At 40.2% G+C, this 111,324-nt stretch overlaps 1 protein-coding gene across 2 annotated transcripts; it reads left to right on the forward strand.

Annotated features, from left to right (window-relative positions):
• Positions 1–1,848: 1,848 nt before the first annotated feature.
• On the forward strand, positions 1,849–91,133 carry dennd2b (DENN domain containing 2B). 2 transcript variants are annotated; one of them, XM_063012455.1, is made up of 20 exons: positions 1,849–1,974; positions 29,245–29,346; positions 33,267–34,508; positions 42,100–42,245; positions 52,039–52,184; positions 52,820–53,020; positions 54,730–54,820; positions 54,939–54,983; positions 55,207–55,391; positions 58,792–58,901; positions 61,503–61,572; positions 67,773–67,850; positions 69,863–70,036; positions 70,687–70,835; positions 80,305–80,482; positions 83,594–83,635; positions 84,985–85,096; positions 87,523–87,762; positions 87,996–88,082; positions 90,697–91,133. In XM_063012455.1, exons 2-20 carry the CDS (start codon positions 29,267–29,269, stop codon positions 90,729–90,731), a joined length of 3,411 nt encoding a protein of 1,136 aa, XP_062868525.1. In that variant the 5' UTR covers positions 1,849–1,974; positions 29,245–29,266; the 3' UTR covers positions 90,732–91,133. The 2 variants fall into 2 exon arrangements, with proteins under 2 accessions (XP_062868525.1, XP_062868526.1); XM_063012456.1 differs by having other exon boundaries at positions 69,896–70,036.
• Positions 91,134–111,324: the final 20,191 nt, after the last annotated feature.

Genomic DNA, 111,324 nt, shown 5'->3' on the forward strand with positions numbered 1-111,324 from the left:
TATGAGAGTTAGACAGTGAATTAATGTTTTACACTGTTTTACAATTTTATTAAAACAGAAAGAAGCTGCTCACAAACTAAAGGGTATTTTAACTGATGTTAAATTTGTTAATTTAGTCTGTGCTATACTATGTCTTAAATAAATAAAACATATATTTTCTAAGCACCAGACTTATAGGCATCAAGACTTGAATAAGGAAATTAAAGACAAAACTGGACCTTATGTCTAAAACTGATGTCAGTCTTTGTATCAAACATAAGATAAACCCAGACCTTTTTATGGGTGAATTATAGGCTACATTTCGTACACCATATTGGGCGGCACGGTGACTTAGTGGGTAGCACTGTCGCCTCACAGCAAGAAGGTCCTGGGTTCGATCCCCAGGTGGGGCGGTCCGGGTCCTTTCTGTGCTGAGTTTGCATGTTCTCCCCGTGTCCGCATGGGTTTCCTCCGGGTGCTCCGGTTTCCTCCCACAGTCCAAAAACATGCCACCAGGCTAATTGGAAACACTGAATTGTCCTATAGACACCTAGCCGCTAGATGCTCAAACCAGTGCATTGTAGTGCCGGTCCCAAGCCCGGATAAAATAGGGAGGGTTGTGTCAGGAAGAAAAAATTTTTTTTTGCCAAATCAATGCGGATCATGATCCGCTGAGAGCCGACCCCGCAACCGAACGGGACAAAGGCCGAGGAAGAAGAAGAAGATTTCGTACACCATATTGGTTTTTGGGGTTCCAGTGACATCATTGTCCCAGTTTTCATTTCAAAGACCCAAGCATGAGCTGTTTTGTTTAAATTACAGTGGGGTTTTTTTTCAGTTAGAGGCTAAATTAAGTCATCACGTCAAGAAACAAATACAGTGGAACCTTGACTTTCGAGTGACCCAACTTACGAATTTTCCGAGATACGAGCTGTCACTTGGTCGATTTTTTGCTTTGTGATACGAGCCGAGATCTGAGTTACGAGCTCAGCTGAGTTCAGTTCACCTGGTTATCTTGCCGTACAAGCAAGTGAAAGAGAGGAAAATGTGACGAAAAAGCCAAAAGTCAGTGAAGAATAAGATTAAGTGAAGAAAAAAAATATATATATTTTTTTAAAAAGTCGCAATTATGTTTAGCGATAAAGTGTAGCATAGTGTGTAAGTTAAATTCAGCAATATATTGTAGCATTAAGTGTGTAGCGAGTAAGTTAAGTGATAGAGCACGGAATGAAACACTCCCCCAACTTCCTCCACCAATCTCCACCTCCGCCAGCATCTTCGTCTGATTTTTAAGGTAAATACACTTAATGAAACCAGTTTATTTCTTTACATTCTCTTTTATTATGTATTATTATTTTTTTATACATTATTTGTTATTTATAAAGTACACTTTTCTTATTTAAAAACACGTAACAAAAAAATCGGTGTGGTTTTTGGGGGGCTGGAACGGATTAATAGCGTTTCAATTCATTTTAATGGGAAAATTTGATTTGATATACGAGCAAACTGAGTTACGAGCTTGGTCACAGAACGAATTAAACTCGTAAGTCAAGGTTCCACTGTACTGAGAACCCATGGATAAGATGCGCGCAAGGACACATGGAGTTGATGTTTAGTTGTTGATACTGTTTTGGATCTGTATGTGAAAGTGTCTATACTTTCTGAATTTGTGGGATTCTCATGAAGAACGTAAGTAAGCCATGTGGCTGAGATTGCGCAAACGCAGCTGGCTTTGGTTTGTGTGGGAGTCAGATAACCGGGAGGCGGGTGGTGGTGTGTGTGTGTGAAACGCAAAACAACCCGTTTCCATGGGAACAGGCTCAGCCTTCAGCGCGAGCCTGGGCGCGCAGGCTTTGTCCACTCACAGAACATGACTGCTTAAGTGAAGAAAAGGTTGGGACATATTACCGGCAGGTTTTTTTTCACTTTTCGCACCTTTTACTTATTTTTAAGAAGTTGGACAAAATGACTCGAATAGAGAAACACATCAGTAAGGTAAAAACGCTGTTTTTTGTTAATACTTTTACAACTTTTTTTTTCCCTCAGAGTGACCGAAAGACCATCTAATCACATTTGGCTGTAGTTCATTTGGCAGAGCTGGTTGCTTATAAAGTAGCAAGCTTAATGTTCCTGATAGTAGTTTTTACAACTATAAACACATACAAATATACTGTTTAGTAATGTAGCGTACTGTTTATAACACTTTATAGCGCATTTAGTTTAAACAGTGCTGTTCGAGTTATCAAAGCAAAACACCTCATTGTCAGCGCAGCTCACACACCGGGCAAACTGAATGAACACATGTAGCAATTTTATGTCATTAGCTTTTAAATGTCTGTCCTTAAATATATGCACGACAAGTGTGTTTTTATCATTGGTACTAAAAGCCAAATATATTGTTTTGTAGGCTGAATTCAAGTAACTTGAGCTCGTGGGATTCTGTACAGTTTGACCGATTCCGCATACTTTTCACAACCAGATGTCAGTGTGACATTGCAGCAGCTGGTCTAATGGTGTTAATCACTGAGACTTAAGTCCTACCTGGATTTTAAGCCTAGACGACTGGACATACTAATAATAAAAGCCAATTTGTTTGGAATGACTGGCTGTACGGATCCTTGTTAATGTGAACAAGAATCCATATTGCGCCTATTATCCTAAAATGCCTCCTCAGTTCTGGCTGCCCGGTGTTTACTAACAGCGTACGACCTATTATCTAAACAAATAAATAAACAAACAAACAAACAAAAACAAAAGTGTTTGAAGTGTTTTAGTTAGTTAAGATTTATACACTTTTTAATAAAGAAGTGGTGTGTAGTACTGTGTAATATTTAGGCACTGAAGGGATGTTAGGAAACCATTGATGTCACTTAAACAAAAGCCAGTTTGCTCCTCTGATTAAACACAGTTATACACATCAGAAGCAGCATAATTTCGCATGATTAATTAAGTTCTGTGTTTGTGTGGAACAGGGTTTGGATATTGTGTGTGGGGAAAGTAATGTGTGCCCCCTGCTTTCAACAGCCCCTGCAGCTGCAAAAGCTTTTTTTCCTTGAACTTTCTGAACAGACTGTCTTTTGTGCCGATGAAAACAACGGCCTTCTCACTGGCCAGGACTGTCAGCTTGACCATGGGAGGCCCTCTTTTTTCTCTCCAACACTGGTTAATAAGATTGCAGGCAGAACGTTATCACACTCATCTATAAGTTCAAACCAACATCCAAATGTTGTCATGTTTGATATACATATTTTACTTTCTTTACACTTTGTAATTATTTATTTTTGAGAGCTGTCATTGCTGTCTTTGGGATGAGTCAGCACCTCATAGAAATGTTAGCCACTCTTGATGAAAAGTGTACTTACCCCCTCTTTCACCAGATTTTAGACATGCAGTGTGTGGTCACTGTAAATTTAATATGGCTGACTTAAGTGTCTTTTATACCCACAAACGTAATAAATGTGAATAAAAAAGTGTTCATTAGGCGCCCGTATCTGCCAAGGTGGGGGCCAGACTATGTGTGGGTGAGTGGGTCTTCATACACTGTGTAATGACCGACCCTGATTGGCGGAAGAGACACCTGTGCAGAAAGCAGTTGCGAGAAGAGGAAGGCTGTGCATGTGTCGGAAGTGGCGTGTCCAGCGACGTGCTCTCCTTGGATGCAATCTGGTATCTCTCAGCAGCGAAAGACAAAATTGAGTGCGCTAAATCGGGAGGAAAATGGGGAGAAAATGCATTAAAAAAGTGTTCATTAATAAACATTAGGACAAAATGGCTTAAAACCCAAAAAGGGAACATTATTCAGTCACTATATTAATTTACAAATTTAAAGGTTACATTAAAAAGTTAGTCAGTGTTGTGAGACAGGCCTTGGCTATTCTGGCACTTCTCGGATGCCTTGCACCACTTTCACTAAACCAGTGAACCGGCGCCACTTGCCAATATTAATATTGCAAATCACACAATAAAAATATTGTTCTTGTTAAAACTGCACTTGGTTTTAAAATAAAATGTATTGCTATTAGTTGGAAAGATTTCCAATGGGTATTGGATCATGGTGTAGGTAAAAAGCTTCTCAGGGACAATTCTATTAAAGAAAAACTACAAAAACTAAAGCAAACACTTTCAACATGTTTGTCAATACAATTAGTTTGAGAAGCAGCAATTGTATAGTTCAGTAAGTAATTGTTGCTGTTTCTGTTTCTTTCCTGTTCCTGTAAAAGTGCACCAAACTAAATTTCACAGTGATTGTTTAGACTAACAATACAATAGGTCCTAGAAAAGCCACTTAAAGAAAGTTGCTGGATGCCCTGAAAGCAGCAGGAATGAAACATTAAACTGCACTGCAGTTGTCAGAGTTTTGTATGTTCTCTGTATGTCCACTTGGGTTTTGTCAGAGTACTTTGGGTTCCTCTTATTCCTCAAAAATGCAAAAGTTAAAGGCTTTGAGGCGGCACCTAGAAACACTAAGCACAGGGCTAGAATACACCATGGACGGTGCAAATAATTTTTTTACTCACCCATGGGTTCATCAAATTCACCTATTGGCATCTCCAGAGTTCTGGAGAAACACACCCACTAATCTCCCACATGACATGTAAAGCTAGCTATTACCTCAGTTTACAAACTGCTCCTCAGACATTGCTATTGAGCAGATTAGTTCACTTTGAGGTGTATTTACTGACCTTCGGCCATACACACAAGCTCACACATGTCTCAAATTACATGATTGACAGAAATATAGGAATGTCTTTCCTTCAACCAATGGCTAGTCAGCACTCAACTACTGGCTCAAACCTGCAACTGGATAATAGTGCAAATGCATTTTCTGTGCCATTTAGAATCCAACAACCACCAATTTTATCTGTAGGGATTGAATTGTTTTGGATTCCATTCATGTCTGTTTAAATAATTTTATTTTATTTATGATCATTTTGGCCTGACTGCATAATGGCGCCAAAATGTTTGACCATATCAATATTCCAGTTTATCAAGGTTTGTTGATCAGGACTGGGAAAAATAATTAGATATTTCACCTCTCATAATTTGTAGTATATGCACTATATGGAATAGCTATGAAAGTACAGCAAATACTCGAGTACAGCAACTACATTGTATGGCCAAAGGTCCTTAGACACCTGACCACGTACTTTTTATACATCACATTAGGCATAGCTTTGCCCTGCCTTGCCCTGCTATAACACCCCTAACACTTCTGGGAGGGCTTTTTTTAACAAGATTTTGGAGTCTGTCTGTGGGAGTTTATTCTCATTTTATCAATGAGCATTTGTGCGGCCAGGCACTGATGTTGGACAAGAAGGCCTGGCTAATTAAACACTTTCATTGGGTTTGGAGTCAGGGCTCTGTGCAGGTCACCGGAGTTTCAAACCATGATGGGCGTTCCTGGTGAGGTCACTAGATTGGAAGCATGTAATTAATGTGATATAATTGATTTTATACACCTGTTTACAACATGACGAAAACACATAATCTCAGTAATAATCTTAGTAATTAGTGTAACATATAAACCAGATATTAATAATGTGATAGGAAAGCTTCTCTAGAATGGGTGCTGCACAGCACCAGTGTCCTACAGACCTGGATTTGAACCTGTTGAAAGAGATTTGGTTTGTGGGATTTCTTCAGAAATTCTTTCAAAAACATGCAAAATGTGGTATGGCAACTTTTAAGTTCTCTAGGAGTAGGTGAGTAAGTAAACAGAGTACAGTGTGTGAACTGTAATAGAGTGAAGTTCTGTCAAGGTTCATTTTGGCACCCAGTTTTTCTGGGTTGTGCCGGCCTTTTTGCAACTGATTGGAATCAGGATTCAGTGATTAATGAAGTTGAATGAATGATAATACTGAGTAATGAACTGGGTTGTTTCTAATGTAATGTACTATTTAAAACATCTGTTTAAAAACCTAGTGAACTACTGTAGTGAGAAAAGAAAAACCAGACCTTTTGACATTTATGTCCAGTCCAACTTTAAACCATTGTTACACTGTTGCACAATTTTTCTTATAATGCTGAAATGCAAAAAAAAAAATCTGTGGTTCTGAGAAAAAAAATACAAACAGTTGAAAGTCAGGGATGAAATGGAATGAAAATAGCTTAAAGAATTGGTTCCATATGGCGACTCCAGTAAGAACTCTGGGAAAAAGAAACCATTGGTATTGTTTGGGGAGTGTACAGCTGCTGCGAGTTGTGACAGCCTCAAATGCACTGAAAAGGATTTAATAGATTTCTAAGCTCCAAACTCCCTCCACTACGCTCTCTGCTGCTCAGAAAGAAACCTGTTATTATTTGCAGGGAAAAGGCTCTGCAGCACTGGTATTGAATCCCAATTCAAAAGGAGACAAAAAAAAGCTTTGTTGGCGCCGCAGTTCAGACATAAAGGAGGGCACTTCTTTTTACCACAGGCAAAATCTTTAGCAGTACTGAATTGGTCCAGGCAAAGGAGTGGTTAAAAACACTCACTGTATTATAGACACACAGATGGAACTTGTGTCTATTGTTCTCAGTCTAAACATGACAGTCCTGGGTGATGACACCAGGCTCAACATGCACTGCAATTCTAAGACATGTGAGTACTTGATGAAGACCATATGATGATGGGAAGTGTTCTGAAGGAGGAGTCATCCTTTTTTTATATTTATGGAGTAATCTTACCCTAACTTTCACATGGTCTGATGTGTCTGATTCTGTAACGGCAGTCTAGACAGATAAAGTTCTGTTGGAAGAAAAAACAGGAAGACAGATCCACTGTAGAAGACAAAATGGTCTCAGGTGAATACATGGGTCAGCTCGTTTCCTTAGAGGTAATAAGGTCTGGATTCAGTTGAGAATGTGCAGAGGTCCATGTTCTGCTCATGTTTCTTTTGGCTTTACGGTGAAACACAGGTGCAATTGAACATACCAAAAAGCTTTAACAGACATGAAGATAAATTAAAGTAATATTCCTATTCTGAGAACTACAGGCCTTACTTAAGGGCCATTCTACTGAATCAGTGCCATTTCCTTCCCCACAACATTATGTGTGTAAATGTATGTGAAAATTAAATTTAATTGAGCAAAGTGTTCTGCACATTGATTTAATTGCAAATTTAGAATATATCATAACTAAAATTGTTCATAATAACCCCCCATAACACTGAAAAAAATAGTATTTTTTCATGTCCCCACTCTCAACACTTTACAATGAAATATAATATGCCAAATCTTTTAGAAAGAAATCTTTTTCTTTTGCATTGTTTGATGACTCCATATCCCACTTTTGTTTTTAACATTTATTTTTTATTAATACATGTTAAAATACATGTTATAGTCATGTCCCCAGGTTTTCACTCAGTCCTGTTACTCTAATTTGCAAATATAAGTCACATTATTAACAGAAATGTACATTATCTGTATCTACTGAAGGCCATAGGAAGACCAAAAGTAAGCCCCCCCCCCCGTATGTTTGATAATATTGTAACTCTGACTGAGAAGATTAATCTTAATGTACATTTATGTTACCTAAATTCAGTGCTGAACAAAGACAGTTTAATTTCATTGAGTTACTACACACAAATGGCACCAATTCGTTGGAATGGCCCTTAAATATTCAGAATAAAAGAAGAATGCCTTATTTGTCATGTATACTGTACATATACACAAGTACAGTACATTGAAATTATTTTTCCGCGAATCCAGCTTGTTTGGAAGCTGGGGTCAGAGTGCAGGGTCAGCCATTGTATGCCGCCCCTGGAGCAGGGCTAATAGCCTTGCTTAAGGGCCCAACAGTGGCCCAGAACCTGGATTTGAACCAACAGTCTTCCGACTGATAGCCCAAAGCTTTACCCACTAGTCTAAATGTTCATATTGGTGAAAGAGAAAATTGCCTAGAGCTATTTGACCTATTGGGAACTTGAACACAGAGGACATAATTTTACTAAGGTCTCTGTGAGGTCACCACACCACTGGTCATGGAATGTGCCAGGTGGGGTTTAGGTATCCTACTGCTGCCTGTTCTGATTCACAGAAGTTTTACACTGACATGGGAAAATGGTCCGGCTTTGAAAACAAAGAGAGTTTGTATGTATTGACACAGACAAATACTTGGAACCAGCTTATTAGTTTTAAATCCTGTTGTACAGGAATTGTAAAGCCATGTTAACTAGAGCTAAAAGTGTTGGCACACGAATGCTATTTGTCACGTGGGAGAGAAAGGACTCAAGTGCGGAGATTAACTTAAATAATAATTTTATTTTTTAAATGAAAAATTATACACAAAACACAAAACAAAAACAAAACCAATAATGAACCCCGCTGGAGACCGCTGGGCGATGCAGGCAACGAAAACTGAAAAAGGAAAACAAAGATTAATGCAAGGCGCGAACCCGGGTCGCGCCGGTGCATAGCGGTTGTGTTGCCACCGCGCTAACGTAGCGCGGGTGAGGGGGTGTGTGTAGACGCTGAAGATAAAGCGCTAGGTATGAACCGGGTAATGGCGTTATAGCCGAGCGCTTGACGGCATCACCATCAGGCAGTTACTGAACCTACAGGCGCTGAAACATAAAGCGGTGGGTATGAACCGGGTAATGGCGTTATAGCCGAGCGCTTGACGGCATCACCACCAGGCAGTTACTGATCCCACTATCACTGAGAATAAAGCGGTGGGTGTAAACCGGGTAATGGCGTTATAGCCGAGCGCTTGACGGCATCACCATCAGGCAGTTACTAATCCCACTATCGCTGAGAATAAAGCGGTGGGTGTAAACCGGGTAATGGCGTTATAGCCGAGCGCTTGACGGCATCACCATCAGGCAGTTACTAACCCACCAAGCTGAAAGCGCTAAGGCACTACAGCAATATGACACGGGAGTTAAGGACTCCCGGGCATCAATAGCCCCCCGCACGGCGGTGGGCTACGGGAAGGACGCGATCGGCGTGGCTTCGCTGAAGGTTGCAGCTAATGAAGTTCGCCGATCTGAAAAGAGAAGAAAAGAACAAATCAGTTAGACAACCTCAGAAGTGCGGATTCGAACCGGGGATGTTGACGCGAGAGCCGAACACTTAACGGCCTCGCCATCCAGCGGTTACGAAACCAAATGACCACTTAAGATGAGAGGTTAATGCGGATACGGCTGCAAGCGCTATCGCTTGCTGTTTAGCAGCACCGCTAACGCTAACCGAATAAAGAAAAGGCAGCACGAGGGCTGCACGGCGTCGCACCACGCTAAAGCAATAGGCTAAATAAAGATGTTACCTCGACCTTGCAGTCTACACACCCTAATGGCACATGCCACCAGGGGATACCGTCTGGCCTATAAAAGCGTGGATGCGCTGCCACCAGCGAACTGAAAAAACAAACAAAAGAAACAAAAGCAGACAAAAGGTGCGACACCCGCTGCTGTGCAGAGCTGGCTTAAGTAAGCCAGCCCACAGCTGCAGGCAATTCGCCCTAATTGGAAGGCCTATTATTTAAGGCCTTCCTCTACTGAGCTCTGTAAGGCTCTGTGACATCAGGGAAGAGTGGTAAGTACCACTGACGCCACAGAACCTTACAGTACCCCCTCCTTAAAGAGACCTCTCCTGAGGTCTCTAGCCCAGCGGTCCAATTCCCCCAGGCCGCCACAGGCAACCGGGGGAGTGCCCCCCCAAAAAATGTTTTGGGAGAGAACAGGGATTCTCCGCTGAGTCCAGAAATGGTCGCACCTTTCTGTCACGTGGGAGAGTAAGGACTCAAGTGCGGAGATTAACTTAAATAATAATTTTATTTTTTAAATGAAAAATTAAACACAAAACACAAAACAAAAACAAAACCAATAATGAACCCCGCTGGAGACCGCTGGGCGATGCAGGCAACGAAAACTGAAAAAGGAAAACAAAGATTAATGCAAGGCACGAACCCGGGTCGCGCCGGTGCATAGCGGTTGTGTTGCCACCGCGCTAACGTAGCGCGGGTGAGGGGGTGTGTGTAGACGCTGAAGATAAAGCGCTAGGTATGAACCGGGTAATGGCGTTATAGCCGAGCGCTTGACGGCATCACCATCAGGCAGTTACTGAACCTACAGGCGCTGAAACATAAAGCGGTGGGTATGAACCGGGTAATGGCGTTATAGCCGAGCGCTTGACGGCATCACCACCAGGCAGTTACTGATCCCACTATCACTGAGAATAAAGCGGTGGGTGTAAACCGGGTAATGGCGTTATAGCCGAGCGCTTGACGGCATCACCATCAGGCAGTTAATAATCCCACTATCGCTGAGAATAAAGCGGTGGGTGTAAACCGGGTAATGGCGTTATAGCCGAGCGCTTGACGGCATCACCATCAGGCAGTTACTAATCCCACTATCGCTGAGAATAAAGCGGTGGGTGTAAACCGGGTAATGGCGTTATAGCCGAGCGCTTGACGGCATCACCATCAGGCAGTTACTAACCCACCAAGCTGAAAGCGCTAAGGCACTACAGCAATATGACACGGGAGTTAAGGACTCCCGGACATCAATAGCCCCCCGCACGGCGGTGGGCTACGGGAAGGACGCGATCGGCGTGGCTTCGCTGAAGGTTGCAGCTAATGAAGTTCGCCGATCTGAAAAGAGAAGAAAAGAACAAATCAGTTAGACAACCTCAGAAGTGCGGATTCGAACCGGGGATGTTGACGCGAGAGCCGAACACTTAACGGCCTCGCCATCCAGCGGTTACGAAACCAAATGACCACTTAAGATGAGAGGTTAATGCGGATACGGCTGCAAGCGCTATCGCTTGCTGTTTAGCAGCACCGCTAACGCTAACCGAATAAAGAAAAGGCAGCACGAGGGCTGCACGGCGTCGCACCACGCTAAAGCAATAGGCTAAATAAAGATGTTACCTCGACCTTGCAGTCTACACACCCTAATGGCACATGCCACCAGGGGATACCGTCTGGCCTATAAAAGCGTGGATGCGCTGCCACCAGCGAACTGAAAAAACAAACAAAAGAAACAAAAGCAGACAAAAGGTGCGACACCCGCTGCTGTGCAGAGCTGGCTTAAGTAAGCCAGCCCACAGCTGCAGGCAATTCGCCCTAATTGGAAGGCCTATTATTTAAGGCCTTCCTCTACTGAGCTCTGTAAGGCTCTGTGACATCAGGGAAGAGTGGTAAGTACCACTGACGCCACAGAACCTTACACTATTGTTTTGTTCTGTATGTTGTTGCAAATTGATTTGTAAGACAGCAACTGTAGAGGCAGAAAAATGTGACACTGTGCACTGGCCAGTGACATGCTTTGACATATACAGTGCCATCAGAAAGTATTCACACCCCTTCACTTTTTCCACATTTTGTTACGTTACAGACATATTTGAAATCCGATTTGAGTATAGTTTTCTTTTTAAAAATCTACACGAAATAGCCCATAATGACAAAGTGAAAACATGTTTTCAGACATTTTTGTAAATCTTTTAAAAATGTAAACATTTAAGCATAATAAGTACATAAGTATTCACACCCTTTGCTATAACGCTCAAAATTGAGCTCAGGTGCATCCAGTTTACACTGATCATCCTTGAGATGCTTCTACAACTTAATTGGAGACCACCTGTGGTAAATTCAGTTGATTGAACATAATTTGGAATGGCACACACTTGTCTATAAAAGGTCTCACAGTTGACAGTGCATATCAGAGCAGAAACCAAGCAATGAAGTCAAAGGAATTGTATTTAGACCTCTAAGACCGGATTGTGTCAAGGCACAAATCTGGGGAAGGATACAAAAAAATTTCGGCAGCATTGAAGGTCCCGAAAAGCACTGTGATCTACATTATTCGTAAATGGAAGAAGTTTGGAACCACCAGAACCCTCCCTAGATCTGGCCGCCTGACCAAACTGAGTAATCGGGGAAGAAGGGCCTTGGTCAGAGAGGTGACCAAGAACCCAATGGTCACTAAGGCAGAGCTCCAGTGTTCCCTTGTGGACAACCATCCAGTAGGTCAACCATTGCTAACACACTCCACCAATCAGGACTTTATGGTAGAGTGGCCAGATGGAAGCCACTCCTCACTAAAAGGCACATGGCAGAGCGCTTAAGGATTCTCAGACCAGAGGAATCAAAATTCTCTGGTCTGATGAAACCAAAATAGAACTTTTTGGCCTGAACTACAAGCGTCATGTCTGGAGAAAAACAGGCACTGCTCATCGCCTGGCTAACACCATCCCTACTGTCAAGCATGGTGGTGGCAGCATCATGCTGTGGGGATGTTTTTCTGCGGCAGGAACTGGGCGACTAGTCCACATAGAGGGTAAGATGACAGCAGCCAAATATAGAGAGATTCTTCAAGAAAACCTGCTCCAGAGGGCTCTGGAACTCAGACTAGGGCGACGATACATCTTCCAACACGACAATGACCCAAAGCACACAGCCAAGATAACAAAGGAGTGGCTTCAGGAGCAGTCTGTGAATGTCCTTGAGTGGCCCAGCCAGAGCCCGGACTTGAATCCAATTGAACATCTCTGGAAAGACCTAAAAATGGCTGTCTACAGACGCTGCCCATCCAACCCGACTGAGCTTGAGAGGATCTGCAGAGAAGAATGGGAGAAAGTGCCCCAAAACAGGTGTGCCAAGCTTGTACAGACATACCCAAGACGACTTGAGGCTGTGATTGCTGCCAAAGGTGCTTCAACAAAATATTAAGCCATGGGTGTGAATACTTATGTACCTATTATGTTTAAATGTTTACATTTTTAAAAGATTTACAAAAATGTCTGAAAACATGTTTTCACTTTGTCATTATGGGCTATTTCATGTAGATTTTTTTTAAAGAAAACTATACTCAAATCAGTTTTCAAATATGTCTGTAACGTAACAAAATGTGGAAAAAGTGAAGGGGTGTGAATACTTTCTGATGGCACTGTACACAACAGTCTAGCGTTTATACAGCAGCATTTACAGCAGCATGGAATAATGTGCATGGGGTATCCATGTGTCTGTAAGTCTGATGGGTTGTGGAATAACCTTTCATGTTTTGGCACCAGTGATACCAAGTAATTAGTAATGAAGTGTTTCCTGCAAACACGTCTTAAGATGTGTAACAGTACAGGGTTGTCGTCGCATTTTGTGTTTCAAAATTCTCCACACATTGCCTATTGGGGACAGTTCAGGACTGCAGGCAGGCAGGCCAGTCTAGTATCTGTACCCTCTTCTTCTGCAGCCATGCCTTTATAATGTGTGCAGCATGTGGTTTTGCATTGTCTTGTTGAAAAATGCATGGATGTCCCTGGAAAAGATGCCCTCTTAAAGGCAGCATATGTGTACTTTTCTGCATGAATGCTGCCATCACATAAGTGGACTGACACAACCCCCATACCATTACAGACCCTGGCTTTTGACGTACAATTTGGATGGTCCGTTTCATTTTGATCAGGAGCATGTTTTCCAAAAAGATCTAAAATACTGATTTGTCTGACCACAATACATGTTTTCATTGTGTTATGGTCCATCCTAGATGCCACAGAGCCCAGAGAACTTGTGGACATGGTTAACATTAGGTTTCTTTATTGCACAGTAATGTTTTAAGTGGCATTTGTGAATGGAACCCTGTATTGTAGTGCTTGTACTCTGTATTGTAATGCTTGACAAAGGTTGACAAAGTAATCCTTTGCCCATGAAGTTATATCAGCTATTGATGAATGACGGTTCTTTAGCTTTTACTCTCACTTTTTGCGCTTTAAAATTTCTCGAAATTCCTTAAACTGTTTAATGATATTATGCACTGTAGAAGGAGAAAAGTATTTTTAAACATTTCAATAATTTACTCACACATTTGTTAACAAATTGGAGATCCTCTGTCTATCTTTGCTCCTTAAATACTCAGCCTTTGTTGGATACTGCTTTTGTTCCAAATCATGATTACAATCATCTGTTTGAAATCACATCATTATTTGTTTTTTAAACATATTACTAGCCCTAAATTTCCTTCATCCCAACTTTTCTTTTTGGAATGTGTGTGTTTTTTTTTTGCTTTGTGGCACTTGGTTGGGGCAACGGTCTACTATGCTGGCTAGCACCCACTACTGAGAGTCCCAGATCTTAGCAGTGGTGGGCTAGCTAGTGTAATAGACCAATAGGACAGCTAGCTATCAGCCAGCCGGGTGTCTACATAGACATGATAGGCTATCTCCGAGGCAGTGGATGGGCCAAGCCCTGTAATGGACTGTCTGTGTTCTGTCTAGAGTATTCCTGCCTTGTGCACTGTGTTTTCTAGTAGAACTGGACCGTGATCCCGACCGGGATAAAGTGGTTGATAAAAAAGAATTTTTTAATGCTTTGCAGGTAGTCGGGGCAACCTTATTAATCTTCAGTAAATGCTGGGATGACAGGTGTTGCACTTATTGATCAGTGATCTCATGTCAAAATGCTCCACCTCACTTCTCCCACAGTTGTGTGCTAAATTGATTTGACAAAACAAATATGAGATCTTTCCTCCTCATGGTGGGCTGCTCTGTGGACCTTTTGCACCATCAAATATGCATGCAGTCCTTTCCTTACCCCTGAACATTCCACACTATGTGTATTATACCAGGAAGCTGGTTAGATATGATGTGTTTGAGCTAATACTAGTTTACATTTTAACCACATTCTTCTCAAGGACATTATGGACAAAGAGCTTTTCTTTTCTCGCTTTCACAAACATGACTGAAACAGAGTTTGAAACATTAAAACAATACTAAGCACTGTTTCTGATGTCAACCATGTCAACGCCATGTCAACCATGTCAACGCCATCATTTCAGATTTCTGTCTGATCTCAGCACTGATTCTTTGTTGTATTCCCATCAGCCACTGTTGTGCCATCTATGTAATTGTTTGCAATATGTTTGCACTGGGTACATAACTGTCATATAAAATCATAATGATAATCATATAAAAATCATTTTAGATGTCATTTAATTTTCATCAACCACTTTATCTTAGTCAGGGTTGCAATTAGTCCAGTTTCACCCACAATCACTGGGCACAAGGCAGAAATACCCTGCACAGGGCACCAATTTATCACAGGCTTTTCGCTGTTAGCCATCCTCCACCCTCAGACATGTCTGTGTAAATGCCTAGCTGGCTAGTAGCACTCCTAAAATTCAAACCCAGATTTCAGAGGTGGTGGGGTAGTGTAAAAAGGACTGCTGTGCAACCTGAACACCTATTTTTTTTTAGATTAAGATTTATTTCTATTTATAAGATTTATTTGTATTAGTGTCTGTGGAGAAGTTTTTTGTGTTTTTTTTTTCTTTCAGTAGATTTTTATATTTTTTTCCCTTTTTCTCCCCCTTTAGCACATCCAATTGTTCAATTTGCATCGTGCTTCCTCTCTGTCTATGCCGAACCCTGCCCTGACAGAGGAGATTGAAGCTAACCCATATCCCCTCCGAAACATGAGCAGCAGCCGGATGCATTTTTGCCACAAACACATTGATGAGTGTGGTGCCACCTAGCGTTGCATGCGGAGAGACACACCCTAAGGGCACTCTTCCTCATCTCTTGTGCAGGCGCCTCTAATCAGCCGGCAGAGGTCGTAATCTCATTCTGACAGAGAGAGACCCACATCCGGTTCTTTGTCCCACCCCCCCAACTGAGCAACCGGCCAATCGTTGCTCATACAGCAGCCCAGTCTCGAACCGGTGAGGCAGAGCTGGATTCGAAACGATGTACTCAGAATCCAGCTCTGGTTGCAGCGTGTCTTTTTACCGCTGCACCACCTGAGCGGCAGTGTAGATTTGGTTTTTAAAATGGTAAAGATGGGTGTGCTAACTGACACGTTATACACCGATAAGGCATAACATTATGACCACCTTCCTAATATTGTGTTGGTCCCCCTTTTGCTGGCAAAACAGCCCTGACCCATCGAGGCATGGACTCCACTAGACCCCTGAAGGTGTGCTGTGGTATCTGGCATCAAGATGTTAGCAGCAGGTCCTTTAACTCCCGTAAGCTGTGAGGTGGGGCCTCCATGGATCGGACTTGTTTGTCCAGCACATCCCACAGATGCTCGATTGGATTGTGATCTGGGGAATTCGGAGGCCAAGTCAACACCTCAAACTTGTTGTTGTGCTCCTCAAACCATTCCTGAACCATTTTTGCTTTGTGGCAGGAGCATTATTCTGCTGAAAGAGGCCACAGCCATCAGGGAATACCGTTTCCATGAAAGGGGGTACATGGTCCCCAACAATGCTTAGGTAGGTGGTACGTGTCAAAGGAACATCCACATGGATGGCAGGACCCAAGGTTTCCCAGCAGAACATTGCCCAAAGCATCACACTGCCTCCACTGGCTTGCCTTCTTCCCATAGTGCATCCTGGTGCCATGTGTTCCCCAGGTAAGCGATGCACACTCAGACCGGGCCACCTTCTTCCATTGCTCCGTGGTCCAGTTCCGATGCTCATGTGCCCATTGTTGGCGCTTTCGCTGGTGGACAGGGGTCAGCATGGGCACTCTGACTGGTCTGCGGCTGTGCAGCCCCATACTCAACAAACTGTGATGCACTGTGTATTCTGACACCTTTCTATCAGAACCAGCATGAACTTTTTCAGCAATTTGAGCTACAGTAACTCGTCTATTGGATCAGACCACACGGGCCAGCCTTCGCTCCCCACGTGCATCAATGAGTCTTGGTTGCCCATGACCCTGTTGCCGGTTTACCACTGTTCCGTACTTGGACCACTTTTGATAGATACTGACCACTGCAGACCGGGAACATCCCACAAGAGCTGCAGTTTTTAAGTAATCTGACCCAGTCGTCTACAATTTGGCCCTTGTCAAACTCGCTCAAATCCTTACGCTTGCCTGTTTTTCCTGCTTCTAACACATCAACTTTGAGGATAAAATGTTCACTTGCTGCCTAATATATCCCACCCACTAACAGGTGCTGTGATGAAGAGATAATCAGTGTTATTCGCTTCACCTGTCAGTGTCATGTTATGCCTCGTCGGTGTATACCATAGCTTAACTTACTAATGGCTTATTCTGGATTCAATACAGTAGATAAAAGTGGGTAAGAGTTGTAAGCTGTAAGCTGCAAGCTGTGTCATAGCAAAATTAAGTGAATGCAAAAGCCATTGCGCCTGTCAATTTAGATTGGAGTTACAATAGCTTGCTGCGGTTGCTGCCAAATACGAAACTTTTTTAGCACATAACTTTTATGCCACTGCATTGCTTAGTGTGTTTTGGAGAACACTAAAAAAACTAATTCTTGATTGACAGGCATTTTGAACTATATGTGATGTCTTTAAGTTCGAAGGTTTACTAGCAGAATGCCTACAGTTCAGCCATGCATTACAAAAGAAATTCATTTGATGGACTCACTTAAACAGTTATCAGACTGTGTTTAAGTGCAATTCAAACACATAAATAATTAAAATCAAATTTTTCTATTTATTTATTTATTTATTTATTTTAATTTTATTATTATTACTATTTTTTTTTTAATTGTTGTGTGTATGTAGGTGGCTCACTGTTGCGGTGGCTCACTGTTGCCTCACAGCAAAAAGGTCCTGGGTTTGATTCCCAGGTGGAGTGGTCTGGGTCCTTTCTGTGTAGAGTTTGCATGTTCTCCCTATGTCTGTGTGGCTTTCCTCCGGGTGCTCCGGTTTCCTACCCCAGTCCAAAGACATGCAAGTGAGGTGAATTGGAGATACTAAATTGTCCGTGACTGTGGTTTACATTAAACTTGTGAACTGATGAATCTTATGTAACAAGTAATTGTGTTCTGTCATGAATGTAACCAAAGTGTAAAACATGACGTTAAAATTCTAATAAACAAACAAAATTAAGTTTGAATGCCTACAGTTCAGTCTTGCATTACAAAATAAATGTAATTGACAAACTCAGGTAATCCATTATTAGACTGTGTTTAAGTGCAATTCAAACAAATTGGATAAAAAATTTAAATCTAAATTTTTGCAGCTGTCAGATTATTGTATGTATGTAAACATTGTTAGATTTGAACCCCTTGCTGTTAAATATAGCCACTGTAGCTACGGTACATCAGGAGAGCCTGGTCATCTTATTTATTTATTTATTAGGATTTTAACGGCATGTTTACACACTTTGGTTACAGAAACGGTAATTACTTGTTACGCAAGATTCATCAGTTCACAAGTTCTAGGCAAACACAGTCATCGACAATTGGAAAGGACCCGGACCGCTCCACCTGGGGATCGAATCCAGGACCTTCCTGCTGTGATGCGACAGTGCTACCCACTGAGCCACCGTGGTCATCTTAACTCCACCTGTGCAATCCATACAGCTGACCCCCTTTTTTTTATTGACCATATAGTGTTCTACAGTTATACAATAAATTTCTCTTACATTGTAATAGGTAATAATCTTATTATACTCCTGAAATTGCCCGGGCTGTTTCCTACATTCCTACTAGGCATTCCTACATTCTGCTAGTAAACCTTCAAACTTAATTTTGTTTGTTTATTAGGATTTTAACGTCATGTTTTACACTTTTGGTTACATTCATGACAGGAACGGCAGTTACTGAATCTAGATTTCCTCAGACATCACCATTTGTGTTTTTAAAGTGCCCGATTAGGCCGGTTGCACTGCTGAGCCACAAGGCCTCTTATTTCAATACTCTCATACAAGTGTTGCACCCTGTGAAGCACACTTTTTGCTTTTTTCTTATGTTTGATTGGAACATTAAATGAAACGCCTGAACTGCATCTGAATGGTTTTACACTTTGTGCTGGTGTGAGTGGCCTGGTGGTGGAAATTTCTGTCTTTTTTCTTAGAAGAGTATTTGTGATGTGAGGCAATGATGTTGGATGAAAAGGTTTAGCTCACAATCAAATTGACCCCAAAGATGTTCATGTTTGGGGAAAAAAGTAAACATACAAAGAGCCTCAGTATTGCAGATCACCCCTTCTATTTACCTGAAATAATTCACTTCTCAAACCAGGCATGAACGGTACTTCCTTGCACTAAAATGTAAATGAGGAATGTAGAATCATGTCTACTTTTTTAGATATTTTATAGATAAAGTTTGTTGCCAACCCGAAAGAAAGGAAACTAAGACATTAGAAATTTTACATTTAAGAATTTTACTAGGGTTGGCGTGGCCTGAGGTGGTGGGGCCAAATGTGATATGTTTTTATGGAGCCCAAAATCCCTGGCAGTGCCCCTGGCTCTAGTTAAAACATTCCAGTTGGACTTGTGGTGAGGTTTGTTGTTGTTGGTATTCTAGTTTCAGTTTCATTTTTGTGGGTTTTGTGTAAATATGACACAAATATGACACATTTGGTATTTTACCCACAATCAGTTGGTTTTAATAGTTCAGTTTGCACCACTTTAGTTAGATTTTTGACCATTCTACTTGACAGAATTGATAAAGGTCTAACCACATTTGTTGGCACAGACTTTTCTACACAGTTAACATATTTTTAAGAGTTTAGGTCAGGACGTTGTGGAAGGCTCTTCCAAAACCAGTTTTGTGTTTTGGGCATTTGTTCTATTTAAACACACAGCTGGTTCTAAAATGTAATCCTCTGGCAGATGGTTTGAGACTAAGAAATTTGAGGTCATTTTTTTACAAACACTTTCAGCTTTGGGGCAACAGTTTGGGGAAATTTGGTGTGAAGGAACTGAGGTGGACTGCATAGAGCCCTGTGATCTTAACCCTGATTAACACATTTTGTATGAACTGCAAGCAAGGTGTTCTCATTCAACATCAGCACCTGACCTTACAAATGTACTTTCACCTGAATGGGTATGAAATGTCGCAAACTCATTACAAAATCTTGTGGATAGCCTTTTCAGACATAAGCGAAGGCTTTTTGCTAGAAGAAACACATAGATAGATAGATAGATAGATAGATAGATAGATAGATAGATAGATAGATAGATAGATAGATAGATAGATAGATAGATAGATAGATAGATAGATAGATAGATAGATAGATAGATTAAGGCATTAAGGCATGAAATTAAAGTAAGTGTGTACTGTCACATGCCACATGCAGAGTAACATACACTAGGCAAAAGTATTGGGACACCCTTTCTATTTTTCAATTCATTTCTTATAGCCACAATAATTGCTAACAGGTGTAATAAATCATTACATAAAATAAATTATATGCTTCCAATTTTGCAGCAACAGTTAAGGGAGACCTTTTGTTAGGGTGCCTGCGACGTCTGGTGAACGTAACACCAGTTCCCAACGTTGCAGGCATTACAGAACAAAGAACAGCAAGGCCTCAAACAGGAGGCTAGCTGATTAGGGCGAACGAGCTGCAGCTGCGAGCTCCCTATTTAAGGGGGCGTCGCTAGATTGCAGGCGTCACACCTTTTGTCTTTGTTTTGTGGGTTATGCTGCACTGCACCAGCTCGTACCTTTTTCAGGGTCAGATCGGTTACCCCAGGCGCTAAAAGAGCGTAAGGGTGTGTAGATCGCAAGGTCGAGGTATTGAGGGTTTTATTTCTCTTGTTAGGGAAAGACGGTGCGATTTGTGCAGCCCGCGAGCTGCGGTTTGTTTTCAGCGTTGCTAGGCGCCCGGCTAACGTGAATAGCATCGGGCTAACGCTAGACGCTTTGCTCCACTTACCGCAATCCTTTTAAGGCGCTTCGTGAATTCCGGGTTCGTCGTTGCCAGTTTGGTTCAGCGGTTTGAACGCCACATTAGCAACGGCACACCCCGGTTCGAATCCGCGCCTCACCTCTTTTCTTTTATTCCCTTAGATCGGCTTCTTCCCAGCTCGTAGCTGGTGACAGCCGATTATTTACGCTTTAAGAGGCGTTTACCTTTATCTCCCTTTTCTGCGATTTTCTCGGACAGTGTCCGAGGTTTCGCTTTTCTTAAATGCTCTTCATTAAGGCAAAGAGCAAACTCAGTGTCAGCCACGCCGTAGTGTGGTGAGATACGCGTTCGCTTGGCGAGCGAGCGACCCGAGTTCGCGCCTCGCATAAGTAGACTGTTTCCTTTGTGTTTTGTTCTGTTTCTCTGTTTCAGTTGCCAGCAAGCCAGCGGCTCCGTTCGGGATTTCCCGAATTGTTTTCTGTTTTGCCTGTTTCCTTTTTTGTTTAATCATCATTTGTGTTGTAAAAAAATTATTATTTATTGCTAATAAATATAATTTTTTCTCTGCATCTTTGGGTCCTAAAAGCCTCTCTTTATAACAGAAAGGTGCGACCAAAGATGGACCCAGCAGAGACTCCTCCCATGGTTGACGTCCTTCGTCACCAGGGGGTTGCACTGGGGAGACACGAGCTGGCGCTGTCAGAGCTGACACAGCGGGTGACCGAAATCGCCCAGCTGTTGCCGACTCTGGCAGCCAGTTCGGGTCGCCACAGTCACTCTCCCGCTCCCCCAGCGCCTCCTGTAGGAGTCGAAACCTCCATTCCGCCCCCCGAGCGTTTTTCAGGGGAGGCGAAGAAATGTCGAGGTTTCCTCCCACAATGCTCCCTCACGTTCGAGCTACAGCCGTCCCGCTTCCCTTCTGAGCGCTCCAAGGTTGTGTTTAGTATATCTTTTCTGACCGGTAAAGCCTTGGAGTGGGCTACTGCCCTGTGGGAACAGAACGCGCCGGAGTGTTCTTCGGAGTCCTCTTTTAAAGAGGCTCTGAAGGACACTTTCTTTCATCCCACAGGGGGAAGGGAGGTGGGCCCGCGCTTGCTCGCTTGCTCGCTTGAGGCGCTTGAGGCGATGACCCCTGACTTGGCCCGGGTACCCCCCGTGTACCATGACCTGCAGGAGGTGTTTAGCAAGTCCCAGGCGCGGGACTTGCCCCCACACAGACCTTTCGATTGTGCGATCAACTTGCTTCCTGGCACTGCTCCTCCTAGGGGGCGCCTCTTCTTCCTGTCGGGACCGGAGAGGATCGCCATGGAGGAGTATGTAAAGGAGGCACTCGATCAGGGGTTCATCCGACCATCGTCCTCCCCAGCTGGGGCAGGATTCTTCTTTGTGGGAAAGAAGGATGGAACCTTGCGCCCCTGCATCGATTATCGAGGTCTGAACACAATAACGGTTAAGGATCGTTATCCGCTGCCGCTGATGGCCACGGCTTTCGAAGCCCTTCAGCGGGCTTCAATTTTTACGAAGCTTGACTTACGCAGCGCGTATAATTTGATCCGTATCCGGCGAGGGGATGAATGGAAGACTGCGTTCATTACGCCCACGGGACACTATGAGTACCTAGCGATGCCCTTTGGGTTAATGAATGCCCCCGCGGTCTTCCAACGCTTTATCAATGAGGCTTTGCGGGAAGCCTTTGACAGATACGTCTATGTTTACCTAGACGATATCCTAATATTTAGCCGGTCCATCGAAGAACATGTGAGGCACGTTCGCCGGGCTCTCCAGCTTCTGCTCGACCATCATTTGTTCGTCAAGCTGGAGATATCCGTTTTCCATACCCCATCAGTTTCCTTTTTGGGGTTTATAATTTCACAAGGTGCCCTGCGAATGGATCCGGCTAAAATCAAATCTGTGGAGGACTGGCCAACTCCAAGTTCCGTACGCCATGTGCAAAGATTTCTGGGCTTTGCAAACTTTTTTAGGCGATTCATTCGGAACTTCAGTACGGTCGCCGCTCCTTTGACGGCTCTTACAGGTAAGGGTCTGTTTAAATGGACGGTGCAGGCCCAGCAAGCCTTCAATAGGCTTAAGTCTCTCTTAACAACTGCTCCTGTATTGCAGTTGCCCAACCCAGAGGAACCTTTCATAGTGGAAGTGGATGCCTCTGACGTCGGGGTTGGGGCGGTATTGTCCCAGAGAGTGGGTCTAGAAAAGAAGCTCCACCCATGTGCTTTCTTTTCGCACCGTCTAACTCCTGCCGAGCGTAACTACCCGGTAGGAGATAAGGAGCTTTTGGCCATCAAGCTAGCGCTTGATGAGTGGCGACATTGGCTCGAGGGGGCAAAACATCCCTTCCTTGTTTGGACAGACCTCAAAAATCTGTTGTTTATCCAACAAGCGAAGCGGATGAATTCCCGTGAGGCTCGGTGGTCACTTTTTTTTGGTCGGTTTCGTTTCACCCTGTCCTATAGACCAGGGTCAAAAAACGTTAAGCCTGATGCTTTGTCCAGGCAGTGGGAGCCGACCAGACCTGAAACGGAGCCTGATCCTATCATCCCCATGAGCCAAATTGCTGCCCCAGTAACGTGGGGCATATTTAAGACGGTTCGGGACGCTCAAGCGGTTGAGCCCGACCCAGGTGGAGGTCCACCTGACCGGCTGTTTGTACCATCAACAGTCCGTCGTCAGGTGTTTGAATGGGCTCACACATCCTCATTTGCGGCTCACCCAGGAGTCTCTAAGACCCTGGTGTTCTTGCGCCGAAGGTCTTGGTGGCCGGGGATGGAGAGTCAGGTCAAGGACTTTGTTCGAACCTGCGCTGTCTGTGCAACCAACAAAAGAACTAGAGAGCGTCCTCGTGGGCTCCTCCATCCATTACCAGTACCCTCAACACCGTGGTCCCACCTGGCGCTGGATTTTGTCACAGGTTTGCCAAAATCCAGGGGATTCACGGTGGTACTGGTGATTGTGGACCGGTTCACTAAATCTTGCCTTTTCGTCCGATGCCCAAGCTCCCGTCCGCCATGGCTACCGCACAGGCTGTTCTGCAACATGTGGTGAGAGCACATGGGGTCCCGTCCGACATTGTGTCGGATCGGGGTCCGCAGTTCATTAGCCAGTGCTGGCGAGCCTTTTGCCAACTTCTTGGCGCGACGGCTAGCTTATCCTCGGGATATCATCCCGAGTCCAATGGGCAATCGGAACGGGTTATTCAAGATCTGGGCAAGATGCTTCGGTGCCTGACTGCAGGTAATCCAGCCACTTGGGCGGATAAGTTGTTGTGGGCTGAATTTGCCCACAATACCCTGCACCACGCCGCATTGGGTATGTCACCATTTGAGGCACAGTTCGGCTATCCCCCTCCGCTGTTTCCTGATCAGGAACAAGAGGTTGCGGTGCCGACTGTGCAGCAACATATCCGTTGCTGCCGCGCTGCCTGGCGGAAGGCAAGACAGGCCCTCTTGGCCTCTCAGCATTCCATGAAGCGCAATGCTGACCGTAGGCGGCAGCCGGCTCTAACGTTCCGGCCGGGCCAACGTGTCCTCTTATCGACGAGGGATCTCCCCGTCAAAGGTACCACTCACAAGCTGGCACCGAGGTACATTGGTCCGTTCAAGGTAGTTAGACGGATAAACCCGGTGACATATAGGTTGGAGCTGCCTCCCAGGATGAAGGCGCATCCAACCTTCCATGTCTCCCAACTTCGCCCGTTCGCGAGTGGGGAAGCTTTACCCCCCCCCACAACCTCCCGCCCCTCGTATAATCCAGGGTGCCCCTGCATTTACGGTTCGCCGCCTCCTGGATAGCAGGAGAGTGCAGGGCAGCACCCAATACCTGGTGGATTGGAAGGTTACGGCCCCGAGGAACGTTCATGGGTACCGGCTCGACGCATCCTGGACCCTAAACTGATCCGTGAGTACCGAAGGAACCGGTCTGCGGGTCTTGGGACCTCGGGAGCTGTCCCTAAAGGGGGGGGTCCTGTTAGGGTGCCTGCGACGTCTGGTGAACGTAACACCAGTTCCCAGCGTTGCAGGCATTACAGAACAAAGAACAGCAAGGCCTCAAATAGGAGGCCAGCTGATTAGGGCGAACGAGCTGCAGCTGCGAGCTCCCTATTTAAGGGGGCGTTGCTAGACTGCAGGCGTCGCACCTTTTGTCTTTGTTTTGTGGGTTATGCTGCACTGCACCAGCCCGTACCTTTTTCAGGGTCAGATCGGTTACCCCAGGCGCTAAAAGAGCGTAAGGGTGTGTAGATCGCAAGGTCGAGGTATTGAGGGTTTTATTTCTCTTGTTAGGGAAAGACGGTGCGATTTGTGCAGCCCGCGAGCTGCGGTTTGTTTTCAGCGTTGCTAGGCGCCCGGCTAACGCGAATAGCATCGGGCTAACACTAGACGCTTTGCTCCACTTACCGCAATCCTTTTAAGGCGCTTCGTGAATTCCGTGTTCGTCGTTGCCAGTTTGGTTCAGCGGTTTGAACGCCGCATTAGCAACGGCGCAACCCCGGTTCGAATCCGCGCCTCACCTCTTTTCTTTTATTCCCTTAGATCGGCTTCTTCCCAGCTCGTAGCTGGTGACAGCCGATTATTTACGCTTTAAGAGGCGTTTACCTTTATCTCCCTTTTCTGCGATTTTCTCGGACAGTGTCCGAGGTTTCGCTTTTCTTAAATGCTCTTCATTAAGGCAAAGAGCAAACACAGTGTCAGCCACGCCGTAGTGTGGTGAGATACGCGTTCGCTTGGCGAGCGAGCGACCCGAGTTCACGCCTCGCATAAGTAGACTGTTTCCTTTGTGTTTTGTTCTGTTTCTGTTTCAGTTGCCAGCAAGCCAGCGGCTCCGTTCGGGATTTCCCGAATTGTTTTCTGTTTTGCCTTTTTACTTTTTTGTTTAATTATCATTTGTGTTGTAAAAAAATTATTATTTATTGCTAATAAATATAATTTTTTCTCTGCATCTTTGGGTCCTAAAAGCCTCTCTTTATAACACCTTTTACTTGTTCCAGCATGACTGTGCTCCTGTGCTTAAAGCAAGGTCTATAAAGATATAAAGAAAAACATTAATTTAAATAAACTTCAGTTGGCTGCACAGAGCCCTGAGTTTTGGAATGAACTGGAACATCAATCAAGGCTTTGTTCACCAACATCAGTGTTTATCCATACAAATGCTCTTTTGAGTGAATACTTCAAGTCTTGTTTGTTTGTTTATTAGGATTTTAACTTCATGTTTTACACTTTGCTTACATTCATGACAGGAACGGTAGTTACTCGTTACACAAAATTCATCAGTTCACATGTTTATATCAAACACAGTCCTGGACAATTTAGTATCTCTAATTCACCTCACTTGCATGTCTTTGGACATGGACATTTGTGTGAGGAAATCGGAGCACCCGGGGGAAACCCACTCGGACACGGGGAGAACATGCAAATTCCTCACAGAAAGGACCGCCCCACTTGGGGAACGAACCCAGGACCTTCTTGCTGTGAGGCGACAGTGCTATCCACTTAGCCACCGTGCTCCCCTTTTCAAGTCTTGTCAGAAGCCTTCTCAGAAGAGAAGATTATATTGAGGTCATTCTATTTTCATACCATTTGTTTTTAAAACAGGATGTCCAACAAGCCCATGGTCATGTGTCCAAATACTTCTGGCTATATAGTGTATGTACAGTTGAGAAAATCAGAATGTGTTTTCTCACTCTTGTTATGTTGCTTGTTACTGCTAATAGAATGATGCCACTAAGTCACACATAATAAGACTAACCGTACAAAGGAAGTGAATTTATGTCTTTCGCTTTGCCACTTGCCAGTGTGGAAACAGGGCTAAGGAAAGAGAGGATTTAATGTTGCCATATATCTCTGAGCGCAGTTGAATTTATTTTTACAGCTGTTCTTCCTTTAGCAGCTCAATAAAAATATTTAGGTTTGGATGGAAGAAAATCCATTTAACTGCATTTGAAGCACCCGTATCAAACAGTCGAGCATATTTATTTTTAGATGATGTTTTACCATTTTGTGTGAATGTTTTTATAGAGCCTGCAAGCCTCATTTATTCGCCAGTTTTGCAAAAACTCTGATAGTGTGCCAAGGACTTATTCATTCAAGTCAAGTCAAGTCACCTTTATTTTTATAGCACATTTAAAAGACAATGTGTGTCAACCAAAGTGCTGTACATTAAAATTAGGTATAAATACCACTCAACTATGCAACATTTAACAAATAATTAACATACATACAAAATAATATACATACGCACCAACATATAAACATATAAACATGTAAATCAAATAAAACCACAAATTGAGTCAAATGCCAAAGAAAACAAATTACGTTATGAAAAGTGGAAGACTATTCCAGAGTCTTGGGGCAGCTACAGAAAAGGCCCTGTCACCCTTGAACCTCATTTGAGAGCGTGGAATAGGTAAGAGCAGCTGGTTAGAAGATCGTAGAGCTCGTGGAGTCATTTTATCATTGTCTGTTTTACCACCGGGCGGCACGGTGGCTCGGTGGGTAGCACTGTCGCCTCACAGCAAGTCCTGGGTTCGATCCCCAGGCGGGGCGGTCCGGGTCCTTTCTGTGTGGAGTTTGCATGTTCTCTCCGTGTTTGCGTGGGTTTCCTCTGGCCGCTCAACAGTCAAAAAACATGCAGTCAGAGACACTGAGAGACATTGCCCTATAGGTGAATGGGTGTGCGTGTATGTATGTGTCTGCCCTGCGATGGCCTGGCGCCCCCGTCCAGGGTGTTACTGTGTGCCTCGTGCCAATAGAAAAGCTGGGATAGGCTCCAGCACCCCCCGTGACCCTAACTGGATAAGTGGTTAAGGAAGTGAGTGAGTGTTTTACCACCACTTTATTCTGGTCTGTAAATGTAAATGGTCATGGTAACGGTGGGTCTGATTCATTGGGCAAAAGGCAAGAAACACCCTGGGCAGGTCTCGCCAGTCTATCACAGGACACACACACACTCATGCTTTTTTAGTAGCTCCAATTGGCCCGTCTTCATGTCTTTGGAATTGTGGGAGGAAACCGGAGTACCTGGAGAAAACCCACACGGACGTAGGAAGAACATACCAATTCCACACAATAAGGACCGTGGTCCTCTCACCAGGCAATTAAACTTAGGCCCTTCTTGCTATGATGCAACAGCGCTACCCACGGTGCCACAGTGCCGGACTTAAGACTTATAAATGAAAGAAAATAATATGATTTAACTGACTTATCTTGAGTGGAAAAGTCTTGTTCTGTTCTTTCAATTCCTTTTTAAAAGAAATATCCCGATCTAATCAATACTGGGTGGCGATACTAGCTAATAATTCTGTGACCTCAGGCATGCAGTTTTAAGTAAGCTGGCTGCCAGCTGAATCTAGAAGTGTGACGCAACACAATCAAAATTAATGCTCGCACACACACACACAGGGGGACTGAAACTAATAGCCCATGCAGGTAATCACTGCTTGGCAAGAAATGTTACCAACAAAACTACAAACTTTCTCCTAGCTGCTGTTATAGGTGCTGAATAATCAAGCCCTCACTACATGGCAGCAATGTCATCAGTAATCTCATGTCCTACCTGCATTTCAACGTTCTGCTTTGATTAAGCTTCCAAAAACGGAAGTTATATCCAGTTCTTGTGAAATGGTCATGGTGCACAGTTATGTGTTACAACATCTTAATAATAGAATTTGCTTCCTGACTTTCTGTAAACAGTACAGCAAAGTGTGTATTCTAAAATCTGGCCACCTTTGGCCTAATACTGTACATGATCAGGACTGTAGTGTGAAGGTGAGGGTGAAACTGTTAAAAAAATGTAAACCAAATCCTTAAAAAATTAGGACTTATTATATGAATTATATACAACCCCAAATCAGAAAAAGTTGGGACAGTATGGAATATGCAAATACAAAATGCTGTGTTTCTCACAATTACTTTAACTTTTATTTCACTGCAGACAGTATGAACCCAATATCTATCATGTTTGGTCTGGTAAACTTAAACTGATTTGTTAATATACAGTACATCCATTCCTGCATTTCAGGCCTGCAACACATTAAAAATAAAAGTTGGCTAGCAATTAAGTAAAAACTAAATAATAATGTGATTTCAAACAGGTAATGTCAGCAGGTGATAGTAATCATGATTTGGAACAAAAATGGTGTCCACAAATTTTGAGTCTTTGAGGAGCAAAGATGGGCAGAGGATCTCCACTTTGTTTTTAAACATTGTGATAATTTTCTCACGCTTTTGTTGACAATGTTCCGTAAACTGAGACTGGAGAGAATTTGCATAATTCTCCCTTTACAGTTCATAATATCATTATATGATTCAAAGAATATAGAGGAATTTCAGTGTGTGAAAGGCAATGTTTCAGACGATGCTGCATCAAGAGACCATCATTCATCAATAGCTGATATAACCACTTCCCGTGCCTGTGTGTACCCGTATCAAATTGTATTTCACTTTTTTCCGATGAAATTAACAACTGTGTTAGATTGTCAATACAGCCGATGTTTACAGCAACAATAGAGAGTGTACACTTGAGAAACTTGAAGCTTTCCACCATCACCCATTTGACATTTTGTGGTGACAGGACTCTTTATCAGTAGACAGTGTTCCAATAGGTTTTGGAATAGGATGTCCTGCTAGCTTATGGTTGTCCACATACTTTTAAACATATTAGGTTTTAGATAGTATTTTTGGTAGTATTTTGGTAATACTGTATAATGTACTTTTGGTGTGTACTTTAGGGTGGGCAGTTGGAGAGAGGAGATGACTGCCAACAAGAACTCCAAGGCTGCACCCAAAGCGGAAGCAGGAGCAACTAAAAGCCAGCAGAAGACTGCCGACAAGTAAGTATAATGGCCAACGCTAGCTTAGGATTATTTAAATCAGGAAGAACGTGCAAACTCTACAATGAAAGAACCCTGGCCGTCCTTATGTAGGACATTGAACCAAGGCCCTTCATGCTATGAGGCAAGCAGTAAAAACCAATCAAAGTGGTAAATCGGCATGATGTGCGATGCTAAAATTCCCTCACCCCATAGAAACAACGGCAAAGCAGATTTGTAACTTATCAATGATTTAATTTAATTCTCTTCACAGGTTGTTGGGTTTTATCATACAGTAACTTTTTTTTGGCAACAAGATTAAATATACAACTAATTTTGAAAGTACACTGATGAGCCAAAACTTTCTTACCACCCCCCAAAAATTTCCATACAAATAAATATTTTATAACAATTGTGCATGTCACGGTCAGGGATATGTAAGATGTTTTACTGATGGTTGTCACTTAGTATATAGTAGCTAATATTTACAGACATAAAGACCTAAGTGAGACTTTAATAAAAGTCAAATTGTTAAGGCCAGACGTCTGGGTCAAAGTAGCTCCGAAATAGTAAGGGATGCACACAGGCAGTCGTGGCGTGAGCTTACCGACCATGCTCTAAGAAGGCACTGGAGCATTGGAATAAAATAGACTGGCTGAAGGCATTATGGTTTCTCCAAGATCATGTGGACAACCAGGTACATGCGCACTGTGTACCTGGGGAAGAGACGCACTAGGATACATTGTAGGATAATCCTTGTGGCTTGTGGAGTCCTTGTCTTGGTGTTTAATATTTTGGCTGCACAAAAGGCATGTTTTTGCTTTTGTTCTGAAAAGAGGGTATGCTTAAATATAAATGTTCCTGAGTTTAACAGTATTTAAACTTATGGTAGCTTTAATAACACTATTAAGTACTGAGTTATTTATCATTATACAACAGTTCGTTCCGACCTTACAATCTGATTGGTTGAGAAGCTTTCTAACCGTGCTGATATACTGTATGTGATAACAGCACGGTCTTTTCACACCATAACCGTATTACTCCGCTGACGCGTTGCCATTAACGACAAGCTTCATGCACATAAACGCGCACGCAGGCAACACAGCCTTTTTTCCCGATCTCGTTTTAAATCCGTTATCTGATATACAATCTAGCGCACTGTGTAGGGAACATAACCAATTGTCTAATTCACTATCTAGTGCACTATGTAGGGAACATAAATCCGTGATCTGATACACAATCTAGTGCACTATTTAGGGAACTTTAATGTGTTTGTAACGCGAACAGTTAGCTTAGTAGCCCAGTTAGCAGCTCATAAAAGTTCTGTTATTACCCAAATACTTTGGTGTGTGCGAGAGGTTTTTTATTTATTTTTTTCCCTTCGGAGGTTCTCGCCCTCTTCTTCTTCTTGTTCTTACCTCTCTGAAATGAGTTTTTGCAACTTGGGATGTCTGCTTTGTAGTGTTAAACTTTATATTCGTTGTGGAACTACTTTTTTGGCGGAAGGTATTGTCAATATTAAAGCATATTTATTATGAAATTCAGGACTTCTTTGATTTATTTTCTTTCTTTATTTTATAAAACTGTTGTATAAAAGCAATAGAACACTTGAGGTCGTGTGTTATCACGAATAACATCACGGCTGTGATGATCTACGACACTCGCCTTCAGCTCGTGCCTGCGACCGAATCACAGCCGTGATGTTATTCGCGATAACTCCCTCTCGTGTTCTATTGCTTAATTATTAGATTTCTAAAGGTTTGTGGTTTTAAATACTTGAGTTGAAGACCGTTGCTGTTTTTCTCTCTTAATGTTTTTAGATGACCAAGCAGGAGACTGTAATACAAGTTTCTGTAATACAGTCATCACTTAAACAGCTGTTCTCTGGCAGTATTAAAAACACTTTATAATAGAGTAAAACTTCATGGTCTTTTGAGTAAAGCAGAACCAAAGAAAATTATCTATTAGTTAACTCAATCTATAACCCTAATTCACAGTCAATGGACAGAATGTAGGTAGCTGAGTAGGTTCCTCTATTTAGATGTAGGTAGACTTGACAAATGTGTTTCTCATAGGAATAATGACAGCTAAAATAATAAGTCTTACAGATACAGCATCCACATATTTGTGGTGAGCTAAAATGAGTCAAGGGCCATTACTTCTTGGCTTTATGTATGCCTTTTGATGTGAGTTAGTAGAGACCCATACTTTACTCAGGGCTCTGAAACAGGAAATAGCAAATGGTCACCCCCTGCCCTTGTGTCCTGGGAAAGCTAGACTAGCACCCGCTTAATCCAAGTGTAGCCGGCACTTTGCTTTCACATCCCTGGCATTATCCAGATTCTAGAGATCCTCTTTTTTTTGTACAACTGTTGGCACCAAATACATACCCTGATCTAAAACACAGTCGATTGTAAAGCATCCATCAAATGTAAGAAATAAATTTTATGTTTCTCTGCAGTCTTAACATTTTGGTCAGCCTGTACTACTAATTAAAGATTATTTAAACACCACAACCTGTTTAAGTATTGTCACTGATCATGTGCATAACTTTACAGTTACAATGAACAATACACTGAAGCACAAGGCATCCTAAGTAGCCAGCCCTCTTATTTATATTAAACTTTACTGTTAAAGTCAAGCAGATACCTTACATTTTCTGAGATCACTATGCAGTGATTCAAGGAAACAGCAACATAGCCTTTTTGGTTTTTAATAAAGCTGCCATGCACTTTAAGAAGCTGACTGCAATTGGAATTCCTACAAATTTTATTTGCATTTCATTTGTGACATTTAGCAGACATTTTTATCCAAAGCGACTTACAATTACAACTGAATACAATTTGAGCATTTGAGAGGTAAGGGCCCAACAGTGGCAACTTGGCAGTGGTGGGGTTTGAACTAGCAACCTTTTCATTACTAGTCCAGTACCTTAACCACTGAGCTTTCACTGCCCCTTGATCCATTATGACCAATATGATCCATTATGATTATTAATTGTAAGCAAGATACAGTAAATAATCACATTGGACAGTCTGACTGAGCTTATCAGCTGTTGCAAAGTCATACTAGGAGGTAATTATTAAAAGAAACCTCTACATCATTATAATAGGACTTCACTAGACATAAAGCATTTCAGTTGTCAGAGAACTCTTACATTCAGGAAAAGGGTGTTGATGATGAGGTATTAGGCAATCTGTCTCAACGTGCACTGATGATCACAGTCCTGGCCTCCTCCCAACCTGCACTTGTTATTCTAACTGCTGCTGTGACATCAGATCTGGCTGTCTCATAAAGGTACGGGCTGAGTCAAGTCCCAGTTCCTGGAATCTATGGAGAAAAGGCTTAGCAAATTTTGAAATGATTGTGAAAGCGCTTGCGTTTTTGTAGAGGCAGAAATGAGGTCACCAGCATTAAGCTCCACTGCTCAGTAGTGAGTATTGTCTGTCTTGTCTCATAAAAAATTTGACTAGAAGTATGATGAGAAAAAGCTGGAGAGAACATTAAAGAGAATGCCTGAGGGCAGTAGGTTCATTATTATTTTTGATGGTTTTTCATGATTTTTGTGTGAGGTCTATTTAAATGTGAATTATATTAATGATGGGAAAAGCCTGAATTGTGATTTTCTTTGCCAATCATATCAAATTGTTATAGTATTTTCCACTGATTGTTAGCACAGCTAATGTTGCATATTATTTGATTTGTATTCAGGCTGTAGAACTTCCTCTGCTTTCTTTTTATTTCTGTGGCCAGAGGTATAAAGACTAACCTTTCCACACCCAAGTTCTCATATCATTCAAATAATAGGTTTGTGTAGCTTTACATTTGTCTCCTTAATGGTCTGATGGTCTCTAATGTTCCACGACGTTGTTAGTATGACTGTTTTAGTAGAGTTTCTACTTTGACTTTGAGACTAATTTGCTTTTTTGCTTTTGTTTCAGATGCCTGTCTAAATCTCCACCTCCTATTCTTCTTTCTGTAAAAGAATCATGTCACGCTCAGCTTAATAAGACAGAAGAAGCCAGTCACACAAAGCTCCATTCTCAGAGAAACTGGAGTCTCAAGACTGCCCGCCTGCACAGTGGCTCTGAACTCTCGACTGAGTCTGAATTTCAAAGTAGGCTCACTAAGGCTAAGAGCATTGGTTGCCTGGATAAGAGGCTGAGTATCTACAAACCATCAGGTGGAGAAGAGCAAGAGCAGAAGGAGAACCAACCACAGGAAGGGGGTCCACCAGGCGATGCAGTGTACCCTGGAGCTCTTAGCTGGAGTACCCTCTCCTTAGTAACTTCTGGCAAACACGGTCACACCCGCACCCTGTCAATTAGCCGTCCTGGAACTGGCACTTCATCTGCTACAATCCGTAAGAAGATCTCAGAATGGGAGTGTCGGAATGTGGCACTGCCTAGGATGAGTCTTTGCTTGGACAAGAGGCCTGGTGGTGGGAGTGAAGGCTGCCCCAGTCTCTTGTCCTCCCCTTGCAGTGAAAAGGCCTTTGACTTTAAGGGCATGCGGAGGATGAGTACAGCATTTTCTGAGTGCTCCTATCCAGAGACCGAGGAAGAAGAAGGGACATCAGACAGAGAGAGTCATGGACGGTTTCAGAAGAGGAGAACTTCAAAAACAGAGACGTCAGGAATTGTCCGTCGTACTCTTCATCCTCGTAAGGAGACATCTGCTGTATTAAACCGGATACAAAAGATTGAGCAAGCCTTAAAAGAAAGTCCTTCACATGCTCCTCCAAGGTATCTTAGCAACTGCTATGGCTTGGACAAGTCCGGCCAGAAGGCTCGCACCATTTCGACACTTCGCGGGTTGGATGACTTGGACAGCACCTGTGGCAGTAAGCGGAGCAGCATCTGCTCTGTGGCTACTGAACCAGACACTTGCCATGGGTCCGAAAGATTCTCAAAGTTTAGACAAAGGTACAGTGTAACATCCTTTATGTCTGAATGTTCAGAACCATCATCAGCACAGGGATCATCTGGCACCCCTATCAACCCCCTACCTAAACCCAAGCGCACTTTTGAGTATGATGTCAATCGAAACCACAAAGACTCTTCACCTGGTGATGGATTAATTCCCAGCACTGACACCTGTGGTCCACTTTCCTGCAGCTCAGGCTCAATAATGAAACGAGACCTGAAGACAACTGACAGTTCATTCAAGAGAGCTCAACATAGGTGAGACTTTTTCTTTTTTTTTATTCTGCAAATTGTTTTTATATTAGGATGATCATATTGCATGGGTTAAGTTCCGGGGGAAGGGGGGGGGGGGGGGGGGGGGGGTTGACAATAACCTCTATTTTACGTGCATTTGAAAATGTTTATCCTGTTTCAGAATCAGGGAAAGACTTTTTTTCTATTTCATTTATGCATTTTCTCCCAATTTAGCATAGTCATTTTGTCTTACGCTGCTGGGGGATCCCTGATTGCAGCTGAGGTGGGTATATTGCTGCTTACACCTCCTCAGACCCACGTGCAGCCCCTAGCGGAACCCTTTTTTATTTATGCACTCTGCACAGGCGCCTCTCTATCTGCCAATCAGGGTCCTTACACAGCGTTTGAAGACCCCACCCACATAGTCCGATCATCCCACCCTAGCAGAAACGTGTCTGCTGCAGGCACTGCCAATTATGCCCACTAGATGGCACCCAGCCGACTGGTGGCAGCGCCGAGTTTCGAACCGAGAAGTTGGAGAGCAAGGTCTCGGCACTGGAGAGAAAGACTTTTTAATAAGGCAGACGTGCGGTCCATTGATCTGTAGCTGTTGTGATGCTTTGTGTAAAATGCAAAAACTCCCTTTGCAGCAGTAACATCTTCTGAATTACCCAATCTCACAAAATAGTTCATTTATCTGACAAACTCTCTCTCCTTTAGTTGCAGTTTTGCGTTTTGCTAAACTAGAACCTTTATTAGACACTGTGCAGCATTCTGCTTTCCAAGGACGAAGATGAATTCTGGGAATTTTTATTTGTGCTTGGGCATTTTTTTTAGAAGGCTCAAGAGAAAGGTGAAATCAGTGCAAAAAACACACTACACAGAATAGCATGTGCAGACTACAAAAACTGAATCCTGGACATTTCTGGTGATTTAGAAATTGCGGCCGGACGCATTTTTTAGGTCCCCAAAGACGACATGCATGGAAAAAAGAGGACGGATAGAGGATGGATATTTTATATGTTATGGCTCAACAGTGCATCTTAGAAAAATTAACTAGTTTTTTATGAAGCTGAAAGTTATTTTTTACTTAACACTGTCCTTCATAACGGACATTAGTGCCTGATGTAGCTAATACTATCATAAACTTCCAACTGCAACAACAGGTCATCAACAGCAGTATCTCAGCATGCCAAGCGGAACCACACTGTAGCACTGACTGTCATTCGCATGAAAATTTTTCTTTATCTGTGGTGGGGTGTATAAGCAGCAACAAAAAATTACATTGCCTCTACGTTCATGGGTGTCTACATACAGACATAATTATCTATGTCTGAGGGGGGTGGCTGAAGCCCCTCTACGGATTGACGTCCTGTCTGGGATGTGTTACTGCAATTGGCTGGGGAAGTGATTCTGGGGAAACTAGACCTAGTGCTACCTTGATCAGGACAAAGTGCACCATATCTACTTTTTAGGCACCTTATCTGCATTGCCAATTTTACGCTGCTAATGTACAACATGTCACTACCTCATGAACCATTGTACCATCTATTCACCATCATGTACTAACACTTGTCTTTAGTCCTGTCTTCTAATTACTTGTTTAGATTAGGGATAATTAGGAATATCTTTTGTAGTTATTTATTATAGGATTTTTTGTATTATTGTTGTATTTGCACTGTTTTGTCTTGCACTTTTTGTACCGTGTTACACCGTGATCCTAGAGGAACGCTGTTTCGTTTCAATATGTACTTGTATGTAGCTGAAATGACAATAAAACCTCTCTGACTCTGACTCTGACTCTGAAGTGGTGGTAAACATAAAAATGAAAACAAATAAAAAATTCTGGGTTATTTAGCTGCAGTTATGTTAAGAAGGAATGTACTGTATGATGTCTGATTTGCGTAAGCAATTCAGCTCACTGAAGAGAGGAAACAGTATGCTATTTTAGTCTTTTTGCCTTGAGTGCTTGTTTATTGATGATAGTTACTTACACAATGTCATGTACTCAAATGACAAGGCATTTAGCTCAGCTAGTCCATCTGTTTCTCTGCATGCTTTGTTAGCCCCCTTTCATGCTGTTCTTCAATGGTCAGGACTCACCCAGGACCACTACACAGTAGGTATTATTTGGGTGGTGGGTCATTCTCAGCACTGCAGTGACACTGACATGGTGGTGGTGTGTTAGTGTGTGTTGTGCTGGTATGAGTGGATCAGACACAGCAGCGCTGCTGGAGTTTTTAAATACCGTGTCCACTCACTGTCCACTCTATTAGACACTCCTACCTAGTTGGTCCACTATGTAGATGTAAAGTCAGAGACGATCGCTCATCTATTGCTGCTGTTTGAGTTGATCATCTTCTAGACCTTCATCAGTGGTCACAGGACGCTGCCCACGGGGTGCTGTTGGCTGGATATATTTTTGGTTGGTGGACTATTCTCAGTCCAGCAGTGACAGTGAGGTGTTTAAAAACTCCAGCAGCGTTGCTGTGTCTTATCCACTCATACCAGCACAACACCACCACCATGTCAGTGTCACTGCAGTCACTTTTATATGGTAAGTGGAGCTGATAAAATGGACAGTGAGTGTAGAAACAAGGAGGTGGTTTTAATGTTATGGTTGATAGTTGTATGCTTCATGACCATGCATATTCATAAATAATTCTTCCAAAAACTTTGTTTTGTGTTGAATTGTATTGAATTCTATAATAAATATACTTTATTGTATAATGATATTTTTGTTGTGACATTGTATCAACTAAAAACTTGTATAGTAGCAACACTGTTCTGTGCAATAACAGATTATGGACAGAGCAAAACTGCAAAACTTAAAACCAAAACATTTAGTTAAAGCTAAAATATTGGCAATCACTGCACAAAAACAGCAGCAGAAAAAAAACTATACTATAAACAATTGTCACTGATGCTGGGTGCATTGGAACTGCTTTAGGAGTGGATTAACAGTGGTCTAACAGGTAGCTGATTCATACTTATAGTGAATGTATTTGTGGTATATTCACGTTTTGCACAGTTACCGAGATTAGGTGAATCAACATCAGCATGTTACCACAAAGACCCTCCGCTTGCACCCACTGTTTCTCATTGCTAATGCTATTCATCCATGTCTGATATTTGCTACCATGACTTATGAGTCATTCTCTCGAAACCTGAAGTGATTTCGTAGTTTTACTGACTGACGCACCTGTACTGTAGTTCCAGCTGTCAATGAAACATCTGGAAAGTGCTACAACTAGACTTTTCCATCACCATGATATAAATGCTGTTAAAACAAACACAGCTGATCATATTAATTTAGGTTTATAAGTAAATATGACTGTGATTTATTCACTAATTCTTTTATTTTTATTATCTTGTCCTCTATTTCTATGTCTGTGCTACTGCATTTAGATATGTAATTAGATGTACTGTATGTCTACACTCCTAGATAAACCTCCATAATTTAAACCATTGACCTGTCATTTCTGACCACACAAAAAACTCAGATTGGTTGAACCAAAATATACATCATGTGGCTAAAAGTATGTGGACACCTGCCCATTAAATTGTTAAAAAATTACTTTCAAACCCATTAGCAGCTCCTTTGCTGCTATAACAGACACTCTTCTTCTTCTTCTTCTTTCTCTGCCTTTGTCCCGTTCGGTTGCGGGGTCGGCTCTTCGGTGAATCATGATCCGCATTGATCTGGCAAAATTTTATGCCAGATGCCCTTCCTGACACAACCCTCCCTATTTTTATCCGGGCTTGGGCACTGGTTTGTGCGTCTAGCGGCTAGGTATCTATAGGACAATTCAGTGTTTCCAATTAGCCTGGTGGCATGTTTTTGGACTGTGGAAGGAAACCGAAGCACCCGGAGGAAACCCACGCGGACACGGGGAGAACATGCAAACTCCGCACAGAAAGGACTCGGACCACCCCACCTGGGGATCGAACCCAGGACCTTCTTGCTGTGAGGTGTCAGCACTACCCACTAAGCTACCGTGCTGCCCTACTATAACAGACACCACATTTCTATTAAACTTGCATAGTTAACAGGCATAGATAATGTTGTTGATGGTGGCCTGGTAAATGTATCTTAACTACTTTTGTTTTAAATCATGTAATTATACATGGCTGCATTTTGCCCTGACACAGGACATGCCCAGTAGATTTTCAAGGGGTTGAACTTATTCTTGTTCCTAAGAGGAATGGTCACACCAAGCAGTAAAACCTCTGATGTACACTAGACCTTTGTTTCTGGCAGCATGGTTACACACGGTGCTTGTGCTCTGCTATTTCACAGACTCGTGATGCCTGATGGTCAGCATCGATTAGCTTGATTCAACAACACTAAAGAGTTTATTGTCATACACACAGAGAAACAGTTATACTCTGTACTACCCCCACAAATGTATTTATTTTATATATTTATTTGATTCATATTGCAAATTGTATGTATGTTCTATATATTATTTATTGGTGGCTGTTCTGGGAACACATCTCTGATAAGATGTTTATATTAACATGGAGTATGAGGTGACAGGTGGTTATAGGAAGAGCCATTGAGTGTCAGGTGTTCAGAGCCCTGATGGCCTGGGAGTAGAAACTATTCTGTAATCTGGTGGTCTGTGATTTCACAGTCCTGTACCATCTGCCAGATGGGAAAAGTGTGAAGAGATTGAGGGTGAGCTTTGTCCTTAATGATCTTGTAGGCCATCCTGGTGAACCTGGAGTGGTAGATGTCCTCTAGTGTTGAGAAAGCTGTTCCTGAGATTGTGTGGGCTGTCCTGACAGGATGATTGTTGTAACTTTTTGCTTAGAAACATATTTCTTATAGGCAGTCATGTTTTTCAGTTATCAGAGGTATCTTTAAAGGACCTTTTTTAGAGGTATCAAGACTGGGCTTTGAATCCAAATTATTTTCCAGTCAGTGGTACTGGTCATTTGATATTGATATTTTACTTGACTAGTAGTTAAAGGCCCCAGTTTACTGTCATCAGTAGGACTGTCATTTTTTGTCAAAAAAATCTGTGACCATGCCACCACATCACCCTTATTGTCCTGCTTTGCTATGGCAGCACTTTTATAGCATTTTCATTGTACACATCCAATTTCCAGGAAAAGTTGGGACATTTTGCTAATTAGGAGACAGATCTAGACTGCCGGCAGGCCAGTCAAACACATGCACAATGTGTCCAGGAAGCCACATTTTAATAGTGTGTGTAGAATAACATATGGCATTGTTTGTACCTTTATTTTATGGTTCTTTTTTTTGGTTAGTTTGTCTCTGGCACAAATAACTTGACAGCCATTGTTTAAAAATAAGGAAAACATGGATTCATCTGACAGCATGTATTCACTGTTGTTTAGTCCATATAAAATGAGCTTGGACCGAGAGAACTCAGTAGAGTTTCTGCATACAGCTGATGTATGGTTTTCTCTTTGTGTAATAAAGTTTCATTTTGCATTTCTTTATCCAACAGTATATTACGTTAAGTTACAAAGATACTACCAAGTCCTTGTGGCCATATTTATCACAGTAGCATGACTGTTTCTCATGCACTGCCATCAGATGCCTCAAAGGTTAGGCACATTCAACAGTGGTTTCTGCTCTTGCTCTACACAGGCTGCGATTTGTTAAGGATTCTATTCACATTTAGTCTTTTCACAATTTTATGTATTTGCAATTATGCTTTAAAAAATTATTGTATGTTCTCTCATGAAGTTTTTTCTTACAAGGCAGTGATCAGATTGAGGTTTTGTTGAGTCCTTTTTTAATCATGTTTGTTATTTTATGTTTAGTTTTATAACCGTGCAAATTAAACATTCTATAAATTATAAACTTTTAATTAGCCCCTGTATGATTTTTAAGTGTTTTGCAGGACTCAAAATGTTTATATTTACAGAATACAATCAAGTTGGTACTTAGTACTTTTGTCTGTTAAACAAACGGTGAAGCAGGTTGGTTACTCATTGATGCTCTGGGGCTGCTTTGCTTCTTCTGGCACTGGAAACCTGCAGCACGTGGAGGGCAAGATGGATTCATTCAAGTATCATTAGAGAAAACATCATGCTTTCTGTAAGGGAAGCTGAAGCTTGGGCATCATTGGAGCTTTCAACAGGACAATGATATCAAGCATACCTTAAAGTCCACCAAGGCTTAGTTTCAGAAGAAGTCCAGGAAGATTCTGGAGTGACAGTTAGAGTTGCCTGACTTGTACACCATAGAAAATCTTCGGTGGTTGCATCATGCAAACTCAAGAATATTAGAGAACTGGAGGCCATTGCCGTTGAGGAATTAGCTTAGATTATTTAGGAACGCTGCCAGAAACTGGTGTCTGGCTATGCATTATGTTTGTGGCAGGTCATACCAACAAAGAGGGGCTTTGCTAGGTACTAAACATAATTGTCATGATGCGGTTGAATAATTCTGAAACTGCAGTAGTCATTAAAAGTTGCACTTTGTGATGTTTAAAAAAAAAATTTTTTTGTTTGATTGGGTTATTTTTGCTATTAATAATTGTGATTAAAACTGTATATGGTTCAGTACACTTTTTACCTATTTAAAAGACAATGCTTATTTACCAGTTTTTTAAATTAATTTAATTTTCAAGTTTTACCACCACTTTATCCTACTCAGGGTTGTGGTGGACCCAGTTTCCCCAGAATTACTGGCCGCAATGCATCCAGGACAGGACACGACTCTTTCACAGAGCCTCGTCCACCCTCCACAATCATTACTGTATGTACAGTATATGCCAGACCAGCTGGCACTTCAGGGAATTTGAACCCTGGATCCCAGCAGTAGTGGGCTGGCGTATTTTACCGCTACTCCACTCGAGCGCCTTTATTTGTATTTTTATTTTACTCAGTAATAATTTTATTGGGAATGAAATGAAATGTTTTTCTTTCCAAATCCATCATCCTTCCAAATATCTGTTCAGTGAGCCAGTCCTTAGTTTAGCAGATTACATTTAAATTCATAACTTTACCTCACAGTGAAGTGCTATAAAGCATCACATCACTAGAAGCTGTAACAGACCCACGAGTTTGCTTTATCTCCTCTCATTATGTTGATAGAATACTGCCCTGATAGGAGCTCATGGCTTTGTGGAGCACTAAAATCTTGTTTATAGTCAGGATTGTTTAAACCGTCTCTGAGTGTGTAGACAAGCCAAGTTCTCATGATGTGAGAGTGTATGTCAGAGGCCCTGTTTAAAATTCCTGTGGCCAGTCCAAAGTCAACTGTTTAGAAGCCATGGGCAGTCAATCAACTGCATCACATTGCTTTTTATGTACCGACACTTTAATGTTGTATTTGGTATGTCTTACAGAGAGGTTTTTTTTATTAAAAAGGAGAGTTTTTTATTTAGTTTGGCTTATTGTGGGTAAATAGGAAACAGGATGTTACCATCCAACATGAACCTGGATTACTCTCTGCATAGTAAAGCTGTTAATCATTTAGACAGTGTAATTCTTCTTTCTGCTTTTAATTTGAGTTGCTACCCAACAGCTACCCATGAAAAATAATAACAGAAAGAGGATGTTAGGCAGCCAGACCTACTGGACACTTCTTCACTGGTTGAACGAAACAGTCACTCTCCTATTTGTCCTACAGGGAGTCATGTGAATCAGAAGATGGTGTCAGCCTGCCATCCTCTTACCCTTCCTCACCTACAGAAAATCGCACAACTTCCGTCGAGAACCACAGTCGTCCCAGTTCCAAAAGTACATTAGAAGAAAACGCCTACGAAGACATCATAGGTAAGAACAGACTACCAAACCTAATCGTTTTTAATGGGTGGATCCAATTCACTGGCCGGCTAGGTTGCCAGTCCATCACAGTTAAAAGGTTTAGTATTGTGTTATTAGCAAAGAATGTGGCAGCTACAGTTTTTTTCCAAACGTTTAAATACATTTCCAGAAACAGTGGCTTAACTCTAAACTGAAAAAGTGAACTACTTTGTCAAAAATGGAACACAGCACTCGAAACCTAGTTCATTTTTCTCAAAACTGATTCTTTTCACCAAAGAATACACACAGCTATCATATGCTTATCTCTTATAGAGCATCAAATAAACGCTGTTGTGATAAATTCAAGACACACATCAGAAGTGTTAATGTATGTTTTGGCTTCATGAGGTCATGTCACATTATGTTGGCGACAAGTGTGTGGAAATAACACACTTATTTATTCTCGTGTTGGTATATATTGTCTCAATAGCATCATAACATTAAAACCACCTCCTTGTTTCTACACACATTGTCCAGTTTATCGGCTTCACTTACTATATAGAAGCACTTTGTTGTTCTACAATTACTGACTGTAGTCCATCTGTTTCCCTGCATGCCTTGTTAGCCCCCTTTCATGCTGTTCTTTAATGGTCAGGACTCTCCCAGGACCACTACAGAGTAGGTATTATTTAGGTGGTGGATCATTCTCAGCACTGCAGTGACAACGACATGGTTGTGGTGTGTTAGTGTGTGTTGTGCTGGTATGAATGGATAAGACACAGCAATGCTGATGGAGTTTTTAAACACCTCACTGTCACTGCTGGACTGAGAATAGTCCACCAACCAAAAATATATTCAGCCAACAGTGCCCCGTGGTTAGCGTCCTGTGATCACTGATGAAAGTCTAGAAGATGACCAACTCAAACAGCAGCAATAGATGAGCGATCGTCTCTGACTTTACATCTACAAGGTGGACCAACTGGGTATGAGTGTCTAATAGAGTGGACAGTGAGTGGACATGGTATTTAAAAACTCCAGCAGCGCTGCTGTGTCTGATCCACTCATACCAGCACAACACACACTAACACACCACCACCATGTCATTGTCACTGCAGTGCTGAGAGTGATCCACCACCTAAATGATACCTGCTTTGTAGTGGTCCTTCGGTGGTCCTGACCATTAAAGAACAGGGTGAAAGCAGGCTAAAAAAGTATGTAGAGAAACAGATGGACTACAGTCAATAATTGTAGAACAACAAAGTGCTTCTATATGGTAAGTGGAGCTGATAAAATGGACAGTGAGTGTAGAAACAAGAAGGTGGTTTTAATGTTATGGCTAATCGGTGTATATGCAACACAAATGTTACTTATTTTTACAAAGTTGCAAAACTAAGTAAAGTTCACCTATGTTCAGCTGAACTAAAAAAATGTGAAATGCAGTGTAACAGATCATTCTGCATCCCGGCACTGATCCCGGTCAGGCCAGAAGACCTCATGCACATTGGCTGCGCTGATCTCACTGGCCAAGCGGTGGGAAAAAACGCCTGGCATGGCAGATCCAACCTTGGCAGTCATCACATGACTCCTCCATTGCCTGGAGTTTTGCCACACGCTCGTGGGACCTGCATTTGTACACTTTCCAGCACCATGCTGAAAATAATTTCTTTACTGGATTTAGAAATGGGGAATAGGATAAAAGGTACAGGACTACAAAATGTGGGCCGTTGGTGGACCAGATTGATCCTGTCCTGTAAAACTAATATATAAATATCAAAGATTTTTCCCCTTTTAAGTACTAATGCATGGGCAGTGATCGTTAAAACCAAGGTTGCAAGCACATTAAAAACACTCCTTTGCATAAATAGTAGATAACTATAAAATAAAAGGTTGAAAAATTGTTTGCTGCTGAAATTGCACACAGTTTCAAACTGCTGACCAGCAAAACTGTTTTTATATGATGTATGTTAAGGTTAGAGATTTACTTTAAAAGGATAGTTTTATTCTTCATTATTATTTCAGTTCTGTTTAGACAGTAATAATCTCTTTCTGTTTTGCGTCACAGACGTCTTTGTCTAAAGAGTGCATTTTTGTGGAAGGGTGTGTTTAAAACTTTAAGTCTTTGTTGCCTAAGAGGAAGCACTTGTGCTGTCATTGAATTTTAGACACTAATGCAAAACATTACCTATTGGGAAACTGGTCTGTTTATTCTAAGAGTTTTTATACCCAATGATGGGTGGATGATATTTCTGTTTTCTTGACTGGCACAACTTACTTTTCTAGGCCATAAGTGACTACTGGACAGTTTTTTAGCTTCATTACTACACACCTTTTAATACCCTGTAGCTGCTCTCATAATGAGAGCGAGCTTGTGGCCTGGTTGCAATCTCTGCTCCTGAGCCTGGCCCTACTGTGAAGAGGCATTAGAAAAGAGAAATGTGCCCACACAGTAATAAGAGAATAGCTTCTGGACATCATGTTCGTAGTGGTTAAGGAGCTGAGTGACTTTTTCTGCTGCATTGACAAAGCCTCCATTGTTTTAAAAACACCTCAGTTGACACTATGGTTACACTTTTTTTGAAAGCTGATTAGTTCCAGAGAAATACAGAGTCTTTCTGGGCTGTAGTTCCCAGCTGCTTAGCTTAGAACTGTTGGAGCTCGAGCCAAGAGAGCAATGCGTGGTAATTTTCCAAATACTTTCCTTATGCAGCTAGATATGGTTGGGAGGTCGTTGCCCTGTTTCAAGGGCATAAATGGAAGTTGAAGATAAGCTTGGGTTTAGTTGCTTTTGGTCTTCATTAGCCTTTACAAGTAGTAGCCAGTAACTTTTTTATCAAACAGCACATGAAGTCCTAATCATTGCCACTGACTCATTAACATAGATCCTCTGATATTGGCCAGTTGAGGCACAGCATCTGTAGATCCATGGATCTAGCCGCTCAGGTGGCGCAGCGGTAAAAAGACACGCTGCAACCAGAGCTGAATTCTGAGTACATCGTTTTGAATCCAGCTCTGCCTCCCCGGTTCGAGACTGGGCTGCTGTATGAGCAACGATTGGCCGGTTCCTCAGTTAGGGGGGGTGGGACAAAGAACCGGATGTGGGTCTCTCTCTGTCAGAATGCGATTACGACCTCTGCCGGCTGATTAGAGGCGCCTGCACAAGAGATGAGGAAGAGTGCCCTTAGGGTGTGTCTCTCCGCATGCAACGTTAGGTGGCGCCACACTCATCAATGTGTGGGTGGCAAAAATGCATCCGGCTGCTGCTCATGTTTCGGAGGGGATATTGGTTAGCTTCGATGTCCCCTGTCAGGGCAGGGTTCGGCATAGACAGAGAGGAAGCACGATGCAAATTGAACAATTGGATGCGCTAAAGGGGGAGAAACAAGGGGAAAAAAAAAAGATCCATGGATCTATAGATAATAAGTCCACTTAACAATTAGGCCAATGACGGTGCTGTCTTTCATGTCTTACCGTCACACAAAGACCAAAACACACTTTTTTTTATGCATTTTCTCCCCATTTTCCTCCCGATTTAGCGCACTCAATTTTGTCTTCCGCTGCTACCATAGATACCAGCTTGCATCCGAGGAGAGCACATCGCTGTTCACGCCTCCTCCGACACATGAACCGCCCTCTTCTTCTCACCCCTGCTTTCTGCACAGGCGTCTCTTCCGCCAATCAGGGTCTTTACACAGCGCATGAAGAACCACCCACCCACCCCCACCCTGCAGATACGGTGGCCAATTGGTATCTGCTGCAGGCACTGCCAATCATGCCCGCTAGATGGCACCCAGCCGACCAGAGGCAACACCGAGTCTCCAACTGAGGAGTTCAAAAACTCGGTGCTGGTGTGCAAGCGGAACATCCCGCTGCGCCACCTGGGCACCCCAAAACACACTTTTTGACTAAACCCAAAAGCCAATGTATTTTGGCTTAATTTTTTCTAAGGTTTCTAATGCTGGTGTTGGTAGACTGTTTGCCTCAAAATACAAAGACCCGCTGTAATTAGTGCCAGTGTTTAGTAATTTCTCTGCAGAAAGGTTGCAGTGCAATGTTTATTTATCCACTTACTGTAGGTTAAAGACATGTAATCCTTTAAGACGCAAACATTTGAGGGACACAGCAATAACTGACAGGCACTTGGGTGGCGCAGCAGTAAATTACACTGGCCCATTAACACTGGGATCCAGGGTTTAAACCGGTTGGGCATCTGCATAGAGACATGATTGACTATGTCTGAAGTGGGGCGATGGCGTGATGGATTGGTGTCCTGTCCAGGGTGCGTTACTGTTACTGCATTGTGCTTAGTGATTCCAGGGAAGCCAGACCCACCCCAACCCTGACCTGGATAAAGCAATAGTAAAACATGAAAATGAAATAAAAATGAATTAATATTATTTAAATGTACATAATAGTTACATATGTAAGAATGCTCCTCTGAAGTACTAAAATCCCTTTTACTTGTCTAATATGTGTGTCTATGGAAACAAGATCTATGGCCAATTGATCATCGTCTCCTCTAATAGAAAAGGGGTCAGTAGAGGTCTGTCCCTAGGCGACCAAAAAACATTACTGACTGGATTTAAATGAGACGAATGGTACAAAGACATTAATAATTACTTTATCTAATCTTCCTGTGATAAATATTCTGTCTGGAAAGAGCCTTAGTCTATGTGCAGTAATTTTTATTGTTTTACACAAAATGATAAGTACAGCGTTGTTTTAAAATTTTCACGTTTAATAGTTTTGAGATAACTGGTTTATTTGTATATGTAATTTATGGTGTCAGGCTACTTCAATATTTGATAGCACATCAATACTTTTTACCTTTGTTGTTGGCTTCTACAATAACCAATACTTGTTCTGCAAATGGAAGCTAATCCATGACCAGTTTTCCATGCTGTTTCTACCTGCCTGTGTCGAATACATTAGTCTTTAGCTCTTGAAGACAAGATCAAATGACACTCATACACTGATCAGCCATAACATTAAAACCACCTTCTTGTTTCTACACTCACTGTCCATTTTATCAGCTCCACTTACCATATAGAAGCACTATAGTTCTACAGTTACTGACTGTAGTCCATCTGTTTCTCTACATACCCTTTTAGCCTGCTTTCACTCTGTTCTTCAATGGTCAGGACCCCCACAGGATCATTCTCAGCACTGCAGTGATAATGACATGGTGGTGTGTTGTGCTGGTATGAGTGGATCAGACACAGCAGCGCTGCTGGAGTTTTTAAATACCGTGTCCACTCACTGTCCACTCTATTAGACACTCCTACCTAGTTGGTCCACCTTGTAGATGTAAAGTCAGAGACGATCGCTCATCTATTTCTGCTGTTTGAGTTGGTCATCTTCTAGACCTTCATCAGTGGTCACAGGATGCTGCCCACGGGGCACTGTTGGCTGGATATATTTTTGGTTGATAGAGTATTCTCAGTCCAGCAGTTACAGTGAGGTGTTTGAAAACTCCATTAGCATTGCAGTGTCTTATCCACTCATACCAGCACAACACACACTAACACACCACCACCATGTCAGTGTCACTGCGGGGCTGAGAATGATCCACCACCCAAATAATACCTGCTCTGTAGTGGTCCTGGGAGAGTCCTGACCATTAAAGAACAGCATGAAAGGGGGCTAACAAAGCATGCAGAGAAACAGATGGACTACAGTCAGTAATTGTAGAACTACAAAGTGCTTCTATGTGGTAAGTGAAGCCGATAAAATGGACAATGTGTGTAGAAACAAGGAGGTGGTTTTAATGTTATGAATGATTTGTGCCTCTGCTTAATGTGCAAATTCAAATTCCACTGCTTCCATTTATGGAAATTATTCTTACATGGGACTGCTCTAATCAAGTTTCTCTAGTCATAAATCTTGACAAGCCATCCAAAAATAATTCTGTTTTCCACATATCCACATATCTAAATGCAATAGCACACTGTGGTTTAGTGGTGACAGAGAATTTTAAAACATCTATTGCTTTAGATGAACACTTACTTCCCACCGTAATGCTTGTTTTAGCCATAATGCTTTTTAAATAGGAAACATGATACATGTATTGTCTGCTATGACTGAACTCTTTCCTGACCAGAGTCCATTGTGTAAATCAAGGCTCTGGCACATTGTGTAAACAGTATGTGTGGATGTGTAGAACTGTGCTTTAAAGAGGTGTGCCCTGTTTTTTGGGTTACTGTCTGTAAATACAGAAACTGAACAGTATCTACCAGCACATTGATGGACATAAAAACACACTATTTTTCTCAGCATTTTGACATTACATTGTGTTATTTAGAGCCATTTTAGAGTGCTCTGGGGTGTCTATGTAACTACAGTCATTGCCAGCATTTCAAATGGCAATTGAAACACTTTGATTAGGGTTTTACTGCTGTGGATTCTAAGTTTGCTTTATATTTTAAAGAGAATCACTGGTTTATGTTGTTTTTGTTGTGGGGTTCAGATCAGCAACTTGCCACATCTGACAATACTTTCATATATTTTACTTTTTCCATATTGGTGCCAACCAGGCCAAACATGTTTAGCACATACAGCACTGTATCTCAGAAATGGGCCACATTTTTCCCCAGCTTGTATGTTTTACTTACAGAAGCAGATCATGTGATCATTTTACCAATAACACTAATAGTTTTACTGAAATAAGGTCTGATCTTCACCCTATGAGTAATACTACAGAAACGCATTCTATCTAATTATTAAACAGTACACAATATACACCGATCAGCCATAATATTAAAACCACTGTCCACACTCACTGTCCATTTTATCAGCTCCACTTACCATATAGGAGCACTTTGTAGTTCTACAATTACTGACTGTAGTCCATCTGTTTCTCTACATTCTTTGTTACCCCCCCTTTCATGCTGTTCTTCAGTGGTCAGGACTCTCCCAGGACCACTACAGAGCAGGTATTATTTAGGTGGGGGATGATTCTCAGCACTGCAGTGACACTGACATGGTGGTGGTGTGTTAGTGTGTGTTGTGCTGGTATGAGTGGATCAGACACAGCAGCGCTGCTGGAGTTTTTAAATACCGTGTCCACTCACTGTCCCCGCTGTTAGACACTCTTACCTAGTTGGTCCACCTTGTAGATGTAAAGTCAGAGACAATCACTCATCTATTGCTGCTGTTTGAGTTGGTCATCTTTTAGACCTTCATCAGTGGTCACAGGACGCTGCCCATGGGGCGCTGTTGGCTGGATATGTTTGGTTGGTGGACTATTCTCAGTCCAGCAGGGACAGTGAGGTGTTTGACACACCACCATCATGTCATTGTCAATGCCGTGCTGAGAATGATCCACCACCTAAATAATACCTGCTCTGTGGTGGTCCTGTGGGAGTCCTGATCATTGAAGAACAGGGTGAAAGCAGGTTAAAACAGTATGTAGAGAAATAGATGGGCTACAGTCAGTAATTCTAGAACTACAAAGTGCTTTTATATGGTAAGTGGAGCTGATAAAATGGACAGTGAGTGTAGAAACAAGGAGGTGGTTATAATGTTATGGTTGATCAGTGTATGTATGAAAGCTGTAATGGCCTATAAAAAAATTCAAATTACCTGGCATACCTGTTCATTAGTGCACACACAGATAATCTGGATACCAGAACAAATATAATGTTAACATTAATTAACATTAAAATGCAAATTAATGTTGAAGCAGGAAAAAACAATGTTTAAGGATAGCAGAAAAGATCTTGACAAAATCTTTGTATTACAACCAGCCTTTGGAGTCTTCGTTTAAGCGTTCACTATAAAAAACCCTAATAACGTAACAACAACAAAACAGAAATTTTGTAATAGTGTATTATGTTTGAACTTTTCTGGGACAATGTTCCTGAAATAGATAACACCATAGCTGAATGTTCGGTTACCATGTTATCATGGTTTGGGCTTCTTTGCCCCTTTAATTGCTGCCAGTAAGAATGTAGATTTGTGGCCTGTACATAGACAAAATTAGCCTGCATTCACATGATAAGTGTTTTGTGCTTTGTTCACCAAGAGCGTTTGAGCCTTTCACATGATACACAGCAAAATCGCTTTCTGCTGGCTGTGCCACTAAACAGCAAGCTTGAAAACAGTACACACTACTGATTGACATCATGGACAGTTTATTTACATGCAGTTTTGTGTAAAATGTGTTTTAGTTTAAAACAAGAAAGCTTTGGTAAAAGATAAAAAAGGGGAAATGGGTTCATAAAACTTTGTTTGAATCAAAGGCCACATTAATCCATTAAAGAACTAAGTTCAGTGGCAAGCAGTAAAAACCATGCAGTGTGTGCTGCCCAGGACGGCGCAAAGGCAAAGAAAAATGACACAGCCTCACAGCCATTGCAACAGTGATTTTGCCGCTTAGCGTGTGAATGCAGCCTTATGTAATCAGTGAGAGAAAAATTCGATAAAGTTATTTTACAGGAATATGTCAAGTCAGTAGTCTATTACCTGATGCTTTCTAAAAATGGGATGACATACAGGAATAAATCAACTAAATTATTTAAAAACAAGTTTGCTTGTGCAACCCCAAAATCAGACAGTAAAATGTAAATTAAAATTTACTTTGTAAATAAAAGTCATTTACTTTAACTTTCATGTTTTGTCTGGTCAACTTTATTTCATTTGTTAATATACATCCATGCCTGCATTTCAGGCCTGCAACACATTCCAAAAAAAGTTGGGATTGGAGCAATTTAAGGCTAGTGATGAGGTTAAAATTGTAATATCATTTAACAGTTCAAAGAATCTGGAATAATGTCAGCATGTAAAGGGCAAAGGCGCAAGCCCACGTTGAACACCCGTGATCTCCGATCCCTCAGACGGCACTGCATCAAGAACTGTCAACATATGCTGACGACGTCTCTTCCAGGAACGTCCATGCATTTTTCAGAAGACAATGCAAAACCACATGCTGCACACATTACAAAGGCATGGCTGCGGAAGAAGAGGGTACAGGTACTGGACTGGCCTGCCTGCAGTCCTGACCTGTCCCCAGTAGAGAATGTGTGGGGAATTTTGAAATGAAAAATGTGACAGCGACGACCCCGTACTGTTGCACATCTCAAGACGTGTTAGCAGGAAGAATGGGACAAAATTAAGCCTGAAACAATTCATTGCTTTTGGTGCCAACACATCTTATTGTTGTGAGAGGAAATGGCAACAGTACAAAGTGGTAAATGCTTTACGCTCCCAACTTTATTGGAACATGTTGCAGGCCTGAATGGATGTTTAATAATAAATGAAAAGAAGTTGACCAGACAAAACATTAAATATCTCAGGTTCATACTGTCTGTAATGAAATAAAAGCCGAAGTAAATGTATTTTTATTTGCATTTTTCATACTGTATCATCATATATATATTTATATATGAAATCATGGTTCTCCTCTTTAAAGTGTATATTTATGTAATGGGGTTTGTTTTTGTAGTTGGGTTTACTTTGTTATGGTAATTACTATGTGAAGTTTTGTGTGCTGACACATAAGTGGTCTGATTCACTCTGCTCAGTCTAAATGCTCTTATCATTCCATTTCTTGGAGTGCACTTGAAGGGCCTGTCTCCAACAGAAACCTGTTTTTAAAGACACTTTAGCTTCAATTCTGCCAGAAGTAAACTTGGATTACTCATCTGCTTTAAACTTCAGTTGCTGTCTCTCTGGCAGGATCATGAATCTCTCAGTTTCAACCCCTTGCCCTTTCTCTGCATTTCCCCCCGTCTCCCACTCACTCTTGCTGTTTTTTAAAGGCCGCTCTCACGCTGCCAGTGTTTGGTTTTAGTCTGAACCTCTCTCTCCTGTGCATGTCTGCTCCTAGAGTCTATGAAAGAGAATCCGTACGAGGATGTGGATCTGAAGGGGAGAGGTCTGGCCCGCAGGTCTTGTCTTTTACCCGAGAGGTCTAATGAGTCACTCAACAGGACTTGGACCTCCCAAGAAAGGAAATTCAATTCAACTCCCCAGGTATTTTGATCCCACCAAGCAAATGTTTTCTCACATTTTGTCTGATCTGATCATGTGTTCAAAAAACAGGGGTGCAACAATACATGCAGCTCACAATTTATTACGAATTTAAAGTTTAATTTGGTGTCAAACAACTACCACCAATTAAAAGGTAACATAGCAGTTCAGTGGTCTTCCTACATGCTGGTATTATTATTAATATTTTTATTGTTAATAATATTATTATTATTTTTATTGTTATTGTTTAGAACATTTGGTTTTCTGAATGGCTAGTTTTCTTTTTGTTAATGGCAGCTTTTAGTGTTTAAATATTGTGATTACGTGGCATATTTAATAAACCTATTATCTTGTATCATATCATGATGTTTTGTTAATTACCCAAAGTTTATAACTTTTTAACAGTTTATGATTAATTAAATGAATTTAGTTGAATAATCAACTGTTTGTCACATAACCTCTGAAAAGTTTTTATACAGTTTAGTTGGTTTCGGCACTAAATAAATCCCCCAAACTTACTTGTACTGTGCACTGTAAGAAGATTATCTATGAGCTTTAAAACTCTGTTACATGCCAGACCTCAGACATCATTTATTTATAATCATTTTTTTTTTTTTACATTTTTTTTTTGCCTTCAGCTCCCGTCTAAGCCTAGCTGCCAGTCTTTGCGGCAACTGGGCCCTGCTGAAAGGAGGAGCCACCGGACATCCCGCTTGTCAAAGAGACACAGTCATGATGACATGTTGTTGCTGACCTCTCCATCCTGCAGTCGGCTAGATGACAGCCTGAGCAATGCCAGTGATACACTGACCTCTCACAGACAGAGACGAGTGCCCAAGGTATGGTGGATTTGAACCGTCTAACAGAACTGCATTTAACCCTCAAAATGCCCCAAACAAAGCAAAAAAAAAAATCCATGCCTACTTCCAGGGATGTATAGCATTTAATATATTTAGCTATTTTTTGCTTTGCACATCTAATTAATTACCAATGTGTCCCACAACAAACATTACTATTTATATTTTTGTATAATGACTTCACTATTATCTTTTTGGCTGCCCCCTTATGTAGGGGTTGCCACAGCAGATCTAGTCTGCATACCAGACCTGCCAATGATTGCAAAATTTAGAAATATAAATGAAATCCTGTTTCTGTACTACAGTGAAGGAAAGAATTTCACTTCCTTAAGTTTGCAGCAGCATTTGCAACTAATCCGAACAAGGCAATAAGCCAAATATGTATTTAATTAAATGGAACAACACACAAATAAATAAACATAAATATTAAATGAGCTAGTTGTGACACTTAATTCACCTGAACCTTTATTTAACTGTCAAAAGTACAAATAAATTTTTTTTATTCTATTTGTGAAAAATAAACAAATTTATAAAATGATGCTTTAACACTCTTTTAATTATACTTTTTATTGTTTAGGAATTAAAGATTATTTTTTTCCAGTTTTGCAAGTAGAACTTTTAGCCTTTCTTGCTGTAGACAAGACTTGAGCTGCTTAACAGTCTGTGGTGGCCAGAATTACACAAAATTAATATATAGCTTCCGTGCCGCTCAGGTGGCGCAGCGGTAAAAATGCACGCTGTTCACTAGAGCTGAGATCTCGAATACATCGTATCGAATCCTGGCTCTGCCTGCCGGCTGAGGCTGAGAGGCCACATGAACAACGATTGGCCTGTTGTTCAGATAGGGTCGGGTTTAAGCCAGATGAGGACTCTCTCTCAGACTAGTGCGATTATGACCTCTGCTGGCTTGGTGGTGGCGCCAAAGGAGTGCGGTAGAGGGAGTGGCTCTCCGTACACAGTGCTGCACTGCACTCTTCCAGTGTAGGTGATAAGATGTTCGATTGCTGTGCACGTGTCGGAGGGTGCGTGGAGCAGCCTCGTCCTCCTCAATCAGGAGCAGGGACCAGCATTAGTGACAGGATGATTGACGGGCCGAAATTTGATGCATCAAAGTGGGGGAAAAAGGGAAAAAAATATATATATAGCTTCCTATTTGTATAAAACAGTTTCAGGTTGCATTTCTTGATGCAGTGGCAGACTGTGTTAGGAGTGATAATTATTATATGTACTAAAAAACATTGTCTTTGAACTGACTTACAATTCCTAGTCTTTTTTTTGCCTCTGTCCCAACTTCTTTTGAGTATGTTGCAGGCATCACACTCTATTGTTTTTATATTTACAAAATACAATTAGTTTTTTTTTTGTAAAAACATTGAAAATATTTTCTTTGTACTTTCATCAGTTAAATAAAAGTGAAGCAATTTAACTTTAAAAATGACCCTTTTTAGTTTTTATTGCATTTTAGAAAGTGTCCCAACTTTTCTGGAAATGTGGTTTGTACATATATAGTGTTAAGTGTTTGTTAAAGTTATAGTTAAAAACATTTAAACTCAATAAAAGTCATATTTACTGTTAGTAATGAGAGTACCATACTAAAATAAGATGTAATTTATAGATATTTACAGTTTCCTATGTATTATACTTTGCCTGGATTTCCTACAGTGTTCACCAACATTCTTTTTTCTTACTAGGTGGTGCAGAGAATTAACTCTATCTACTGTACAAAAAGAGGAAAGAAGAGACTAAAGAAACTATCCAACATAGAGACTGCTTCTCTACGTGGTAGACCTTTTTATTTTTATATGAGCTTTCAAATAGTGCCCCAAGGGTCAGTGCTTGGTCCAAACATAGTTTAGCAAAATTGCCCTTTGACATTAAGCAAATTCCTTTTTTTTTGCAGATGACAACAGTGAGAGTGAGAGTGACTCTGATGACAGGTTTAAAGGTGAGGGGTCAGTGCATTTCCTTGAATAATGATCCCTGAAGGGCAATCTGGTTTTAGATACTTTTCTTTATTTTAAAGATCAATAAAATAAAGACATTTAACTAGATCATTATCCCAAATTAGCCTTTACTGCTGATGATAGGCACTTTTTTCTGTTATTGGACTCTAATATGTTGAAGTGTACATACATGGAATGAACAGATTATGTATATACCTTCCCCAGCCCACACTCAGAGGTTGCTAAAGTTGCAGTCCATGTTGCGCCGTGCACCTAGCTACCGCACTCTGGAACTGCAGCTCATCGAATGGCAGGAGCGTGAGCTGTTCGAATACTTTGTGGTGGTGTCACTAAAGAAGAAGCCCAATAAGAACTCGTACACCCCAGAAGTCACCTACCAGTTTCCAAAGGTAAAAATATCTAAGATCTAAGCATGGTTTGTGATGCATTTGGGAGGTGTCCCAAACCCCAGGTTCTATTTAGTATATACAAACCCCATTTCCAGAAAAGTTGGGACATTCCGTGAAATAAAAAGGGCAGTTGTAGCCTAGCGGTTAAGGTACTGGACTAGTAATCCAAAGGTCGCTGGTTCAAGCCCCACCACTGCCAGGTTGCCACTGTTGGGCCCTTGAGCAAGGCCCTTAACCCTTAGACAAGATTGCTTAGACAATATACTGTCACAGTAGCTTTGGATAAAAGCGTCTGCTAAATGCCAAAAATGTAAATGTAAATGCAGTACAAACAAGAATCTGTGATTTGTTAATTCTTTTGATTATTTATTTAATGGATAAAAGTAAAAAGAAAAGATTTCCAATGTTTTCACTGATCAACTTCGTTGTATTTTGTGAATTTAAACACATTACAATTTTATTCCTGCAACACACTCAAAAAAAGTTGGGACAGAGACAAAGTAAGAATGAAAAGTTGCAGTGTTATGAAAGATTGCACAATAAGCAGGTGAATTGCTAACAGGTAAGGGAATCAGGATTAAAGGAGGATCCACCAAAGGCTCAGTCTGTACAAGCAATGACAGGTACTGGCTCACCACTTTGTACCAAACTTCATGAGAGAATTGTCAGTTGTTTTAAAAAGAACATTTCTATATGAAAGATAGCAAGTAATTTATTTCCTTTACCATCCACTGCACATAAAACTGTGAGATTTAGGGAATCCAGAAAAATCTCACTCCATGTAGGGCAAAGACAGGAATGTGCATGACCTTTGATCCCTCAGACTACACTGCCTGAGAAACCATGGTACTGTGATAAATATAGCTCCATGGGCTCTGGAGTACTTCAGAAAACTGTTTTTACTTAACATAGCCTGTCGCTGCTTCAAGAAATGCAGCCTCTGGACTCGAGTTCATCTCAGATGGACTGAAAGACGGTAGAAACTGTACACTGTGTTTAGAAGAGTCCACATTTCAGTTCGCCTTTAGAAGAAAAATGAATGTCAGTTTCTCCATGCCAGTGATAAAACAGGACTGTTATCCAGACTGTTATTAGTGATAGGTGCAAAAGTTAACATCTGTAATGGGTGGGGGTGCATTAGTTCCCACGGCATGGATAACTTGCATATGAATGAAGGTACCATTGATGCAGCTTGTGATTTCAGAGAGTCATGCTGCCGTCAAAGCGATGGTTATTTCAGCAGGACAATGCCAGGCCTCATTTTGCAGAGTGTGTGTGCTTGACTGGCCTGCCTGCAGTCCAGATTTAAATGTACTGAGCATCATGAAGAGGAGAATCATACAACAGCAACCATGGACTGTTAAGTTCCTCAGTTCCCAAACGGTTAAAAAGTCTAATTCATAGGAAAGGTGATGGAACACAAGGCTAACCAAGCCAGCTTTTTTTGGGTGTGTTACAGGGATCGAATTCTAAAATGTTTATATTTACAGAATACAATAAAGACAATCAGTGAAAACACTGGAAATATTGTCTTTTTATTTTTCTCTGTTAAATGAAGATTCAAGAGAACTATCAAATCACAGATTTATCTTTTTACTACATTTTATGAACTGTCCCAACTTTTTTGAAAATTGGAGTTTTAGTATACATTTAGGACTGTTGCAGGAGCTTTTTGTTAAAAGAGTTGTATTACATTGTATTTCTAGTATGAAAGTGAAATCACTATTTTATAGTTATTGAAAATGTCATCCACTGACCACTTCAGATCGTTATATTAATTTAATATTAAAGATAAAGCACAAAACGTTTTGTAAAACATAATTTCATGCATGAAAGGGTCAAAGATATCCAACACACATATTTTTTCTTGTAAACATAATCACTGGTTATTAAACTTTAGCAGCAACCAAACACTTTCTGTCTTTCACATCACTATGAAGACATTTTTGGGACAGTCTTTAAAGAATTGCTTTTATTTAGACACAAGTATGGGCTTTTAAGCATGAAGCACTCATTCCTTATTAGGGTTAAAGTCAGGACTTTGATTTTGATCCTTCTAAGCTATTCAGAGATTGGTTGGCTTAATTGGTTGGCTAGTTGGCTTATTCTTTAAATTGTTGTCTAACACCCAAGAACAAACATAAGAGGCAGAAAAAATATTGTATTTTTTTTATTTAAAAACAAAATTAGCATTTCTCTAACACCATAGTTCAGTCAATACATTGCAATAGTATTGTAGCAAATTGCTCATTTCTGCAACTATATAACATGTCAGATCTGTTCTAATAGAATTTCTGCTTTTAACCTTGTAAAGACACCACACTAAATCCTGCACATCGGTATCATTGTTTTCATGATTTTTAATTGGCACATCATTAATGTCTATTTTTTAAATTATGTGCAATGATGTTGTAGCCATTTACACAGTTTGCAAAACAGTACACACTCCTGTTCTTGCTTATTGCAGTGTCATCTCTTAAATTTGAATTCAGCCATCTGGGTTTAATACATTTTACATTTTCAGCTTTTAGCAGACGCTTTTTATCCAAAGCGACTTACACAATGAGCTGAACACGATGAGCAATTGAGAGTTAAGGGCCTTGCTCAGGGACCCAACAGTGGCAACTTGGTGATGACGGGGCTTGAACCGGCAACCTTCTGTTTACTAGTCCAGTACCTTCACCACTAAGCTATCACTGGCCCAGCTATAAGTAATGCTGAGTGTGATTGAATTGCACTTTTTATTATTCACCTTTCAACATGACAATGACTTGAAGCATACGCAAAGTCCACGAACAAAAAGTCACAAGGGGTCTAAATACTTTCTAAATTCACTGTATGTAAAGATAGACTTTAAGTAGCCTTGTTTTATGATATAATGTAATACTCTCAATTCCACTGCAATAAATAAAGTGTGCACTTTATAAAGCAGTGTGCCTCTCTTGTAGGTCTGCAGTACTGAGTTCTACTTTAATAACCTTAACATGAGCAGCATTCTCAAACACAGAATTGAAAGATATTTTTTACTTTCCTTACTATATGGTTTGAAACATAACTTAAATTTCCATCATACATAGCTATATAATATTGTGTATATCATAATACATAGTTATACCAAAATACTTCTTTATTGGGCTGCTATGTGGTTTAGTGACTTTGTCCCTTTGAGAAACTGAAAATATGTCGGCTTCCAGCCAGAGCGGTGACCCTAATCATGTCATCATCTTAAAATGGAATAGTGGAGCACTAGGGACAAAGAAGGAGGAAGTCACTTTTTAGTGGGAGATGACTATTCTTGACATATTTCACATAGCACTTGATTTCTGCACAAGAACAGCAAAAAATAGCTGCTTATGTGTGTAAATGGATGTTTGAATGTTTTTTTTGTCTTTTCCTGCAGCTCGAGAGGCTCACCAAGCAGATGAGAGAGGCAGAGCAGCGTCTTAAAGCCATTCCCCAGTTCTGCTTTCCAGACGCCAAGGACTGGAGCCCTGTTTCTGAGTACAGCAGGTATTCCTCCCAGTTCTAGATACTTAATCAGTACGCTTTTGACTAGACAATAAACACATTAAATCATTCTTTGTTGCTTGGCCACCATATGCTACTATGGATTGTTCAGGTTTTTGTATATAAGAGTATACACTGATCAGCCATAACATTAAAAGCACCTCCTTGTTTCTATACTCACTGTCCATTTTATCAGCTCCACTTACCATATAGAAGCACTTTGAAGTTCTACAATTACTGACTGTAGTCCATCTGTTTCTCTACATACCTTTTTAGCCTGCTTTCACCCTGTTCTTTTGGTCAGGACCACCACAGGACCACCACACAGCAGGTATTATTTAGGTGGTGGATCATTCTCAGCACTGCAGTGACAATAACATGGTGGTGGTGGTCTGTTAGTGTGTTTTTTGCTGGTATTAGTGGATCAGACACAGCAGCGCTGCTGGAGTTTTTAAATACCATGTCCACTCACGGTTCACTCTATTAGACCCTCCTACCTAGTTGGTCCACCTTGTAGATGTTAAGTCAGAGACGATTGCTCATCTATTGCTGCTGTTTGAGTTGGTCATCTTCTAGACCTTCATCAGTTGTCACAGGACGCTGCCCGTGGGGTGCTGTTGGCTGGATATTTTTGGTTGGTGGACTGTTCTTAGTCCAGCAGTGACAGTAAGGTGTTTGAAAACTCCATCAGCATTGCTGTATCTTATCTACTCATACCAGCACAACACACACTAACACACCACCACCATGTCAGTGTCACTGCAGTGCTGAGAATGATCCACCACCTAAATAATACCTGCTCTGTAGTGGTCCTGGGAGAGTCTTGACCATTGAAGAACAGCATGCAAGTGGGCTAACAAAGTATGCAGAGAAATAGATGGACTACAGTCAGTAAGTGTAGAACTACAAAGTGCTTCTATATGGTAAGTGGAGCTGATAAAATGGACAGTGAGTGTGGAAACAAGGAGGTTGTTTTAATGTTATGGCAGAGCGGTGTATACTAGTGAATAAAATAATTTAAAAAAAAATAACATTACAAAACTTTCAAATTAACAGTCTAATTCCATTTTCCACTGCACAGTACAATATGGTATAGTACATTTTATAACCATGATCCTACATTTTCCATTGTCAAGTAACCAGTAATGTACCAAAGTACCCTTGCTCAACTTGGTTAATCTTCCTGAAATAGAACCAAGCAACTGGAATGTCTACTTCAGCAACTTCCTCCTAATTTTATGAGTGCTCTTGTGCAATTGCAAACAGACAGTAAAACATTAGGTACAGCACGGATAGTTTTGGATTTGGATGTGTACTTTATTATACAGTAGGGGATAAAAATGCAATAAAAAATGGCTTTAGTTGCTGAATGAAATCCCACAGTAAGCCTTTTAAAGACATGTACCAGTCATTCAGTCACAGAAAACAATAGTTCTTAAAGTGAATACACTGGGTAGTATACACATAATCTAAATATGTAGACTAAGTTTTGAGCAGTTTAAGTAATTATGAAATAAACAGAAGAAAGCAAAAACTCTTTTGTAACTGGTTAGTGCTAACTCAAACGCATTTTTAGATTTGGACTAGGTCTTAATCCAGCCAATCATTAATAACACTGGACCAGGATGAAGTGGGCAATACACAAGACAACAATGCTAGCAACCTTATTCTTAAACCATTTTGGCTTAAATAAAAAATCAGCTTTGTGTACGGAGAGCCACACCCTGATCAACGCATTATCCCTTGAATCGGTGCAGGCGCCATCAATCAGCCAGCAGAGGTTGTAATTGCATCAGTTGTATCAGGTATTATTTGGGTGGTGGATCATTTTCAGCACTGCAGTGACACTGACATGGTGGTGGTGTGTTAGTGTGTGTTGTGCTGGTATGAGTGGATAAGACACAGCAATGCTGATGGAGTTATTAAATACCTCACTGTCACTGCTGGACCGAGAATAGTCCACCAACCAAAAATATCCAGCCAACAGCGCCCCGTGGGCAGCGTCCTGTGACAACTGATGAAGGTCTAGAAGATGACCAACTCAAACAGCAGCAATAGATGAGCAATCGTCTCTGACTTTACATCTACAAGTTAAACCAACTAGGTAGGAGAATCTAATAGAGTGGAGAGTGAGTGGACACGATATTTAAAAACTCCAGCAGCGCTGCAGTGTCTGATCCACTCATACCAGCACAACACACACTAACACACCACCACCATGTCAGTGTCACTGCAGTGCTGAGAATCATCCACCACCCAAATAATACCTACTCTGTGGTGATCCTGCAGGGGTCCTGACTATTGAAGAACAGGGTTAAAGCAGGCTAAAAATGTATGTAGAGAAATAGATGAACCACAGTCTGTAATTGTATAACAACGAAAGTGCTTCTATATGGTAATTGGAGCTGATAAAGTGGGCAGTGTGTGTAGAAACAAGGAGGTGGTTTTAATGTTATGGCTGATCAGTGTATAAGGAATATCAATGAATAGCAAGTGCATACTTTTTAAACGTAACAAAACTAGCAGCGTCCACCATTTTTGATGGCATATCTAAATACGTCTCTCGCGCTAAATAACCCCTTGTGGCATCTTTTTTTGGCACAGTGAGACCTTCTCCTTCATGCTTACTGGAGAAGACGGCAGTCGGCGCTTTGGATATTGCAGAAGGCTCCTGGTAAGCACTTTCTTTGCTTAACTATCCTTCTTTTTCATCTCTTGTTTGTGCATGATAGTTTTGTATTGCTTAAGCATTTGAGAAAGTAGAAGTTGAGTCTGCAGTAAATAAAATGTTATGCTGAAGCAATATATGAGGCTTAAATGATAAGTAGCTCAGTGGTTAAGGTATTGGACCAGTAATCTGAAGGTTGCCGGTTCAAGCCCCACCACTGCCAAATTGCCACTGTTGGGCCCCTGAGCAAGGCCCTTAACCCTCAATTGCTCAGGGATTGTGTTCAGTCATAACTGTAAGTCGCTTTGGATAAAAGCGTCTGCTAAATGCCAAAAATGTGAATGTAAATGTCTAGCCACTTGGGAATATCTTACTGTATCTTACTCAAAAGGGAAGATGAAAAAAATCGAATCATAATATGTGTCACTGTAGAGTAACAAGCTGTAAGTTGTGTGTAGATTTATGGTGAGCAGTGCATTTTGTGTTTTGTGAAATAGCTTTACATGATTCTGTATAAGCTGGAGATAAATCATATCAGTAAGTAATTTTCTTGTAAAGTCTTGCCAGTGTGTTGCTGTGTCTTCTCGTTTTGGTTGCATTAAAGTATGTTATCCTTGCTGTTTCTTAACATGTATTGATGTCAAAGCAGAATGAGTGTTAAACCAGAAGAAAAAACTTTCTATTTGGTATAACATAAATCAGATTTTTCTTGTTTTCATAAAAATAGAGAACTGTCATAGCTATTGATGTCTCAGTTGTTGTGGTGGAGCAGTTTGTGGGTTAACATTATGCAGGGAGGAGGTTCAGGGACTGGCATTAAAGAAGCATTCCTAAGGATTTCAGTCCAGCTCCACATACTTGAGTTAACTATCCATTAGTAAAAAAAGCCAGCTGAGGAGAAATGCATACCTAATATGGAAAAGTGAAATGGAGAATTTGTGTGTGTCTCTGTGTGTGTGGTTAGACACTCTTTAACCACCTGACTGATTTCCTTAAAAAGGACAAAAGGGGCTAGGCTTTGATTACTGGGTTAACTGTGTGAAGGTAATCATTTACACTTTAAGACTTAAAGTAGTTTTGGTCATTAATTTTTATTTGTTTATTTGTTTTATTAGGATTTTAACATCATGTTTTACACTTTGGTTACATTCATGACAGAAACGGTAGTTACTGATTACACAAGATTCATCAGTTCACACAAGGTTATATCAAACACAGTCATGGACAATTTAGTATCTCCAATTCACCTCACTGCTTGTCCCTGGACTGTGGGAGGAAACCGGAGCACCCGGAGGAAACTCACGCAGACACGGGGAGAACATGCAAACTCCACGCAGAAAGGACCCGGACCGCCCCGCCTGGGGATCGAATCCAGGACCTTCTTGCTGTGAAAAAAAAGCAACCCCAAATATTAAAGGCAACTCTATTTTTGATTCTGTTGATGTGAATCTATACATGAAAAACAAACAAGCAAACAAACGAAGATAAATAAAATCAAATGTAATTAGACGTTACAGTGGTACCTTGTAACTCATTGTCCCCTAAACTCAAAATCTTTGAAACTCAACGCCCTTTGTCGAATTCAACATGTTCAGTTTTTTTTTTTTTTTTTTTTTTATAAGTATTTTTCACATTGTTAAACTTGAACTTACATACAAACAGTGACCACTTTATTTACATATGTATTTACATATGTGACCACACATTATTAACATATGCAATATCCAAAGCCTCCCACACTGTATTCAATGTTCAATTTACACCCGTTTATACAGCCGTAAATAATAAATAAAAGAAAAGAAATTTACATATACAAACCCCCAACTTAAATCCTTATAATACAAACTTCTCCAGTGTCCCAGTATAATAATTGGTGATGAAAGGATAAATTAAAAATCCTAGCCACTCTTTATTATTTTTTCAAAGAAAATTCGATCACCAGTATAGTCCAAAAAAAACAGTCCAGATATTATACCATTGCTTGAGGTTATCTTTAGCCCAGTATGTTAAATATTCCATTGGCAAAAAAATCTAAAATTACTTTATGCCAGTCAGAGAGTGTTGGGGGTCTGTCAGAGATCCACTTCAACAAAATAACTTTCCGTGCAGCATAAGTCAGTGAACACAAAAGCTTCTGTTTATTTATTCCTTTAATGTCCGGGTTTGGGACTTCCATAATAAAACAAAGTGAATCCATTGTCGTTCAGTTTGTTTTTTAAAAATTACAAAATAACTATAAACAGTTGCTTTGTTCAGCGTTCCTCCTGTTTCACTTTTTATTCAGCTGCACCACTCAAGTGCCCTGAATACAGTAATAATAATAAAAAATAATACAGTGGTACCTTAAAACTCAACGTCAATTGGTTCTGGGAGTGGTATTGAGTTTGAAAGGTGTTGAGTGTAAAAGGTATTTTTCCCATAATGATGTATGGAAAACCTGTTAATGCGTTCCATGGTCCTGTGAACTTGCATATATTTTAGGCTTATCTAAAATAATTGGGTTGTTTTTGACACTTAAACACTGAAAATTACACAAATATAATATAAAAACACTGAAATAAAAACTGATTCTTACAATTTCTCAGAACCCAGAGCGGTAAATTGTGCTAGCCCAGTATCACTGGGATCCAGGATTCGAAACCCTAGAAGCTGATCCAGCATCTGCATACACATGATTGGCTATGTTTGGGTGTATGTGTGAGGCCAGGTGATGGATGGTATCCTGTCCAGGGTGTGTTACCTTATTGCGCCCAGTGATTTTTGGTGCAGCCAAACCCACTGCGACTCTGAACAGAAGAAAGCGGTGGTAAAACATGAAATTTTAATGAAATGCAATTTTATTTTGTTTTTGCATTTTTCTCCCAAAGTACCATCACAAACCATCACAACCTATTTCACCTACCAGAAGCAGGTTCTCACAGATGGTATTGCATATGAAGTGTCATGCACTGCTGTCTATAAATCAATCATCCATCATGCAGGCGCCTCAACCAGCCAACAGAATTCACAATTGCAGCAGCAGTAAGAAATCCATCGATCATTCCCTCCTTTAGACACAGTCAGTTGTGGCTGCTTGGGAACAGAAATAAACCCATCTGCATGTTGTTAACTCACCAATGATGCCGATCAGGTAATGACATCAGCACGGAACAAATCTACTTAAAAGGGAAAGACTCAAAAATAATAGATATTTTTAATAGATATAGTGGCAAAAAACTAGACAACCACACTGCACACTATACACTGATCAGCCATAACATTAAAACCACCCCCTGGTTTCTACATTCACTGTCCATTTTATCAGCTCTACTTACCATATAGAAGCACATTATAGTTCTACAGTTACTAACTGTAGTCCATCTGTTTCTCTACATACCTTTTTAGCTTTCACCCTGTTCTTCAACGGTCAGGACCCCCACAGGACCACCACAGAGTGGGTATTATTTACGTGGTGGATGATTCTCAGCACTGCAGTGACACTGACATGGTGGTGGTGTGTTAGTGTGTGTTGTGCTGCTATGAGTGAATCAGACACAGCAGCGCTGCTGGAGTTTTTAAATACCGTGTCCACTCACTGTCCACTCTATTAGACACTCCTACGTAGTTGGTCCACCTTGTAGATGTAAAGAGACGATCGCTCATCTATTGCTGCTGTTTGAGTTGGTCATCTTCTACACCTTCATCAGTGGTCACAAGACGCTGCCTATGTGGCGCTGTTGGCTGGATATTTTTAGTTGGTGGACTATTCTCAGTCCAGCAGTTACAGTGATGTGTTTAAAAACTCCAGCAGTGCTGCTGTGTCTTATCCACTCATACCAGCACAACACACACTAACACACCACCACCATGTCAGTGTCACTGCAGTGCTGAGAATGATCCCTCAACCAAGTAATACCTGCTCTGTAGTGGTCCTGGGTGAGTCCTGACCACTGAAGAACAGCATGAAAGGGGGCTAACAAAGCATTCAGAGAAATAGAAAAATTACGACAGATTTATTTAACAAACGCATGACCAAATGATTCTACAAAACACTTTTATTTAATATTAGCAGGAATATATTCAATTGTGGTTAACATTACTGGTATTCCTGAATATTAAGTACACCATGTAAAATATCTTTGGAAATATCAATAATTTTTACTATGAAACAGTCAAGAACTTCCAGGACGTGGTGAAAAGAGGAAAACTGATGAGAGAAATGTGGCAAAGAAACCATATGAAGAACTTCAGGCTGAGCTGGAGACATCTGGGCTGATGGTTTCAGCCATACCATATGCCACACACTGAGGCAGGGCAAACCAGGGCTCTGTGGGCGAAGGCCAAGGAGAACTCTACTGCCTAAAGAAAGGCATAAAAAGAGCATCTGAACTTTGCCAAAACTCACACAGACAAACCACAGTCTTTCTGGGAAAATGTTCTATGTGCTGATAAAACCACACTAGAGCTCTTTGGCAAAGCATACCAAGGTTATGTTTATAGACGACAAAATGAAGCCTACAAAGTGAAACAAGGTGGAGAGTCCATAATGCTGTAAGGCTTCTTTGCTGCCCCTGAGACTGGAGGCCTTGAATGTGTTACAAGAACTATGATATCAGAGCATTTTAATGTGCTATGTGCTCCCAAGAGTAGGAAAACTAGGCTTGAGTTAAACAAAGTAGGTCCTGCAGCAGAATAATGACCCGAGTCACACATCCAAAAGTACACAAGAACGGTTAAGAAGTACAACCCCAAATCAGAGAAAGTTGGGACAGGTATGGATAATGCAAATGAAAAAAAGGAATTTCGTGCCTTTATTTTGACTTTTATTTTAGAGTATGAACCCTAGATATTTCATGTTTTGTCTGGTCAACTTTATTTAATTTCTTAATATACATCCATTCCTGCAACACAATCCAAAAAAAGCTGTGTTGATCAAGCATTTACCACGTTGTAATGTTTACATTCCTTATCACAACACTTGATGTTTTGGCACTGATGATACCAAGTGAAGTGATTTAGGTGATGTTTTGTCTCATTATTCCTGCCAACACGTCTTAAGGTGTGTGACAGTATAGGGTTGATGTTGCATTTTTTGTTTCAGAATTGTCTCAAAATTTTTTTCAAAAGGGCAGTGGTAGCTCAGCAGTTTAGGTACTTGACTAGTAATCAGAAGCTTGCTGGTTTAAGCCCCATCACTGCCAAGGGCAAGGCTCTAAACCCTTAATTGCTCAAATTGTATTCAATAATAATTGTAAGTCGCTTTGGATAAAAGCATCTGGTAAATACAGAAAATGTAAAATGTGAAAAAAAAAATTCTCCACACATTCTCTCTTGGGGACTGCCGGCAGGCCAGTCCAGTTCTTCTGCAGCCATGCCTTTGTAATGTGTGCAGCATGTGGTTTTGCAATGTCTTTTTAAAAAAATGCATGTACTTCCCTGGAAAAGATCACCTTGAAGGCAGCAAATGTTGTACTAAAATCTCTTTTCTGCATTAATGCTGCCATCACAGAAGTAAATTACTTTTGCCAAGGGCACTTACACAGCCCCATACCATAACAGAACCTGGCATTTGGACTTGGTGCTAATATTAGTCTGGATAGTAATTTATGTCTTTGGTCCATAGCACATGGCATATTTCTTCCAAAAAAAGATCTGTAATTCTGATTGCCCTATATGCACTGGAATTTCCCCAGATCTCTTGAAACGTTTAATGACAATAAAGCCTCTTAAATCTTAAATCATAATGAAGACTTTTGAAACAATTTTTATATTCATATTAATAGGACAACAAATAAGTATTAAAATGTTTTAATTTTTCTGATGGGTCCTAAAATTCAATTGAATGTTTGAAGGTACACAAACCCAAATCATACTAAATACTAACAAATATTTTAAACTGTTTTTTACCTCACAGAGTCACACACTGTCTAAAAGTAAAACAAGTGAAGGCCAGTTCATAAAACAGCTACGGGAAGCTGTTTCTAAATAGAACCTTTGCATTAATGACCCATTACATGCTAAGATAAAGCTTTTAAGATTATTTAAACAGTGAGCAAATCCCTGTCCTCCGCAAACCGTTTGATTTGCTCTTTATTTTTAAGTACAGCTTGTTTCACAAGGTATTACTGTAGGTAGATTACTGTCTTATTTTCCAAGATTCAAGAGTACACTTTCATGTGTTCTTACAAGCACTTTGCTGATTTATGTTTTTTTTTCTTCACGTGCAGCCGAGTGGGAAAGGGCCTCGCCTTCCAGAGGTGTACTGTGTCATCAGCAGATTGGGATGTTTTGACCTGTTCTCAAAGGTGAGCTCAGGCTTGCTCAAGCTTATAAAACTCATTCATTCTTTTGTCTGAACTCTTAGATACAGAGCCGTTTGGCAAAAAGCTGCTTCTGGCCTGCATAGTGAACCTGCGATATTTTAAGCAATTTTACCCGTTTTTTTTCTTTGACTTAATAATTTGAACACATTTTAATCCAAAAACAGGTTGTTCAACTTTGTAACATTGCATCAGAATTTTTATTAGTGATTATGATTAATTATAGTTTCTGAATTCTCTGTGCTCATTAAAAATGCTTAACTAAACCCATTAAACAAAGCCAAATGCATTACAAAAAGAAAGTTTACAATGCGCTATACAGATCTTAGAAAGTGTATCATAATCTTTTGCAACCTTATGCCCTATGATCATCAGTACAAACATTTGCCTGTAAGGACAAAGAACATGGAACAGTGGCCTCTTTGCTAAAAGAAAATTATTCAGAATGAAAGATATAATTAAATAACCACAGAAAACAGGTCAGCCATGAATTAGCAAGACCTGCTAGAACAAAGGTCCCACTGTTTACAATGCAGTAATTAGACTGAAAAATAATTAAGAGAAAATTACCTTATTTTTTAATTTGGTAATCACACATCCAATGTGCCAGAAGCTTGTTAATGACCATCAAAAGTGGCTGTTTAAGGTTAAATATCTGAAAGGACATGTAACCAACTAGGTGTACTGTGTGTTTTTATTTAACCAGCAGATTTCACATATTGTTAGAAAATATAATAAACTTTAGAAACAACTAAGGAAATAAGCCGATAATGACTAGAAGGTGATACAGGTGTGGAATTCACCTATACTTTAAACCAAGAAGAATCGTGAAAAAAATGCAAAACAAGCTCACCTCCTTATTTTACTTAAATAAAATGTTCTAACTGCATTTACAGACATAAACTGCGTTCCTACAACATGATTTATAGGGGGTTTGATCAGGGTGGTTCTAAAAAGTCAGAGAGGCACTGATGTAAACATTTAAAACTACTAAAATTAGTGTTACTTCATGTTCACTATCATGGCTAAAAGACTTGGGGTTTTACTACTTACTTAACATGAATAAACAGCCATTACTTATAGCCTACATGACTTATATGGACAAAAGTACTGGGACGCCCCTTCAAATTTTCATATTTATGTGTTTCAGCCACAACAACTGGTGTAGTAATCAGGTGTGGGAAATCAATTATCTGAAGGAAATTTTATGCTTCAAAATTTGCAGCAACAGTTAAGGGAAGACCCTTTTCTGTTCCAGCATGTCTGTGCCCCTGTGCACAAAGCAAGCTCTATAAAGACATGAAGAAAAACATTTAAGTTAAAAAAAAACTCTGAACAAAGGCCTCTCTGGACAGCTATGGAATCAACTGGAACATCAAATGAGGTTTTGTCCAGCCATACAAATACTCTTTTCACTGAATGAACACAAATTCCCACATACACACTTTAACAGAAGTGGCTATTGTTATAGCTTTAAAGATCACATAGAGGCCACTCTATTTTAATTCTATTTGTTTTTTAATTTGGCTGTCCAACAAGCTCATGAACAGGTGTCCAAATACTTTTGTCCATAGTGTATATGTATATATTTATTTTGCTTCTTTTTTTCCCTTAAATAAAAAAAGCGTCATTTTGCAAATTTCATGCTATCTTTGTGTTGGCATATTTTTCAACAAGAGTCTAAACAGCGTAAAGTTGTGTTTACTAGCAAACCACCTGGTATTATTGAGCGTTCAATGCAGCATAAGAAGAAAATCATGTTGTCTTTAGATAGTTTGACATTCCTGCTCTATAATTTAAAGGTTTTAACCATTTAAAATTAAAGTTTCTTGGTACAAGGGTTACTGTAATTAACAACTCTGTTCATTGTTGTTATTATTTCTTATTTATACTTACATTTTATACTTTTCAAAGCAAAGTAAAGCAAATTTAGGAACTATTTTACTTGACCATTAGTCACTCTGTCATAATTTGTAGCACATGTTTTATTTTCTCAGAAGGACCTGACTTGCATCTTGTACCGTTTTCAGATCCTGGATGAAGTGGAGATTAGGAGGGAGATCTCGGCAGCCCTGGTCTACCCATTTATGCGAAGCCTTATGGAATCTCCCTTTCCAGCGCCGGGCAAAATCATCAAAGTCAAAACCTTCCTGCCTGGTGCAGGCAACGAGGTCAGATTGTTAGAACCCATAGAGAACAATTCCAAATGCTACATGGCCAAAGTATGTGAACACCCCAACATCACATCCATATTCTGAACATTCCAAAGCCATTAACATGGGGTTGATTACTTTTTATACTGTAACAGCATCCAATAATGAGTGTGGCTGCAGAGATAATTTCCCCCATTCTGCAATTTTCCCATTGTGAATTATTAAGGTTGACCACTGATGCTGGGAAATGAAAAGCCTGCTCATAGAAGTGGCTTTTCCCAAAAAAAGTCTGAAGCACAAAGTTCTCTGAATTACCACTGTATACTGTAGCATTAAGACTTTTGTTTTCTGGACTTTTGGGGCTATTCCAAAGTTTTAGTATTAGAAGCAACACCATTTTTCACTTCCATCAGACACAATTGGTAGGGTTGATGTCTTGCACCATTCTAGGCGATCCTTGGCAACGTCATTGGTGATGCTAGGCTTGCTAGATTACTTGACCTTGGAAATGTGATGTCCAAAAAGGTTTTTGCAAAATTGTGTGTTTAAATCTCAATAGACGAGCAAGGTAGTAGCATCAGTAGGAAAAATTGAACTAACTAAAGTAAAATGTTCTGATTATAAAGTTGCTAGTTTAAGTGTTGTTTAACATTGCATTCTTTTTGCAGGTGATTGAGTTGCGGAGGCCCATGGACTCCAGGTTGGAGCATGTGGATTTTGATAGTCTCTTTAGCTGTCTGAGTGTGAGACAAGTGGTTTGTGTCTTTGCCTCTCTTCTGCTGGAGCGCAGAGTCATCTTTGTGGCTGATAAGCTCAGGTAAGATGTTACTGTAGTGATCCTGGGACATTTATGTTGGCTCTTCTGTAACATGTATAATAGGGTTGGTAGTGTGTTAAGAGGCTGTTAATGTTATATATGCAGGATTACAGTATACAAATATCTAGTGTTGCCCTTGACAATATTCTTACTTTGTCAGTCTAAATATTGTTTAATAATCCTCCATGATTCGGTGCCCTATAGATGCCAACCATCATGATCTACATGCCACACGCATTTTTCCATGCACTGTTTAGGCATACAACCTTTTTTAATGATGGTTACACGGGTGTAATTGTAACAGGCCCACTTGACACAAAGATTGACAGGGGGCACAAATTACAATATCATTCCCAACTGCCATTAATTGTATGACTGGCAGAGGCGTAAGGGAGCAGCAAATGATTGATGTGCTGGTTTCTCTTGACTGGAAGCTGTACCTTAATTTGTTTCAGGTGGGGAAATGTGTATATTGTCATGGTGTCTTCCCTACAGTACTGCTGACTCCTCTGTTGGCACATGCTATTCTCTGAAACTATAATGCCATGCTTGATCTGACCTGGGCATCATGTTTGAATCCACGCTGGGCACGAACTGTGCCAGTTGGTGGCCTGTTCTGGGGTTCTGCGCTTAACTCTTTTTCTGAGAACTTGGTTGTTGCAGAATTGTGAGTTAAGCATTGTTGTGACAGCTTTTATTCTTATGCTTTCCCTTTTCTCTGCTGCAGGCTGCAGAAGTTTTTTTGCCTTTTGTTTGTTTATGTTGTTTTGGCCACCTACTTTAGTCTCCCATTTGAGTAATGTTATATTTTTAGGATTTATTCAAATATAAAACAACATGGCCATTTTTATTGGAAAACCATGAAATGCTAAGACATTTAATTTAAAATCAAATATCTTATCAACTGTATAAAGTAAAATATGCATCCAACAGCTTCCAACTATGGCCGATCAGATCAATGAACTTGACATAATTTGATGCATTGGGTGTGAAGAAAGTGTTTTGTCTTTCACAGATCCCTAACCTTAATTCCATTGAACAATTTTGGGAGGAATTGAATCTTTTGTAAGCCAGGCTGTATTATCTGACCTCACAGATACTTTTTTAATGGAATAGGCACAGATTTCAATTCCAATATTGTGTGGAAAGCCTTTCCAAGAGTAAAGAAAGAGGGGCGATCTTAAGATTAATGCAATAATGCATGATTTTGGAATAGAGTGTCCAATAAGCTTATGGTCAGGTGGCCTTACACTTTTGGCTATACATCGTACCATCAGCAATATACATTCTTTTGTTGGCTAAGCTAAAGATATGACAAGAAATAGCATGCCAGTGAAATAGGGTTCCATTTTTTGTGGGATTAACACATATTTCCACTTCCTGCTGTCGTGCAGTGGGAAGCTGATGGCTGATAATGCTTAGGACAATGCTTAATCAATCAGGAAAAGCATTTGTAAATAAAACTTGGTATGGTATGTTAATCTGGATGTAACAGAGCAGGGGTCCCCAGGGGCTCCGGTGCCCATCCTCCCCCTCCTCAAAATATGCTCAGTCACGGAAACCAGGCGTAGGCTGCAGTGGTCATTAGCAAGTGGGTTATTTGTGAAAGTCTAATCTCCACAAATCAGTGGCTAGTTTAAACAAAGAGCAACAGGGGGGACCTGGGCCGGGTGACTGTTGGGGAAAGAATGTACTTCCTGTGAATGTGGGTGTGTGTATGTATCTATATATGTATATCTGTAATCTCTGTGTTTTTAGTGTTAAAGTTTTACTTTAAAAAACTAAATCTCCATTAAAATAGCTGTACAGGTGAATAACCAGCATGTATCAGCTATTAAAGATCTCTAACAATAAGCACAGTAATAATATGACATGCAACATGAGGCAACTAACAGGTTTTGTTTCAGACCAGATAGTGGGTGCTCAGGCTGCAGGAGAAAAAAATGTAAAATGTTTAATCTTTCAAAATAAAGTCACAGTAAAACACACCAGGCATAGACTAACAGCATCAGTGGTCACACGTGTAAATTTGTGAAAACCCTGAACACCCCAAACAGGCACCTTAATGACTCAAAAAAAAAAATTTTGTGAGCTATACACATTGTAAAAGACCATCATGCCACCTCTAAAGACAACTTGCCCGTCTAGGACAGCTCAATTCAGACGGCTGGTCGTGAGGAGAGGAGCCAGCAACACTGACGAAGAAACCGTGATTATATAGAGGGACATCTACCCACAGGCATAGTGCAGAAATTCTTGGTTCTTGCGCCATCATGTCTCCTGTCGATCTGCCATACCTTAATGGCATGGCAGATAGGTATGATTCTGTAAATTGTGCCTCCTGCTGATCTTTCCTGTTAGACAAAACAACAATATAAGCCTTTTGTGTCAAAGATTAATGTGTCCACAAAGTTGAATCAGTTCATCTGGACACAAGTTGTCGGTCATTATGCAAAACAACTGCATATAAGGTTGGGGTATTCATCACCAGCCTAAACTGAAGAAGTCACTTGGATAAGTGATGAAACGTATCTCTACAACAAACTTATGTCCAGATGAACTAATTCAATTCTGTGGATATGTGTACCTGGATTATTAAGCATGCATCAGGAGAACTGAAGTGTAAGGATCCATAATTTGGTGTAAGGAGCACAAAACCTAGACAGCTGTGCAATGAATGGTCTACTTTTACCATATTTTCAAGAGAGGTTTGTGTTTGATGACTCCTTCTAACAGAAGATCCAAAACTGTTTGGGTAACCATTTAGTAAACAGCTCAGGTACATTACGGATAATGAATGTTTTGCAAGGTCATGTAACAAGTGTAACAGCCAACAAGTATTGGGATTTATTAACTTAACATGACCATGTGCACATTATGGCACAAGCCCTCTTTTCATAATATGCCAGGATAATAATGGCTACTTCCATTATTACACTAACCAGCTGAATGGGAAAAAAACCTTGATCTTAGTTTTTGGTGCTGGATGGACAGGTTTAAGTATTTTAGAAACCCTAAGGACCTTTTTGGTCTGACTGTTTTTCTAAAGTACAGTAGTGTTCAAAATAATAGCAGTCCAACACCATTAACCTGATAAATCACTGTTTTTAGTAGAAATGCTATTTCTACATAGCAAAAAATTTACTTGAAAGTGTAGTAGAGTAATGAAAACAAAACAAGGACACAAAATTAGGACATGCATGCCGTTCATTCTGAGTAATCGAAGCATTGATTGAAAGGGGGTTGTTCAAAATAATAGCAGTGAGGAGTTCAATTGGTGAAGTCATTCATTCTGCAGAAGAACGGGTGTCAGTTTTGGCCCTTATTTAATGTAGGAGGGTGGCAAATGTTGCACAGGTTGGTCATAGCACATTTCCTTTTGAAATACTGGGTAAAATGTGTTGTTCCAGACATTGTTCTGATGAACAGCATACTTTGATTAAAAAGTTGATTGTAGAGAGAAAAAACATACAGAGAAGTGCAGCAAATTATAGGCTGCTCAGCTAAAATGATCTCAAATGCCTTAAAGTGACAACCAAAACCTGAACGATACGGAAGGAAGCGTGAAACTACTGTTCAATTGGATTGAAGATTTGCCAAAATAGCAAATACTCAGTCAATGATCACCTCCAGAAAGATCAAGGAACATCTAAATTTACCAGTGAGTACAGAAGATGATTAGGTGAAGCCAATTTACCAGCAAGAACTCCTTCCAAAGTCCCGTTGTTAAGAAAAAGACGTTTCCTGAATGGGTTAACATTTCCCAATGAACACATTGACTGGTCCAAAGAGAAATGGCTCAACATTTTGTGGACTGGTGAAAGCAAAATTGTTCTATTTGGGTCTAGTGGCCGTAGACAGTATGTCAGACAACCCCTGAGCACTGAATTCAAGCCAGAGTGCACTGTGAAGACAGTAAAGCATGGTGGTACAAAATGATGATATGGGGATGTTTATCATACCATGGTGTTACACCTATTTATCACATACGAGGGATCATGGATCAGTTTAAATATATCAGAATACTTGAGGAGATCATGTTGCCCTATGTTGAAGAAGAAATGTCCTTAAAATGGGTGTTTTAACATGACAATGACCCAAAACATCTTGGTTACAGACCAACAAGATTGAGGTAATAGAGTGACCAGCCCAATCCCCTGACTTCAATCTCATAGAGAACTTGTGGGCTGAAATCTGAAACGTGTTTTTTTGAGGCAAAATCCAAAATTGCAGAAGAACTGTGGAATGTAGTCTAATCATCCTGGACTGGAATACCTGTTCAGAGGTGCCAGAAGTTGGTCGACTCAATGCAACACAGATCTCGGAAACAATTGTTCTGCCACTAAATATTAGTTCAGTAATTTAAAGTAAAGTGAAACCTCAAACATTTTTTCATGTTATAGATACATTTTTTGAGTTTTTAAAGAAAAATGCTGGCACTGCTATTATTTTGAACAGCCTAATATTAATTTTTCTTAATTTTCTGTAAAGGATTAACACAAACTGACAAAATTGTGTTAATGTTTTGATTTAGAATTGAAAGTGTAGTATTTTCAGTGCATTTGCATTTATGGAAATAAAAGTTATTATAATGATTTTGTGCTTTATTCGCTTTTTTAAAATCACTGCTATTTTTTTGAACACCACTGTAGCTCGTAGGGTTTGGAAAACCTCTCTTTTTCAGCCCACTCCCTTCCATATGAAAGCTAAAGCTCTGGTTGTAACCTCTTAGATTCTGACACCCATGGTCATAGACATTATTCAAATAGGAAGGAGCAGGTAGTATGTGGCCAAGGTTTATGTTTAGGTGGGTATATGCACAGTTCTTCTCTCTCCCACGTTATTGACATAGCTAGAGCCCCTCATGGGAAAGACTGCTGCAACTCAGTCCCAGAATTTCCTGCCAACACTGCGTGATGTATGACTTTGTAGCTGTAATGTATATTGTCTGCCTATGATGTGATAGAAACAATTGTTTCACTCCTCACGCAAAATTTTTTAGAACTTATTCCATTCCTTCACAAATATTTACATTTCTGTAAACCAAGCTTTTTCTTGTGGCACTTAGGAACTATGCTTGGTGATCCAGGAGCTTTAAACTTTTGCAAGCAATAGCAGAGACACTGATCAAAACTACTGCAGTACTACTGGAAAAACGCTACTCTAGTGTTCCTGCATACCCTTCTCATTTTCATTAAATTGATTTTGAGTGTTGGCCATACCTTCAACTGTAGTGAATAAGGAGTGATTATGAGACTGTTCAGAAAGGGAGGGAAACTCTGAGAATGTTGGGCTTGAGGTCAGAGTGGTTCCCTCCTTGTGCTGGGCAGACAGAGCTGTGGAGGAAATGGGGAGGAAGTGGAATGATGTGTAAATATATAGGCAGTTAGGAGTTGGAGGAGTTTCAGCCATGTCCATTCCCCCAAACAAGACTCCAATGACATGTATGATGACAGGAAAGGGTTAGCCACCAGTGTGCTGGCTGGTTTTGATCTGGCTGCTCTGTCTATATTGCTTTTCATGGTTTGGCTTCATTTTTGGGATAGTGTGGGTGTAGATGGTTTCCTTTTCTTGCATATTTTGTGTTGTATTGAAATACAGAGGTCCTTGCATGAAAACTCATTCGTTGTCTGTTTTACCATCACTTTATCTTTTTCAAGGTAGCAGTGGGTCAAATCCATTAGGTGAAAGGTAGGAAACAGGTCGCCCGGACAGGTCACCAGTAACAAGGCAAACAGACACATCCGTAACATGTCTTGTTGGAGGAAACCGGAGCTCCCAGAGGAAACCCACGCAGACATAGGGGAACAATGCAAACTGCACACAGAAAGGACCCTGACCGTTCCACCTGGGAATCGAACCCAGGATCTTCTTGCTGTGAGGCGATAGTGCCACCCATCAAGCCACCAGCATGAAAATTGTTTTTACATTATAAATAAGCACTCTAAATAGTGCAGTAAACACATAAAGCATTGGCTAACTGCTGGAAACTGTATTGTATTACAATAAGTGATTGGCTATGTTGGGATGGGGACGAGTCAAAGCTCTGTGATGGATTGTTGCTTTTGCACACAGTGTTTCCTGGTGGAACCAGACCCACCTTGACCCTGTCCATAATGAAGCTGTTAAAGAAAATAAAAAAGTTTGGTGGCTGTGGCCCTGCAATAGATTGGCGTCCTGTCCTGTCCTGTGTGTTACTGCAATGCACCCAGTGATTCCAGGAAAGCTGGACCAATCACGACACTGACCAGGATAAAGCGGGGGTAAAACATGAAAATGAAATAAATTATACAACCTAGTAGTCCACACTGTAATTACTGCATAATTTAAATTGCTATCCTTTTTGTGTCCGGCAATACTTAGCAGTAGGGTTTTGTAAGATAGGCAAACTCTGTGCCAAAAGCTGCCATCTGACATTTGACCATCTCATCTACTTTCATGAAATTGCAATGCTGCCCCAATTGTTTCACTGGTTCTTTTAGTGTTTTGAAGGAATTTTTAAGGAGATTGTTTATAGCATATGGTATGATATGTGAGAAAGCTACACAGCCCCCAGAGTTTGGCTTTTGCTTTTTTTCAGTGTTTTGCTCGCAGGTTTACACAAGCCAGACTGTGTGTTAGGGAATGGAAATCAAAAACTGACAAACTGACCACACACTATGATCTTCCCCTCACAGATTTAAGCAATTAGAAAAGCATCCACTTTTTAGCGTGGCATTGTGACAAGCATGCACAAAAAAGTACCAAATAGTTCTCACACATCACAGGGAAAATTATTTTGCTGCTTCGTATGTCATCCAGAAATAGGTCTGTATGGTTTACAACCACAAACCTTTGGTCATATCTATCATACTAAAGTATTTTATATCTCCAAAAGTATGTAGACGCTTGACAAAAGGCTTGTTGGGAATTTTATTTCAAAACCATAGATTAGCCCAAGACTGAGCCAGCCTTCTTGATCAGTTTGTTATGTTTCTTTGCATTTCCTGATGTGATGCATTTCCTGATGTGAAGACACTTCTGCAAAAAACACAGCCCCCGCAACAAACGACTGGTAGAAATTAGTCAGCATCTTGCTGCACACATTAAAGGACCTGAGCTTTCTCAGAAAGTAGAGTCTGCTCATCCTCTTCCTGTACACAGCCTCTGTGTTGGTCCTCCAGTCCAATCTGTTATCAAGCCAGACACCCAAGTACAAGTGTCCACCAGTTCAACATTCTGACCCATGATGGTAACAGGGCTGATCTGATTCCTCTTGAAGTCCACTAACATTTCCTTTGTTTTGGAGACAGTCAGGAGTAGATGGTTCCTCGTGCACCACTGAATGAAGCCATTCACAAGGTCTCTGTACTCACCTTCCTGCCCATCCCTGATACACCCGGCCACTACACAATCATCAGAAAATTTCTGTATAGGCAATAATAGCTTGCTTCTTTGAAGCAATAACAACCTTATCTTTCCACAAAACCTTGGAGTGTGTCTTTGTAAATTTGTGAAAAAAATGGGTCACACCTGTCAGCAATGAGTTAAACACCTGAACTCATTAATAAGAGGGGTGTCTACATACAATTGACCACAGTGTGTATACAAGCTGTATATACTAGATTCTGTATTCTAGAACAGTCTGACACTATATTGTGTAAAGTCAACCTCCCACAAACCTATCTTCATACATATTGAGCCTCGAGTTATACCACAGTCAAGGTAAGGGTATTAGATTCTCCCTTGCCTGTGGCGAGCATTTTAAAGTCTTTCCACTCCTTGTTCTAACATGCTAGAGTTAAGATTGGAGGTAGAAACATACCAGAGTATGTCAGCATTTCCTGGACTTAATTTCTATTCAGTTGCTAATTAGAACGTTAGAATTCAAGCATTTATTACACTTAAAAGTCAAAGTTCATTCACAGTGTGTAATAATGTATAACAGGCTAAACTAAATGTGCAATGTTTTGTCATACTAAAGCTCTGCAGTCCTCTTTTCATTTGCATTTCAATGTCACCGAGGTTCACATGTCGATCAAACTGGGTACTGAACCGCATGTAACCTTATACTTGCAAATCATTTTTGTTGCCATATCGTACTTCTATATCATCCATCCATGCTCATTATATCTGGACTCTGGGAAGAATATTTCATAGATAATGTTTTTTTCTTTAATTAGGCTTGGGATTCAAGTTGATCATTAATACATTAATAACTCACATATGTTTTTCTGTTGTCTCATCTAATCTTCAGCCCCATGAACATGTCACAGCTGAGCCAAAATGTGTCTTTTTTTGTCCTTTGCATTTTTGTATTAGAGAAAGCACAGTCTGTGGCAGACACGTCTCACAGCGTTCCTGATAATAGTTTTTGTGACCTTCAAACGAACTTAAGGCTTAGGGTCGACACAGTGGCTCGGTGGGTAGCAGTGTTGCTTCACAGCAAGAAGGTCCTGGGTTTGATTCTCAAGTGTAGTTGTCCTGGTCCTTTCTGTGTGGAGTTTGCATGTTCTCACTGTGTATGCGTAGATTTGCTCCAGGTGCTCGGTTTCTTCCCACAAGTTCAAAGACATGCAGTCAGGTTAACTAGAGCTACTAAAATTGCCCTGAGTGTGTGTGTGTGTTTGCCATGTGATGGACTGGTGACCTGTCCAGGGTGTTTCCTACATTTCACCCAGTGATTTGGACCCACTGCGACCCTTATTAGGATAAAACTATGGTAAAACAGACAATGAATGAATGAACATTCAGCTTAAGACTGCTATTACTCTGATGTTTATTTATTTATTCGGATTTTTACGTCATGTTTCACACCTTGGTTACATTCATGACAGAAACATTAGTTACTCGTTACACACGATTCATCAGTTCACAAGTTTTAATGTCAAACACACTCATGGACAATTTTGTATCTCCAATTCACCCCACTTTGTCTGGCCTGTGGGAGGAAACCCATGCAGACACAGGGAGAACATGCAAACAGCACAGAAAGGACCCGGATCTCCCACCTGAGGATCGAACCCAGGACCTTCTTGCTGTGAGGCAATAGTGCTACCCACTGAGCCACCGTGCCACCGTGCCGCCCTACTTTCTGATGTTGTCATAGGATACATTTGGCCTGTGATTGATTTCAATACTGCAAGTTTACTTGCTGGCTATCATTTATTAGTTATTATGCTGCACAGTGATCTTTCTAACAGAAGCCAGAATTTAAGATGTACTTCCAGTATGTCTGACGAGAATGTCCTGGGTTCTTTTCTTACATACAGCACTCACGTAATCAGAGATTCCACTGTCCTGTCAGCAAAGCCAAAACAAACTGGAAAATCCGGGCTTGCAACACTTTATTTCCACAGCAGCCTTTATAACTGGATATATAGAGGAGGTGTGCTTGTGTGATTTGCTAAAAGTGTGTGTGTGTGTCAGGCTAGGGTTGGTGTTTGTGTCTGTGCATTTTGTACTTACATGTTTTTTTTTTTTTCTGCAGTGCTTTATCCAGCTGTGTGCATGCAGTGGTGGCACTGCTCTACCCGTTCTCATGGCAGCACACCTTCATCCCCGTGCTGCCCACCTCCATGGTGGATATCGTCTGTTGCCCAACACCTTTTCTGGTGGGCATCCTGTCCAGCTCGTTGCCCAAACTCAAGGACCTTCCAGTGGAGGAGGTAATGCTCAGATCTCTCAAAGGCAGACAAACTCCTTTCAGCATGTGATGCTCTGTTAGTATGAGTAGGTTTAGAGTTTGGAGTGCGGTGGAATAGGTTTAATGGAATAGATACATGTCAACACAAACCTATTTATCATGCTTGGGCCCAGATCTAAATAAATAATGTCATAATAATAATCATTAATGTAATAATAATTATTACTTATGGGGTGGCACCGAGGCACAGTGGGTAGTGCTTTAGCCTCACAGCAAGGAAGGCTAAGTGGCCAGGGTCCTTTCTGTGTGGTTTGCATGTTCTCCCTGTGTCTGTGTGTTTCCTCCAGGTGATTTGGTTTCCCCCACAAATCCAAAGACATCCAGTCAGGCCAATTGGACCTACTAAAAACTGCCTTAAGTGTGTGTGTGTGTGTGTGTGTGTGTGTGTGTGTGTGTGTGTGTGTGTGAAAATGTGTGTGTTTGTCTGGGGACACATGATGGACTGGGAACCTGTCTGGGGTGTTTCCTGTTGTTTTCCCCATGAATCAAAACAGGATAAAACAGACAATGAATTAATGAGTAAATAATTTGCTTATGCAGTGTGACACTTAACCAAACAGAGAAGTAACATGTTTTTGCCACACCCATTGCTAATAGGTATTTTAAATAAAATAAAATAAATAAAAGGCTTCCACCTTTGCAGCATGAGTTTTGGAAAGGCTCCTTTCTGTTCTTCCATGCTTGTGCCTTGTGGTTTGACATTGAGTCCAGCACAGAGGCAATCAAACACCTTTGGGTTACATTGAAACATCAGTGTCTGACCTCACAAATGCTATTTTTACTAAATGCAAATAAATGCACACAGACAAACTCCATAATCTTGTGTAAAGTCTTCCCAGAAGATTTTGGATACTGTTATAGCTGCAAAGGTGGGACCAAATCCATAGTAATGCCCATGGTTTTAAAGCTCATGGTTGGGTGTCCACACACTTTTGGCCAAATAGTGTAGATTGAGTTTGTTGTTAGTTGTAAAATAAATGTGCAAAAATGTGCAAAAACAATATTTAAATAAAAATGTTGTATGTGTTAACTGTCCATAAATAAATTCAGATAGCAGGCTGTAACACAGACAACACTGATGAGAGCTGGTCATAAATATTGTGGGGAAATATCACAAAACAGCCTACAACAATAAATTAACACAAAATCACAAACTATCTCATTCACAAAAGTAATCAGACGCTTTGCTCTGGTACTTCAAATTGGGGTCAGGGAAACTCAACGTTTCCCTTAAACTCAACATGTTCACCTTTTATTAAAAATTTTTTTTTTATTTAATTACAAATTAACAGTGAACTGCTTTGTTCAGCGCTCTGCTTGAGCGGTGCAGTAAGACGTCATCGAAGTGTGCATATAAGACGAATCTGCATTTGTGTGAAATAACTGTCAAATCCACTCTGAAAGCTCCACACGTATCTGTGTTTATCTGGATTTTTCTTCTGTTTCACTTTTAAACTTGTGTTACAGCCCTGGGTTCTGAGAAATTGTGAGAATCTGCTTTTCCAAGAGTCTAAAACAGTTATCGTTAAAAAAAGCTTAACGTGACTTACTGTATTAAAATTATGACATAGAAACACTAAACCTCTTTTAATTATTTCTGCTCATAAGTTCTTTTCATTATTGAAATTCCTCGCTCATTGTTTTAGTACAATAAGTCACGTTAAGCTTTGTGCAACAGTTATTTATTTTTAACTGTTTTCAATTGTATTTCAGTGTTTTTATATTATATTTGTGTTATTCTAGTGTATAAGTGTCAAAAACAACCCCATTATTTTACATTAGCCTAAGATTTTTACATATTAGAAGCATTTAATGCCTTTTCATTGGCTTAGCCATATTGCCAGCATCACTTCTTTTCCAGTTTGGAGTCATTTTAAATATAATATACATGGAATTTAAAATTTTTAAACCACAGTAACTGAATCTGTAAATTATGGTCAATGTAGGAAAAGTGTTAATAATAATTATCACCCAACTTTTTTCTGAAGTTATTCACCCCAGTAAAAGATAATAATGACTACAACAATAGTGATGGTGGATTTCTATTTTTTTTCCATCCCATGTGATGTTTTAATTAATCCCAGTTGTTATTACAGCTGTCTCTCTGTTCCAATGAGTATGAGCATGTATGGGCATTAAAACATTGAAATGTTGCTCTGTTCTCTGTGGTTGGGATTGGGCTATGAGTCAGAAGCTGTGTGGATTAAATGAAAGTTTGCTGATGGTATCTTATAGTAGATGTTCAGTAATGCAATGCAAATGGTTGGGCAACAGCTTCATTTTTGCATCTATTGTTCTGCTATATTTTATGATTTGTTTACTCAAACTGCCTGGTCATTACACTCAATCACAAAGAAATGATAGAAGTAAGTTTATTTTGGGAGAAACCACATGGATGAACCACTGTGTTTGGAACAAAGGCCAAAGACTCTTATATACAACATTTTAATAAGGTGTCAGCTCTTTAAACTCTAGCCTTTTGTTCTGGCTATGTTCCCTGTGTGTTCCTTGCTTCCAGCTGGCAGGGATCATTGCCAGGCGTTGGGGCAGCTCACACACTCAAGGCCTTTCACACTCAGTGGTTAGCCTAAAAAAGGACATCAGACCGTCTTTAAAGCTGCTACTTGGCCATCAGTACTCTTGTACAGTCTGCTAGTGTGGACACTTTGGCAAACGTCTGTATGGGTAGCATTAAGATGCTCGTCATTTTTAACACTTCAGCTTTAATTGGCTGTCAAGCACCATCTGTTACAGATTGCAACAGGAGACATGTTCAGTCCTAGCTCAGTGGTTAAAATCCTGGATCAGTAATTGAAAGGTTGCTGGTTAAAGCCCCACCATTGCCAGGTTGCCACTGTTGTGCCTTTAAGCATGGCCCTTAGTCCTTAATTGTTTGGATTTCATTTACATGCAGCTGAAAGTTGCTTTGAATAAAAGTGTCTGCAAATTCTTTAAGTGGAGATGTTGTGGCTTGATGTAGCTCCTCAGGCAAATAAATCCTATTTAATCAAAACAGGTTAATGTTGTGTAACAGATACTCTAATGTTACTCTACTGTTTTTCTCTCATTTCAGGCTTTGATGGTTCATCTGGGAACAGATCGCTTTATCAGACAGGTGTGTTTATATGTTATCCAAAGTTTTATCCTGTCTATAACTGTGTATGTGTTAAAACGCCTCTTACATTAGGCTGCAACCTACATCATGTACAGGGCATTAAATAGCACCAGTGATGTTATTACTAAGGTGACACAATTTAATTGCCGTGGTAGTGTGTGCTGATGCAGTCTCAGTCTAATGTTAATGTGTACACTGTAGTTATTGCCCCACCACATGCCTACTTCTTCTAAAATTTATGTAAACCCTCTTAATGCAAATAAGTTCATCAATCGCATTGCTTTTGCGACTAGCAAGAAAAATAACAGTGTACAGCCACTAGCATCAAAATTAAAAAGGTTAAGGAAGGGCGCATTATGTGAAATTTGCCACCAAAAAGACTACAATAATAATGAAATTATTAAAGCTAATATCTTTGGAACAATTCTATTTAAAAAAACAGATAAATATGTAATGAATTCAAATAAAAAATGTCATCATTATGTTTATTAGTTGTTTTTATTAAGAATCAATTAAATACCACGTTTCACGAAGCTTGTACAAGTGATGCTTACCGAAGGAAAGCCAACACAAGACAGATCACGTGACTCGGACTTGGTTAGCTTGTACCGCGTGGTTTGGTCAGAATACAGGGCACTGTAGGAATTAATGAATTTTATTCGAAAAAGTTGGACGAGGATGTACAAGAAAAGAGGTGGTTGAATGGCAGAGAATATTATATGTACTGTTTTGGATTATTAAGTGAAGGAACATGAACACAAATTTTGAAGGACAATTGCTCAAAGGAAAAAAATTTTTTTAAAGTATTTTTACTTCCATACATATTTATTTAAATCGATGTTCTTATGTACTTTGGGGCCAAAAGGCCACGTGCTTGAGGACCTATATATGCAAATACTTGCTAAGGCATGTATTAGAGGAGTTACATATATACCAGGTCTGTGTGTGCAAAAAAAATTAAGCAAACAGCACTTATTATTGCTGTTTTATATATATAGCATTTTTTTAACATGCTGATGCTTACACCTAACTACAGAAAACAGCTTCATTATGTGTAGTCAAGCTACTCGTTTAACAAATCCAATAATCATGTCAACTCGTACAACTGGAGTTTTTCTATCAGATGACTGAAGTGCATGAAAAGCTGTAGATCTGTTTTTTTTTTTTCGACCTTTACCACACCCAGCGATAAAAGAAGTCACATAAGATCATTTGTTGAAAGCAATATGTCTCAGTTGTATTCATGTAAGAGTTTAAACCCACTGCAATGTACAAGTGGATCTTGTCACATTTAGTAAGAAATGCTGTAACAATTATTTCTAATAAATGTCACTGCTGTAATTATACAGCTGGATGATGAGGCCTCCCTATTACCACGCAAGCTGCAGGCTGCTCTAGAACAGGCCCTGGAGCAGAGGAACGATATCAGCAATCAGGACTCTGACAGTGAGTCAGATGATGGTAAGTAGATAATTGTGAGTCGACATGGGATAACACAGATAGGATATAATGTATACTGCCTGGGGTAACGTCTACATCTCATTTTTATTAGGTAAAATATGATGTAATTCAAAACTAAGGGCAGATCTGATACTTACATCTGCAATCAAATTATTAGGAAAACTTACAATCTTTAAACTGTTTGCAACAAAGCAGTTAAACAAGAACAATTTAAATAGCTCAACACAACTAACAGATACGAAACAATAACAAAATTATTTAATCCCCTGAAAAGAATCCCTCACACATTGGCAAAGCAGGTGTTGTCTCAAACACACCTAATACAACCAACCAAGGGCTTCATTAGTTGTATCATTTTATTGAGATAAAATATATCAAAAACCTGAACTGGCTAAAGGTTGTTTAAGTGCATATTAGAAAAAAATAAGAGAGTTGTCCAAAACGTTTGCAAGTGTAAAGAACAGTGGCTATACCACCTGGATTTGTCAGAAAAGGAATGTATCACCAGCTACTTGGTGACAGCAGGCACTAAGGTCTCCGTTTGCACAGTAAGGCACATACTAAATGCTGAAGGTCTCCATGCTCGAACTTTAAGACATACACCTTTACTGACCCTGACCCAAAATCACAAGAAAAATTGGTTCCAGTATGTTCAAAACCATATAAATAAGTCACAGAAATTTCAGGATTCTGTTCTATTGAGTGGGTGGCACGGTGGCTCGGTGGGTAGCACTGTCGCCTCACAGCAAGAAGGTCCTGGGTGTGAACTCTAGGCAGGGCGGTCCGAGTTTGCATGTTCTCCCCATGTCTGCGTGGGTTTCCTCAGGAAGCTCCGGTTTCCTCCCACCGTCCAAAAACATGCAGTCAGGTTAATTGGAGATGCTGAATTGCCCTATAGGTGAATGGGTATGTGTGTGTGTATGTGTGTCTGCCCTGCGATGGACTGGCGCCCCATCCAGGGTGTTACTGTGTGCCTTGCGCCCATTGAAAAGCTGGGATAGGCTCCAGCACACTCTTGGACAATTTTGTATTTCCAATTTACCTGACTGCATGTCTTTGGACTGTGGGAGGAAACCGGAGCTCCCAGAGAATACCCACACAGACACGGGGAGAACATGCAAACTCCACACAGAAAGGACCCAGACCGCTCCACCTGGGAATCGAACCCAGGACCTTCTTGCTGTGAGGCAACAGTGCTACCCACTGAGCCACCGTGCCGCCCACATATTCAAAATTATTTTAAACAAAAATGACATACAGAAATATTGGCACTCTTAGTATTTTGTAACATAGCCTGTGGTGGCTGGTAGTTTGACCCACTTTTCTTTAGTTGCAAGTTTCAACTCTTCCCACATATTTTCAATACAACTCAGATCAGGCCACTTCAGAATGGTCTGCTTTCTTCTCATACATTCTTGGGTACATTTTGATGTGTGTTTTGGGTTATTATTCTGCTGGAGGACTCGTGACCTGTGACTAAGGAACAGGTTTTTGACACTGGGCTGTATGATTCTCTCCGAAATGCCTGAATAGTCTTCTTACTTCATTGTGTTGGATTCAGTTCAAGGCATCCAGTGCCTGAGGCAGCATAGCAACTCCAAAGCATCACTTTATTTTTTCTCCTGCAAACACAGAGGTGTGACTTACCAAAATGCTCTTAGTTTGTTTCGTCTCAAGAACATTTTCCCAAAATGTAAAAAATCTAGCCTTTTTATTATTTGCTAGGGGTCTGCTGATCTGAACAGCTTGTCCCTCTATTTTGTCCCCCTTTATTTTCACTCTCACTCACTGTCTTAACAGCTTATCCAATTAGGGTCTAAGCCTATCCCAGCTTTTCAATGGGCGCAAAGCACACAGTAACATCCTGGACGGGGCGCCAGTCCATTGCAGGGCAGACACCCCCACACACATACACACACCCATTCACCTATAGGGCAATTCAGTGTCTCCAATTAACCTGACTGCATATTTTTGGACTGTGGGAGGAAATCGGAGCTGCCAGAGGAAACCCACGCAGACACAGGGAGAACATGCAAACTCTGCACAGAAAGGACTCGGACTGCCCCGCCTGGGGATCGAACCCAGAACCTTCTTGCTGTGAGGCGACAGTGCTACCCACTGAGCCACCGTTGCCGCCCCTCTTCTTTATTTTAATTTCTATATTTTGAAGATTCTGGTATTCTGGTGCCTAGTCTATTTTTACATGTTGTTCCCAAATCTCGAAATGTCCAGCTTAAAAAATTGAAATTTTAACCCATCAAAGTAATTGCAACATTTTTTATGGTAATGCCAACCGACACCTACATAGAACAGTGCCAAAACATTTATATTTTAAATTCACGCCCTGTCGGTTTTGGGTTTCCTTTTAGTTAAATTGAGAAGTTGTGCACCTTGATGAAGTTTTTTTCCTTTCTGTATCTTCCCAGAATGCAACTCATTGAACAGCGTGGTGTCTGAAGCCTTCATCCGTTTCTTCCTGGAGACCATTGGTCACTACTCGCTATTCATGACCCAGGGTGAGAAAGGCGAGCGTGTCTTTCAGCGGGAACCCTTTCGCAAATCTGTAGCTTCTAAGAGCATCCGCCGCTTCTTGGGAGTCTTCATGGAATCGCAAATGTTCGCTGGCTTCATCCAGGATCGAGAACTGAGGAAAGGCCGGGCCAGAGGTAAAATAAATTATGGGTCAAGAGGCTCTGAAACATCACATTCTTTTTTTCCCTGATAATAATGAGGACTGCTGTTTAAGAATTACACTTAGTTTTACTGTAGGGACAATAAACGCAGTAAAGGTGCATTTGGATTAAATTTAGCTCTTTACTGCCATCTGTTGGAAATAAGCTGGCATGATGTTTTTTGAAAGGATAACCTTGATGGTTTTAACAAAGTTACATTGTTGCAGGTCTGTTTGAGGAGAGAGTGGAGCAGTATCTGGAAGAGTTACCAGATACCGAGCAAAGTGGCGTGAACAAGTTTCTGAGAGGCTTAGGTGAGTTTCTTTTATATTAGGACTTTTAAAGTGAACCAAATGTTTTAATTAGAAGCAATCATTTTTTAGTATGGCACACAAGACACCTAGGGCACAAAAAGGGCACTTTTTCTCCCCTATCCATAAGGATCTATAAAGACATGGTTTGATAAGTTTGGTGTGGTGAAACTCCTGTGACCTGTAAAGAACACTGACACTAAACCCAGTAAACACTTTTGGTATTAATTGAAACATTATTTGTGATTCAGGCCTTTTCATCCAAAATCAGTGCAGACTCTACAAATACTCCTTTGAATGCATAGGCACATTCCTGTTCCTACAGACTCACCCAAAAACCTTCTAATTTAACATTTTCTAGGTAAAATGTTACAAGGGTTCTTCAAAAAGTTTCTGCACTCATTAAAGTCTATTTATTAAAAATTCCAAAAACAAATTACATCACTTTTGTACACAGTCACCTTCCTTTGCGATGCATTTTTCCCAGTGTCATTCCAACTTTTTAATGCTATTAGCAAAAATGTTTTTGGTTGAGCACGTAGCCACTGATGCACCGCTGCTTTCACATCATCATTACATGACAATATTCTTCCTTTTAGGAGGAAATGAGATGGCACTAGATCCGGACTATAAGCTCTCTCTCAGTCTCTCAGACACGACCAATTACTACTAACCCCGCCCCCCCCCCCCCACCGTTTCCAACCAAAATATAAAAGTACAACTTTCTGAAGATCCCTCATATTTTAGATCATGGTTTGGCGTCTTCGAATTTTTGACCATTTAATGTTTTACAGTAAGCAATTTGGTAAGCAACTACAACAAGTACAAACAAGTGTGATTTGCTATTGCATTTGCAATATTATATGATTTATGTAATATTAGCCAAAAATTTAAACATAATATAACACAACATATAAAAATAAATCATTATTTATATACCAGCGCTCGGGTGGCGCAGCAGTAAATTCTGCTAGCCCAGACAGACTGTTTGTTTATGTCTGAGGGGGGTAGCCGAGTCCCCGTAATGAATGTCCTGTCTGGGGTATGTTACTGTATTGCACCCAGGGATTCCAGAAAAGCAGGATGCACCATGATCCTGATATGAAAATGATGATGATGATTTATATACTTAACAACACATACAGGGGTTGGACAAAATAACTGAAACACCTGTCATTTTAGTGTGGGAGGTTTCATGGCTAAATTGGACCAGTCTGGTGGCCAATCTTCATTAATTGCACATTGCACCAGTAAGAGCAGAGTGTGAAGGTTCAATTAGCAGGGTAAGAGCACAGTTTTGCTCAAAATATTGCAATGCACACAACATTATGGGTGACATACCAGAGTTCAAAAGAGGACAAATTGTTGGTGCACGTCTTGCTGGCGCATCTGTGACCAAGACAGCAAGTCTTTGTGATGTATCAAGAGCCACGGTATCCAGGGTAATGTCAGCATACCACCAAGAAGGACAAACCACATCCAACAGGATTAACTGTGGACGCAAGAGGAAGCTGTCTGAAAGGGATGTTCGGGTGCTAACCCGGATTGTATCCAAAAAACATAAAACCACGGCTGCCCAAATCACGGCAGAATTAAATGTGCACCTCGACTCTCCTGTTTCCACCAGAACTGTCCGTCGGGAGCTCCACAGGGTCGATATACACGGCCGGGCTGCTATAGCCAAACCTTTGGTCACTCGTGCCAATGCCAAACGTCGGTTTCAATGGTGCAAGGAGCGCAAATCTTGGGCTGTGGACAATGTGAAACATGTATTGTTCTCTGATGAGTCCACCTTTACTGTTTTCCCCACATCCGGGAGAGTTACGATGTGCAGAAGCCCCAAAGAAGCGTACCACCCAGACTGTTGCATGCCCAGAGTGAAGCATGGGGGTGGATCAGTGATGGTTTGGGCTGCCATATCATGGCATTCCCTTGGCCCAATACTTGTGCTAGATGGGCGCGCCACTGCCAAGGACTACCGAACCATTCTGGAGGACCATGTGCATCCAATGGCGGTGCCGTGTATCAGGATGACAATGCACCAATACACACAGCAAGACTGGTGAAAGATTGGTTTGATGAACATGAAAGTGAAGTTGAACATCTCCCATGGCCTGCACAGTCACCAGATCTAAATATTATTGAGCCACTTTGGGGTGTTTTGGAGAAGCGAGTCAGGAAACGTTTTCCTCCACCAGCATCATGTAGTGACCTGGCCACTATCCTGCAAGAAGAATGGCTTAAAATCCCTCTGACCACTGTGCAGGACTTGTATATGTCATTTCCAAGACGAATTGACGCTGTATTGGCCGCAAAAGGAGGCCCTACACCATACTAATAAATTATTGTGGTCTAAAACCAGGTGTTTCAGTTTCATTGTCCAACCCCTGTACATGTAGTGTATGTGGGGTTTCTCTGGGGTTTTAGCAGATCTTGTCCTCTGTTAATAACTTAAATAGAACTTAAAGATTGGTGTAACTATTAAGTTATGTATCAGTGCTTTAATTATTTAAAGTTTCAGTGCTTTAATATGGTTATCATGTTTTAATAAAATGCATTTAAAGTGCTTTGCAGTCAATAAAATGTGTAATTTTTTCCTTCATCTCGTTTACTTCAGGAAATAAAATGAAGTTTCTCCATAAGAAGAACTGACCATGGTAGATCTTTTCAACAGTCCTGGAGATCTCGTCACTGATTTAAAGCCTTCACACAACTCAAGCAGTTAAACTTATCATACATATTTATAAAAACAGTTGTGGTCCTTGTGTGTAGATTTGGTACATTGGTACCTGGTATATGAGAGTAGGATTTTGTAGCTTGGTAATAAGTGGATAAATGATTACATTGGTACAGCACTACAGTATAGAACCACTTCAGGACTGCACGTGGTGAGGGTGAGCCGGTGAATAAATAAATATGAATGTGAGGTGGACGTACAGCTACTGTGTAGTATTTAACGCTAGAGTGCATTGATCTTTGTACATGTATTAACATCTGATTAATGCAGTTTCCATATTTGCAATGCTTTGTAATAAAATAAAGCTTTAGAAATCATTTATGACTTTTTTGACTGCTATATAAACCTGTATTATCCCTAACGTTTCCTTATGATGCAGGGTAGCATGGTGGCTCAGTGGGAAGCACTGTTGTCTCACAGCAAGGTGGTCCTGTGTTTGATTCCCAGGTGGAATGGTCCGGGTCCTTTCTGTGTGGAGTTTGCGTGTTCTCCCTGTGTTTCCTCCCACAGTCCAAAGACATGCAGTCCGGTTAACTGGGTATACAAAATTGCCCTGTGATGGACTGGCAATCTGTCCAGGGTGTTTTCTACCTTTTGCTTAGTGTATTGCACCCACTACGATCCTGACCAAGATACAGAGGTGGTAAAACAGACAATGAATGAATGAATTTCCTTATGATGACAACTGGTATAGCTTGAATCCATAGATAAGAGATATCCTTTATTTGTCATATATACGTATACAGATGTACAGTACAATGAAATTGTTTCTTCGCATATCCCAGTTTGTTTGGAAGCTGGGGTCAGAGTGCAGGGTCAGCTGTCGTATGGCGCCCCTGGAGCACACAGGGTTAAGGGCCTTGCTCAAGGACCCAACAGTGGCTGCATAGCAGAGCCTGGATTTAAACCGCCAATCTTCTGGTTGATAGCCCAAAGCTCTACCCACTAGGCTACTACTGTCCAGTCAGTTGTTTTGAAAGAACTAAGTAGACGATTCATTCATGAAAGAGAACATTTTAATAGTATTAATATTTTAAGAATTTGACTTTTTGTGTAGAATTTTATGTAATGTCCTTAAAGAAAATTGATAATAAAATGTTCAAATAAAATAGATTTTTACAGTTTCATTTGTAGAGATACAGTATTTATAACATGTGCCATCATGATCATTTGTGTAACAGGGCGGGACACCCCTCAAACTTTGTCAAACACTACAACACAGAGTTACAGTCGCAAATGTTATCTAAAACTTTACTGTGCAAAAAGAGACCTTATTTTAACCATGTACAGATCCAAGACAAATCAGTATGGACGCCATGTGCTCTACACCAAAAGATGAAAAAAATCATCCGGACTGTTATCAGCAACAAGTCCTAAAGTCAGGGCCATGGTATGGGGCTGTGTCAGTGCCTTTGGCAATGATAATTTATACTTCTGTGATTGCTACATTAATGCAAAAAGTACATTGAGATTTTAGAGCAACATATGCTGCCTTTAAGATGATACATGCATTTTTTTTAACAAGAGTCGTGGAAAAATAAGGTCAGATGATGAATGAAAACAAAGATTACAGTTTGGGTGACTGGAGTGGAGAATTTATTGGCACGATCGTGGGTTCCTACAGCAGTGGAATAGCTGAAGAACAAAGAACAGAACTGTGGGCCCCGCTTTATACTGCTCTAGTTCCATCACATTGGGTGTTGGACTTTGGAACCTCCATTCTGTGCTAACTGTTGTTTCTTATCTGCTTGCAACATTTTACAACAGCTTAACGACAGACATGTTGCTTATCTCTGTACTTTAGACTGCCAGCCACATCTCAAGCACAACAGAACTAAGGATTTAATGTACAAAACAGCATAATAATACTTACAGTCAAGCCGGAAAGTCTGCACACCCCTTTCACCTTCTCCACATTTTACTACATTACAGACTCATTCTATAATAGATTCATTTTTTTGTCACAAAATTCTACACAAAATAGCCCACAATGACAAAGTGAAAGTGGGTTTTTAGACATTTGTGCTAATTTATTACAAATCAAAATGTAAAATAGCATATGTACACAAGTGTGCACACTCTTTGATATTACACCCAAAGATGAGCTGAGGTGCATTTTGTTTTCACTGCTTGAGATGTTTATACAATTTAATTGGAGTCCACCTGTGATCAATTAAATTGATTGGACATGATTGGGGATTGCCAGCACCTGCCTATAAAAGGTCCCACAGTGCATATCAGACCAAACTCCAAGCCATGGGGTCAAAGGAATTATCTGCAGAACTCAGAAACAGGATTGTGTCAAGGCATAGATCTGGAGAAGGGTACAGAAAAATTGCTGCAGCTTTACAAGTCCCAAAGAGCACAGTGGCCACCATCGTTCATAAATGGAAGTATCTTGGAACCACCAAAAATCTTTCTAGACCTGGCCGCCCGGCCAAACTGAGCGATCAAAGAATACGGGCCTTGACCAGTGAGGTAAGCAGGAACCCGGGGGTCACTCTGACAGAGCTCCAGCGTAATCTTGTGGAGAATCAAAAGCTCAACCATCCAGGCAGCACTCCACAAATCACGCTTTTATGGTAGAGCGGCCAGACAGAAGCCACTCTTTAGTAAGAGGCACATAACAGCCTGCTTGGAGTTTGCCAAAAGGCACCTAGAGAACTCTCAAACCATGAGAGACACGATTCTCTGGTCTGATGAATTAAAAATGAAACTTTTTGGAACTATTTTCTAAACCTGTTTTCACTTCATAATTATTGTGTGTAGATGTTTGAGGCAAAAAAAGAACTAATATAAAACGTGGAGAAGGTGAAAGGGGTGTGCAGACTTTCTGGCTTGACTGTAGGTAATATTAAGCATAAAATCAAATTTCACAGGACACAGGATTTACATTTACATTTACATTTTCGGCATTTAGCAGACGCTCTTATCCAGAGCGACTTACAGAAGTGCTTCTATAGTGAACATTTCATTTCTCAAGTTTAGGTAAACAACAGTCAAAGAACACAAATCTGCTAAAACCTGTTAAAAGGCTTTTTTTTTTTTTTTTTTTTTTTTTTCTTTTTGAAATGGAAAAGAATGGAACAAAATGTTAGTAAATAAGTACAGTCAGCCTAAGTGTTTAGTAAAAAGGTGGGTTTTTAATCGTTTTTTAAAGACAGCAAGAGACTCAGATGTTCGGACAGACAGAGGAAGTTCATTCCACCACTTCGGCGCTAGAACAGAGAACAGCCTTGATGCTTGTCTTCCTTTAGTCCTGGATGGGGGCTCAAGTCGAGCAAGACTAGAGGCTCGGAGGTTGCGTGGTACAGAGCGTGGTTTGATTAGGCCACGAAGGTAGCTTGGGGCTGGTCAATTTTTGGCTTTGTAGGCGAGCGTCAGTGTTTTAAACTGAATGCGTGCAGCTACAGGAAGCCAGTGAAGAGAACGTAGCAGTGGGGTGATGTGGCAGTGTTTGGGTTGGTTAAAAACCAGACGTGCAGCTGCATTTTGAATGAGCTGTAAGGGTTTAATCGTGGACATGGGAGCTCCAGCAAGAAGGGAGTTGCAGTAGTCCAACCGCGAGATTACAAGTGATTGCACCAGAATCTGGGTAGTTTCCCTGGAGAGAAATGACGAATCTTCCTGATGTTGTACAGGAGGAACCGACATGCTCTGGTCATGTTGGCTATATGAGGAGAGAAGGTCAGCTGGTTATCAAGGACAACACCAAGACTTCTTACCTTATCAGATGGTCTGATCTGGGAGTCATCCAGAGAAATTACTAGGTCCTGGGTTGGAGACGGATCTCCAGGAATGAGCAACATCTCGGTCTTGCTAGGATTAAGTTTTAGATGATGAGCCGACATCCATTGTGAAGGACAATGACACAGGACAATGTCAAACCACCTCAAACACTTCATTGTTTGGCATACTCTGTGCAAAACGTCTTTTAAGTGTTGTGAAAAGGAATGGCAACATTTTACGAAGTGGTAAATGATTTACTGTCCCAACGTTTTTTTGGAATGTGTTGCAGGCCTGAAATGCAGGAATGGATGTTTATTAATAAATGAAATAAAGTTAACCGAGACAAAACATGAAATATCTTGAGTTCATCCTGTCTGCAATATAATATAAGACAAAGTAAATGTAGGACACACTGCACTTTTTTTTTTTGCATTTTGCATACTGTTTTTTGCAACTTTTTTTTATTTGGGGTTGTGCATACAAAACCTGTAAAGTCATTGTCTTCTGTTTCATTTGCATTTTACTTACTGTCCACCTTCGTTGTAAATTTGGTACTAGTTACAATTTGGTCAGTTAAATTTGATAAATTATTATTGATGATTATGAGTGGTGATGAATTGTTTCTACACAAGTAACCAATATTAAAAAGAAACTTATAAATTCTTTTTTTCTTTAAATGTTAACAATTTCTGGCGTTGCTAATTAACAATATGCAATCAAGCTTCCATTCCACTAACATTTTTCAATCATGTACTTTTATCATTGTGAAAGTCTGTTTTATGGTGGTTGCATGGTTGACAAAATTAGCATGTTTTATGAGAGTAACAAGTTTTCTACTGCTAAAGTTTACAGTTTTTAATAATAGCATTTTTTATTACAATGTAAATGTGTACATTTAAACACCTGACCATGAGGCTGTTGGACATCTATTTTAAAACTATGACCATTGTTTTCCCATTAGTGTGTGTGTGTGTGTGTGTGTGTGTGTGTGTGTGAATGTATGCCCATTCAGTTAAAAGAGCATTTGTAAGGTCGGGCACTAATGATTGCAGACAAGTAGGCCTAGATTTCAATTTACATTTCAATACATACCAAAGGTCAGGGTTCTGTGTAAGTTACTGGAGTTCTTCCACACCAAACTCATACAAAAAGAGCCTTTAGTAAACGGTTGCCTTAAAGTTTAAACCATATTTTATTTATTTTCACTTCATTGCCATGTTTTACCACCTCTTTAACAGAAGTGAAAACAACACAAATGCAGATAAAAAAAAACAGTACAGTAAATACTAGGACTTACATCAAATACAAGGGATATTTTCTAGCCTACAAAAGGTGAAGGGGACGGGACCATGGAGGGGTTTTTGAGACAATATCCATTGTAAAAAGCACTATAAAAATAAATTTGACTTCACTTTGATTTGACCAAAAGACAAGTGTGGTGTTGTTGCTGTATAGCAACAGAGATACTAAAGAATGATGTGCAAAAATGCAATATTGTGCAAGGATGCAAGTGATAATATAGTCACTGAGTACTTGTATGCATTTTTGGAGCTGTCAGAATCTGGGGAGCAAGACTGTTGGTTGGGTGTGTGTGAGTGTGGTGTGTGTGCATGTGTGAGTGTGTTAATTTGTAAAGACTTAGCCTATTATATTGTTTATTTTCTGGTAAATAATGAAAATAATAATAATAATTTTCTTTTTTATGTAAATCTGGTAGATGGTAGATTTAATATTCTTTTTTTAAATAAATTGTTATAGTCCCCTCCATTTTTCACCCAATTCTTGATTAAAAAAGGCTGAGGCTGTCACGCGCCTCCTCCGACAATTGCACAGCCGCAAAACACTTCTTTTCACCTGCTGAAACGGTTTCTCACAGAGCACAGTATTGCACAAGACATGCACAGTCAGTCATCTGTGATCAGCTGTTCCCTGTGCTGATCCCTCAAGCCGGCAGCAGAGCCCACACATGCCCCAGTGTTGAGGAACCCTGTTTTCAGTCCCTGTCCCTACCCTCACAGACAAACCATGGGTGTGTATGTGCAGGTGCTTGCCCGACTGTTAGCAGAGCTGAGATTCAAACTTAAAAGCTCAAAATCTAAGCACTGGTGGGCTATAGTTTCTGAATTAAGTATTTTTTTCATGTAACATTTTTCATCAGATAAACTGGTAACAGGTCAAGGAATCATGAAAAGAGGATCCACCAAAACATCAGTCTTTACAAGCAATAATAGGTTGAGGCTTACCATTTTGTGGCAACCTTCAGAAAAGAATTGCCAGTCAGTTCAAAATAAACATTTAGTAATGCAAGATTGCAAATACTTTAGTCTTTTACCATCTTCTGTTCCTAATATTGTGATGATTCTACAGTACATTTCAGGTTGTTTTCAGGAAAAACGGATGTTGAGTTTTCTTTGCCAAAGATGAAAAGGGCCACCCAGACTGCTATCAGTGAAAAGTGCAAAAGCCAACATCCATCATGGTATGGGAGTGCATTATTGCCCATGGCACGGGTGACTTACATATGTATGAAGGTACCATTGATGTAGAGATGTATATTTTATTTATTTGGGATTTTACAGGTGCACATTCTGCCATTAAGGTGACGTCTTTGGAGCAAGGTGAGTTGTTGGAGCTTCCCAAGCTCGGGAAGTCCATGAATATTTCACCAACATGGTGGGCCTCATTCTATATGTGCTACAACTGATTGTGTGCCTGCAGTCCAGTTCTGTCTCCTATTAAAAATGTGCAGCATGAAGTGGAGAACCAGATGAATACAACCACAGACTGTTGAGCAGTTGAAGTCTCATACAAAGCAAGAATTGACATAAATTTTACATGCACCACTGCAACAATTCATGTCCTCAGTTCCCAAACCATTGAAAAGGTCTCACAAGGCGAAACATGCCTCTGCCCCAACTTTTCTCGAGTGTGTTGCGGGCATCAAATTCTAAATGTGTTTATATTCACAAAATACAATGATCAGTGAAAACAATGGAAATATTTTCATTCTACTTTTATCTGTTAAATAAACATTCAAGAGTATTAACAAAATGCATATTGTCTTTATTGCATTTTACAAAAGGTCCCAATTTTTCTGGAAATGTGAAGCCTAATTAGAGGTACAAATTTTACAGTGGAGATAGGATTAGATAGCAACAGCTGTAGAGTAGTATTAATATGGTGTTGTCATCCTTTATAACAGCCTCCACTCAAATCAAGGTACATTTTCAGTACATGTTGAGTATACTGTAGTTGAGAGAAAACATGTCATGTGATGGGTGTGTGTATCAGTGATTCAATTCAATTCAATTTATTTATAAAGCACATTTAAAACCCAAAGCTAACCAAAGCGCTGTACAGCAGAATACAACAATAAAAGAAAACACATATATAAAATATACATTGTTAGATTAATAAATATAGAATATACAAAAAAATAAAACACTGGGAGTAAAAGAAACACCTGGTTAACCATCTTCATATGCCAGAGAGAAAATGTAGGTTTTAAGACAAGTTTTAAAAGCATCAATTGAAATCTGGGATTTAATACCATGAGGTAGTGAATTCCACAGTCTGGGAGCAGCGACTAAGAAAGCCTGGTCACCCTTGTGTTTTAAGTGAGACTGAGGTACATTTAGTAAAGATTTGTTTGAAGATCGGAGTGTCCTTTGTGCCTCATAGGGACATAACATGTCACTGATGTACAGTGGGGCCATACCGTGGAGTGCCTTAAATACAAAGAGTAAAATTTTAAATTGGACCCTATATTTGATGGGGTGGCAATGTAGGACGACCATGACAGGTGTAATGTGTTCATGTTTTTTCGTACCAGTAAGCAATCTAGCGGCGGCATTTTGGACAAGCTGCAAACGGGTCAAAGAAGACTGACAAACACCCATGTGAGGTGAATTACAATAATCAAGGCGTGACGTAATAAAGGCATGAATGACTGTCTCAAAATCTTTAAATGATAAAACAGATTTCAATTTGGCAATGCGTCTTAATTGGTAAAAGCTACTTTTTACAATGGAATTAATTTGACTGTCAAATTTGAGAGCTGGATCGAAAATAACCCCTAGATTTTTAGCACAGCAGGACAGACTAGGGAAGAGAAGTTTCAAATGATGCTGTACAGTTGCTTTTTGCATTCACTTGTCCCGTAAATATCAGTTTATAATAATGACCACCCAACACTTCATCAGAAACTTATAAGAAGTATAGCATTCCAAAAAGGCATTAGGATCTACTGTAAGCAAAAGGTGAATTTATTCCTTGTTATGTCATTAGAACAAATACAGTTACTGCTTCTTTCACCATTCTTTGTATCTTTTCAGACAAAGATGGAAATTCAAGAAATTTGAGGAATCTTGTAGAGGCTCTTGGAACTTGAAAAAAGGCTGGAAGAAATACGAGCGTGGAAATATCGCGATAAAAAACGAGACCGCCGTGCTCAGTTAAAGTAAATAAGCCAGAGTGGCGACATCTGCTGGATTTGATTGATTGAATTATTAGGACATGGTAAGGAACTTATGGACGGGAGAGATTTTGGTAATTTTAACTCATAGCATACATAGGATACATAACTCATAGCATATGCCTGTGTATCTAAACTTATCGGCGGTCTTTTAGTGAAAGCGGCTGGTCACAGTTTTGTACAGAGCATGCGCTGTCGGAAAGTTGCTTCTAGGTGCGTATAAAAGATGTGCGCACTTTGCTTTTGGGTTTTAACAGTTTCTTTATTACAAGTCGAATGATAAGTGGCGGTGATATTTGGTTCTCTGTCATTAAACCCGATGCCGCATTGAGAATGTGCGCTTATCCGGAACAGTTAATACGCAGAGGCATCTCTTAAATCATCTACATTTCCCAGCGGATGAAGGGAAGAGTCGGGTGAGCCGGGCATCTTCGAGAAAAGCAAGGTGCGGTTCTAAAGTAGGACTTGGTGTGCATGCTTTAACCTGCATTCAATTCTTCATCTTCCTTACCGTTAGCTTGGGTCAGGCATGATCGTCGTTTATTACATGTGGGCTGAATATTATCGGCTGCAGGATTTTTTAAAATGTCCCGTCCCATTTGGGAGATAATGAGAGATGCGCAACGCGGTCATGTGCGCATTTCTTATTACCCGTTTTTAAGCGAAGCAATTTGCCAAATCCACTGATGTGCGCAGCATGATGGACACCAGGACCATTTGACACATCATTTAGGATGAGCATGAGATCTGTCTAAAATAATAACGTAATTATGTTCAGAAAATAAGGAATAGCCTCGGCAGATGGCTAATTTGGAGGATATTTCTGGCATGCATGTTGTAAATTTACCGTTACACTAAAATAATAATAAAAATAGCAATAATAGAAAGTGTAGGTCACACGCTAGAACGCCTTGGAGGTATTCAGCATTCGTCACTGATGTGGCTGTGTATTTTTGGGAATGTCTAATTTTAGGAATAATAAAACAAATAGCCTGTATTTTTATGGTTAAAGGCTTTGCAAATCATCTGTTAGTCAGTACACTGGTGATAGGAAAGATTGCTCATCCTGACCATCCATCATTTATCAGGTCTTTTTTAAGCTATACAGATGCAGGAACTGACCGTACATGCATTCACCTCAAATGACTTTGATTTAGACTCAACAACGGCTTATTTAATGTTATATTGACTATTGACCTACTTTGCTTTTAGTGTTATTTTCCCCTTTAATAGACCTAATATAACATATTACAATACCTGCTTTACCCAAACACATTTCAATCCAAAGTACAAAAATGTCGACTGCATGGATTGTTAAAATGATCCAAAAGATTAGGAACCCTTGCCATATTACCTTTTTTTTTGGTAATTAATTTAAATAGAAAGAAGTAAATCACATCCGAGCAAGCTATTTAAAACATATTTCATCTATATGTTAGTGCCAAGAAGAAACTAGTTCTTAATTTATTCGTTAGGACTGGATAGACAAGTCAAAAACTGTCATTAGGAATTGCCATTTAATGGTAAGGTCAGTTTTAAAGACATGCTAAAAACACAGCACCCATAGACACCAGCTTATGAGGATATGAAAGTGAGGCTAATATTTATTAAGCAGAAGATAGTTATAATTAGATATAAAAGTGCTTTAAACTAGCAGTGTTACTTGGCCAGCAAACCTTAAAGAGAAATGTAAAAAAAAAAAGGCCCTCACAGACCCCTAATTTTAATCATGATCTTTATCCAAGTTACTTTCATATAGAATCCATTTTTTTTCTTCACTGATAACATACATACAATTGTACTTTTCATTTCTTTACTGATAACATTAATTAAATTTACCCATGTTCAGGCCAGGATTGGACTGTCCAGTCTATGCAGAACAGGTATGTGATCTCTTGTGTGTAATAACTGGCTAAACCTCCATCAGTAACAGTATCACTTACTGCAGCTGCTAGTAAGAGGTTCAAACTAGTAAAAAAAATATTTTGATATTGTTATTTGTTATTACTACAGTATTTGTTTTTCATTAAGAGCCCTAGGTAGTTCATACCACAGGCATTTTAACTGGTTTAAAGTCTGGACTGCCATTCCAAACATTTTTTAACCCTTCTGGTGTTGATTAACTTGTTTGTGGACGCTCTGATGGCACAGCAGTATATTACATCTAAGACTGTGCTATCAGCCAGCTGGGCGTCTACACAGACATGATTTGATTGTCATGGTGGCTAAAGCCCTGCAGGGGATTCCTGTCTTGCACCCAGTGTTTTCCAGTGGAACAGAATTTGCTGCAACCCTGACCAAGATAAAGCGAAGGATGAAAAAAATAATGAATAACTTGTTTGTTTAGGGTCATAATTTAAAGTGATGAATAGGGCAGTGATAGCTCAGTGGTTAAGGTACTGGACTAGTAATCAAAAGGTTGCCGGTTCAAGCCCCACCACCACCAAGTTGCCGCTGTTGGGCCTTTGAGCAAGGCCCTTAACACTCAATTGCTCAAAATTGTGTTTAGTCATAATTGTAACTCGCTTTGGATAAAAGCGTGTGCTAAATGCCGAAAATGTAAATGAATCATTTGTAAATCTCTTGTAAATTTTATTCTTATTGATGCTCTCTACATCTTGCTTTAGAGTTGGCATTTGTTTTGTAAAACTAAGACTTTTTCAGGGCAGACCATGAAACAGGATTTCTGGGTTAGGTTTAATAAGAATAACAGTGTCCCAAAAACAGTTTGTCATCTAACCAACTCAATCACCATGACAACTGACCTTCCTTGGCTAACCTGCACTATGACTTATGGCTGTAAATCTGAACCAATAAACCAAAGACAAAAAAATCAGTAAATATATAAAGCAACAGAGCTAAAGAAGACTAAAGAAAAAGACACCCAGTTAGTAATGCTAAAATTATCATTATATAATTGTACACCTGCTGGAATGTATGATTCTCAGAGAAACAATGCACTGTACAATGGAATTCATATTTTAAGTGTTCTTTCCATGAAGCCACACAGTAATAATAATAATCATAAAATAAAAAAGTAATATAAATACATGTATGTACACACATGTTAATGTACAAACAAAACATAGATGTAGAACATACATTTAACTTTTACTATGTTCAATTTATATAGTGGATTTACATTAGAGCATAATATACTAAAACACTACGTTTGGTTTATGCACTCCTGTATACTGAAAACAAAAAAAAATATGAATCATAATTCTAATTAAACTGACAAATGTACAATGTGTATATTTTAAGTATTTTATTTTTATAAAGGCTGTACAAACTAAACAAAATTAAATGGTTATAAATTAAATATGTTGGCACCCAGGGGGAGCAGCGGGATATTCCGCTAGCACACCAGCGCTGAGATTCTGAACTCCTCGGTTTAAAACTCGGCGTTGCCACCGGTCGGATGGGCGCCATCTAGCGGGCATAATTGGCTGTGACGGCAGCAGACACGTCTCTGCTAGGACAGGATGACCGGGCCATGTGGGTGGGGTCTTCAGATGCTGTGTAAGCACCCTGATTGGCAGATAAAGAGGCACCTGTGCAGAATGCATAGGTAAAAAGGGTTCAGCTAAGGGCTGCACACGGGTCGAGGAGGCGTGAGCAGCAATATACCCACCTTGACTGCAATCAGGGATCCCCCAGCAGCGAAAAACAAATTGACAACACTAAATTGGAGAGAAAATGAGAAAAAAAACATAAATAAAAAAAATAAAATGAAATATGTTTAATGAATGCAGTTTTTATTAAAAAAATAAAGAAAACAACTGTGCTGAATTTTTTTTTATTTGTGTGAAAATGATGTGTACATTTAAATTATGTTACCTTAAAGCAGCCCTTATTTATGGGCTCAAACTAAGACCAATGAGAAAAAAAAGACCATACCGAATACATTTTACAATAAAAACATATTTTTATGGTCAGAAATGACACAAAAAAACAACTAAGCATTATTCACTTAAGTGCAACCTATATTATGGTAAGGGTTAAACTCTATCACTGCTAGAAAACAGCACAACGGGACCGTTTTAAAGTTTTTAAAACTTTATCAATGCTTCTAAATAATGCCTGCAACACATTCCAAAAAAGCTGGGACAGGGGCAATGCAAAACTAGAAAGTTTTTGAAATGATCAAAAACACCTGTTTTGAAACTTTACACAGATGAGTGAATAGATAACAGGTAATGCAGTGATAAAAAGCTCAGTCATATATGAGCAAGTTTGAGTTTAAGCTGGCCACTTTGCAAAAAACTGCATGAGCGAATACTCAGTTTAGGAACACAATTTCTTAATGCACCATGACAAGGAATTTTTGGGTTTTACCATAAATAACGTTATTAAAAGATTAAGAAAATCTAAAGTAATTTCAGTCTGTAAAGGGTAAGACTGAAAACCAACATTGAATGCCTGTTATATTTGCTCACTCAGATGACACTCCATCCAAACTGCTTTGCTAATAAATATAACCACATGGGCTTAGGAATACTTTAAAAAATCCTTTAAAAGTCAGTGTCATGATAGGTGGGTGTGTTAGAGCCACAATAAGAAGGCAATTGGTAACAGGGTATTTTGATTGGGTATATGAGTATCCACCAAAAGCTCAGTCTTAACAAGCAATTATGGGTCATGTCTTACGAATTGGGTCATGAATTGTCAGTGAAGCTCATTTTAGATAACCGAAAGACAGTGGAAATGTTTGCTGTGGTCATACGAGTCCATGTTTCAGCTTGTTTTTGAAAAAAAAAAAAGACATGGAGTTCTCAATGCCAAAGATGAAAAGGACCATCCAGACTATTATTAACGAAAGAAAAAAAAAACAGTTGTCATGGTATGGGGTGCATCAGTGCCCACAACATGGGTAACTTGTACTTGTGTGAAGATATCATTGATTGAGGCATACATTGGAAACTTAGAAAGGCATATGCTGCCATTAAGGCGTCATCTTTTCCTGGGAAAGTCCATGGCTATTGCACCAGGACAGTATTTGTCTTTATGCCCCTCAACAGTGACTTCATAAACTCAGAGTGCAAGTACTTGACTGGCCTGCCTGAAGTTCTGTCTCCAATTTAAAATAAATGAAGTAACATGAAGAGGAGAGTAAGACAATAATGACCATGGTCTGTTATGCAGCTGAAGACAAAACAAGAATTAACCAAAAATTCCATTCGCAAAACTGCACTAACTGGTTTTTGACTGGTTGTCATTTTTGGTAAAGTGATGTAATATATGATTAAACACACTTCTGTCCCAACTTTTTTGAGTGTGCTGCAGGCATGAAAATGTTTGTTTCTATTGCATTTGACCAAGTGTCCTAAAAAATGTGGTTTCTGAATAAGAAAATTCACAAAAAAATCATTATTAACTTATTCAGTGCATTCAGAAGAAATCAAAGACAAATTATACAATACAATTAAACATTAAAGAATAAAAAAATGACTTTTCTATAATAAAAGTATTTTAAATGTCAATATTAACAACATAGCCTGTTTTTGTTGCTTAATAAGCAAAACCAGCACTTTTTTTTAAATGAAAACAAGCTATTTTGATCAACTAATCAGTTAATTACCAATTTTGTTTTATTTACATTAAGTAAATCAAAGTGCAAAAACAATGTGTGGTAGAGTCTGTGCAACTGGGATTAAGAATCAGTGCCACAACCCACATGAAGATGTTATGACTTAACCAGTTTGAAATATAGGATTTCCATGTGCTCGGGATAATTTTGTCATTCTCTCATCATGATCTCATAAGGCAATGTTAATGGATGTTAACCGAGGTGTGCTTCCATGGGAGAACTCTCCTCTTGAGTTTCTATTAATGTGCCATCTCTAGAGATAGCAGTGCTTGCTCAGGCAGCACCATTCCCTACCCTAAATTCACTTAGTAAGGAAGAGGTGCAGTGCTAGCGGTGAGATAGGTAAAGATGGAGAAAAAGCAGGAGAGAGATATCTCTTTGGATTTAAAATCCGAATCGAAGTGCATAAAAAGCAAGACAGAAGGTTTTAAACGTTGCAGCATCTGCCTGCCTGTCTGCCTAGCCTAGTGAGCTCGATTTGGAGTGCCTTGGAACGCTAATTGTGTTTTAAAGTGGGTCTGCTAGTACACAATAGGGAATCGGCTGGTATTGAGCTCCCCTGTGCTGCTCCCGAGAAAGAGAGAGTTGTCAGATTTGTAGGTCAGGCTGCAGGGGTTGTTGTTAGGCAGATTCTCAGCAGTAGAGAAGGCTTCATAACTGGGGTTATTGCACTTAGTGATGTGTATAATTTTTGTTCAGATTGTTTACTTTGCATGACTACACTTCTGCTTCCGCTGTGTTCCCCTGAGGTAGTTACACTATTCAGCCAAATGTATATAGACACTCTTCCTAATTATTCATTATGTGTAACAGCTCCACTAAACACCTTTGGGATAAACTAAATCATCCAAAGTTAGTGCCTGACTTCACTGAAATGACTTGTGGAAATCCTAAACTAAAGAGTGAAGGCTATTATAACAACTATATATAAATGTTTTTAAAATAGTCTAACAAGCTCATAGTATGGTGTCCAGATACTTTTAGACTTAGCCATTATTGTCACAGCGTAGGTCTGTATCAGTGTAAATACTAAAATTGCCAATTTGTTTAAAAGTATTTGACCCCTGTGCTTAATGGTTATTTTAATCACTTTGGGCAGTTGTTACAGTAGATTTTTTGATAGATCAGCTCTGTCAGGTTAATTGCGGCAGGGGTTAGGGTCTTACCACTCACATGGAAATGTAATACTGTATATGACATATATGCCCCTATATCAATAATGGTTTTTCCACATATGTTACCTGTAAGGTGATATATTATTATAACATACATACATCCTCTGGATATATGTACAGTAGATGTAGGTTTATAACATATATGAACATAATATATTATAACATAATACAACATTAAAACCACCTTCTTATTTCTACACTCACTGTCCATTTATCAGCTCCACTTACCATATAGAAGCACTTTGTAGTTCTACAATTACTAACTGTAGTCCATCTATTTCTTTACATACTTTTTTAACCTGCTTTCACTGGTCAGGACCCCCACAGGACCCCCACAGTGTAGGTATTATTTAGGTGGTGGGTCATTCTCAGCACTGCAGTGACACTGACATGGTGGTGGTGTGTTAGTGTGTGTTGTGCTGGTATGAGTGCATCAGACACAGCAGCGATGCTGGAGTTTTTAAATACCATGTCCACTCACTTTCTACTCTATTAGACACTCCTACCTAGTTGGTCCACCTTGTAGATCACTCATCTATTGCTGCTGTTTGAGTTGGTCATCTTCTAGACCTCCATCAGTGGTCACAGGACACTGCCCACGGGGCGCTGTTGGCTGGATATATTTTTGGTTGGTGGACTATTCTTAGACCAGCAGGGACAGTGAGGTGTTTAAAAACTCCATCAGCATTGCTGTGTCTTATCCACTCATACCAGCACAACACACACTAAAACAGTGTCAGTGTCACTGCAGTGCTGAGAATGATCCACCACACAAATAATACCTGCTCTGTAGTGGTCCTAAGAGAGTCCTGACCATTGAAGAACAGCATGAAAGGGGGCTAACAAAGCATGCAGAGAAACAGATGGACTACAGTCAGTAATAAGGTAAGTGGAACTGATCAAATGGACAGTGAGTGTAGAAACGAGGTGGTTTTAATGTTATGGTTGATGGGTGTATATGTCAATATATGAAATTGTTCCAGTTTCTAATAAGGTATATAGTACTGTACATACTGTGTACTGTATAGTTTGCACAAATATGGGCATATGTTTTATATATGACAGTTTTATATATGTACATGTATTATATTTGCGTATGGGCACTGCTATCCAATAGGGTAAACTTCAGGATAGGTCACTTTACTGAAGTCTCATTAGACTGCTGCTGACAGGTGACTTTTTCTTTATAAGGTGATACACCTTGCATATAATTTTGACTTTTGTGACTAAGTCGAAAATAGTTTAACAGTAGCTTATGAAGTTTAAGGGAATGGCCTGACCTAGGCAGTGTGGCTGTGTTTTAATATTTTTGTCAAAATATGAACAAGGGCTTTAAGATGGTGTTAAATAGTTCAGCAAATGTGCATATTTCTCTTGACTGTTTTTGAATGCTACTTTTGCTTTTAATTAAAGTTGGACTATTTTTTGGAACAACAGCTAAATTCTAAAACAGATGTAGACTGTTAACAAATGTATTGAGTTGTCAAGGTAATGTGTTGCATGAAAAGAAAGACAGCCTTGTCTTTTTTCCATTTGATATGACAATGCATTCAGGGAACATTTTTTAATAAAAAATGTTAATTAAGTATTTTGAATGTGCCATCTAAAAGAGTGAAATATCAAAGCAGTTTTGGGGGGCACTATAAGGCACTAAATTGACTTATTTAAAATTGAAGCAAATTTTAAGAGAACTGTCATCCCTGCTTCTTTTATACCAACCCTCATAAGATAAAACCTCAGTTGATTTTGTATGTTTTAGAGCACTGCACACCACTCAGCTGAGTTTTGGTTCCTGCAGCCCAGGCTTAACCCCATTTCATTATGTCCGAAGGGACCTGCCTCTACCCTGGGCTTATCCAGGGACATCATGAGGTGAAGGAGGACGCAGGCATGATTCACCGCCCTTTTTGCCCACGTTACACATGCCCCTTACAGACACACATCGCACTATCCCCTCATGCATGCCACGCACCATTCTTTTCTTAAACTGTTGTAGGTCACTTAGCACGTCCTTTTCTTCCATTTTGGGAAAAAGAGGGCTTCTGGGGAAATTTTGCCCTAGAAAAGAAACAATTACAGCCCCTTCCTAATTCCCAGTTATTATGTACAGTCTTACTTAAGAAGAAGGATTATGGATGCTGTCTGTGGTTATCTTGTGATTTGAAGACCACTGTAGGAAGAGTTCTGCCTGGTTTGCCACAGCTGAGCACACAGAGCGAGTGAGAAAGAGGATCAGTGAGCTGATGGTTACATTCTGAAGCACATATTACTTCCTGTTGCAGGTAGAGTTGTCACAGCCTCGGTGTTAATCTCGTCAGGGCTGCTCGACTGGAAGTTCTCAGGCTGAGGACAGCGTGCTGCTACCATGGAGAAGGTAACACACTACTGCACTTGTTCTTGACTACAGAGGGAAGTTTGGATTTTTTGTATTTGCTGATGCAAACAGTGCTGTTTGCAGTGCTGCAGTTGTAGCACAGACAAAATGACACTTGGTTTATGTGTTATTTAAGTTAAGAGTAAATTCAAAAGTATTTTTCATGCATTACATTGTGATTATGTTTTTTTTTTTTAGAAGTGTTAGAATATAGGCTTGGAGCTGTGTGATGACAACACTCCAGGGACCCTTGTTTTAACTTAAACTTTTTTAACTGTCTGTTTGGATAGTTGTTTGACTGTCTACTCTTAATTGTCCCTTTAAGTACCTGATCCAGACTCTGATCAGGATACAGCTATTTAATAATTATTAAGGGTAAATAAAGAAGCATTGTACTTATACAGAAATACAATGTCAAAAGCTGTAAGTACATTAATTTGGGATAACATGGTGGCACATTACATATAGTTGGTGTTTCACAGCCATAGGGACTTAGATTTGCACCTCACATTTAGTACTGTGTATGTGGAGTGAGACATTGTACCCTTGCTCATGTGTTTATATTTTTGGTACTAAAGTTTCTTCCCACTTTCCAAAACATGCCAGTAGGTGGATGCACTACTCTAAAATCTCCTTAGGTAAAAGTGAGGGTAAATAAGTAAGAATGTGTATGATGGCATGTGAAAAGCACCCTCCCTAGAGTGTACCTCTGCACTGTGCCTGCTTTTCTAGAACAGGCTATAGATTTACAGCATCTCTGATTAGGATACAGTTAGTGAGAATGGATAAACGCGTGAATGAATGCATGAATTAATAGAATTTCTATAGTGCTTTGACAAATCCAGTTTGGAGTGCATTGCAGGCATCAAATTCTAAATGTGTTTATATATACATGATCCACTGAAACAGATCAGTAGTCATAGCCTCTTTTTTCCATCCATCCATCCATCCATCCATCCATCCATCCATCCATCCATCCATCCATCCATCCATCCATCCATCCATCCATCCATCCATCCATCCATCCATCCATCCATCCATCCATCCATCCATCCATCCATCCATCCATCCATCCATCCATCCATCCATCCATCCATCCATCCATCCATCCATCCATCCATCCATCCATCCATCCATCCATCCATCCATCCATCCATCCATCCATCCATCCATCCATCCATCCATCCATCCATCCATCCATCCATCCATCCATCCATCCATCCATCCATCCATCCATCCATCCATCCATCCATCCATCCATCCATCCATCCATCCATCCATCCATCCATCCATCCATCCCATCCATCCCATCCATCCATCCATCCATCCATCCATCCATCCATAACATTTAAACCACCTCCTTGTTTTTACACACACTGTCCATTTTATCAGCTCCACTTACCATATAAAAGCACTTTGTGATTAGTGATGAGTGGATAAGACACAGCAGCGCTGATGGAGTTTTTAAATACCGTGTCCACTCACTGTCCACTCTATTAGACACTCCTACCTAGTTGGTCCACCTTGTAGATGTAAAGTCAGAGGCGATCGCTCATCTATTGCTGCTGTTTGAGTTGGTCATCTTCTAGACCTTCATCAGTGGCCACAAGATGCTGCCCACAGGGTGCTGTTGACTGGATATATTTTTGGTTGGTGGACTATTCTCAGTCCAGCAGTGACAGTGATGTTTTTAAAAACTACATCAGCGCTGCTGTGTCTTATCCAATCATACCAGCACAACACACACTAACACACCACCACCATGTCAGTGTCACTGCAGTGCTAAGAATGACCCACCACCCAAATAATACCTGCTCTGTAGTGGTACTGGGAGAGTCCTGACCATTGAGGAACAGCATGAAAGGGGGCTAACAAAGCATGCAGAGAAACAGATGGACTACAGTCAGTAATTGTAGAACTACAAAGTGATCCTATATGGTAAGTGAAGCTGATAAAATGGACAGTGAGTTTAGAAACAAGGAGGTGGTTTTAATGTTTTGGCTGATCGGTGTGTATATCAGATCAGAGAGAGAGAGAGTTAGTATTTATTGTGACCTTCTTTTTTGGGGAGACTGTCCTGAAGTTTTCTAAAATAATATTCTGGTATATTTTGCCTAGCTACTTTCAGCGCTTCCCAGAATTCTTCTTTAAATTTAGGCTGTCTTCTTTTTCTTTCCCTGTCCATGTGATCCCATACTGCCTCTATAATTTTCATGTCTCGACTCTGTGGAGGCCAGTTCATGTCTGCCAGTGTTTTATCAGCTGTTTTTCTCTCTAAATATGATTTCACTGCATTAGCACTGTGCTTAGGGTCATTATCAACTCTTCTTACATATTGTTGACGACTGGACCCAAACTTTTGGGTCCAAAGTGAATGTCACTCTATAATACACTTTCAACTTTAATTTCAACCCTGTAAAAGTGGTTAATTGCTTAAGTGTAATGGGAGGTCACGTCAAATGCTTGCCACTTTAGCCTACAAGAGTTATTTATTTTTATGCTTTATTTTCAGGTAATATAAACGGTCATTATACCAGTGCTAAAACAACAAAACAAATATTATATATGTAACATACATAAATGTGTGCATGCATAATAATAGATTCAGTTCACAATGACAAAGTGAAAGCAGGTTTTTAGACATTTGTGCCAATTTATTAAAAATCTAAATGTAAAATATCATATGTACACAAGTGTAATGCTATAAGACGGACAAGAGGGGTGGACACACACAGGGATGTAATAAACCAAGTATATTTATTGATAGACAAAACATCACACAAAACAAGACAAACAAACACAAGACCTAAGCTAAATGCTAACACTAATAAATGCTAAACACACAAAAGGATAAATGTTAAACTAAATGCTTAATCTAAACATACGTTAAACAAGCTAAACGATAAACATGAACTAAGCTAACCTAAACAAGAACTAGACAGGACTAAACAAGACTAAACAAGACTAAACAGGATTAAGGGCAAAGGCTAACAAACAGACAAAGGCTAACAAACAAAAGATAATGGAAGAGCTAACAGGGCTGAACAAGGCTAAAGAAGCTAGAACTAACAGAAAAAGATGAAAGACAAAGTTCAAAAGACAAAGTTCAAAAGGCAAAGTTCAAAAGGCAAAGTTCAAAGTTCAAAGTTCAAAATCCAAAATCCAA

The sequence above is a fragment of the Trichomycterus rosablanca genome, chromosome 17 (genome assembly GCF_030014385.1).
Source record: "Trichomycterus rosablanca isolate fTriRos1 chromosome 17, fTriRos1.hap1, whole genome shotgun sequence".
Taxonomy (NCBI): Eukaryota; Metazoa; Chordata; class Actinopteri; order Siluriformes; family Trichomycteridae; genus Trichomycterus; species Trichomycterus rosablanca.

Excerpts from the sequence above, each read along its gene's own strand:
- dennd2b (XM_063012455.1), top strand. The coding sequence starts at position 29,267 with ATGACTGCCAACAAGAACTCCAAGGCTGCACCCAAAGCGGAAGCAGGA. Across the intron at positions 54,821-54,938 it reads AGAGACTGCTTCTCTACGTG|ATGACAACAGTGAGAGTGAG; the intron begins GTAGACCTTTTT and ends TTTTTTTTGCAG. Across the intron at positions 58,902-61,502 it reads CCTGTTTCTGAGTACAGCAG|TGAGACCTTCTCCTTCATGC; the intron begins GTATTCCTCCCA and ends TTTTTGGCACAG.